The 144,179-nt window shown below is 22.4% G+C and overlaps 17 protein-coding genes and 1 further gene across 25 annotated transcripts in view; 8 read left to right on the forward strand and 10 right to left on the reverse strand.

Annotated features, from left to right (window-relative positions):
- Window positions 1-814, reverse strand: part of Bma-mrps-22 (conserved hypothetical protein,hypothetical protein) — a gene marked incomplete at both ends in the record, with an annotated part of 2,757 nt that extends 1,943 nt beyond the window's left edge. Inside the window, 2 exons of the mRNA XM_001894141.1 lie at window positions 77-272; window positions 711-814. Coding sequence (XP_001894176.1) covers window positions 77-272; window positions 711-814 — 300 coding nt within the window. The remainder of the gene's footprint in view (window positions 1-76; window positions 273-710) is intronic.
- A 1,916-nt stretch (window positions 815-2,730) lies between these two features.
- Bm2317 lies at window positions 2,731-10,542 on the forward strand (the record flags this gene model as incomplete). Of its 4 annotated transcripts, none has more annotated exons than XM_001894142.2 (22): window positions 2,731-2,786; window positions 2,999-3,083; window positions 3,594-3,773; window positions 3,901-4,066; window positions 4,346-4,480; window positions 4,567-4,912; window positions 4,991-5,134; window positions 5,374-5,497; window positions 6,226-6,309; window positions 6,647-6,781; window positions 6,892-7,073; window positions 7,293-7,362; window positions 7,522-7,665; window positions 7,890-8,036; window positions 8,168-8,383; window positions 8,674-8,815; window positions 8,906-9,117; window positions 9,310-9,440; window positions 9,525-9,573; window positions 9,762-9,908; window positions 10,057-10,173; window positions 10,300-10,542. In XM_001894142.2, 22 exons carry the CDS (start codon window positions 2,731-2,733, stop codon window positions 10,540-10,542), a joined length of 3,255 nt encoding a protein of 1,084 aa, XP_001894177.1. The 4 variants fall into 4 exon arrangements, with proteins under 4 accessions (XP_001894177.1, XP_042935409.1, XP_042935410.1 ...); XM_043079475.1 differs by having other exon boundaries at window positions 7,296-7,362; XM_043079476.1 differs by lacking the exon at window positions 2,731-2,786 and having other exon boundaries at window positions 3,000-3,083.
- A 10,235-nt stretch (window positions 10,543-20,777) lies between these two features.
- On the forward strand, window positions 20,778-25,571 carry Bma-ncs-4 (Uncharacterized protein; the record flags this gene model as incomplete). Its single annotated transcript, XM_043079478.1, has 6 exons — window positions 20,778-20,844; window positions 23,941-24,002; window positions 24,516-24,710; window positions 24,838-24,985; window positions 25,169-25,233; window positions 25,452-25,571. 6 exons carry the CDS (start codon window positions 20,778-20,780, stop codon window positions 25,569-25,571), a joined length of 657 nt encoding a protein of 218 aa, XP_042935412.1.
- A 280-nt stretch (window positions 25,572-25,851) lies between these two features.
- Bm13015 (Uncharacterized protein) lies at window positions 25,852-28,896 on the reverse strand (the record flags this gene model as incomplete). Its single annotated transcript, XM_043079479.1, has 11 exons — window positions 25,852-25,938; window positions 26,185-26,248; window positions 26,366-26,478; window positions 26,656-26,736; window positions 26,830-26,877; window positions 27,059-27,143; window positions 27,209-27,278; window positions 27,771-27,928; window positions 28,003-28,163; window positions 28,368-28,458; window positions 28,796-28,896. 11 exons carry the CDS (start codon window positions 28,894-28,896, stop codon window positions 25,852-25,854), a joined length of 1,059 nt encoding a protein of 352 aa, XP_042935413.1.
- A 2,139-nt stretch (window positions 28,897-31,035) lies between these two features.
- Bma-ttr-37 (Uncharacterized protein) lies at window positions 31,036-37,661 on the forward strand (the record flags this gene model as incomplete). Its single annotated transcript, XM_043079480.1, has 10 exons — window positions 31,036-31,168; window positions 31,384-31,520; window positions 31,679-31,789; window positions 32,725-32,926; window positions 33,287-33,453; window positions 33,922-34,006; window positions 36,202-36,402; window positions 36,596-36,753; window positions 36,973-37,086; window positions 37,542-37,661. The coding sequence occupies 10 exons, from the start codon at window positions 31,036-31,038 to the stop codon at window positions 37,659-37,661; spliced, it is 1,428 nt and encodes a 475-aa protein (XP_042935414.1).
- A 271-nt stretch (window positions 37,662-37,932) lies between these two features.
- Window positions 37,933-39,058, reverse strand: Bm231 (Uncharacterized protein; the record flags this gene model as incomplete). Of its 3 annotated transcripts, XM_043079481.1 has the most annotated exons (5): window positions 37,933-37,950; window positions 38,094-38,129; window positions 38,213-38,248; window positions 38,573-38,689; window positions 38,969-39,058. In XM_043079481.1, 5 exons carry the CDS (start codon window positions 39,056-39,058, stop codon window positions 37,933-37,935), a joined length of 297 nt encoding a protein of 98 aa, XP_042935415.1. The 3 variants fall into 3 exon arrangements, with proteins under 3 accessions (XP_042935415.1, XP_042935416.1, XP_001894383.2); XM_043079482.1 differs by lacking the exon at window positions 38,213-38,248; XM_001894348.2 differs by lacking the exon at window positions 38,094-38,129.
- Window positions 39,059-41,230: 2,172 nt separating this feature from the next.
- On the reverse strand, window positions 41,231-41,809 carry Bm13348 (Uncharacterized protein; the record flags this gene model as incomplete). The annotated part of the gene is made up of 2 exons (XM_043079483.1): window positions 41,231-41,306; window positions 41,703-41,809. Coding segments are annotated over 2 exons (183 nt in total), but the record flags the coding sequence as incomplete, so codon positions are not given.
- A 4,487-nt stretch (window positions 41,810-46,296) lies between these two features.
- Window positions 46,297-47,566, forward strand: Bma-lsm-4 (the record flags this gene model as incomplete). 2 transcript variants are annotated; one of them, XM_043079484.1, is made up of 4 exons in its annotated part: window positions 46,297-46,302; window positions 46,618-46,758; window positions 47,138-47,239; window positions 47,417-47,566. In XM_043079484.1, 4 exons carry the CDS (start codon window positions 46,297-46,299, stop codon window positions 47,564-47,566), a joined length of 399 nt encoding a protein of 132 aa, XP_042935418.1. The 2 variants fall into 2 exon arrangements, with proteins under 2 accessions (XP_042935418.1, XP_042935419.1); XM_043079485.1 differs by lacking the exon at window positions 46,297-46,302 and having other exon boundaries at window positions 46,657-46,758.
- Window positions 47,567-48,335: 769 nt separating this feature from the next.
- Bm3784 (Protein phosphatase 2C containing protein) lies at window positions 48,336-50,860 on the forward strand (the record flags this gene model as incomplete). Its single annotated transcript, XM_001894350.1, has 9 exons — window positions 48,336-48,543; window positions 48,848-48,953; window positions 49,033-49,139; window positions 49,510-49,606; window positions 49,695-49,782; window positions 49,998-50,125; window positions 50,220-50,339; window positions 50,541-50,634; window positions 50,705-50,860. 9 exons carry the CDS (start codon window positions 48,336-48,338, stop codon window positions 50,858-50,860), a joined length of 1,104 nt encoding a protein of 367 aa, XP_001894385.1.
- Window positions 50,861-55,444: 4,584 nt separating this feature from the next.
- On the forward strand, window positions 55,445-58,920 carry Bm137 (Uncharacterized protein; the record flags this gene model as incomplete). Its single annotated transcript, XM_043079486.1, has 3 exons — window positions 55,445-55,523; window positions 57,589-57,761; window positions 58,834-58,920. 3 exons carry the CDS (start codon window positions 55,445-55,447, stop codon window positions 58,918-58,920), a joined length of 339 nt encoding a protein of 112 aa, XP_042935420.1.
- Window positions 58,921-61,945: 3,025 nt separating this feature from the next.
- On the forward strand, window positions 61,946-64,246 carry Bm5147 (Uncharacterized protein; the record flags this gene model as incomplete). The annotated part of the gene is made up of 4 exons (XM_043079487.1): window positions 61,946-62,049; window positions 62,580-62,769; window positions 63,461-63,682; window positions 63,998-64,246. 4 exons carry the CDS (start codon window positions 61,946-61,948, stop codon window positions 64,244-64,246), a joined length of 765 nt encoding a protein of 254 aa, XP_042935421.1.
- A 1,164-nt stretch (window positions 64,247-65,410) lies between these two features.
- On the reverse strand, window positions 65,411-84,062 carry Bma-jip-1 (Uncharacterized protein; the record flags this gene model as incomplete). 2 transcript variants are annotated; one of them, XM_043079488.1, is made up of 22 exons in its annotated part: window positions 65,411-65,483; window positions 65,797-65,895; window positions 66,392-66,471; window positions 67,177-67,281; window positions 67,874-67,977; window positions 68,445-68,552; window positions 69,332-69,496; window positions 69,968-70,077; window positions 72,455-72,743; window positions 76,730-76,806; window positions 77,108-77,279; window positions 77,539-78,133; window positions 78,325-78,511; window positions 79,058-79,195; window positions 79,556-79,753; window positions 80,132-80,323; window positions 80,516-80,610; window positions 81,119-81,277; window positions 82,408-82,568; window positions 83,271-83,319; window positions 83,508-83,676; window positions 83,899-84,062. In XM_043079488.1, the coding sequence occupies 22 exons, from the start codon at window positions 84,060-84,062 to the stop codon at window positions 65,411-65,413; spliced, it is 3,489 nt and encodes a 1,162-aa protein (XP_042935422.1). The 2 variants fall into 2 exon arrangements, with proteins under 2 accessions (XP_042935422.1, XP_042935423.1); XM_043079489.1 differs by lacking the exons at window positions 76,730-76,806; window positions 77,108-77,279; window positions 77,539-78,133; ... (8 more) ...; window positions 83,508-83,676; window positions 83,899-84,062 and having other exon boundaries at window positions 72,455-72,531.
- On the forward strand, window positions 74,757-74,873 carry Bm16149. Its single transcript, XR_006228044.1, has one exon. The product of XR_006228044.1 is annotated as a pre-microRNA Bm16149 (primary transcript).
- Window positions 84,063-89,353: 5,291 nt separating the features above from the next.
- On the reverse strand, window positions 89,354-94,799 carry Bma-zyx-1 (Uncharacterized protein; the record flags this gene model as incomplete). The annotated part of the gene is made up of 5 exons (XM_043079490.1): window positions 89,354-89,432; window positions 91,106-91,267; window positions 92,853-93,031; window positions 94,388-94,557; window positions 94,796-94,799. 5 exons carry the CDS (start codon window positions 94,797-94,799, stop codon window positions 89,354-89,356), a joined length of 594 nt encoding a protein of 197 aa, XP_042935424.1.
- Window positions 94,800-110,400: 15,601 nt separating this feature from the next.
- Window positions 110,401-116,920, reverse strand: Bm7893 (Uncharacterized protein; the record flags this gene model as incomplete). The annotated part of the gene is made up of 9 exons (XM_043079491.1): window positions 110,401-110,523; window positions 110,843-110,934; window positions 111,487-111,698; window positions 112,714-113,039; window positions 114,987-115,055; window positions 115,483-115,650; window positions 116,191-116,237; window positions 116,568-116,637; window positions 116,873-116,920. 9 exons carry the CDS (start codon window positions 116,918-116,920, stop codon window positions 110,401-110,403), a joined length of 1,155 nt encoding a protein of 384 aa, XP_042935425.1.
- Window positions 116,921-129,148: 12,228 nt separating this feature from the next.
- Bm3430 (uncharacterized protein) lies at window positions 129,149-129,421 on the reverse strand (the record flags this gene model as incomplete). Its single annotated transcript, XM_001892179.1, has 1 exon — window positions 129,149-129,421. The coding sequence occupies one exon, from the start codon at window positions 129,419-129,421 to the stop codon at window positions 129,149-129,151; it is 273 nt and encodes a 90-aa protein (XP_001892214.1).
- A 678-nt stretch (window positions 129,422-130,099) lies between these two features.
- On the reverse strand, window positions 130,100-133,294 carry Bma-nsun-5 (putative 56.2 kDa protein in UME3-HDA1 intergenic region, putative; the record flags this gene model as incomplete). Its single annotated transcript, XM_043079492.1, has 9 exons — window positions 130,100-130,273; window positions 130,528-130,629; window positions 130,921-131,043; window positions 131,330-131,468; window positions 131,564-131,679; window positions 132,062-132,261; window positions 132,327-132,453; window positions 132,858-133,085; window positions 133,199-133,294. 9 exons carry the CDS (start codon window positions 133,292-133,294, stop codon window positions 130,100-130,102), a joined length of 1,305 nt encoding a protein of 434 aa, XP_042935426.1.
- Window positions 133,295-137,317: 4,023 nt separating this feature from the next.
- Window positions 137,318-139,300, reverse strand: Bm2821 (cuticlin 1 precursor, putative; the record flags this gene model as incomplete). The annotated part of the gene is made up of 5 exons (XM_001892181.1): window positions 137,318-137,527; window positions 137,712-137,992; window positions 138,124-138,343; window positions 138,522-138,841; window positions 139,156-139,300. 5 exons carry the CDS (start codon window positions 139,298-139,300, stop codon window positions 137,318-137,320), a joined length of 1,176 nt encoding a protein of 391 aa, XP_001892216.1.
- Between the last annotated feature and the right edge of the window lie 4,879 nt (window positions 139,301-144,179).

The raw sequence follows: 144,179 nt of genomic DNA on the forward strand, positions 1-144,179 counted from the left end.
ATATCGGAAGATTGAACAATTTAATATAATGCTAGAAGATTTACACATTATAAAACTTCAAAATATGAAATGATACCTTCTCGTAAGCTTCATCCGTCATTAAAGCATAATGTGCACGCTGAGGTTTAGTAATTTGCCGATTTTTGAATAATTTCTCCCTAAGATTTAATCCCGTAAGACTTTTTAATAAACTCTGAATATCACTTCTTGTGAAGAGACGTTCTACATCAATGTTATTACCACCATCAGTTTGCTGCGTTTCAGCCACTGTTCTGCAAAACAAATTCAGCATGTCATCTTGAAGTAAAACAAAAATCACAGCAATGGATTTATATAAAATGAAAAAACGATGTTTGACAATTCAAATGCTTTTGAGCATGAAAATATAAGATATCGTAACAAACATTAGATCTGATTGCCTCTTTTGAGTTTTTCAAACATTTAACATTCACTCACATAATAATTTTCGTCTAAAGAAATTCTTCCATCTTAAAAAACAATTAAAATAAATGTAAAAGCTTCTATTTTCTATTCCCTAACTAGTATCATAAGCTCATTTAAAACAAATTGTGTGCTTCAACTTGCATATTTCTTTTATTTAACCTTAAGTTTCGTAGGTAGGACTACATTAACTCTGTAGTACAGTGAATTTACACCCAATAAACAATCTTATTTTTACATTATTATAATTATCATTAATATAATTTTACCCTGCACATTTGATCCAAGCAGAGTAGAAACTTCTTCGGACTGCCACATGATCACAATTCCTTGATCTCATTAATAATCTCCATAAATTTCTGGCTACAACCATATTTGAAACAGCGAAAAAAAAATAATCAATCAAATCTGAAACAAATTTGAAATAAAAATAAAAAAGAAAAAAGAACGATGAAAACCATCTCTGAAAGAAATTTTAACTAATTCATTAAAAAAATATGAGAAAAAAAATATACAAGAGAAAAACATTTTTAAATATTTTTAAAAAAATTAAAAAACAGAGGAAAAATTGAAAAAAAAAAATATAACAAAAAGAAACAACAAAAGATACTAAAACAGAATTCAACTTTTTCATGAATTCAATATGCTATAAAAGGAATCAGCATAATACTCACATTTTAATTATAATATTGAATCAAATTTAATGTAATAATCTAATATAAATTTAAAAAGTATACATATAGCTAAAAGAACTCAAACATACTACCTCATTATGGGAATAAAATTGGATGAAGCGGAAATTGCTAAATGCAAATGATAAACTTGAAATAATACGGTTTAATGGATGAGATATGCGAGGATCATTTCGCGACACACATCGTAGCACAATTTATAGCCTGGTGATAAAATGAGGTTGTTGTTGACATATGTATGCATAAAAGGATGGATGGGTTGCATGTAAGAGAGGCTGGGTGTAACTTTAGGGTTGTTTATGCATGTGGCACGTGTTTACGTTCTCATTCACGCTTTTGCGTGTCTTACGTTGGCCTTGTGTACAATGCGTGAAAAATTGATACCATAAAAGGAGTTCGTGTCATTATCATATTACTCGATTGATCTCATTAATTTTGGTTAAAGTGTAAAGCTACAATAAAAAAGTATTTTGTGCAGTCATGGTGATAGATGGAGAAGTGGACAATAATTTAATATTATGTATTACTTAGCTTTTAAGTATTTGATTCATGCTAACTGCTCATTATAGATTTCTGGATACTTAGTACTGGTATCTAAAATTTTTAGTTGTTATGATAGCCTTGTAATAAAGCTGTAAGATTATGAAATTCTAATCCTAAAACTATGGTAGTTTTAGATATCTTTTCAATTCTGTTGATATTTTATTATAACAACATATTGATTTTATAGATTGTTAATCATTCATTATTGGATTTCCTGTATGAAAAACCTATTTCTTGTACGAAGAAAGCACTTTTATATCGTTATCAGAGATTTTTTAAAGCAAAACAACTGCAATATTTTCATACCAAAAGCTGATTTGTTGTTGCATGTCTTGGTATCACAATCCTGTTTATAAAAACTAAACTATGGTTGTTAACATAGTACTACTCTTTACATATATCTGGAAGTGTTGGTCGTAGATTGCTAACCATTCACCATATTTCTTTTACTCATGTGCATTATCGCAGTTGAAAATCAGCTGATGTGCCATTTTTTTTTAAGAAAAAAAGATTCTTTTGTGGATACAGTAGCTGTTTGATCAGTCGGAGTAAAGGTTGATTAATTTAATACTTGGAGTCGTTGTTTCTAGACTTCGACGAATGAATGGATGAGAAATTATGCTTTTTTTGCATATTATTACCCTCCGAAGTTTAAGCTATGGCATAATCATGTAGTCATTTTTGCATATTATTCTTCGAAATCTAAACTATGACATAATCATTCAATCATCTTTCTTAAAATATACGTGGGTATGTGTGTCTTTTACACTTGTTAGTCGACGAATGTATCTGATAAAAATGTTTTACGTACTTATGAAAAGGAGTAAACGTAGAAAAGGAAGAAAATGTCGATGCATTGATGTTTATGGAAAATTTCATATGCTGTCATTCATCTCTAGTGTCACCTATATAGTATATGAAACAATGTTAAGTGTGTGGAAAAAACATATCACGTGCTTGTAGTGACATTAAATATCACCTGTGTTATTTACGGTAAAAGATCACTTTGCAGGTTTTCTGCCATTGCTTTTGATACCAAAGCCAACACTTTGAAATGTCTACTACTGTTGTTGCTGCTGATTCAAATCAGTTAAATTTCAATCCATCATGGTCAGTCATTCCACACAGTGAAGTGTACTTTAGCCTTAAAATTTTTTCGATTTGTACATACAAAATACGAAATAATGTATTTGCATCAAATCTTTGATAACATATGGTATTCAAAGGTATAATTGCACTGTGTGGTGTCTAGAAAAAACGACTACGTAGATTATGTTACATATTACAACATATGTTTGTCTTTTTTTATGTGTGTGTTTTAGGATGCGTCCCGTTTCTATGCCGGTATCGGCTGGAGGTGGAAATAGCAGCGGTAATCGTACGGAACCACTATTTGCTGTTGAAAATGTGTGTTTTAAAATTTCAAAATTTGTTAAAGTTAAGATCGCTATTCAGTAAACAATTCTGCCATTTCATTTTATAGCTAAGTCGGTTACAAGTAGTTATCAGCTAATCGTCACTTGGAGGACTCATAGCGCTAACCACTGTTCCTGCTTTTAAAAGTCGTCGATACTCTTAATCCCGGATTCAAGCCAGTAAAAACTGATAACTTAATGTCAGTTTTAATGGGGAATAAGCAAAGGATTTTTTTAGTTGGTCTTTCAAATGGCTAAAAGTTTTATTAACGGTTAGATAGATAATTTGTTAACTGGCATTGCTGGATCTTAAATCATTGTGTTGAGAGCGCATTACTCCAAAATCAAACTATGCATTACACTAATGAACGAAATAGTCTTAAGTGTTATAGTTCCTGTGCTGAGATTAAATTGAATCTCCAGTTTGGCATCAACTATTAGTAATTCAAACAGTTAACGGGAATTTAATTTGGTTGTTATTTTTTTTTTTTACTTCTTTTAGCCCACAGTCGATTGTCCTATAGCGGATCCAGTTTTCGTAAAAAATCGTTATGGCCGTGAAGATCTGCTCGCTCTTCTTTCTAAAGATGTACATCCACCGTACGGTCTTGACAAATGCCAATTTTTTATATCTGCTGCTCAGAAACCAATCGTATTAACACCGCTTTCTGATACTGAGACGGTATCTTCATGCTATTAATTTCGTAAAGAATGCAAATAAAATATTAATTTTCATAAGGAATGATATTGATATTGCTGTTTCATAGCTGATGTCTAAATTTATGGAAAGATTAGTGTATACTTTATAGCGACTGCAACACAACATAAATTCGAGCAAAGCGATGAGTTTATTAAGCCATGCGGATCGAGCAACGATTGCTTCTGGTGGCATGATTGGTGGTCCGAATATTCCATTGCAGTTGAGAGCAGGCCAAGAAAATCGCTCATTTTCGCCATCATGGATACCTGCATCTGGTATGCAGGCTTATGACAACGATTTTTTTTCTTTCAATTTAAACTTCCTTGCAATGATTAATTCCAAAAATTTTATTAAATATTGTCTGACTTGGTTCTTTTTTGACTGAAGTGCTTGTTTTGTTGGAGAGATAGCATTTGTTGGATGAAATTTCTTCTGTTTTTTCTCCGTTACCATCAAATGACTATTTTCTTGTTCTTTAAAATCATTAACTGGTTTAAGCAAAAAATAGTGGTTCTATCTGTTGTAAGTGCTTTTTTGCAGGTATTTATTTGCAGGTGGTGGAAATAATGGTTTTGGAAGGGGTGGCTTGCAGTTTGGTCGTGCAGGCTTTGGAGGTTCATATCGTGGACGTGGTATGACGCAACCAAGCTCTACCAATCCATCCGAATCAGTAGTAATCGGACGATTTAGTTAGTTTATTGACGCTTGGTAATATAAGAATTCCTGTTTACTAGACATACTAGTTTCGTAATGAGTATAACATGTGTTTATGTAGATGCTAATCGAAATAATCGGGCCGGTGCAGCTGGTTTTGGTCGAGGAAGCAATACCACACAACCGTTTAATGCACGAGCTCAAGGTTTGTATGATCCCCGAGATCCACGTGATCGTCCGAGACAACGCCTTCGTAGCTCATCTGATGATGCACCAAATCCGTCATTTGGAACCACTGACGATTCTCCTGCACTTCTTAATAGTGGTTGGACCCAAGTAGGGCGAGCTGCAGCACCATGGAGTAAGAGAACACATATCAATGTGAATGCAATGCAGCAACCAGCAGCGAACGCCGAATTTACTAGTCAGTCACAATTACCCGAATGGATGAGTGATGATCAGGAAAGGTATTTTATCGTTTTAAAGATTTATTACAGTTGTTATAATGATTGCATTGATGTTGAAGGTGATTTAATTTATTTCAGAGGAGATAGTTCAAATCTAGATGAAACTGGTTCATTTGACGACAGCGGCCAATTTCAAACAGCAACAGTCATTCATCGAATGGCGACATCTTTGGATTTGATACAAAATTCTGCATCAAATATACCAGTAGATATTCCGGAAGGGTTTGTTTAATCCTTTATTTGATGAAATTTTTAACTTTATTTTCCTATTTTTGATCTTCGCTTTTTTTGAATTTAATACAAAACTCTCTTCCGAGATAATTTTAGGTTGTTCGATGTATTTTTCTCCCATCTATAATCTTTTCGAGATACAGAAAATTTACGAAAATCAAATAATTACTTTACTTTGTTTATATGAAAATATTGCAACGGAGAGAATTTATAAGTTATGCAATTTCTAGACAAAGGTCGTATCAAGAAGAGGAAAAACCGGCTTTAGCATCATCTGTACCTGTTACTGTTCCGAATACTTGGTCTGTGTTAGAGCAACCACAGTCAAATAGAATTACAAAACAGTTTGTCGAGGTCAAGCATTGCTTGTTTTAGCACAATTTAGATCATGTGAAATTACTCAGTAGTTTGTTCAACGGAACTATTATAAAGAAAATAGTGGCATTCAGTCATATGTTTCAGCTATTATAAGTACTATGAGATGGGTAGCCCTAACGTGTTGTAATTGATGCTCCTTTATTTGTTGTACTTTTTTTAAGCTTGCGAAGAGTCTAAAAAAAGAGGGCAGTCTTTATCCCTTCATCATCTCAAGTTTACTAGAGTAGTTGGAGAGCTTATGAGTAGCAACTGAAGTAAAATAATCAAGAATCACTAGTTCCAAGAGTGTTTAAATGAAAGAGGGAGTCAAAATTTTTTATCGAAATAATAGCCTCACTTGGCGACAGGAAAAAAAAAATTGGAAGAAGGTTGCACCAACTCAAAAGAATTGCTGAAGGAAAATTTCTCTAATTCCGTGAATTCTTGTGGCACCTCCCAAGATCCACTATTGAACCGAATGCTAGTATTACATACACGAATTTCCCAGAAAGTACGCACAGTATTTCAGATTAATCCAAATTCCCCTTTTGATTTGTTCAGAAATCGTTATAGGCTTTTATTTACAAAAATAACGATGTACTAGAAATAAGGGAACCCTTATGAGAGGATGTTATAGAGCGAATAATGATAATATTTGTAAAAAATTGAAATAAGAAACAACATTTCTCATTTTTTTTCACATTTCTGTATTCAAACTGTTTCAGAATCCTGATAATAACATAACTCTAACAGAACAGTCTGCATCCGTGGCTGAAACAACTGCTATAAACACCCCGTTTCAGCAAAATGTATTATTTTATGTAATAGCCTATTTTTGATCCCATTAATTCTTGCTTTTTTATTTTGCTGCAGCAGATATTCAAAATATTGTGGGCTTGTTACTCCTACATTTTAATATGGCTTAAAAAATGACTTATGTTCTGGTTTAATAAATGCTATGATTATGATCTCACGACATTAGATGATAGGTTGAGAATTAATTTTTATGAGGTAAATGTTAATCTTGTTTGCCTATGTGTATATTTATATATTTGTTAAGATTTAGGAGGCTGTACTCTTAGTCTATCAGTTATTGTTCATTATTGGTTTACAATTAAAATGCTTCTTAATAATGTGATTTTTTAGTATACGGATGACGTAACATTACTTGGTCATCCCGCTTCGGTTGGGTTAACTTCAAGGAGTGATTATACCGATGAGTGGTACTATGTGGATCCGAAAAATGCCGTGCAAGGTCCCTTTCCAACAATTCATATGCAGGTAAAGATTATATCAGATTAACAGAATGAGTGGGATGTTATTCTTAAAATCTTTTGTTTAAATATTAACTCATATCTGGAAAATAGAGCTTCTTTAAGCGAAAATTTCAGGCTTGGTATAAATTGGGATATTTTACATCAGAGTTACGTGTGCGACATGGACAGAATCCAGATAGCAGTTTTACGACTTTGGGTGAGCTGATAGCAATGAATGGCGAGGAGACGCCGTTCAAACTGAAACTTTTTCAACCACCAGTAATGCAGTTACCATTACAACAGACTCAGGAAGTTAGGTAAACATTCTCATTTTCTTTAATAAGCAATTAATCCTGAAAATGTAAAATTATTAAAATATAAAAAAACCAGCCAACTGATGGAATATTTTGGTGGAATATAAATTGATAGGCCTGTATTATTCTCCTATCACAAGTGGATTGTAAGTAGAGCGTTAACTAATATTCATATTATATTATTATTAAATCAATTTCCTAATGATCTTTGATATATCGCAGCAGAAATATATGGAGTCGAGATTATAGTGTATCGCTTATCGAAGCTGCAAAAGTCAAGAAAGAACGACAGGTCATTATTTTTGTGTTTTAATTATGAGGATTTAACCTTTTTTATGTTCATGCGTAGTTTTGGTCTAACTTCCAGAAACTCGACTATATCTTGGGTAGAATTGGAAAAAATACTTGTACATCCGTACTAAGAATATGACTAAGACGTTTTCATTTCTAGAAACTGGAAGAAGAGCAGCGTCGGATGGCAGAGCAGGAAAGACAGTTAAAGGAGATGCGTGAAGCTTTATTGAAAGAAGAAGAAGAAAGGCTCGAACGAGAACGAAGAATCATGGAGAAAGAACTACAACTTCAAAAGGCACAAGTAAGACGATAGCAATTTCAATTCTTTGAACGAGATACCCTTCATCTTAATTTGTTGAAGAATTGACGGAAAAATCTCGTTGAGTGAAATTATTATATGTACGGTGGAAAAAAACAGATGAAGTAGTAGTGTATCTTGTTCTCTATTGGTTTTCATAGAATTAGATTACTTTGGAATATTAAAGGCTATTGTTTCTTTTTTTTTTTTGAAAATCCAAATTTCAGGAAGAATTAGCACAGTTAGCAGCGGAAGAAAAAAAGCGAGCAGCGGCAAGAGAGCGTGAAATAGAGGCTGAAAAGAAACGATTAGCCGAAGAGATGGAAAGGACGAAAAAGGAAGAAGTGGAGAGAGCATTAGCTGAAACAAGAAGAGTATGGTGTTTTATAATAAAGCTATTATTCCCAAAATAATTTATAAAAAGATAAAGAAGGAGTATGGAGAAACAAGTTTAACATGGATTGTTGTACTTTTTTCACATGTTTTACTACTATGATTGTTTGAGAGAGAGGAAGAAAGAGAACAGAAACGACTGAAAGATGAAGCAGAAATGCATATGAAAAAGGCAAGAGAGTTAAAAAGAATGCAAGAAGAAGCTGAAGAAGCATCTCGAAAAGCAGTGGCTGAGCAAAAACAGCTGCGACAACAAGCGTCTGCGGCAGTAACCGCACGTGAAAAAGAAAATTTGCATCATAATCAACAAGTCAAGTCGAGAAAAGGGGTAGTGTAGTAAATGAAAATTATTTCTTTTAATATATTATTTAACCAAACATGTTAGAAAAATTCTTTAAACCAATTTACCACTGAATTAAAATTGAATTTAGGAAAGGGAGCATGAAATTGGACGTTACGTTGAGCCTAACTACTACCCTTTAGATAATGTGCGATAAAATTCGTAACTGTATTGTAATGGTATTTGGCGCGTAATTATGCCATTTCCAAAAAGTGTTTAATATATCTGTTGCTGAGTAGGTTTTAGATGACAACGAGTGTTACACACTAACATTTCAGAATGCTTCGAAAGAATTCATTGTTACTGAAGAATTTGCGCCTCCCTTAAGGCAGAAAGGATCAGAAAATACATCTTCGAATTGGCAATGTTCTTGGCAAACAACATATCAAAGTGGTGAAGAAAAAGTAGTCGCACCAAAAAGTTTGTCTTCTTTTTCCTGCGAGTGTTGGTACTAATCTAATGTACTTTTACTAATTTTGTCACTTCAACGATTCAAAAATAAATTTTTAGCCGCTCCATGGGTTGCTGTAACAAATAAGGGAATAGCTGATCGAAGCGAGCCAAGTTTGTTGGATATACAACAAGAGGAAGAGCGACAAATGATTGAGGAAATGAAGCATAAACAGCAGCAACAGATAAATGGTATAGCAGCTGCCGAGGCAACTCCTGCAGGAGTTTGGAGTTCTGCTGCACATAAACTTAAGTGGAGGCAGGATTTTCAGGTTTTTTTTTAATTTTTTTTTTCGTGCTGCTTTGATGATTTATTCCTTTTTCTTCTGTTTTCTTGATCATATATATATATATATAGGTATAGTGATTAAACACTATAAGCTTCAGATACGAATTCTAATTTTTTTCTCATATTGTTAGCCATATGTTTTTGCTTTTCACAATTTTTTTTCGCTTCTTTTTAGCCTGATACTGCGGTTGCACCTTTACGACAAGTTGCATGGGGTGGCGCCAAAGGTATGAATGAAATAACCACTACAAAAGCAATCTGGGATGATCCGTCGCTTTTAGATAGTGGCAAAGCTAGAACTAATAGGTACGTTGTTGGAACATACTTCTTTTTTAGAGTTTTTTTGCTTCATTTTTATAACTTGTTGTGATTATGACCAAAGTTTTTCAGAAATTTACAAAGTGCAAGTAAATCGGAACGAGGAAGTGTAGAACAAGAAGTATGTTCTAATGTCGCTTTCGTTTAGTACTGGAATTTTTGACTTTTTAAAAACTTCCGAAGTTCGGAAAAAAAAATGGAGATTTTTTTTTTTTGGGAGCGGGGAAGGATATTATTCTGAAATGGTTGGAATTGCAGTCTTATAGTGATTTCCTTTCAAAAATTTTTCAGAATAATGCACTTTTTTAGGCAGTTAAGAAAATCTTCAAGCAATCTGTTACAAGTAGCGGTAATGCTCTCACTAGCTGGATGATAAATCGAGTAAAGCAATTAAACCCACAAGTAGATGCTGATGTGTTCGCTGCGTTTATTGAAGGTGTTGATAATCCGAATGAAGTATGGCCAGAATTTCTCTTTTTTATGCGATTTTATATTTTCTAAAGCATTTAACTCTCGTCCCCTCAAGGTCTCTCTCTCTCTCTTTTAGTGAATACGGATTCTTTGAGTAAATACAGTTCTAAAACACGAAAATTTTTGCATTTAGGTAGAGGATTACATAATTGGTTATTTGGGTGAAAGTCGTTTAGTGAAGGAATTGATACGAGAATTTCTAGAGAGGCGTTCACAAGCACGTCATAAGAAAGAACCTGTTGATAAAGACGTAAGTTTGCATTCAATCAACTTGAATTTCAGATCGATTTTTGTGGAGATGTTCCAGTTTTTCATTTTTTTTATCGACTCTTGAAGTATGGCATTTCTTCATTACTTATAATTTTTCTTTTTGCAGGATTTAACTCATCCTGCACAAGCAGCAGATGCATTAAGTATTACAGCGGCGAATAGTAAATTGGATAGTTCTACCTCGCAACAAATACCAACGGGTGGTGGGAAGCGCAAGAAAAAGGGCAATAGAGGAAGTAAACTGGTTGTTGATGGTGCATGTTTGGGTTTCAAAGGAGCAGTCGATCCGAATCGTGTTAATGTTGGTGAAATCGATATTATTGATGGCAGTAATCGTTTACTTGCATAAGTGATTATCGAGAAACAAAGAAATTATTATGTCAGATTTATTTTTTTCTTTAATTTTTTAATTTTTATAATAGGTACTATCGTTCCTCGTTTTCTTTTTTTGTTTAAAAATTTTTTCCTCATTGTTTCCGTATCTATCATACTCAGCAACCGTTTCATCTGGCCAGTTTTGAATAAAAATAGGTTTTTCGTTTTTAATCATAGATATGCAGGTACTAAAACTGATGATCGAATTTTCAGCAAATCAATTGTAGTTCTATTTACAGTCCGAAAAATTTATCTGATGGTTACGATGTGAATTGTATCTGTAAAACAAAATACGAAAGTAATATAACAAATGAATGATTCGTTTGAGAATAAATCATTTCGTGGTAGGTTTGAGAGTAAATTAGTTAATAATGGCCATATTTTCTTTTATTTTTTTTATACGAAATTTGCTGCTATTTCACCAGTTTTTTTTTTTTTTTTTTTTTTTTTTGGATGTTTTTATGGAGATTTTTTGTATAGCCAAAGCAGGAAACATTCACATTTTGATCATTGACCGTCGTCGTTGCCAAGCTACATTAGTCTGATTGTGCATAATATCTATTGGATTTTATTTGCTCAATTCTACGACGACGGGGAAAAAGCAGTTTAATAATTTTCAATTTCTCCTTTGTTTATTTCTGCTTGTTACTAATTGAATGTAAATGACATGCTCCTGCATCTTGTACTGTTTAACATTTGACCTTTATGATCGAGAGACGATAACCGTAATTCATGTAAAGATTCTTTTTTTTTTTCTTTCCAATCGCTTACAGCTTGTCGAACTTATTAAAAAAGTATTGGCTTTTTTTTAAAATGATTTTATCTATTTTTCAAGAATCCCGTTACTTTACTTTGGTATTATTTTAAATTTGATTAGATGGGTTGATGTGTTTGTTTAATGCAACTATTTGTGATTTTATATTTCCAAATTTTGGTAATTTTTAACATTTTCAAATAAGATTTGAATGTTAGGTTTTTTTTTTCCAATTTTAAAAATACCATGTCTCTGTGTTTTCAAAGATTAGCCTAATTCGTTTTGGAGAGGGTTTTTTGTTTCTATGTTTTCTCAGTTTTTTTTTTTTAACTTTTTGGTATGCGATCTCTTTGATATTCTGTTACTGGTCCCGTCTCCTCCCTCTCTCTGTCTTTTTTATCTTGCATTCTTTGGCTATTCTGGCTCGAAGAGCACAGAAGTTTTCCTCAGTTTTTCCTATTATTGGCATTTTGATTTTGGCATGATTAATTATACCTCCCATCCGTTCGGATTGGTTTTCGGAAAGCTGTTGTAAAATAATAAGATGATTCTGGTGATGTAGAATTATAGGATTCCTGTAATCTAGCTAGTCTTTTTCAGCTTTGATATAAAATTAGATTAGGTGTTTTAGTATAGTTAAGTTTTATTGGTCGCTGCCAAACTGTTATTCATGGTATTTAGTAAATTAGAGAAATATACAAACAAAATTTTAAAAAAAAGAAATTCGAAAAGAAAAATAGCTTTATAATGAATACGTCGTATTCATTAGATTTAAACATACCGTCTTTTTCTATATATGTATATAATTTGGTAAGTTTCGAGTTGGTAGTAATTTTTCGGTTTCCTTTTCACTGTTTCCTCATTTTTGTTCATATAATTAGTGCAAATCTTTGCACACCAAATTGTGATACTAAATGAAATTAAATGGGAATTCCGGTTCTTCCACTCATTATAATTGATGCTTAATGACTTTCAGCTGCTTTGTATCATTTATATGACATTTTGTAGTATTAATAATGATATTTTGTTTTTTATTTGTGCATTCAATTTCATCTTTATTCTTTTCTGTATGTTTTTCTATCATTCAAATTCATCCATCCATCTTTACAAATGACTTTATTACTATCTCTCTATTTACATGAATGGATTACATAATACTGTATCACGTAATGTTATTTACACGTCATTGTACAAAAAGTCTGATATCAATGTTTATAAAATAAATGGTCATATATAAATAAGTTTCGATCAAAATTTATAATTGTTTGGCATTTAATGGGATGAAGAAAAATCTATTCTATAAATACTAATTTTATATCGTTATCATCAGTAAATGTATCATAGATTAACTTTTCTATTCTCTTTACTACATAAAGTAATATAGGAAAATTAAACTGTATAAAACAAAATATGAAAATATCAAACTATTTGAGCAAACAGAGGAAAATGTTTAATAGCAAAGTGAATTTTTTCATTCATCGAAAGGGGAATAAAAAAGAAAAATTGTTCCAAATCCAAACTTCCATACAAGCAATAAATTTTACTAGTTAATCGAGAAATCTAAAATAGTTTAGTTTCTCTTTCAGAATTTTAAAAAGCAAAAAGTAACGATGAGTTATTTGTTTGAGAACGATCAATAAAGTATTAGCTTTTAATTGTGAAAAATAAATTTGAATATGCCAGTTTTCTCGTTTTTTTTTTTTTTTTTGATCTTGAATATTAAGTTACTCAACTTTATATAATTATACAATCGGATTTTTCCACCTGCATAAAGTTGATCTTATCATTTGCACCTTTTTTCGTGAAGAAAAAAGGTACTGATCGTCAGATAATTATTAATTAAGTAAAATTAGCTAATTGTATGCATATTTTCCTTATGGTTAACTGAAATAATTAAAAACTAATAGTTAAATAAAGCAAAAACTATAATTAATGGAGTATACATTATATTATTAATTAAACATTTTAATTATTAATCTTTCTTATCCCATAAATTTTAGATTTTGATTGAGCTTTTTCTTTTTTTAAATGAAATAAACACCACAAACTCAATAATAATAATTACCGTTACTTTTTAACACATTCAATTTGTATTGAATTAATCAGAATTTAATAGAAGAAAGTAATACTGTTAAATAATTTTCATTCAAAAAATACAAGATTAAAAGAAAAAAATCAAAGATTAGTAAATTTTTATTTATTAAAAAAAAAATAAAAATATCATAAAGAAAAGTATAAGTGAAAAAAGAAAGAGGAAATGAAATCTTTCTTTTTCCTATTGTCAAAAATATTTATTTATATATATATTTTGCAATAAATTCATATTTTTTTTTTTTTTTGTTTATTTGAAATATAAAATTTATTTTTTTTTAAAAAATCATATTAGCGCTGTAGAAGGTATTTTAACCTGAGGAAATGATTTAATCTTTTTATTCATAAATTTTATCAAGAAAATAAACTTTCATTTAACTAAGAGAATTTAATTTAAAAATATATTTAAAATGATGATAAGCTAATATATCCTATAACATCATGGAATTTACTCGACTTTTTATGTTATTTTTAATATTATTACATCACAACTTTTTTTTTTTTTTTTGAAATTATTTTTAAAATTTTAAAAATTTTTGGAGAAAAATTTATAAAAAAGTAAATATCAAAAAAAAAAAAAAATTTTTTTAACATTCTAAAAATATTTTTCTTTTAACATTTAAAAAAAAATTTTAACATTTTAAAGTAGCAGCTTTTGCTTTTTCATATAATAGGATAGCAAAATCAAATATCTAATAAAATTCAAAAAAAAAAGTGATAATATTTTCAAACAATTAAAAAAAAAAATCATCGAATGAACAACTTTTTTTTTCTCATTTTTAAACTTATCTAATAATAATATATTAATTTGATGTAATATTTTAATATCAATTTAAACTTATTTCAATTTTCATTTTCATTTTCTTTTCTTTTTACACATTTAACATTTCTTCAATCTCTTCAATTTTTTTTTTTCCTTCCTTTGAACCACTTTTTTTTCTAACTTTAGTTTTATTTCAAAAAAACAAAAGAAAAAATGTTAAATAAAAAATTTGTGAATAAACAAAAAAGATAAAAAAGAATTGGTAGTTATTTAAAGTGTAAAGTTTATTTTATTTTTTTTCTTTTTTTGAAAAAAACGTTATAGAAATTGATTTTAACATACGGAAATGAATTTAATACATTAACTTTTATCATTTCCATCCATCTATTTATCAATCATTCATTAAAATTTTTGCTTTTATCATAATTTGATTGATAGATATTTTCTATAATATCATATTTTAACATTATGAAAACAATTTATCATAACATATGTCACATTTAATATTTCAATGTTTTATTACTTTCAGACTAGGAATTCAAAAAAAAAAAAAAAAAATGAATAAACAAACAACATTTGCATTTAGGAAAATAAAAAAAAAAAAAAACATAAACAATTTGGAAAATAGTAATTGTTGTAAACAATTATATAAGTAATTTCAAGTTATAACATATTAATGTAAAAGTATAATTAAAATCGTATAATTAAATTATAACTTCACATCATATTATCATTTCAATATTTTTAATTTTTATTTGGTATATACAGAAATTATTTCTTAATTTTTTTTTATCTAATTTTTTAATTAATCATTTCTTAATTTTTATTTGTTTTTTTACTTTTTTATTATTTAAATAGTGCAATTTTGTATTGAATTTCATAAAATTATTTATTTGCTAACTTTTTCTTTTCTATTTTATCTTTTTTTTTTGATTTAATTAAAAAAGAGAAAGTAAAAATGAATGAAGTTAAAATGTTAATATTAAATGATGGAAAGTTTTTTGAGTGTGAAATTTCATTATCTAATTTCTTTATCCTATTTAATGCAATTTCATATTTGTGTTTATTCATTTTTCCTAATGCTAATATTGTAAAAGAAATGAAATACATAAATTTCAATTTGTAAAAGAATTATTAGTATTTGAATTAATTAATATTCGAATTATTTGATTGCTATCATATAGCCCAATTTAAATGACTCAAATTGTGGTTTTATTTATGTTTTCAAAAAATATGAAAAATAAATAACAAAATAAATTAAAATCATTGAAAATATTTAAAATTTTTAGGATTGGCTTTCTAATTTTTTATTGGTTGTAAATATTAATTAAATTTAATATTCATGAAATTTGATAATGAAATTTTTAAATATTTAAAAATGAATTGAATTCTCTCTAATAGCTTTAAATAGTAGCATCACCTTTTATTGTTCATATTTTAAAAAAATAAAATTAAAAAAAAAACAAAAGTTTATAAGAAAAAACCATCTCTTACGGTTTATTTCAATTTTCAAATATGAAAAAATGCAAATATAAAAATAAACTTCTATACTATAATTTATCATCGGTAGAAAAATAATTTCTGTTAATAAAATTATTAAGCTTTATATAAGTATAATTAGTTTCTGAAAATATTATAATAGAAATTAATAATAACTAAACTTTTTATATATGAAATTATAAATTGACATTTGCGCAAAGAAATTATACAAAAGAGCCCAGGAATTGTTCAAAAGTATATTGGTAATTATAATTTAGCATGAAAATATCCAAAAGATCAAAGATGAATAATTAAGTTTATATTTATGTCGAAAGATTAGCTATTCTTATAGCTTATTATATAAGTATAATGCATTCATAAAATTTATTATATAATGATTTATCGAAAATAAAGTCATAGGTGAAAGGTCAAGTTTCTACTTATTTTGAAAGTTTTATAAAATTCATTACATTATAATAAATCATAATAACATTACATCAATCATAATTTTCATCTGATTTGTCATTCTTAATGCACTCATTTATCATTTAAACTAATCAATGATGTTTCATTTTACTTTTTTCGATAAATAATAAATAAAATTATAAAAGTTAACTGATAATAAATTTAATAAATTAATGCTAGCTAAATATATATTCATAATGAATGATTATTTGTTATAGTTTTTATCAAATCAGTATCTTGATAGATAAGCATTTATCAAGATTTGATATCATCCGTTAGTTATCATTCAAAGTACTTATCAAGATTTGATTTCTTTCATTACTTATCATTTAACTTTTACGTTTTCCTTTTTTTTTTTTTGAAGAATCAATTCAATATCTTGCAGTTATTTTTAGTTCTTCAAATATTATCTTAGTTCATCACTTCGTCTAATTTAGATTTGTAAGATTTATTTGTATCAAATGTTATTTAAAAATAAATGTTTAAGTTAAATTTAAGATAAAATTAATTACTAGCTATCAAATTTTTTTGATGCGTATATGCATGATTTAGATTTAAATCATATTAAAATAGTTTTTTAATTTTTATAGCAAAAATTTATAAATTTTAATCGTTTTGAAATAATGATTATTTCATCTTTTCTACAGGTAATTAAATGCTCAAATTTCTGTTTTATTAATGCAATTACAATTTTATATACAAAAACTTATTTTATGACTTCTATATATACTCCTCTCTCATACTTAAATTTGCTTTTCAAAATTTAAACATTTCATCTGATCGCTTCATTACATTTCAATAAGACTACATTTACACTAACAACATAACACAAAATAAAACTTTATTTTAATTGAAAATGATTTCTAGAAATTTTAATCTTTTATATAATTTCAAAATTAAAATTAAAAAACAGCTATATTTTATAACAAAAATTGCATATGAATTGTTAATGTTATTGTTACATCTGTATAAAAGTAATATTTTTCATTAAATTCCTAAGTTGAATAATATAGAAACTATAAAAGTTTTCAAAATTCACATTCTGCTTACATTTCACAAAATTTAGTTTCTCAAATTGAACAAATATTTATGAAAGAATTTTTTGACAATGATATCTTCCATTTAATTTATTTTTTTCTTCTTATTTTTCTAAAGATTATTCTATTTATTTTCGTAGATTATCAAAGATAAATAATGATAATAACTTTTATCATTTAAAACTTACAGTTAAATTTATTTTATTAGCAAATTTTTGCTTCAGTTTTGTAGAAAATATATTGTAGTTATAGCTATTTTAGCAAAGATTTAAACTGCAATAAAAAAACTTTTTGCAATTTTTTTTTTAATTTGTAATTCTGTAATTTTTTTAATGATAGCTTTAAAAATTAACTTCTATATGTAATTGAATTTTGTAAAATATTATCAAATATTTTTATAATTATTAATTTATCATCTGATTAAAAAAAATTCGCAGATTAATTTTCTTGTTTATAATATTTTATAGCATAACATAAAATGAAATTAGAAAATTTATTATTTTCTATTAAAGTATTTACATCTTGTAAGAATGAAGAACAAAAAAAAAAAAAAAACAATGGGAATTTTTTAAAGTATTAAAATAGATTTAAAATATTAAAATAGGAAAAGAATCTGTGATTATATCTTACCAAATTATTTAATTTATTTCAGCAAATGAAACGTTTTATTGATAATTCATGAAACTCACATTAAAACTGAAAACAAAAAAAAGAAAAGTTATACTTAAAAAATCTTTGCAAGAATCACCATCTAAGTAACTTGTCATTCAGCAGTATCATTGGGGACATCTCATGATATTGAATCTGATTTTCTTTAATTTTAAATTCAATTGATTTTATAATTATTACATAAATGTTAGTGAGTTATCAAAATGATTTACTCAAAATTAATTATGCGATCTTCTATTCTCAATGGATATTTCTGGAACATCATCATCACTATTATTATTATCATTATTAACCATCATCACCATCATCAACAATAATCGTTATTCATCATCAATCATCATCAGTCATCACCAATCATCACTATCAATATTACCACTCATCGTCATTGTTATTTATCATCACTAATCTTCATCGCTATCATTATCAATCATCATCACTACTAATATCATCAATTATCACTATCATCATCATCATCATCATCATCATTGTCATCGATATGGTGTCTTCCACTGATCTCTCTAACTATGAAACAACAATCTATTATAATTCTTACTAGTTCAATAAGTATTATAATATGAAATTGGTTTCATTGTTCACTTTTTTGTTTTATTACCTTATATTCAATAGTGGTTTATTTCAAAGAATTAATAAATTATTGATCAAATAAGCAATAAAACATCAATTTCATTCAGCTGCTCATCATTTTACTGAAATTTTTTCATCTTAAATTTCAATATTACTACACCAATGACTTTTAATTTAACTAAATAACTATCTCAAGTTTTGATTTTAAATATTTCTTTTGTATTTTTATAAATATTTCTTTTGTATTATAAAAATTGTTACATTAAATTATCTTGGACATACAGCAAAAAAAAAAAAAAAAATTTTTTTTCTTTCTTCAATTTTTTCCTTCTCTTTGACAATCACAGATTTTTTTTTTTCATTCCTTTTTTACAATATATTTTCTTGCATTTTAGTTAAGATTTTATTTTTTAAATATGAAAATATGACTGTGAATAATTTTTATGGTATATTATATAAATGTTTGCTTAATAAATAAAATTAATCGCTTTAATGCTTATATAATGTGATGAAATTAATTTTGAAATTTAAAAAAATATGTAAGAAAACTTTATTTTGTTTTATTTTTTTTTTGGTGTGAAGAATTGCAACCGGAAATTGAAGAATGGAATAAACAACAAAATAAAAGGGAGAGAGAGAGAGAGAGAGAGAGAGAGAGAGAGAAAGAAGAGGAAACATTTATTATTGAGAAGTTAACCATATTTTATTTTACAGTTTAATAAATTACATTGAACAATTTTTCCTTTTCTTTTTTTTATGTTTTTTTCCTTTATAATTTATTGATCAGAGATTATAACAAATGTTGCTGATCAAAGATCATATGGAATTTATATATTGATCGATGATTGCCTAACAAAATTATCATAAAATTATGAAAATTATAAATTATAACTTAAAATAGCACATGAATGTGCAGCTTTGTTTTGTTAATGACAATTAATGCTAATATTTAGTTTTAATTTTAAATTTACGATTAAAATTTGTATTGCAAATAAAAAATTGATAACAATTTTTTTTCAACTTTAAAAGGAAATTGATTTTTTTTTTTATATGTGTTTTCTTTTTTGGAAGAGAAGGGGAGATTTAATTTTTTTTTTTTTTTTTTTTTTTTTTTTTATTCATAAATTTATAATTATATTGGGTCATTTTGAATGCTTAAACTTTCAATATTTAATATCTCTTATCGTCATACTAATTTAAGCATGATAGAATCTTAATTTAAATGAAGAAATTATCATAAATAGAAAAGAAGAACTATCATGTATAATGATGATGATAATAATTAATAATAATACTAATAATAATAATAAGAATAATGAAAATAGTAATAATAGTGGTAATAATAATAATAATAATATTAATAGTAATAATAGTAATAATAAAGATAAGAAAAAAAAGAGCTTTTTTGACTGCTTTCCTATCATTTATATGTTAAACCAGGTAATCTCGAAGAAAAACATAAGTAAAAGCACTTTCGAAATATCAAAACAGAAACAAAAACAAAAAACGATACGTTTTTTTAAGGAAAAAAAATACATTTAAAAATGATTTTATCAATGATTTATATTATATATATACATTATTCATTAATGAAATTTATAATTATTTAATTAATTAGTAATCGAATACTGCTATAGCAATTATAACTCAAAAAAAAATCGATTAGTTCACGAAAATATGTGACTGAACTGCTTGATATCAAGTAATTATGATCAATTGTTTAATTTTATCTAATAACTAATTTTAGAATAAGCTTAAAATCTTTTAAAAGGTGAAAATTTGGCTTTATTGCTTAATAATATTTCGTCTTATATGCTTGTTTTATACATTATTATTATTATTATTATTATTATTATTATTATTATTATTATTATTATTATTATTATTATTATTATTATTATTATTATTATTATTATTATTATTATTATTATTATTATTATTATTATTATTATTATTATTATTATTATTATTATAAATACTACTGCTACTAATATTCTTGCTATCAGGTTCTATTACTCATTTTTAAAAAAATATTATTTAAGAAAAATAAATTCTATATTTTATAATGTTGAAAAGTTGAGTGTTAAAATGAGTCAAAATAAAAACAACCTCAATGGCTTTTTCTCCTTTTTCTCTTATTATATGACAATTTGGCTGATTGTTGCTTGGATGCTAATATTATATTTCAACTGAGTGTTACTTACTTTACTAATTATTAAGACAGCAAGGAGAGAGAGAGAGAGAGAGAGAGAGAGAGAGAGAGAGAGAGAGAAATGAAGGAAAGATGAAAGCAAACTAAATTGTAATATCTTCAAAATCTTTTCAAACTTAAAACCAATAGCTGTAAATGCAAGCTGCAAGACAGAATGAGCAACAGACGCCGCTCAGCTGGTTATACCGAGAAGATAAAATGCGCTCTAAACGCATTGACAAGTAAGGTTAATAAAATAATTAAATAATTTACTTAACAATTTACCCAAGCAAAAAAGAGAAATTACTCTTTAAAAGAAGTAAGTTATGATTTAATTATTATAAAATGTTTGTTATAATTATTTAATTTGAAGAAAAAATGAAAGAACCTAATTGTGCTATTAATTTTGAAAATTTTCTCAAATTTACATTTTTAGATAAATTTACCAAAGTTTCTTGCATTCATATATTATTATGAGTTGTGCAAATATAGCTATATTAATAGAGAGAGAAAGAAAGAGAGAAAAGAAAATGTTCTCATTTCAAAATTCAAATTTTAGATAGCAATCTGTGTGCTTGATAAATTTGAAAATTTTTAAACAAAATATTAGCTTTGAAATTGCCTATTCTAATTTTGATTTCTTAATTTTTGATTTAAAAAATTTTATGACCATTCATTTTTCTTAATTAGCATAAAAGAAGAGCAAAAGTAATAATAAAAAATTATAATATTCGATGGGCAATTTTCTTCTTGGAAATTATCATTAAAAAATGATTGGAAAAAAATTTTTTTCATATATTTGTTTTAAAAAATTATTAAAATTTGCATTTCAAAATTATAAATTAAATTTTTGTCCAATTTCAGTGCTATTTTTTTGCAAAAAATACTTGATAGTTCAGAAAAAAAAAAAGGAAAAAATTTTAATTTGAAATGAAAACTTTGATTTAGAAAAAAAAAAGGAGGAGCAATAATATGTAATTGCTTTTATTCCTATTTGCATTTTATTTCCATTTTAAAAACTTTCAAACTTTGCTCATTCATTTTTCACAACAATAAAAGTGACCGAAAAATTTTCAAAAAGTTGTAAAATTAAACTTTTAAAATTCAAACTTTGTTCTTTTCAGCTTTAAATATAATTTATTACAATGTATAGTTATATTCATAAAGGGAGGGTTTTTTTTTTTTTTGTTCAAGTAAACAAGCAGTTGTTTCTAGAAGTTTTTCTGCCTGTTTTCTTCTTTTTTTCGTTTTAAAAATTTCATATACTCACATTTTTTTTTTTGTTATTTACTTATCTTATACTTATTTACAGTTTATTTATCTTATTTTAACTGTTAAATGTTAACTTATTTATATATTTATCAATTTAAAAAAAAAAAAAAAAATTTAGATAATGTTAGTCAAAAGTTTTGCTTAATAGAATAAAATCAAATGTATGATAATTCATATGAAATTTAATTAAGCCTAAATTAATTAATCTAATCTATTGATACACTGCTGATATGAGTGAGATAGAATAAGTTATCCATTTTATTAATATAGCTTTTCAAATGCTTATTTTATGTGATATTTTAAGTGAATTAGCCAAATAATAATAATAATAATAACAGTAATAATAATAATAGTAATATTAATAATAATGATAATAATGATAACAATAGTAATGATAATAATAACAATAGACTATTGGTAACAGTAATAATATAAAGTAATAATCATTATTAAATAACCCTCATCACTCTACTCTTCATCTCTCCATTTAATCTCTCTCTCTCTTTTTTTTTCTTTCTCTTTCTCCTTCTTTTTCCTCAATTTTTATTATCACCCATAAAGATAAGTAATGAAAGATTAATTTTTTAAGGGAATTATTTCTTTTACAAAGTATAAATCCTACTTCAATTTTAATGGACTAATATTTCCTTTAATTTAGTACTAAAATAATTTTGTATTTAAAAATTTTTATTTGCAGTATATAAAAATAAATAGTAAACAATGTAATGTTTGAAAATTAACAATTTCCAAATCAAAATATTAGTTATTTCTTTGGTCACTTAAGTACTGCTATTTAATTTCATTAGCACAGAATTTAACAAATTTATTATCAATTTCTATAATTTTCTCATTCATTATAATTCAGTAATGATAATAAAGAAAATTTTTACATTTTTAAAATATAACTTTTATAAACTGATGCGATAAAAAATAAATATTCATAATTAATTCATGCAAAATTATACACACTTTACCAAAATGAAAAAAAATAAGTTTGAAAATTTTACTTTAGAACAAAATTAAAACAGCGAACTTAATAAAAGTTGTAATTAGTAACAGTTTTCACTTTATTTCTAAACTTTGAAATTAATTCTAATCGCATATTTTGATAAATTAATTAGATTGTTATGAAAATCGAACAGAATAAAATTCGTCAAAATTTAAACATTGCATCTTATTTACAAACATATATACTAATAAATTAATTTCAAATTATTCCGACCATTTCAATTCTAATTGATTGTCTCAATTATTTAGTTACAATCATCTTAATTTACTCTAATTAATCATCATAAAATTTATCCTAATTAATTAAATCATCTATTCATTAACCATACTTTGAAATAATCAGTTAATCGATTAAATCAGTTAAACAATCACATCTATTTGATCATTTAAAAAAATAAACAAATAAACAATTTCTCAAACAGAATTCAATAATTTTGTAACATTTTTGCTTAAAAAGTAAAAAAGAAAAAGTATTTCTATTTCTAATCTCTCTCGGGAAATTATTGGTTAAGCAATTTATTGCTTTAAAATTTACAAGCATGAATAAGAAGAATGAATTGAAAATTGGATGAAAAAAAAAAAATTTCTAACAAAAATGCTTTAAATTTTTTTTTTTCTCCAAAAACTTTTATCTCCAAGTATATTTTCTTCAATCATAAAAATTTTTTCTTCAATAATAATAGAAAAAAAAAAAGGAAGAAAAAAGAAAGAATTTTTAAATAGTCACAAGTTGGTTATTTTCTTTTTAACTGCTACATCAGTATAACATTTTTGAAATTTTTTCAAATTTATCATTTTGACAAATTTTTTGAAATAAAAAAAACTCTTTTTTAAGACTTATATGTCTATGTTATCTAATATTTTGCTATTTTATTTAAGAATTATTATAGCAATTATTGTCTCCTTTTTTTTTTAAAAAATTGTTTTCATTAATTTTGAACAATTACTTTACTTTACTTACAAATTATTGCAGTAATTAATTTTTTTTTTAATATTGTTGTCAATTTTGTAATGTATTTATATTTGATAATAAATTTTTTTCTATTTTATAATTTCAGAAAGCGATATGGAAGTGATTAAACATTATGAACAAATATCAATTCGACCTAATTTGAGCTCTGTATCATTTTGCATAAATCATCTTTCCATACTATTTTTTTTTTTTATTTTTATAGCTAATATCAACCTTTAATACCTGTATAAAGTTTTTTTTTAATCTTTTTAAATTTATACCAAAAAAAAGAAGAAGCATATCATATAATAATTTTATTAATAATTAAATATCCTCTAATATTTTTTTCTCAAGCAGAAGCAGAAATTAAATTATTAAATAAAATACAGGTAAATGATGTAGAAAATATATTAGTAGAATAAAATATATGATTATTAATATTGTTTAATAAAGTAAATAAATAAATATTAATGAAAACATAAATATTTGTATTTAATCAATTTCTATTTTATAATTTTACTCAATTTAAAAATTTACATACGAAATTATTTTTGATATGAAGAAAATACGAAATATTTTAAAATAATACTTTTTCTTCTTAACGTTTAAATTTATCTAAAAATTAGTAATAAAAATTTCATAAAAAGAAAGAAAAAAAGAGAATGAATGGATGAATTTCAGATTTTACCAGGACAACATTTTACAGCTAGTGAATTACGAGCTCTTTATAGAGCATTTAAGGATACGTTACCTATTTGTCGAGATTCATTCCGTGATATATATGCTAATATTTTTCCTCACGGTGATGCTGAACAATTTGCTGATTTGATATTTGATAGTATCGTACGTCAACAAGCCGAATGTGTTACGTTTACGGTAATTTATTTTTGCGTCAACATGCTGGATGATTTTAGACTTACTTATTTATTGTTAACTTGTGTAATATTTCATTTTACTATGCAAATACTTTTTTGATGATTTACATTTTTAATTGTAATTGCAGGACTTCGTTGGTGTATGCTCAACTTTGCTCAGGGGAACAGTAGAAGAAAAATTAAATTGGATCTACAAATTATATGATCCGAGAAATACCGGTAAAATTGGATGGGAACGAATTTTTAGGATTATCACCGCTATTGATGACTTAATTGGTTAGAGTTTGAGAAAAAAGAAAAATTTCTTTTTAATGAGAAAACATAGATTTGCAAAGGATTGATAATATTTTGCTTTCATATGATATAACATAACTGTAGCAGTTTATTTTTAGCAATTAGAAAATATTCAAAATTAAATTATACAATGTCAATAATATCAAAAGGAAAAATACAATTTAGGAACCAAAGCAATTCCAATAGTATCACCGGAACAGCGAGTAGAACAAGCTAGACAAATTATACAGGTAGACATGCACTGCTACATATTTATCGTAATTTATTTTAAATTCCGTAAAATATCTTTAAAAAAAGATTTAACTTTTGCTTCAATAATATTGAACAACAGAAATAGAGTTGACCATCCTGTTACACTGCTGAAAATTAGCTTTCGATTTAGCTTAGATCAAGAAGAGATTCTAAAAAAAAAAAATATTCAAATTCTCTGATTCTTTAATTTTTTCAGAAGTTTGATCACGAAAATAAGGGTTGGATATCACGGGAAGATTTTATGATAGTGTGCAGCCAAGATGAACGTATTCTCCAGTCAATTTCAACACTCTGCTCATCAATTATGATAAAATAGCAGATAGTATGCCAGGAAAATAAAAATGAAATAATAAAATGTTTACAAGAATCATACTGACAATCAACATTTAGAAAAAAAAATGGATAAAAACAAAGAAATTAAGAAACTTTAGCATTCAAGCAAATTATAGGTTTAGCCAAGCTTTTAGACTACATAATAACAGAATAATTGCGTTTCGTCCTGCTTATGAATATCAAATAATTTACAAATAACGTAATTATAGAAAAGTGAGAAACAAAATGTGACTCAAATTTATGGTTCAAAATAATACCATAATCTACGTGTTGCCTTTTCTGCTGTCCTTCAGAACCGTAAACAACTTTTTTGCAGTTGATGCTGTTGTACTTTCAACGTCTTTTGTCAGCTATAAATATCAATATTATCTGCAGTATATTCGTTTCATAAAAGCTGAACAATTTATTCAGGTCAGCATAAAATAAGTTCAAACAAATTGATGGTATGTTGTCATCTATATCAATTTTCCACCGTTTTAGTCTTTTGCTAATAAATGGTCAGCTTAATTCAGTCAAACATGCTATATCATAAGAATAAATATATAATAAGTAATAAAAAAAATGAACATAAAAAATTTAAAAAAATCTATATTTACCATTTCACGAAATCGAGCTCTTGCTTCTGCGATATTCTCTTGAGGTATTAAAGAATATTTGAATCTAAAAAAGAACTTATAAGATATGAGATATAAAAGTAAAAGAGATAAAAAAAAAAAAAAAATAATCAGCCCAAATCTCAGAACATCTTTCTATCAAAAGAAACATAATAGCTCATACTTTTCCTGCTCATTTCTTAATTCTTTTTCCTTATTCTTGATCTCCTGCAAAAGAGCAAATCGTTCCTCCGATATCACCGTGCTCAAATTAAGAACACTGGTAGAACTTACATCCTGAAAGGAAGACGGCAAGATATATTACAAGTTACTGAAACCCTCAAAAGATTAAAAAAAGTAAGGATTCTAGAGAAACTATAAAACTAAACCTGCTAAATTTAATTTCCGTTTATCTGTCTAAATTAATTCTCTTTCACAGATAAACTAACAAGGAAATGTAATATTACAATATACCTGTTTTTTGTTTTCTTCATCCACTACTAGTTCAAACGATTCAGCTTCCGAGATGCTAGCATTGAGTGTACTAATTTCGTCCTGATATAAAAAAATTACAAAACTAGTTTTTTTTTAAGTTTTTGGATCACAAAAAAATAAAATAGAAAGAAAAAATCCCAGTAATGTACTAACCCAATCAGCAGTAGATAATGACTTGTCAGCGTCGTAGTTTCCGAATTTCTGCAAAAACTCATCAAAACATAAAGTGCAATCACAAATGGACAGAGCCATAAAATCAATAAGATAATTTCATACTATTATTGAGATTCGGTCATACTTTTACAAAGATGATTCACATCTAAAATGATTTTCTAAAACTTTGAATTAAATTTTGAAATACAAGAAACTAAATGAAATATACCGCTGTATATTCGCGCTTTAGTGTTGTAAGTTCTGCCATGATCTTCAATTTTTTGTCGGGCAAAATTGCAAAAAGTCGTCCAGCGCTACAAAAAAATTATTGATTACGCTCACTAGTTGTAAAAAACTGTTAATACTACAATATACTCACCTGTTCTCGAAATTTTCATCACACAGCAAGGGTTTAAAGTCAACAAAAGTTTCCCCATCGACCCACTGCCCTGAAAAAATTCAATTTACTAAAAAATTGCCTAACAAAAAAATTTAACATTAAAAAACCAGGTACAAATGATTCATTTTAAAAGTAAGCAAACAACTAGAAACAGTTATTCTAAAAAATCAAAAATTAATATCCCTTTTGAGTAATTTCTGTTCTGTTTTTTGTAAGAGTTAGAAAAAATTATTAATTATGAATTAAATTATTAAATTATTAATCAAAATTATTAATTAAAAAATTATAAAGAAAAAATTATAAATCTGTTCGTTCAGAAGCTGCTAATACTACTGCATACCCACCGTTGGAAGATGACTACTATCTTCTGTTCTAATTGATTTTACTTTATCTTCGTCAGATCACATTTCTACTGTAAGCAGTTAACCATTATCAGTACCTCTGGAAACTATGCGTTAGCAATATTTTTTTAGAAAAACCGAACTTAAACTTACTTACACTTTTACATGAGGATGTGTTTCACTTATTAATCAAAACTTACAAATTTTCTGGACGAAATATCGTGTAGCATCGAAGCATTCAGAATCAGTAAAAAGAATAATATTATCATCATGACGCACAAAGGAGAACAAATTCGTTGGTTCATTAGTATACAATAAGGACTGGTCACTAGTAATGTCTCGTGATGTTCCCTCTTTCCTACAAGCCCGTGTAAATTAATTGAAACGTTATGAAAATTACAGAAGAATATTTTGCACTAGGTTTTAACTCACGTAAATATGAAATTTTGAGCGAAAGCAGCTTCGATAAACAGATTTTCCTTATCAACCACTGATTGCTTTTGTGTTTCTATCGCTGAAGTTTGTATTATATCTGGGAATTCAGAAATAATATTGATAATTGCCGTAGAAATTTCACCTTTAGGATATTTATTCTGAAATTTGATCGTTTCATCATATCAGATCGAATATAAAATAGTGTAGCATTAAATAGTCTTAAATGAAGATAACATATTCCAGACAAGAGTACTGTAAAAGTTCGCATTTAGCGCTACACTAATAACCTCAATATTGACAACGTTAACTTTGTTGGCGATAACTCTGCGTAATAACTAAATTAGTTATTAAAAAAAACAAACCAATTGAATAAAATCATCTTTCAAAACGATCTTACTACAATATTTGAATACGGATTGAATATCACCAGCTCCAAGCCAACCATACACTTCACTAAAAATATGCCCATTATTTAATTTGAGTAATTTAAATAATATATATACATATATATATATATATATATCTGTAGCTCCATTTTATTATTACTAATTTCTTATCGCGTAGAAAACTTCTGCGCATTCATTTCAAAAGGTTTTCCAAAAGGTTAAATAGATCGGCTATTAAACATAAATATGTATAAATTTTTGTAAGAAAGTAATCTACAAAAGTATATCTAAGAAATTTACTAAAAACATATTCAACAATTAATTTAAAGAATTTATGAACTATATTACAAAAAAATTCGGCATCTAGTATTTAGTTCCTAATGTTTCTAATTCATATCACCTACGCTTTTTTCATCATGTTAGCTTTGTTCACTCGTTTAACATTTGCATGAGCTCCAATTATTGATAACAATTCAGAAACATTCTCTGAAAAAGATGTATACATTTATGATTGAACAAAAGGAAGGAAGGAAGAACAGTAGAAATGAATTTTGGATTAAATTTATTTTATGTTTCACAATTTCATAATATCTGATTACTAAAACATCATTTTGATCTTAGCAATAATTTCTAGCTATGATGATCCTAAGTAAAATAATAACAATAATAATAATAATAAAGATTGAAAATTTTGCGTCGTGATGGATTGATCGGTTGAAATCGCGGAATAATCGTTGTGACAGCATCATGTTTAGTCTTTGAAATTCGTTTCGTCCCTCTTCTCTTCTTTGGCATTTTCTTAAAATATCACTTTAAATAAACTTTAAATAAATAATCAAATTAAATAAAATTTATTTAATGAACTAATTTAATCAAATTAATTAATTACTAAATTAATTAAATTAAACCTAACTTAGAAACTTTCTATCCAAATTTATATGTTCGCGCCGAACTTAACAATCTCACGGGCCAAATATGCAAATTTATATCCCAGCTAAACATTTTGGTAATATTTATAAATGAAAAATAAGAATGATGAAAAAATGCGAATAATTATTCAAAAAAAAAAAAAGAAAAATTGGTTGTCAAGTTTATATCCAAGAAGAAAATGTATGATCAAAAAAACAAAAGATTTTCTTTCTTTCTTTTCTTTTTGAATAATTACTTTTATTGAAATATTAAATATATTTGATTATTTTTGGCATAAAATTGAATTAAACAATTATTTAAATTGATAACTTTTAAAATTTCATTTCATTTGAAAATAAAATTAATAATATCAACTTTTTTCCCTTTATTTTCTGGTGAAAAAAATGGATAAATTGATGAATGTATGGTAGAATAGTTGGATAAACTATGACTGTATTTGTAACTTTCCGGTTAGATATGGATTTTACTTTCCGGTTAAACATAAAACTGTATGCATATGATTGCAAATTTTTTAATATTTGAAATTATGATATAATTTTGGATTGGATTGAAAAATAAATGTGTTGTAATTTTACAAACAGATACAAATTATATTATATTTTTCATATTGAATTAATTTATAATTACATGAAAAAATTTGTAAACATTTTATATTATTATTTTAGTCGATTTTTAGAAGTCTAAAAGAATTTATAAATAGTAAATAAATTTACTGAAAATGTGTTAATAATTTTATAGTTTTTGGCAATTTTTTTTTTTTTTTTTGTTTTATTTATTTTTTTATAAATTAATGGTAATTTATTATTGATCATTTAGTAATAGCAATTTTAGTACTATGTTATTGTCTATGTATTTATGAAAGAAATTGTGCATAAACAATGTTATAATGACTAGGTTAGGTCAAAGGTCAACAAGCAAACTTATATTAGCAAGGTTAGGTCGAAGGTCAATAAGTAAACTTTTCCGTTTGTATGTTTTATTATTGGAAATAGCTCAGTCGATATATTCGATGTATCATTAACTGGTAGATAAATTAGTTTGCTAAGTTTATTTAATTTTTTTGTTTAAATTTCATAAAATATTTTTAGTATGAGAATGATTTGAAATTTTTAGATTTGACATTTTTAAATTATTAATTTTTACAATTTTTGCATTTTTTTTCTCAACCAATTGAAATTTTTATTTATCAATTGAAAATTATTAGTGAAATAAATTTTATAAATTGATACAAAAGAAAAAAAAAATTTTTTTTTTTAGTTTAGCAAATATTTTGAATAATTAAATAAAAATTAATAATCAAATTATTTAATTAATTTATTGTTTTTTTTTTTCTTTTTGCTACTTTCTAATTGAAAAATTTTTGAAAATTTTTATTATTTTCTTCCATTTTTTTTTCTCTCAAAAGTTTTATTATTATTTAATTCTTTTGGACTTTGTTGTTTTTGTTTATTTATTTATCTTTTTTTTTTTTGTTTATTATTATATTTTTAATAGCTTTTTTTTTTAGGTTAGCTATTTGCTTTTTTTTTTTAATTATTGCATTTTATTAGCAAATTATTGCATACTATATTCGTTATTAAACAGAAATAATAATTGAAAAATTTCAATAAACTTTTTTTTTTTTTTTTTTTTCAGAATGTTCCGATTTTGGTTTACAATTTTATTTATTCTTTTAACATTTGCTAATTTAATAAGAACATATCGAGTTGAACGTATGATACAGTCAACAGCTATTCGTGGTAAATTTATTTGTGGTCAAAAACCGGCAATTGGCGTACGAATAAAATTATTTGAATTGGATAATAATCTTATAAATCAACCAATTACAACTGATGAATATATGCTAAGTAATTATTTTTTATATTTTAAATTTATATATAAAAAAAAATGAAGTTCTTGAAATGTTATTATTTACATAGAATAAAAGTTAAAAAAAACAAAAAAAAAAAACAAAAAACAAAACAAAAAATAATAATAAAACAAATGAAAAAATTGCTCAAAAAAATTTTGTAAAATTTTTTTTAAATTATAATTTTTTTTTTAATTTTATTGAAATCTTCAGCAATAAATCCAGATGATGTCTTAAATGAAACATATACCGATGAAGATGGACAATTCTTTATACATGGTACAACAGTTGAAGTTAGTCAAATTCAACCAATCTTAAAAGTTTACCACAATTGTCTGCATGATGGATTGGTTAGTGCTATTAAAAAATAACAAAAAAAAAATAAATAAATAAATAAAATGTTTGTCACATAGTCAGAATTTAATAATTAAACATTCTTAATTTAATTACTTGTTAAAATAGATAATTGAATTAATTATGAATTTGTTTTCTAGCATTTTTATTACAGCCTGGATTTCGAAAAATTCATTTCGTGGTACCATATCATTTCACTAATTATGGTATCCATGCTGAAAAAGTTTTAGATTTGGGCATTTTTAATTTGGAAGCAATACTACCTGTGAGTGTGTATTAATTAATTAATTATAATTTCAGATTAATTACATTAAATAATTATAATTTGAATATTTAACAAATGAAATTTGTTAATTTTTGACTAATTCAATATTTATTAGTTTTGATTTGTCGTTGATTTTTGAGGCACTCAAGGTAGTAATTAAAACAAAAAAAAGAAAAGCAATTACTACTATTTGAAAAAAAAATTTAAAGTGATAAAACAAAATTTTGAACAAATTAATGAATTACTACACTTGTATCGAAAATTATTTATCAAAATTATTTACCGTATAAATATTGAAATTATTTAATTTAAGAATTGAAACTTTTCATTGCATTTTCTAATTCAGATACTAATTTCAGGATGAACAACACGAGAGTTACGTATCATAATGTTGATTTATTGCAATCTCATTGTTATTTTGAATTATTTAATAAGACATAATTAAATAAATTTTAAATTTGAATTAAGTTATATTATTTTAACATTTTTGATACTTTTAAAATTCATCAAAAAATGCTGATCAGACTTTTTTGTACTTATTTTTCAGATTATTACTAGGTCAAAGTTCAATTTTTTTCCTTTAAAATCGCAACAACTTTTTGTTTTACACATTTGTTATGTCTATTCTTATCACACTTAAATTTTTTAAAAGAAATAAAATTTTTTACCAATTATTGTCTTTTTCATCTTATTTCATATGTTTTTCTATTCCTATTTATTTTATTATAAAATTTGTTTATCAGTTTTTTTACTTTTTCCTTACTATTTATAAATTTTTTCTTTTTTGAAAAAAAGAAAATTTTATTTTAAATTGCCATTTCTTCGCTTTTTTTGAATAATTTTTGAATGAAAGAAATGGAATAATAATTATTATATTTGATATAAATAATTAATATAAACAAATTTTAGTGGTATTTTTTATGAAAATATTTTAGAGAATTATGCTACAATTATTATTATTACTATTATTTTGGCTATTAGCAAATTTTCAACTATTAGAAAGTCGAATGCAAGCGGTAAAAATTCGAGGAATTTTTCAATGTGGCGCTGAAATTCCACATAATGCAACAATTGAATTATGGGATGAAGATGAACCATTGATAAATTTTGTTCATGAATTTTTCAATCAGAAAAAAGGTAGGAAATTTCCTAAAATTAAAAAAGAAAAAAAAATAATAAAATTTAAAAGATATTTCATTGTATTATTTCAATATAAACTATTGAAGTGAAAAAAAAAATATTTTATTACAATTACATCAATTTAATATCAAATGGAAATGTGACAATTATTTTGGTTAAATGTTATGATAATTTGAAAAAATTTTCAACTTATTTAATGAAAAATTAAATTTGGATGAATGAATTAACAAACAAAATAAAAAAATGCTAATTTGGAAAGATTTTTTTAAAAAATAAGGAAATCCATTTTTAATTTTTAATTTTTTAAATTTATATTTCATTTTTAAATTAATAATTCTTTGATATGATAATTTTAAGGTATTAATCCAGATGATAAACTGTTCACAACACATCCAAATACTGATGGAAGTTTTGAAATTAGTGCTATGCATGAAGAATTAACAAAATTAAGTTTATATATGGTTGTGTATCATCAATGTGAACATTTATTTCATTTCAAATATAATCAATTTAAGGATAGAGAGGTTAGATATTATTTTATTTTTTATAATTTAACAACAAAACTTATTTTATGGTTCTCTCCACTAAACATTTTTATTTATCTTAAATTATCAAATTATTTAAAAAATTCAATATTTAATTCTTTAATTTCAAGTAATTGTTTAGTTATTTATTGATTTTATCTAATTTTTTATTTTTAATTATTTAGTTCTTTATTTTATAACTTGTAATCGCTTTAATTAATTGTTTATTATTTATTGATTTTATCTAATTTCAAAAATGATCAATAAATTGGTAATACAATAATTATGTCATTTAATAATACTTTAAGAAACAGTTAACCAATACAAAATGCATAAATTTTTTTTTCAAATATAAATCGAATTGTTAAAATTGAATTTTAATTATTAATAAAATTTAGTGATAAAGCAATAATAGTTTTTTATTTTTTATTTTATTATTATTTTTTTTTTACTTTTGATTTTTTACAGTTTCAAAGATGGAGACGATTCATATTTCGTATACCAGGACAATACGTAAATGATGGTGAAGAAGCTATAAAAGTCTTCGACCTGGGTACCTGGAATTTACAATTTAAATTTATGGTAATTTGTGGTATTTCAATTTATTTAAATAATTTTACTCAAATTTTGATCATTTTTCCATGGTTCTATGCTAAATTTGTTTATAATTCAAATATAATTTTTTCAAAAATTAATTTAACAGAGTGATACAATCAATTCAAAATCAAATTTGATTTGATTAATAAGTGAGCAGATGAAATAAATGAAATAAAAGTGGTGACAATAAAATAAATGAAGTAAGTGGTGACAATGACATAAATGAAGTAAAAGTGGTGACAGTGAAATAAATGGTGACAATAAGTTAATCAGATAAGATAAAGCTATACAAATGGAAACAATAATCATGACAAAAAAAGTAGTAGATTAAATAGATAATTGATTAGTGATATTAGATAATTGATTACTGATCACGTGTTACGTCACACGTACTCTGTTATGGATCAAGAAAAAAAAATAGAAAAAAAGTATTCTAAAAGTCAATTAAAGATGAAATAATTAGTAATTAATGTGTGTCAAAATAACTTTCAATCTTATAAATTTTACCGTTTTTAAAAGTTTAGGTTAGTTTTTTTGTGAGAGTGTTAATTTAGAAGAAATGTTAAAATTTATTATAATATTATATCAGATAACAAATATCGTTAAATGTATTTTACAGGACGAAGAATTAATTATAAGTTGTGGTGAAACTAATTTTAAACATTGTTTATCCAAGTATCCAGAATATTCACCATATTTAGAACTTTTGTGGAAGAATTTTAATCTTGGAATTTGGTAATGGTAAATTAAAAGTTAAGAATTAAAATGCATAAATTTGAAATGGGATTGGAATTTTCGTTAAACTAATATTTAAGTATTATTGTTTTTATTACTCAATGTCATTATTTCTTTAATAATTGTTTATTTTTAATGAATAATAAATAACTAAAGTACTGAAAATATTGGAAAGTTATGGGAATTTTTTTGCTAATAATATTAGCTATATTTGATTGTTTTTTCTTTTTATTTATATTTAAGAGAAGTCGATTTTACCATATAAAATCGAAAATGAATTATTTGAAAAGTTGGAAAAATAAAGTTATGCATGTTATTATGATGCTTATTTTATGTTAAATTGTTAAAGTTGAAGTAAAACTAAATTAAAGAAAAAAAAAAGAAAAAGAAAAAATTAGTTTTAAAATGTTGCATTGTTACTTATTTAATTCATTCCTTATTTTTTTGTAATAATCAATGAGTAATTTTCAATTGATTTGAATTTTTCACTTTGTTACTAATATTTTAGCATGTGATTTGCATATTAATTAATAATCATAAATGTTTAACTTAATTTTCAAAATGTTTCATATTGTTTGCTGAGGACTTAAGGAATTTGTCAAAGTAATTTTTATGGTTGTAATTTTGGAATGGAATTGGTATAGATAGATGTGTAATAATAATAATAATAATAAATAAATAAATAAATAAATAATGGCAATAATGGCAATAATAAGAATAATATTTAAAATTATAATAAAAATAAATATATTATAATAGTAATGAGTTTGAAACTGCTTAAAAATGAAATATTATATTTAAGTTATATTCCAGAAAAAAATAAATAAAAATTTGTATTGCTAAGCCAAATTTGAAGTAACAGTAATTTTTACTTTAATATACTAACAATTTCAATGTGTTTCGCTTAGTTTTGTTTCAAATAAATAATGCAGTTGAAATTAGAATATATAATCAATTGTTATTGTGAACTTTCTTTTATTATTAATTGTTTCAAATTTCTCGATGTATTATATTGTAAAATTTTAATAACACTTTATATCAGAGTGGTTTTAATTTCAGTAATTTTATTAATTATTAATATAATCAGTTGATTGCCATTTTTACTAACTAATTTTCTTCGCATCGATCATTTTATCAATTTATCAAATTATCACTTTTCTTTATTTGCTATCAGCTAATCATAACTACCATATCAGTATTATCATATCTACATTAAAAGTAATACTAACTTCACGCTGCTATTACATTTTATTTTAATCGCTTATGATTGCATTTAAATATTTAATTTTAAGAATATTCAAATTTGCTAAGTTAAATTTGATAATTGAATTTTGTATAATTCACAATTTATCAAACAAATAATTTTTCTATTAGTTATCAAATCTTTGATTAATTAATTAATCAGATCTATTTTAGCAATGAATATAATTACATTATCCACCTTACTCTTAGCTTTAATTAGCAATACCGATGGTTTCATAAAGCGAAATCACTCATTTGCAATTCAAGGAAAATTTATGTGTGGTGAATACCCATTACATCGGGCAGCAATTGAACTGTGGGAAGATAATCGATCACTGTTAAAATCAATTGTATATATTTTAAGGCAAAAAAGAGGTAACAAAGTTTGTTTACTTTTTACAAATATTATATTTTACTTTTTAATAAAGCAATGAAATTGCTAATTCAAATTATTATTTTAGTGCAAAAAAAAAAAAGAGTAAAGTAAAGTAAAAGATTACTTTATTTGCTATTTGATAAAACAACAAACTTTTATTGTTTTTTTTAATTACTATTATAAATGATAAAGGACCAAATGATGTATATATTGCACGAACAAATACAAATGAATATGGTGAATTTGCAATAAATGGAAGTTATCGAAGTGAATATCAGGTGAATCCATATATTTATGTTTATCATCGATGTGATGCTGATAAATTACCTATCAGTAAGTCTCGACCAACGGTAAGAAAATTTCTCACTTTCTGATACAAATAGTTTCATAGTTTTCATAATTAAAAGTACAAACATTATTTTATAAAATATTATCATTAATTTTTTCAGTTTATATACTAAAATTAAAATTGAAAAAATAAGGAAAGTTGAAAAATTAAATTCAAACTTTTCCTATCTTTATAAGATCTACAAATATTTGTTAAAATAATCAAAATTATTACCTTTCAGTTCAAATTATGGCGTACATTTGTAATAAAAGTACCAGGAAAATACATAAGTAAAGGGAACTATGCATTGCAATTATTTGATTTAGGTGTTTACAATTTACAATTTCAATTTGCAGTAAGTTTTTTTTTTCCTTTTATCAATTTATGATAAAATCGTAGAAAGAAGAAAATTATAATGAAGTTATAAAATCAGCGAAAAAAAAAGAAAACAATTTTTTAAAATCATATAATTTTGAATTAAAATGTATATAATTGTTTGTCTAACAATAATATTTAAAGTTTATTCAGAGACTAAATATTACTTTTTTATTTTATTTAATTGATATAATTTTTTCTTTCGTACATTTCCATTTAATTAAAATCTTTTTAAGCACTCTAACAAATATTTTAGAATCATAGTGCAATAAAGTAATTTCTTGAAATTTCTTCTCATTCTTGCAACAAATTAGATCTAAAAAAAAAATAATTTGATTATATCTGAATGTGAATGATAGTCAATTTTAGCATGAAATATTGATGAATGATAATTAATTTTAGGATGAAATATTGATGAATAATAATTAATTTTAGGATGAAATATTATTGGAAAATTGTAATATGCGTAATGAGTTATACTATAGACGATGTGCTTACAGTATGCCATCACCGTTTCTATCTCGACTTACACATTCTGTTTTCTTCATTCATTAAGTTAATGATTTCAAATAATTTCAATTCCAGTCAAGAGAATTATCACTTTTCTTTTTTACAAATGTGTTTACACAATATATTACAATTTATTCTTTTCATTACAATTTATTCTTTTCTGATAAATATTTAAAAAAGAACATTAATAAATATTTTTTAGAAAAAGCATAGATAAACTGTTAAAGTGTTTTGTTTCCTTTTTAAAGGTCAAATAAAAAATGGTCGAATTGAATTCATTTCGCATTCTATCTTCCCACATTCGTTTCAGTTCGTTTCAATGTATTGTTCCGGACTAAAATACATTACCTTCTTTAGTAGTGATATCTATCAGGATGCCATAAATGAGCCAAAAAGAAATTATTTGGAATGTTAAAATTTCACATTCACTTAAAATCTATCATTACGATGAAAATAATCACTTATATATATATTTACCTTATCAGTAGTAGCCTCAGGGTACCACTCATAAACCTGAAATAAACCATTTAGAGTATAAAAATTTTACAATTAAATCTATCATTACGATGAAAATAATCACTTATATATATATTTACCTTATCAGTAGTAGCCTCAGGGTACCACTCATAAACCTGAAATAAACCATTTAGAGTATAAAAATTTTACAATTACTTAAATCTATTATTGCGGACAAAATGGTCATTAAAATTAATAACCTTGGTTGAATCAGGAAACTACTTGATACTTTTAAAGAAATCATTGAAAAAAAAAAGAAAAGTGTTAACAGTAGTGTTACATAAGAAGTGTTTATGCTATTAGTTGATCAAGAAGCAATCAAAATATGATATGTTTTCTTAAATTACTGTGAAATTGTTAACTTTAACTGAGAATCACTTTCCGGAATGTATGATACTTTCACTTTGATTAAATTTATCAGTACATTTTCAATGTATTACCTGTGTTGAAAAATCGTAACTGTCGTCCTGAGAATCACTTTCCGGAATGAGTGAAGATAAAGTACTATCGTCCTGAGAATCACTTTCCGGAATGAGTGAAGGGAAAGTAGTACCGTCCTGAGAATCACTTTCCGGAATGAGTGAAGGGAAAGTACTTTAAAAGAAATAATTTCGAGCATTGCTAATATGCTAATAACATCAAAACTACTAATTTTATTCAATGATTAAAAGTGGTACGATTCCTTTTCATTAACTAATTATGGATAATAAACTGATCTGAGAATTATATGGCGCAATTGTCGCTTATATTATATTATGATTTAAATGACAAATGAGCAGGATGGTACTTCTCTATGCTGTAACTGTTTTTGGTAGTTAAGCAGAAGTGAAATGTACCGAAATATAGCTTGGAGTTTCCTTATTTTCTGCGAATGACATCGCAAACCAAAATTGAAGCATTAGCAAAATCTTCCCCCAATGTGCCATTTGATGTGTTATTCTCTAGATGAAACTACAATTTTTAATTTCTATTTTATTTGTAAAATAGATTGAGTAAAATTTTATCTGACAATGAGTTTGACAATTAATCGAAAATTAATGAAAGTAAGAATAATAAAAAGGTAAAACCTATAACAATTTTACAACGGTTGAAAAAACGAATGAAAATGAAATGAAATGAAGTGAAATGAAATGCAATATGTAATAAGTAGACATAACCAACAAATTTTTTGGTATATGAAAAAGATAAAATTAATATAATAATTAATTTGCTTTTTATGAAAAATTCTAAATATGACAGAAATTTGATATATAATTTGGTTTTGACATAAAATACAAAAATAAATTAGAATTTATAACATTATACAGTATCTATCATTAACTAATTTAATACAGAAATTTAAATTCATGTGAAAAAAAAAAAAATGAGTTGCAGACAAGAAAAGAATGAAATGATAGTTAGAAGAGGAGCTATTTATAGGAATTTACATAGTACTCATTAATTGATCTTTGATTACTATCAACAAGTGGATCATACTGTTTTGATTACGATTGTTTATCATTACTTTACTGTAGATGATTATCATGGCACGTCATGTCTCTCTAATTTTATTATGCAATGATTGTTATACTTCAACAACACAACCAATGCTTATCACTTTTTTAATCATGTAGTTAATTAATTAATCACAGTTGTTATGATTAGAAATATATTTCTGCTTTTAATTGATTATTGTATAAATTACTGTTGGATAAGATGAAACTGTAGTAAATTACACTATCTTTTAATCTGCTCGAATGTTATATAATTATTTATTTGCATGTGATGATTATTGTATTTCGGTAAAGTTTTTTCATTTTATTTAATTTTATTTTATAAATGATTGTAGAATATATTAGTAATATATAAAATATATTAGTAGTATATGATGATTGCGTTAGTTTTTAATCTGCTCGAATATTAGGTAATTATTTATTTGTATATGATGATTATTGTGTTATTATTTATTTTTATATGATGATTATTGTGTTATTATTATTTCATCCAAATACTTTTTTATTTGTCCGCAATGATAGCTATGTAATTATTAATTTTATATTTACTGAAATATATAACAAATAATAAAATTAAAATTTGTAGTGCTAAATAGTTTCTTTCTTCTTTGTGTAATATTCAAAGTTAGCTTTAAAAATTTGTTGTAAAGTTGATTGAATTCTTTAGTTTTTTAACTAATCTTAATCACTTAACACCAAATATGTTTAGGAATTACGAAGTGCCACAAAAGCCATAAAAATTCCTTATCATGAATGGTAAACGCTAATTCAGATCACGTAAAATTATGATGTATAAAAAATGGGCGTTATTTTAAAAAAAAGCTTTTTGTCACCGATGTTGATTCAAATTTTCAGTGGATGAGCAGAAATTGTATCAAAAATTTTCATAAATTGGAGTTTTATTTTCATATAATCTGCTAATCACTTTATTTATAAAAAAGAGGCCATGTGACATTATAAAAACATTTGTGTCATTGTTGAGAATTGAATAGTCAAAAAAATAATACTATCATTCAAATTTCTCGGGATACAAACAACAATTTAGCAAATGGTTGTAGTAGTTTAAAGTATCAAATGATATGTTTGACAATATTTTTGAGAATCGAGGATTAAAAAATTTGCGACCAGAAAATCAAAAACATGAAGCATGTGTTATCTGAAAACATTTTAATTGTTATTACTAGTCTTTAATTAAGCTAAACCATTTTGAAAAATAAATTTCATACATACATTTGCAGCACCAAATTTTGATATATTAATTAAATAAAAACTAAATTAATAAAAGGCTAAAAAATGTCACTAATATCGTCATCAAATTTATTCATAGGATCAAATGAAGTGATATTTTCGGAACTCAATTTGCTAATTATAAATTCACTTCAACTAGTTCGACTGATACAGAAACAATCAAACAAATGAGAGATGTAAACGGAAAATAAATTGAAAAGAAGCTAGTTAATGAAATGATTGAAAATTCACTATCCTATTATAATGAATCTTCCTAATGCGTTCGTTCAGTAGCGCACTTTTTGATTTTAATTATTAATTCAATTGTTTGTGTTAAATTTGAATCCATTTCTTTATGTGATCCGTTACTTGTGATTTTCACTCAGACCGATGAATTAGTATTCTTCGTACTCTCGAAGTGACAGACATTGACGATCGATTCAGACCAAAAGTGCTAAATTATTGAAATACTAAATTTCTGAAAAAAAAAAAAATAACAACAAATTATACACTTTTTTTTGTAAGTTTATAATTTGTTATCTTTTCAAATATTTTCAAATTTGACTCGAAATTTGATGAATCCTTAATTGTTATTGAAAGAATACTTAAATTAAAGTAAGCTTAACATAAGCTTAATAGCGTGAAATGCCTGAAAAATGAATAAGGTTATACATATATATATTCACTTTCTTATGTAATTGTGAATAAAATTAAGTACTCAATCGTAAATTTTTAATGCACACACAATTTATGTAATTAACAAATATTTCTCAAATAATTAGCTGTTAACCATAAAGACAGCCAATAGCGTTACATTGTCATTTCAATGATACAAAAACTTTGAAATTACCTATAAAATCTGCTAGTACAGCAAATTTTTTTTTTTTTTCTTCCATATATTTCAGCAATGTGATATGAAAGCAAACAATTGCTGATTCTTCTTGATGAGCACAGTCTGAAAGTTTTTAGTTTTATTAATAGCTGATGAATACTTTCTGTCAGTTTTAAGTGTGAAGTATTAATATATCTCAAATAATGGTCAAAATGATTTCTTTCAAGCAATAATTCCTATCTCTTAAATAACTTATAGATAAGTGATCTATCATTTATGGTTCGATATATTACTTTTTCATCTTTGAGCACTTTGAGTTACGATTACGCCACCATTTTGCTGCAGTCAGACGGGTTCTGAAAATCTAATTTTATCAAAGTAGAATTCATACTGAATTTTTTGTTCCTTTTCTTTTCTGAATGCTTTGTTAATATCTGACAATAATTTTCAGCGATCAAATCTATCGATTTTTAGTATTATACCAGAAGATTCCTTGGTGAAATGCAAAATAAAATGGAGTGCGAGATTATGTGACAGTACTATTTTGTTCAAACTTGAGCATATCCTTAATTTAACCTTTAAACTACCAAACTGTGATGCTTTATTCATAAATTTTTGCATTGGTATTGTTGCAATGCATCATTAAATACTCTGAAATATTCTAAAAAAATCTAATGCTAATCGAAGTAACCGATACTTTTCCATTTCCTTGCTACTACAATAAGTTTCAGTTGGATTTAAAACGACTAGCAAAACCTACTTGCTTAATATAGCATACTTTACAACTGAGATTAACTTATCCTTTACTTATCCACTACAATGCTATGTATATTTCGATATTCTGCAATGTATAATCAAAGTGAAAATTTTTACTATTAAACTGTTTCATCTCTTTGTTATATAATTAAATTCGAGGAAAGATTTAGTATTTGTTGGTGTGACAACTTCACAACGTTGACAATAGCTTCATTGTTCTTACACGATGTCACATAATATGGCACTCACACGATAATAGAAAGAAATGAATACCAAATTATACCGAGCAGTTCACTAAATCTTGTCACACTTTCTTGCCATTTATCGTTGTTCTTGCTGCTTCTGTACCACTTTGAGAGAGTGTTGAGAGGGAGGGAGTAGGAGCTTCTTTATTGATTGAACAATGGGTCTTACTCCTTGTATAGTTCATTTTGGCTTATAACAAAATTACAGTACTTTGAGGAAAAGAGTAAGGAGTTATCATTTATCGATAATTACTAACATATGTAATTGCATTTGATTCATAAAATTACGTTAATTACTTATAAAAGAGTAATTGTTAAACTGGAAGACATTTAAATATATGTATTTCAATGTTGCAATTGGGACTGGTTAATAATAATAAAAATTTAACTGAACAAAAACTTTACAACTTCTTAGCTATTGAATGTTAATTGTCAGACTAAAAGATTTGAACAGTAAAATTGAGAGAAAATTACAACATATTAAGCAAAGCACATCTGTTGTTAACAGATTGTAACATTCTAAACAATGCATAATTCAGTTAGAACTAAAAAAGTGGATGTTAGATCACTTGAAATTTGATATGAAACAAGTTTGTATTTGTCTAAGGAATAAGACAGTTTTTTAAATAAAACAATTTTTAGTATACTTTTCTGAGATGAGACTTTTTCTTGAATGAGAATACCTTCTCTTGGATGAGAAAGAAAAACAGTTGCCCCAGGACTAATAAGTTCATCCTGCCCATGCATATTTATTTAACCCTTCAGCTCAAATTTCCCAGCATAATGGGTTAATCGAGAGAATAACATATAACTAAGAATTTTTCAATAACTTTAAATTACTTTTTCTATGCAAATAATTGCTGGGAAACTTATTTGACCCTGTAATTTTACCGTGAATAAAAAAATTTCTAATGCAGGTGAAAAATTTTTTAAGAATGCATAAATAAGTCTATAAATGATTGCATATTAATGAATAAAACTGATTAGAAATTCATAAGTTTCTAAATGGAAATAATCTGAATTGATCGTTATGAAAATGTACAAAATTCCAACATTCTTCGCTAGCAAAATTTCCTGTTACTTTTTATTTTCTGTATTTTCTTTTTGATCTTTTTCATTCTTCTAAGTTTTCCATTTCCATTACCAGCACTTTGCTTTCCTTTCCTTCTCTTGCATGCAGTTATGAATAAAAATAAAATCAACATCAACCTTATAACAGCAAATATTTTGTAAATAATTGATTTCAGAATGTCAAATATTATGAACTTTATTTTATTGTTTTACATGCAAAATGAATAATATATAATCCTGATGAAATGGAAGTGGAATTTTCATACACCAAAAAGATTTTTTATAAAGCACTAAAGAATCATTTATAACTTTTTCGGCTTTTTGATAAATGCCTGATATCTGTAATGTTCACTAACATCATTCCATACTTTTAGTATTTTTCTAGATTTGTCAGAATTTTGCTTGCTTACTTGATGAAGCCTTTTAGTGGTTGGTTTGGCTGATGCAAACAAATAGTCAATTTTTGCTCGATGTTATGAAGAGTATTAATTAAATAGTATCAAATTATATTACAGATAGTTCACAGTAGAAAAATTTCCGTTACCTTTGGTAGTGGTCATAGGTCAAGAATTATTTCAGTGTGGTGGGAATGCTATGATGAATCGATTCGAAGCTTTTGCTATTGCTAAGGAAAAAGCTGAACAGAGTTAAGTAGTCAGCATTGATTTCCAACAAGAGAATTTTAGATGAATAGACAGATTTTTAAACAATGTTTCCCCTTTTTTTTTTTTTGATGTTCCTAATATCATTCTCGACATTTTTATAGCACTTTGTCAATACAAATAAAATTAATTGTAATTTAGAAGTGTTTAATAATTATTTTTATTCATTAAATGAACAGTTGCTGAAATTATGAATATTTAATAAAAAAATTTTTAACCTATAGATTTCTATTTTATAGATTTAAACAAATTGTTTCAGCATACGGTGAATCTTATGTGCATTACTAAATACTATCAACTATTCCGCTAAAAATGAATCAATCGTCTTTACAATGATAATTTTCAATCGTTTCTCATCTATCATTATTCCATAACTTTCAGGAACTATTATTTCAATTGAATTCGATATCCAAATAACATATTATCTAAGCATGTACTACTACTATTAATGGCTTGTTTAACAATCGACCATTTCTAAATATCATCAAAGATTTGACTAAATATGAAAAATGATCAAATGTAAGGCAATTCATCGCTTCAGTTATCTGAGATAAACTAATGAAGTAATTTCTTCTTCTGATTAACAATTTATGATATTACCTATGACTGAAATTTTCATATAACAAACCTTTAATCATTAACGATCAAACATTTATTAATTTTTTAAAGCCGATTTAGTATTTTATGTCTTTAAGGAAGGCCTATCTAATGCGCTTCCACAAAGAATATTACGAACAGTTAGTTATAACATACCAATTATTCGAAGCAAACAAATTTTACGCTAAATATTAATCATTTATTTAACCTTTTTCTTTTCCATTAAATCTTATAACAAAAGTGATAGTCATATGTTTACAACTGATAATTACATGTAAGTATCAGTTAGAAAATTTTAGGAATCATTCAAAATTAGAAAAAATTTTTTTTACTGCTCCATTTTTTCTTTTTCGCTCTTAGCCATGCTTATTACGTGAAGTAAACTACTGTGCAAATGTTGGCCAAATGAGACAACATTAAATATGATATCGAACATAACGACAAATGAAATAAAATAAAAGAATGACGCAATGTAAAACAAACAAAATTTAATATTATACAAAATTAAAAAGCATAAATATAAATAGTATTAAGTAAAATTTAAGATATAAACTAACAAAAAATAATATTAAGTAAGATATAAACTAACAAAAAATAGTATTAAGTAAAATTTAAGAATAAACTAACAAAAAATAGTATTAAGTAAAATTTAAGAATAAACTAACAAAAAATAGTATTAAGTAAAATTTAAGATATAAACTAACAAAAAATAATATTAAGTAAGATATAAACTAACAAAAAATAGTATTAAGTAAAATTTAAGAATAAACTAACAAAAAATAGTATTAAGTAAAATTTAAGAATAAACTAACAAAAAATAGTATTAAGTAAAATTTAAGAATAAACTAACAAAAAATAGTATTAAGTAAAATTTAAGAATAAACTAACAAAAAATAGTATTAAGTAAAATTTAAGATATAAACTAAGTCATCATAACACGCATAAAATACTAACAACTAAACAATAAAATCAAAGTTCATAGCAGCTCATTACTATAATTCTTTGACCATAACCGCAATTTATTTCAGCCTTATAGGCCGATTGATATTCCACGGTTAGGACGTCAATTTATTTGCATTTCTTTGATATGATTGATTAATTGATGAGTTCGTTAAGGTTAGTCTAATTCAATTCATTATTCATTCATTCTGTCATTTGTTTGTTTGTTTATTTATTCGTTTAATGTATTTTTGCTAATGTTTCGCAATTTTTGTTGACAATTTGACTGACATTTCAGGATTATTTCTTCGCTGAGATTATATTGTACTTTTCCGTGCAAATATGGTGGTAAGTATTATGGACTTTTTTTCCTGCAATTTAATCTCTCTCTCTCTTTCTCTCCCCCTCTCCCTCTCGTGCACATTAAGAGGTTATTACTGATTTTTCTGGTTTGTTGCTTTTTTTTTTCATCATTAAAAAGAAGAGGCGAAAAAAAAGTACTATGGGTGTGAAAGAAAAAAAAATCCATTACTATGACTATGATTTCCTTCCACTCCCAAAAGCAAAAACTTTTTTGTGTGAATTTAGCATTTTTAGGCTTAAAAGCACTTCGTAATTTAGAAATGCTTCAGGTGATTAAGATTGATATTTTGTTAATTTTAGTTACCACTGTCACTTTTGCGTACAGCGCAGAATCATCCGATGTTAGTTGAATTGAAAAATGGTGAGACTTATAATGGACACTTGGTTGCATGCGATGCGTGGATGAATATCCATTTAAGGGATGCTATCTGTACATCACGTGTCAGTTATTTTTTTATACGTTATCAACTAATTTTAAGTAGAATTTGGTTAATCATTAAAATTCAGCCCTGTTCATTTAAAGATTTTGTTTTCTCTCACTAAGATCAAGTTAAACAGATTTTTATATAATATGGTTAATGTGGTTTGTGTCTCTTTACCGATCTTATGGAAAAATGAGATGAAGTGCCACTTTCTTTAGGGATGTATTTATCGTAAATTAGCAAAGTCAGAATTGCAAGCTGTTAGAAGTTGAAAGGTAATAAAGAGAGTATGAAATAAATTTTAACTGATGTAATTTCAGTTTAACAGTTTGCTTATTTCCTCTCTTCTGAATCTGTTAGATGGTTGCTGAATTGTTTTTAACTGAAGGTTTTATTAGGATGGTGATCGCTTCCTGAAAATGCAAGAAGTGTATGTAAGAGGTTCAACGATCAAATATTTACGGATTCCAGACGATGTGGTAGAATTGGTGAAGGAAGAGGTAAGTAACGTTCTGAATTCTGTGTTGTTTTGGAAGCTGTTGTTATATTTTTTTTTCAGAATCCGGAGGTTCATAATCATTCGTTTCAGAAGTGTACGTCCGGAAGTTACATTTCGACTTCCACTTTCAACTTTCCTGTTTGATGAGCTAACACTTAGTCGGGAATTCTAATTTCAGGTTAAGGAGGTACGTAGACAGCAGAAAGATCAGCAACGTGCCAAACGTAATTTGCAAGGAGTTCGAGGTGGCGGACAACAAGGTCGAGGAGGAGTTTCTGGTGCTCGTGGACGCGGTGGAGGTCAGCATGGATGGAAAGCGGTTCAGTGAAACTGAGACTATTTATTTATAAATTATTTTCTTTTCGTTTATATGATGAAACTATGAAGCATTGTTGACATTTTGGAAATCGTCGCTGTTTGATATCATTGATAAATTTCACTTTGAAATGAAGTATCATGGACGTTGAATACGCAGTATTTTGGATGAGATTCTTCACGGCTTATTTTTTGTTTTAAAACAGTTGTAGAACGATTTCTGAATAAATGCTTCTCAGGTTTTTTTTGTTTGAGAATTTTATTGCTTTGCACGGATTGCTATCCGGTAGAAAATTGTTAGTGCTTCTATTTTTTTTTTTCACATTACTAATGGAAAAGGAAAGTAATGGGTAAGTTTGCTTGTTGTTTTGTTACAAAACTATTTTTAATATTGCTCAAGCAGAGATTAGAAAAAAGTAGATGCGTACATTTTCCATAAGATATAATTTCAAACCATTCATCATACCATTGGCTTCTTGATTTCTTGCTATTTGCAAAACTAATAGTATACGACGTTATTCTTTTATAACTCTTTTGAAAATCAGTCAGTTTATTTAACATGTAAAGTGGAATCAAGCAGTGTTCCGGATAATACATTTTACTGCATCAGGTTTTCGTAATTCGATTGATATATATATGTGCATCTTCACTGATATCTTGTGTACTTTACCAGTTAGTTACGTTTTCTTAACTTGGCATTTGCAATACAATGATATACTTATCAGCAATTGCATTGTAATACTTAACATGTATTTGAGTAGGTATTTTTATTTGAAGTTGAAATGGCAACAAAAAGGAAAATGATGCCACCGTTAGCAGTTTCACTGTATCATGATTTGGATATTGGTTCGACTGTTACCGGCAAATCAGAAAATTCCACAGATGCAAATAATGTCGATGTGGATTCCAGTTGTAGCACGCAGAAAAGATCCCGAGACGAGAGTGCAACTTCCGAAGGGTCAAGCAAGACTGGTGAAGATGACGGTGCTGGTAGGTGGACGATTGCTTCATTCTCTTAAAAGGCGTGTCTTTGATTGTCCATTCCTGAATGCCTTCAGTTCTTATGTATTACACACCCTTTTCGAAAAGGCATTACTTTCTGCTCTACATTTGGAAGGATTTAGTTTAATTTGTTTTTTTTTTTCTTTTTTTTTTTCTTTTTGGCTTTGAAATTATTCCAGGTGGTTGTGGGGAATTACAGACATACTATGAAATCCTTATTCAAAAAAAAAAAAAAAAAAAAAAAAAAAAAAGAAAACAAAAAAAAAAAAAGTTAAATGAAATTTGGTTGCAGTTGGTAAACTGGTAAGCGTATGTGGTTGGCGGAAAGGTGAACGTCAAGATATGCAAGATGCGCATGTTCGATTGGATCAGTTTGGACTTACGGCCATCTGTAACATGTAATTACAACAAACACAGTGAAAAACAAAATGTCTTTTAACATTATGGATTAGTTTTATTCAGTTCATACTTTTTTAGTCAACGAAGTGCTTTTTATGCGATTTTTGATGGTCATGCTGGACGTCGAGCTGCAGATTTTGCTGCTGAACGTTTACCATCTAAGCTGAAGAGAAAATTGGAAGCATGTAAGTTTTTATCTTTGAATGATTACAGTTATTTCTACTTGTTATAGATGTGAACGAAATTAGATGTAAACCGCCAATTTAAAGCGCTCGAGATCAAAATAAATTATTAATCATAAAAGAGATGAGGTTAAAATTGTCCAGGAATAGAAGAAATCATATTTCATTCATAACTGTCGTGATTTTCGTGCGAGAAAGTCAACAGAGCTTTTATTTTCCCAATACTTTATATTTTACAAACAAAAAAACATGAGAAACGATTGTTTTGTATACTAATAAACATTTATGTGAATCGAGATATCGAATTAAATATAGTCAAGTATATTTGCAAGTTTCGCATGAGTATGAGTCATAATATTAATAGTAATTCCAGGTTCTGATTTCGTTTCTTTGGAAAAAGGAATAAAGAAATGCTTCATTGATACGTATAAACAAATTGATGAACAATTTCTGGTTGAAGCTCGTCGAACGTTAGTTCTTGTTATGCTTTAACTGTAATTTTTATGCATTGTGTTTCTATTTTTCCTTTCTTTGTTCCAAAACTTTATTGCACTAAAGGAGGCCTTCATGGAAAGATGGCACAACAGCGACAACAATTCTGCTCATTAACAATATTATTTATTGTGCGAATATCGGCGACTCAAAGGTCAGTTTAAAAATTATTTAACTTGAGCTTAATATTTCAAAGTAATTGTTGCATTATTATGAAGCAAGAGAAAAAATTTTTTTTTAAATTGGAATAGAGACATAAATCTTTGTGTAACTAACTATCTTCATAATCTAGCATAACTTTAAGGCAATTTCCATGAGTTCAATTTTGGACTAAATCATATGGGTTGATCGTCATATTATACTTTACAGGCAGTAGTTTGTCGTAGTAAGCCAGGAACTGAAGAAGCAAAAGATGTTGCGATGCAGTTAACAGTAGATCACTCACCGTTGCATTTCGAAGAACGAATGCGAATTCAAAAGGCTGGTGGTAATGTTAAGTAAGTTTACTGACATATCTATTTGAGTATTTTGAAATTTTGTTAACAGATTTCATTTTTATGTATTTCGTTATTTTAAAATGAAATATTTGAGGGATGGTCGCATAATGGGCATTTTGGAAGTTTCTCGATCGATTGGGGATGGTCAATTCAAGGCATATGGACTCATTTGTACACCTGATGTTAAGAAATTTTCTATCACAAAGGATGACATGTTGGTCCTTTCTTTTTGTTTTATTCAACCTAATCGATATTTGAATCATGACAGATCGAAGCGTTAATTATTTAAGCATTAACATGAACTTATGTACTATATTCGATAGCTCTATCGTTTTTATTGAATTTTGATGAGTTCTTAGCATTTTCTATAATAGCCCACAGAATTGCAAATTTCTTTAAGGATAAACTGTTTTAGATTTGTCCTTATTGCGTGTGATGGTTTGTGGAAAACGTTCAGCAATCAACAGGCAGTGGATTTTGTTATGGCAAAAATTAGGCAACTAACAAAGGTTTGGATATTTAGGAAAATTTGACATCTGTTTTGGAAAATTTGAAATTTTTTTTTTTTCTTCTTTGTAGCCTAATGTTGAGCAAGAACCAGAAACACGTGAAATGATTTGGCAAAATGTTGCGGATGATTTGGCTGCAGAATCAGTAAAACGAGGTTGTGGTGATAATGTTTCCGTTATTATTGTGGTACTTAATGATTCGCAAGATTATTTAAGTGTAAAGTAAATTGTTTCTTGAGGTTTTTGTGTATCGTAAGTGAAGAGTATAAGTTGAAGTAACTGTAATAACTCCAAAGAATTGTGTGAAAAACATTTCAAGGATTTGTTTTATGATGTGTTTTGATCTAAAATTATTCATATTACTGCAGCAGAAAATGTTCTTGCTTCAAACATAGTTTCTCTTTATTTTGGTTTATTTTGATCACGTACGCTGAGTATTTTGATCACGTACGCTGAATTTATCTCGACATAGTAATGTGCAATGTATTTCTTATAAAATTGCTAATTAACCACTAATAACACATAGAGGATGTAAAAGAAAGTTGTCGATAAGTTGTGCGTTTATTTTGAAAAAAAAAAAAAAAGAATGCTTCCATTATGAAGTGATATTATATATATTTAAATATGAATTTACTTGTCTTTATGTTAATTTAAAGGTATGAATAATTTTCTTCCGTAATGAATATTTTTCCTTTCTAAATTAATTGCTTTCAGTCATTTGTATGTTCATGTTTTGGTTTAAATCATTTTCATGCTCGCTTTCGTACTTTTTTTTTTTCGTTTACTATGTAGTTATTCAGATTAAATGACGACTTTTTACAAGTTTGTTGTTTCTTGCATTTCAGAATTAGCAAAATTTAATCAAAATAGATCTTGTTTGTTTCTATCTCTTTTTGTCAGATTGAAGTAAAAATTACTGGTTATCTTGTAAATTTCTATTGATCGATCCTCACCAAAAAAAGAAAAATTGTTTTGTACGATTAATTTCAAATGTGTCGATGTAGTGTCAATTATCAAGGTGGGTTTATTTTAATAAATTAACTTGTAGTATGGTAGCTTCATTGCACTGAACCTTAAATAACAAGGATTATTTATTGTCAATTGTTATTTTTGAAGTCGAGACTTGGGTAGGTATTGAGATGCAACATTAGCACGTTGGTCAGGTTATTGTTTATAATAGCTAGCAAGAGAACTATAAAGTAGCATTTGTTGCATTAATTTTCTTTTTTTTTTTTTTTTTTTTTCATTTTTTTGAGCACATTGAAGAATTATCTGAGGAAAATTTATTAACAATGTAATAATATATGCACTGTTTGAACTTTCACATTAAATCATACAAAAATATCATGATTGATAGCCGATATGATAACAAGTTTGAAAATAACAAACTGATTGATGAAATTATCGTCGAAGTATAAAATAAAGTATAAAATAAACAATTAACCCTATAATCCTTTACATTTCAATGTTAACGTTAATGATCACTGAACTTGGTAGACTAACATAAATTTTGCTTCGATGATATAAAAATGATAATATTTTAGCTGTAATATGGATCTTTGTGTAAGAAATGGTTATTTTGAGGAAATTGGACGAGAGATATTTCAAAATTCTTTTCATATCTAATTTCAAAGTTTACCTTTCCTATTTACGATTTCAAATAGTTTAGTGAAATTAATGAAATGAATGTCACAGAGTCGTTTTTTATTCTGTTTCATATACTTCTGTTGTAGTTGTCTGATAACAAGCTATCAGTGCTTCTTATTGACTCTGAAATTAGAATAATTTCCAGGTGAAACTTCTACTATTTTGTTCAAAAATATTTGTGCAAGATTTTTTTTATGATAATCAGACAATAGACCTATCACTGATAATTTTTTTCGTTTCTTCGTTATCATGATTAAACTAAATTACAGATTCATGTTGTTTTCAAAAGCTCACAAAAAAAATTTTGTGAAATTTGAAATGATTATTTAAACTTTTGTATTTTCAGAATGGAAATTTTATTAATTCTAGCTACTTTTACTTTTAATCGCTTTATGATAAAATGAATTTTGAGCTATGCTTTGAATATGCTAAATTCTTAAGTGTTAGACTTTTAGACTATACAATTAGCATTTGAAAAAAATTTTGGAAATATTCAGACTAATCATTCAAAAGAAAAGTTTTTATCTATTAAAAAAAGAAAAAGAAAGTGTTGCTAAAGAGCTTCAGAAAAGGAAACTCCGAGATAATTTTTGAAGTTGAATTTGAAAGTTCACCTGAAAATTGCTTCTTACTATAAAGGTTCCTGAAATTTTGTTGATATGTTGCTTTCAACTTTTAGAATGATAAGAGACATCTCATAAGTTTAAACTTAAAATAGAAAACAAATTTGGCTAATGTTTTGATTCAATGATACATTCATAATCTCTTTGTATCGTTGATAAGACTTTATCAACGATATAAAGATGTTGATAAGCGAATTATCAAAGTATTTCTAGATCATTTTTAGATTTTATTGATTTATTCTTATTCTATGATCAACGATTGTTATTAAAGTGATCAACGATTATAATTCTATCATTTGCAGGAATCTTCTAAATAAGATAGTAATGCAAGAGTAGCTTTAAAAAAAGAAAAAAAAATTATATATATTGAAGTGTTGCTTTAAAAGATATTAAATGGCAATACGATTGAAATGATTTATTAGTAAAAATTTAAATGTAATTAAATTTAATAATGAAATCAATAGCTGAAAAATGTTTGTATTATAATTGAAATTATATTCGTTAGGATTACTTTCTTTATGAAAAATGAAGAAATTTCACTGATATAGTAGTAATGTCAGTTAATATAATATTAACTCATAATAATTCGTTTATCAGTATAATCAAGTATGATTCTGATATATTAACCTATGGAAATTAATCTTATCATAACTTTGAGTGGATTTTTTATTTTATTTTTTTTTTTAAATTAAATTTTATTTTTGTTCAATGATATCAGAAACATATTATTATTTGTGGTTAACTAATTTGAATTAAGAGTAGAAATTAGCTTTGATTAGCTTTTTTTGTTAGACTTTTCGTCATGTAGATGAAAAGCAATCGTTCGATTATTTTAGATTCTCAAATTAACAAAATGTACTAAAACGCTTGCATGCTTTTTTGTTTTTTATTGTGATCTTTGATTTTTAACAATTATTTGTTTTTCTGGCTTAGCTAATCGTTATTTGGCTTTATAAATGTGACAGTGTATCTTTCATGTTTATCGGTTTGATTAGCTTTTTTCTCGAATTAAGCATAAGCATAGTATATGTGTAGAATTAGCTGTCTTCTAACATTCAATCTGCTAGATTCTAGCTAGCTAATGATAGTAAAATCTTTAGATACTATAAACAAAATTATGTCCATGAGATATACTTTGTCTAACTGAGTGACACTTACCTAAATCGTAATCTCATAAAAGAATATAAACTTCTTTCCTTTCAGTAGAAGAATTTTCCAAGGAAATTAATTTAAAAAAAAAAAAAAAAAAAAAGAAAGAAAGAAAATGAAAAATAAAAAATAATTATGCCAAATTTTAACCAAAAAAAATGATGGAATTAAAAAAAAAGGAGAGAAAAACGAGTGGATCTTAAGTTTGTAACATTATTTTATTATTATTTTGCATAATTTAAAATTTTTTTATTAATAATATTCATTTTTTCAATTATAAATTATACATCGATTCATTTTTTTGATCACTGCACAATTATTTCTGATTGTTTTTTCGGTTTATCAGTTAATCGGTTGATCAGAACAATTATAGGTTCCATTTTTAAATCATTTTATTTTGTTAGAAATATTGTGAGATAAAAAAAAAGATAATTATTTATTGCTAATACAATATAATAACTCAAAATGTTGCTTATCCTGGATACATGATAAGAAAGTTATAATTTAAATAATATTATAAATTCATCAAACAAAAAAAAAAAATTTGTGATCGATAGCTCAAAAAATGAACGATAAAATGCAACTAAATTTTATCAAATAAACAATAAACAAAAAATAAATAAATAAATAAAACAAAATAAGCTAAACAAATAATCATATCTAATCAGTGATAACATCAATATCAATTAATTTTTTTGTCATTAGCTATTGATAAAATTTTAATCTTACAAAATATTTCTATAAATATTTTTTTTTTTCTTCTACAAATAACATTCACAAAAAATTGAAATAAGAAAGAAAAGCTTCTACCATCTTCCATCAGCTTAATGCATCATTTTCTATTAATTTGCATTTCTTTTTTGCCAATATTTTTTCATTTTTTTTTTTTAACTTTTGTTTTACATTTTTCAATAAAGAAAAATATGAAAATTTGCTTTTTGTTACAAAAATATTTGAAAGAAAAAACTAAAAAAAATAGAAAAATTAGAAAATGTTTTTTCAATTTGTTAACACTTTTCAAATATTTTAGAAATTGATTCGTTCTTAGTTTCTAATCAAAAATTTCCATACAATAAAAAGTTTTTATCTGTTTTTTTTTTTTTGTCTTAAAAACAGAAAAATAAATTGTAATTCAATAAAGAAATTACAAAAGAAAAAAAAATTATAATTCAAACTATATTTTAAATTTATTAAAATAAATGATTGATCAAAATATTTTAAACCTTTTTTTATTATTAGTTAGAAGAAAAAAAAAGACAAACAATTTTACTGAATGTTTTTTAATTTTATGCAAATTGTAATATTATTTTATTTTTATTATTTTATGTTAATTTTTTTATTTGATAATATTATATGTTTGTTTGTTTTTTTTTATGCTATTGACTTGAAAAATGAATTATTTATTTGGTCCGATGGTTTTGATTTTGTTGCTTTTAAATTCTCAAACATCTGCTGATTATATGATTGATTGTAAGTTTAATTGATTTTTCTCTCTTTTTATTTTTTTTTTTAATTTCTTAATCTTAATTGCATTAATCGAATACTATCTGAAATATTATATTTTAATATTTAAAAACTGAATTAATTACTCATAACTTTTAATCTTTTTTATAATTAATATTATTTGTTTACTATCGTAAATATATCTTTTAATTAAAATATACATCGAAGGAAGAGCAAAGGGAGATGGAAAATGAGAAAAAAAAAAACATCAAAAAATATTCGAAATAAAATTCTAAATTTTAATTTGCAAAATTTCATTATCATTTATAAAAAAAAGAAAAAAAAAAGAAGAAAGAAAGACAAAAAAAAAGTAGTTTAAAAATAAGCAAAAGAATTTAATGAATGAAATAATGAATAATAAATTGATACCATTAAAAATTACAAATTTCATTTCAAAATTTTGAAAAGAAAAAAAAAACGAAACATTTTTAATTGAATCTAAAAATTTATATAAAAATAAGAATTGACAAATAAATATATTTGCATAAATTTGTCACATAAAATATATTTCCTAAATGTCAAAATTTTGCATCATTTTATGAAAGTAAAGTATTTTGCGAGTTATATAATACGTAAAATATAGTTTAGTAATAAAATTTGTATAAAAATAAATTTTACAAAGTAAAATTATTTTTGAAACAATTTGTTGAATTATTCTGAAATTAAATTATGAATGTAAACTTAGTGGGAAGTGAACAAATTTAATTAATCATTATTTAATTAATGTTTTGTTCTTTCTTTTTAAAGCAAAAATTGTTATAGTATAATTAAATTATTATTCAAATGAAATCTTATTTTTAATTTAAATTCATTGATTGTAAATGAAATTTTTTAGCAAAATTTTTTTATCGTTCAAAGTTATTTTTTAAAGCGATTGCATAGTATAATTAAATTTTTTTTATTACAATTTTAAATTTATCAATTTTAAATTTGCCAGAAGAAACATTGAAAATAATAATAAATCATTCTTTAACTAATTAATTTACTATTGTTTTTTCATAGTTTTAAATTATCTTTATCATTGCAATAAGTTTGATATATCATATAAAATATGTAAAACAGCCAATATGCACCACAAAAAAATTAAATAATTAAATATTTGAAATTCTCATAAAATGAAAAACAAATTGATTAGAAATATTTAAAAGATAGAAACTATTATGTTTAAAAATTAATTTGTCATTTATTTCTTTTAACAGATTATATATACATAGCAATTAATTTACATTTAATAAATTATTATTATTCGATTTTTCAATTAATTATTTCTATTAATTAACAAATTTCAATTATTATTAAGCAATTAATTATTACTCAAACTAATTTTCAAAATTAAATTTTATAAAAAAATTGAACATTTTATTTAAAAGATAAAAATTGATTTTTTTTTTTAATTTTTTTTTAAATATATAACTAAATATGTTATATATTATATATGTACAATTATTATAAGTTAAATGTATTATAATGTTTTATCAGTACAATTCTAATTCCAATTTTTAATTAATGGATTAATTTCAATTATTATTAAGCAATTAATTATTATTCGAATTAATTTAAAAATAAATTTCACAAGAAAATTTGATATTATATTTGAAAAAAGGCAAAAAAAAAAGTAATATATTAATTGTACCATTAATTTAATAAAAGCAAATATATTATTACATGTATAATTAATATAACTTAAGCATATGATAACTCAAGTATATGACAACTTGAATATATGACAACTTAAATATATGATAACTTAAAAATATGATAACTTAAATATATGACAACTTAAACATATGATAACTTAAATATATGACAACTTGAATATATGACAACTTGAATATATGACAACTTAAAGATACGATAACTTAATTATATGATAACCTAAATATATGATAACTCAAATATATGACAACTTAGAGATATGATAACTTAAATTTATAATAAATTAAATATATGATAACTTAAATATGTGATAACTCAAATATAAAACAACTTAAAGATATGATAACAAGTCTTATCAGTAATACTGATATTTCAGCATGTAATATTGCATGCTTAGAACGTAATAAATACGTTGTGGTACGAGCACACCTCAGAAGTAATTCGATATCAGTTGGACTTTGTAGAAATGAGACAGTCCGTTCTTATCAGTCGTACGTGACACCGTACATTTGCAATCGTACATTTGGTGAATGGGAACCTGATATAGATGTAGGTGTTATCAGTCAAAGTGATTTATTTTAATTTATATTTAACATAAATTTTTTTTCGCATTTTGAAATTATTTTTTTTATTAAGTAATTAAGAAATGATAATCATTTTTTGTTAGCAAATTATGAATGACAAATTAATTAATCTATCATAAATAATCAATATTAATTAGTTGTAAGATGAAAAAATTTGATAAAACAATTTTTTTTTCTTTTAATTAATAATATTAATTAAATCGTTAATTATTATTTTTTCTTCTTTTTTGTTTTTTTTTTTTGTAATTGAAATTTTTAGTTTTTTTTTTTTTTCTGCAACTAATGTTGATTTCACTGAATTTTTATTTCAATTTTTTAGAAAAAAAAATTTATTAATTTATTAATTAATTCTACCTGCGGGAAGAAAATACTTAATAATTGAGGCAAATAATTAAACTGCAAGGGTTACATCAAGATTATCAAATAATAATTGCAATAATAATAGTGATGATAATAATATTATAATAAATTATGGTGATATGATAATAATTATAATAGCTAATAATGATAGTGGTGAGTGATAATAACAATAAGTAATGATGATAATAGTGAGCGATATTAATAATACCAATAAATAATAGTGATGTGATATAATAATAACAAATAATAACGATACTGGTGAGTGATAATAATAATAAGTAGTGGTGATATGATAATAATGATAGTAATAAATGATAGTGATGTGATAATAGTAATGATAATAATATTAACAAATAATAGTGGTCTGACAATAGTAATAGTAATAAATAATGGTGATGCGATAATAATAATAACAAATAATAACGATACTGATGAGTGATAATAATAATGAATAATGGCGAGTGTTAATAATAATAAGTACTGGTGATATGATAATAATGATATTAATAAATGATGATAATAATAGTGAGTGATATTAATAATACCAATAAATAATAGTGATGTGCTAATAATAATAATAGTAGTGATAATAGTGATAATAGTGATGGTGGTAATAATAATGATAATCGTGTAATAATTATCATATTTATCAATTGTTAGCTTACAATTACTTTTAGGATGAGGACGGAATTATGGATTTCAAGGCACCATGCCCAAAACCTCCACATTATCCGCACGAAGCATTTGAAAAATGTCGCAGATGAATGGCATTTGAAATTTTTGAAATTTAGTAAGCAATCGGATTGTTGTATTATTGCATTATTAATAATTGTTGAAATTAATTTTATTTTAAATTATTTCAAAATTTTTTTTAAAATTCATACAAAAAAAGAAACATAGTAAATCTTAGCTAAAAATTAATTTTCAAATACAAATTTTTCATGCAAATGAATGCATTTAGTGGTACCATAAAAGTTGCATAAAATTTTTCTTCTAATAATTTTAAATATAAATAAAAAGTTTAAATAAAAAATTTAAAAATTTTTCATCAGCAATAATAATATTTGTTATTTAATTTTTGTTTTTTGTTTTTTTTTTCACTGTTTATCAATAATAAGTCACAATGATTGTTTATAAAAAAAAATGAAACAGAATTTAAAATTTGTTTTAAATTAATTAATAATTAATTGTTCATAAAATATAGATAAATGTAGTAAATAAATAGACATTATTATTTTTGCATTAGCTTTAAAAAATTTTTAAAACAAAAAATATTTCTGTTAAAATTATTACACGACGAAAATTTCATTTTAATATTAACAATTCATATTCGATAGATTTTATCATTTTTTATATCACTTTCATATCACTGATTTATTTTCTTTTTTCCTATTTTTTTTATTATAAATTTATGAATTTAAAAATTTAATTAATTTTTTATAATTATATTTAGCAAAAAAAATTTTGAAAAAAAAAATAAAATAAAATGATTCGATTGATTTTTAATGTTAATTTTATATTTTCAGAAATGGAATATCCATGAAAAATGATGAAGAAGGTGAACATAAAAAAATGTTTTCTATTTGAAAGTTTTTAAAATTGTAAACAAATATCACATTTTTTTTTTTTATCATTGTGATAAATTGTGATATCATTTAAACTGCAACCATTTTTCTATCTAAAATAACAAAAAATTAAAGGAATTATTGTAATTTGAAAATGAAAATTAAGCATTGTCATGTAGAGTCAAAAAAAATTGAAAAAAGAATTTAAAAAGATACGAAAAATATTTAAAAAATAAACGATCTGATAGAAAAAAACAAAATTAATAAATAAATTACAGTAAAAAAGGAAAACGAATGAAAAACCAAATTTAATTTGTCCTATTTAATTATTTAATTAATTATTAAATAATGGCATTATATTAAAAAATCATTTTTTTTTTTAAATTCATATTGTGACAACTTTTTAAGTGATAATAAAATGATTAATAATGATTCTCTTATCATCAATGATAATTGTATATTAAAAAAAAATTTTTTTTTTAAATTACACTTCAATGCAGATAACAATTCATTTCGGTCTTTTTTTTTCGAATTTAAATTTTATTTGAATCAAATTTTTTTTTTCCAAAAAATTTTATTCCATCTTATTTTCAATAATATTTGATAACCTAATATCATAAAAAAAAATATTTATAATCCATTTTTATTTTCTACTATTAATAAAGTACATTTTTTACTATTTAACAATTATTTAATTATGTTTACTAAAAAAAAACTTAAATTAACAAAAATGAATTTACCTCAAATTATTTTCTGATTTCATTTCTTTTCTTTTCTGTCATTATATATTATTGAATCAATTTATTATTAAAAATTTATTATTATTATATTTTTGAATCGATTTATTATTAAAAATTTATTGTTATTATTATATTATTGAATCAATTTATTATTATTGTTATCATTATTGTTATTATTATTATTATTATTATTATTATTATTATTATTATTATTATTATTATTATTATTATTATTATTATTATTATTATTATTATTATTACTATTATTATTATTATTGTTATATTGTTGAATCAGTTTATTATTAGAAAAGAAAAACAAAAAATGGCACAAAGAGGAAAAAAAAAAGAAATTTGATGATTTTAAATATTCAAAATGAAGAGAGATAAAAAAAAAAAAAAAAAAAAAAGAGAGAATCAATAAACCATTTTGTTTAAATGTAAAGCATTTTGATTGATGTTATAGAAGTTAATAATGACAAGTTGTAGTGTAACACAAAGCAAACAACAACAACAACAACACTAATAATAACAATCATCATCATCATCATCATCATTTGACATTATCATCGACATTATCATCATCACCACCACCATCATCATCGTCATCATTATTATCATCATCCTCAACAAATAACAACAACATTAACTTCTTCAACTGGATATGTAATGTGAGAATTGCATCATTCGAAATATTTTTCAACTTTCATAGCTCGTTTTCTTATATAACTACTAGAAAATTATGCTTTGATGTAAAATAAAATTAATAATAAAAAAATTTTTTTTTTAAATTTTCATTTTATAAGAATAATTTTTCAATTATAAAATTTAATTAAATCAAAATTTCTAGGTTATGCATAGATTTATTCATCTTTTATTGATTTATTGATTTATTTATTTATCTGTTTATTTATTTACATGATGTTATTTTAGCTAAGATTAATGGAAATATTTTATAGCTTAAGAGTTTCTTTTTTTTAAGTTTTCGATTTATTTAATCTATCATTAATTTATACGTCGTTTTTTTTTTTTTCTTGAAGTAATATTAAATCATTTTCAATGAAATAATATATCAATGATTATTGCTAATTTTATGCTTACATTTTGTTTGTTTATTTACATTTTCATTTTATTCATTTATTTATTTTAATATATTTATATTTTATTGATTCAACAATTCAGCAATTGATTGAATCATATATCTTTTTTTATTTCAGTTTTTTCTTTCTTTTTATTTGATTTGAATTCAATTTAGTTTTATCAGAATTATTTCTTTCATCTCTCATTTTTCGTTTGGTTTAATATTATAATTAATAAAAATAATAAAAAATATTTTGAAAAATAAAAAAAAAAGTGACTTTGACCTATTTTACGTAGTAATTTTTTCATTTAATAAAGTAAAAAAAAATTCTTCATTTTTTTTTTTTAAAAATTTTTCAAAATTTTCAACTTTCTTTTTTTTTTTGAAAAACGATTAACAAATACAAATGAACGCTTCGCTTCTTGCACTTCCATATTTCGCGTTGGTTTTTATCTTTTATCATCAATCAAATGGTTTTATCCGAAGTTGTGATAACTTATATGAATATTGGTAAGTTAATCATTCTTATCAATCATAGTTTATCAGGAAAAAGCAAAACTTATCAAAAGAAATTTATTAATTTATCAAAATAGAATGTATGTAGGGACGGAAATATTGGCAACAGTTAAATTATGGAAACTTTATTAAAATTACAAATTAAATCTTATCACTTTCTTATATCAAATTTGTAATAAGTAACATTATGTGATAAAGATAAGATATCACTATGTGATATGTTTGTGATAACTTTTTATCATAACACAAAAACTACATTGCTTTTTTCTTTTCTTATTTTTTTGTAATCAAAAATTTATTTACAGATGTTGGAAAAAGAGAGAGAGAGAGATTTCATGAATTAAATTTATATTTTATAAATTTCTGAAATTTAGAAAGGACAGAGAAATTAACAAAAATTAATTACTAAAAATTAACATAAAAAATTGATAGCAACTAATTTAATATATTTAAATGAAAAAAAAAAAATAGAAAAAGAAATAAAATTGAGTAAAAATTAATTTTTTTTTTAAAATAAATTTCAGGAAAACATTACCAGTTTTAATTTTAAGTATACTTTACTATGCAGTTGGTTCAAGCTTTAGCAATCGTCAACATATCTATGCATCACTTGGCTTATTAGCTGGTGCTATTGGTGATTATATGATAACAAGGCCAAATGATGGCCTAATCCTTGGGGCTGCTTGTTTTGCTATTGGCCATATTTTTTATTTGGTAAATATCACTGTAATTAATTAGCACAAATTAATTATTAATTATTATATACAACAAATTGGATGAATTTTTCAGTTTTATTTTTATTTTTACACTTTTTTGCAATTTTCTTTTTTTTTTGTTTTTATTCTATAAGAAAAAAATTTATAATTAATTGCAAATTTTTCTTTTAACACTGTTAGCAATGAAATAAATAATTGAAATTATTGATGAAATGAAATAGTAAAATGTAATTTTATCACTAATTTTATTATCAATGAATAGTATAATATTAAAATGAGAAAAAGAAAATTACTGATAAAAAAACAAAAATAGATAAAAGAGCTATCATACGTACATTCAAATTTAATTTAAATTCAATTTAATTCAACATTCAAAAAAAAGAATTATTGAAAATAAATTTAATAAAAAATATTTTATTTCATTTTTTTTTCGGTTCTAACCGCTATTAATAATATAACACAACGAAATATTCCCTAATTATTAAGCATACATATTAATTTTTATATTTTAAATTTAAATAATTTTATAAAAATTTTCATTTTTAACTTTTAACTTTTTTTTTCTAAATCAATTTTTTTATTTATCTATTAACTTAAAAAAAAGAAAATTTTCAAGTTTAAATTTACTTGTGAATTCATATTTATTCAATCATTTCTTTAAAAAATTATTCATAAATATCATATTTCAGCTTACATTTACCTATCGTATTGGTAATCTATGCATCCCATTACTATTTATGATAATACTGATAAGCTTTATCATACTTTATGTAACATTTGCATTACTTCTAATTGTACATCCAATTGCATCAACAATTATGATTATTTATTCATTTCTTTTATCAATGTGTGTTCTCTTCAGTGGTTCATTGTATATTTGTGGCGGTCCATATGATCAGCAACGACAATTTGTTAGTGATTAATTCTAAATTTAAAAAAAGAAAAAAACATTTTTTTTTGTCATATTTTAATTTTTATAAAATATTTTAACATTACTATAATAAATAATAATTTCATTTCAATTTCTCATTTTTTTTTTTTTCTATCTTAATTTTATTGTATTTTCTCAAAAATAACTATTAAATAATAAATTATCATTTGTTTTGTTTTGTTTTTTCCTAGTTGATTTAATTATTGTTAATTAATATTTTTGATTAATTTATTTTTTAATTTATGATTTCTTTTATTTATTATAATATATTAAATGAGTAAATTACTAATTTCAGAATAATTTATTACGATTTCTTGGATTTTTACTCTTTTATTTATCTGATAGCGCATTAATTATTCATCACGTTGGAATTGCTGTGCCAGTTGCTGAAAAATTGATCTTATCAACTTATTTTATCGCACAATATCTCATTTTATGTGGTTCATCACTATCATCATCATCATCGTTATCATTATCATCATCATCGTTATCACCATCACACTGTTACCGCTCATATCATTTACATCAGAAAGCAGATAAATGATTTATTGCTTTTTTTTTTGTTGAAATTGTACTACTTCAACAGATATGTATGATAAATGGAAATAAACTCATTACAAACAATAAACATTTTCATGATTGATTGATTGATTGGTTGATCGATCGATTGATCGATTAATTAATTAATTTATCAAGAATTATTTGCATGTATTAAAGGAAAGCGAAAAGAAATTAATAACAAAAAAAAAAAAAAATTAATTTTAGTATAGGTTTAAAAAGAAAAATCGTTTTTTTTTCAACAACAAAATATTTTATAATATAGTACATAAGTAAATAATGAAAAAAAAGCAAATTTATTGTTGCAAATAAATTTAATTTAATAATGATAAAAATATAAATATCAAATAGATTAGATTGATAAGAAAAATTATAAAATAAATAAAAATATAGCATACAAACAAGTCATTCAAATCAAAAATCTTTAAATTCTAAGTCTAAAAAAAAAAGGATTTGAATTAAAAAAGTTTTGAAAAAATAATAAATAATTTTGAATATTAAACCATTTTTTTTACTCAAATATTTGTTTTTAATTAATCAAAAAAAAAAAAATATATTTTGAAGTACATTTCCTATTTTTGAAGTATACAAATTTTCTTTCTTTTTTTTTTTTTTTTTTGAAGTAATAACAAATGAATTATAAGATTATAAGTAGAGAAAAAGCATGAAGCAAGGAAAAAAAAAGAAGTCTAAGCTTAAATTTGTGAAAAAGTGTAGAAATTAGAGAAAAGAAAAAAAAAAAAAACGAAAACAAAAATTTTTAAATTTTTAAAATTTTGTACTTTGACGTAAATATCATTTAAAATAATGGTTAGAAAAAAATAAAGGAAATTGAAAAAAAAAGAAAAGTAATAAAAAAAAAACATTCGTTAAAATCTTTTTCATTTCCTTTTCGTCAAAAGAAAAAAAATAGGAAAAGTAAACAAAAAAAGCAAAAACTTTTTTTCCACACAAAAATTTAATAACTTTTTAATTTATTTAATTCATACAGTATTAAAACCAACCAAAAATTAATTTAATATTTCAAATATGTACAAATGATTATTTCAATAAAAATAAAATGAATGTAATTATAAAAGTTTTATTTCAATTTTTTTTTTCCTAAAAATGTTTGATTATCAAAATAAAAATAAAGTGTTTTATTTATAAATTATTCAAGATAAATATCTTCTGTTGGATGCGCAAATGCCATATATTCATCGTATGAACGCTTAAAAGCACGTCTGAAATTTAATTTTAATTTATTTTTTTCTTTCATTTTTTTACTAATTTGTAAAATTCAAAGTTACAAAATATAAAATAAAATAATTTTTGTAAATAACAAAATTGGCTTTGAAGACAAAGCTTAACAATTATCATAAAATTAATTGACGTAAAATTGATTTATCTAACATAATTTGAATTTATTTGAAATAGTAATTTTAGCTCTTTCTTTTCCCTTTTTTTTTACCAAATATTTATCAACCGTATTCTGAGGGTAAAAAAATTCCCGGGAAATAATGTTGTTAAATTAATAAGAGTAAAATTTATTTTTACCCGATCGATTCAACAATTGGTTGTGTTGAGACATTTGACAAGAAAACATGACAAGCAAAACGTGGTAATAATGGATGTTTAGTTATAAAACCAAAATACCTTTAAAAAAAAGAAAAATCACTATAAAAAATTGTGATTAAGCTGAAAAAAAATTATCGCTATATTATCATCGTTATTATTGAAAAATCATTATTATTATCACTAAAAAATCGCTATTATTAAAAAATAATCATTATTATTGAAAAAATCATTGCCATTATTATCGCCATTATTGCTAAAATTCCATCAATTGCAAAACCATTATTATTATTATTATTGTTAATAAAGAATTGCTATTCTTTAAAACTATTTAAACTTTTATTAAAATTACTTAAAAAATATTATTATTATTAAAAAATCATTGTTATTATTAATATTATTATTATTATTATCATAACAAAATGAAATATCTGAAAGGAGAAAGGAATTATATTATCCGAATACACTAATCATATATATAAATATTATTTTAGCACAGAGTAAAAATTATCACAAACTGAAATTCACTGAAATTCAAAAAAAAAAAAAAATAAAATAAAATAAACAATAAACAAACCTAAGTTGTTTTGGATGTGCACCACAAAATGAAATATTTTGTAAGCTATAGAAGAAATCAAATGTAGGACATTGAAAAAACTGAAAAGTTTATACAAAAATTAATAAATATTTAATCAATTTTAAAATATCAAAAGTAATATTTTATTTATTTCGGAATTTATTTGCTTTAATTTATTTGTTTCTAAATGAATTTTGGAAGAAAAAAATGCATAAAAAAGGTAAATGTAATAAACAAATAATATTTAATTTAAATATAAGAAAAACAAAAAATTTATGACAAAAATGTAAAAATATTGAAATTAAAAATGTAAAATATGAATAATAAATTTTAATCGATCAATTCAGTTTTTTGTTTTCAACCATAAAAGAATGCAAACAAAAATTCTTATTAAATAAGAAATTGTATGAGAAAAAAGAAAATATAATAAAATTAAAACATGAAATGAAATTAAAATGCGTACTGTGTAAGCTTTTTTTTTTAAATTAATTATATTATCGGATTTGAATTTTTTAAAGAACAAAAAGAGAAAAAAATCTTTTTCAATAAAGAAAATTTGTTAAATTTAATCTTATACGAAAAAAAAAACAAAAAAAATTTTTTAAAATTCTTGCATTTATATCCGCTTTTTCACTTTTATGCTTAATTTAATTTAATTTATTAATTAAAGATTAATTTTAATTTCTTTTTTTTTCTTTTCTCTTATTCTACCATAAACATAAATAATTATTTCACTATTACTATTTTTTTTTTTGAATTAATTTAATTTCATATTAATAACTTACATTCTTTCGTCGTTTATCAATAATATGTATACCACGAAATGATACTTCCATTAGTACTGTTTGTGGTACTATTATTTCTTCCTTATTTTGATAAACACCAAGTACCTAAATTTATATTTTAATTTCTATTTTTCAAATTCCTATTATTATTATTTAAATTAATTGTATTTTTTTTAAATCTTTTCTTCGGTTTACATTTTCATTTTTTTTTTCTTCCTTTTAATTAATTATATTATTATATATGAAATAAAGTATTATTTAAATAAACTATAATTTTCATAAAATTAGATATTATTATAATTACTATAGTCAAAAAATTAATAATGAAATAATAGTAATAATAATAGGAAAAGGATAATAAATGGAAAAATTAGAATAATTTATTTTTCCAATTTGGTTAAAATTGCTCAAAATGAAATAAATTATTCATTAATTAAAATTAAAAGAAAGTTAAATTTGTGACAATAGTAAAATTTATTTTCTTATGCAAAATTGAAAATACATAAAAAATGGCACAAAAAAAAAGAAAAAAGAGAAAACAATAATTTTGTAATAAATTATATTAAAGAAAAAAAAAATTTAAAGTATAATAAAAAGATTCAAAAATTTTTTCCATTAATTTCAATAAATAATTTATATATATTAAAAAAAAGAAAAATTAAAATGATTTAAAAAATTTGATAAATTTGATGACAACCTTATTCATAGCTTGTATAAGTATATCATTGCCTTTATGATGTGCAACTTCAATTGATGCTAACATTGTCAAATAAAATGTGTCACGTTCATTTGTCATCGTTTCTGGGAAAAAAAAAAAAGTATTACTTAAGTTCTGAAAGTTATTTCAATTTTTAAATTAATTTAATTATTGATGCATAAAATTAGAATAATTGTGCATAAATTTTGAAGTAAAATTAATTCAAAATGTAATTGCTCAAACATTTTGTTATAAATCAATTTTAGCATTCAATCAAATTCATTAATTTATGATTAAATTCAATATTCAATTTCAATTAATTATTAGCATTTATGATTAAATCAATATTCATTGCTTATTTCTAAGATATTATGAAGCAAATGTTGAAATTTTAAATTGAAATAAATTTTAATCCAGAAAATGTATACAAAACAAATAAGAACAAAAATTATTGAAATTGCAAAAAAAAAAAAAAAAAAAAAAAAAGATAAGAATTTTTTATTTTTAATAAAATATATACTTAATTTGAATTTAAAAATAATTTGAAATGTAAATAAAAATGATAGCTTACGATTAACATTACTTGGTAATGCTCCCATGCAAATTTCTTCAACTAAATCAATTTCACAAACATGTGCTGATGGAAAGATGCCATGTTGGTTGGTTCGTAGATTTGTACCTTTAAATTATATTCCTAATTTATTATTTTATCATTTCAATAATTTCATTATCATTTATTTTATTTATTTACATTTTATTACTATTATTATTATTATTATTGTTTCGATTAATTTAATTTATGTTTTTTTTTCATTTAATTCAAATAAACTAAACAATCATAACCACAAGGAAAAAGTAGTAAGATAATTAATTTTCTACCAATAATCTTGTTGAAAAAATATATATTTACTAAATATTAAAAAAATTAAAAAATTATTTTCATTTATTTAAAATAATAATTTGAAAATTTTATTATTCTTTATATATGCGCAAAAAAGATTAAAAAAAAAATCAATCACTCAAAATTTAAAATTAGAAATAATTTAAAAGAGAGAGAAAAAGAAATGATAATTTCGAGAAATAAAATGGTACCATAGCACCAAAGAGTCCTTATTAAAATAATAAAAAACAAAAAAATTGTATAAAACTTAAAATTAGAAATAATTTAAAAGAGAGAGAAAAAGAAATGGTAATTTCGAGAAATAAAATGGTACCATAGCACCAAAGAGTCCTTATTAAAATAATAAAAAACAAAAAAATTGTATAAAACTTAAAATTAGAAATAATTTAAAAGAGAGAGAAAAAGAAATGATAATTTCGAGAAATAAAATGGTACCATAGCACCAAAGAGTCCTTATTAAAATAATAAAAAACAAAAAAATTGTATAAAACTTAAAATTAGAAATAATTTAAAAGAGAGAGAAAAAGAAATGGTAATTTCGAGAAATAAAATGGTACCATAGCACCAGTGATCTTCACATTCCCTTTCAACATGAATTGCATCACCAATTTCCAGCAGTACCTCATCATCGTGTCGTGGAATAAATGAAGAATGTACTCGATGAGTTGGATTGAACTGGTCAACAATACCTGTACAACAGGATGACACACCGGATGAGTCATCTGAAAGTACTACTAAAGGAATATTCTAGTTTTATTTCAATTTTCATTTTGTTTCATCTTTTGGAAAGATTTATTTCATATATGGTATTTTTTTAAATTTAAAATTTAAATTAAAAAAGAACCAAATATTTTTAATTAGTATGATAAAATAAATGTATTGATAGTAGACATATTCCTTGTAAAATTAAACATATTCATTATATATTTAATGTATTATTGTAATGAATTTCTTTTTATTATTCTATTAATATTACTATTTATTTTTTTGCTTTTCATTAAGATGATATATATATTTTAACATTGATATATTTATTACATGTATGATTGTTTTGATAAATTTAAATTTGAAAATAAAAATCAAAAATTTTGAATTAAATTTCCTATGATAAGCATAATAAAGATGATTTGGCATTAATGTACTTATTTTATAGTATATACAAGGTAGTATTTTTTTTGTAAAAAGTAATATACCTTTTCTGGAAGAAATTTGATTATCATTAAGATTATTATCATCATAGTAGCTATTATCATCAAACAGTAGCACTGAACGACTCATCACTGAGTCAGTACCAAAGCAAATCCTAAACAAAAAATTTTTTTTCAAAAATTTTGTTCCACAATTTTAATACAATCAAAATTTCATTTCATTATTTTAATACAAATTTAATGAATGGTAAATTTTTCTTTCACTATATTTTACTGTAAGTCTAATATAAGTTATTTGTGAAAGGTTTAAATAATTAAATTTGATTCGGAAAATTGTGATTATTACAGGAAAAGTAATGTAACAGTTTATGATAAGAATAATTTAATTTATATAATTTTAAAAATGGATTTTTTAGAAATGAATGATAATAAATTAATTTATACTTGAAATAAATTAAACTGCTGATAGCATTAGTATCAGCATGATAAAATGTAAAATGCTTAAAGTAATGCTACTAAGATTCTCAAAAATTAATGTAAAACATAGTTTTTCAAATTTCAAAAAATGTATGAAAAGGAAATGCTAGAAATTATTTATTTTTGCTTATAAAATTACATTATCAAAGTTTTTTTTTTTTTTTCTAGTCCATTTTAATAATATATTTTCCTTATAAATTAGCAAATTATTTATAGATGAATATAGCTATTTTATATATTTTGGAAAAAATTAAATGAGTTTAATGTTTGGTAATTTGTTCAAAATTTCATAAATTATTGGCTAAAAAAACCCAAAATTAATAGCATATTTACGCTGCATGCAAGCCATGCGTATGTGTTAAATAATCCACAAATTATGAGCCAAAAATTCCCACAACATTAATAACATATCAATGCGATGCTTACGCTGCATGTAAGCATGCTACGTATTAAATGAGTCAATTATTTCAGAAATTTGAGCTAAAAAAACCCACAATATTAATAGCATATTTACGCTGCATGTAAGCACGCTGCATGTATCAAATAAGTCAATCCATAAATTATGAGCTAAAAAATTCAACAGCATTAATAGCATATCAATACGATGTTTACGCTGCATGCAAGCATGCTACGTATCAAATAAGTCAATTTATTGCTTATTTAACTTATCATTATTTGTAGATTATTTATTAAAAATTAAACAGATTTGAAACAAAGAAAAAAAAAAAGAAAAGAAAAGATTAGATTTAAAATTGATGATAAGATTATATCTTTTGTTATTTATCATTTTCAATCATTACTATAACATTTTTTATTTTCATTTAAAATTTATTCATTAATTTTTCATTGCTTTTTTAATGAATAAAACAAAAAAAGAAAAGTAAAAAATAATTTTTAGGAAACTTTTTTTTGCCATATCTTTCTGTGCTTTTAATAGATTCTACCAAAAAAAAAAAAAAAAAAAACAATTAATTATTTAATTATTATTAAACATTTTCGATGCATTGTTCAACATTTAAAAGTTAAATTTTGAAAAAAAAAAAAAAAAAAAAACAGAGGAAGAAAAATGTATTAAAATTTTAAGTGAAAAAAGAAAAGAAAAAGGAATGGTTTTTGCTCAAATAAATCTTTTTTTTTTCTCATTAAAATATTTTATTTTATTTCATTTCTAATTTCTTAAAAAATGGCACTTTTCAAACTAAATTATCCTTATTATTATTTATGTTATCATATATCATTTGCTCTGGAAAATAAGTTTAAATCATAAAATTTGTTAATATATTAATAATTTTTTTTTCATATTAATCTATATTATAAAATAAAAATCTTATTAAATAATTAATTTTTTAAAATAAAATTACAGTTATAAAAAAAAATGTCTTTTCGATTTAAATTTTAATTATTATCTTTATGCTTATATCAATGCAAAAACGCATTGTAATAAATTATAAAAGTATAATAATAATAAATTAGTATAAGTAATACTTATATTACTTTAATAAAATGAATGCAATTTTCTATATATCATTTCATTCTAACCTATAATTTACCTATAAAAATTGATGCATATTAATAAACATTTAATTTTAAACTTAAAAAAAAATTCCAAAATTATTTCGGTAACGCAAAAATGTTATAATTAAAATATGAAAAATAAAATAAGAAAAGAAAAAATTATTCATATAAATCCATATATAGTACTTTAAAAAAAATGACGTAAATATCCGTGCATTTACTTACGCAAATATCCGTGTACTTACTTAAGTATCTCAAAAGAAAAGTAATAATCTAGATATTCGTATGCTTATTTAATCATTTCAAAAAAGAAAGGAAGAATGACATGGATATGAATGTACTTATTAATTTACTTAAACTTAAATTTCATTTATTCCTTAACAATAGAACAAGCATTTCTATTTTTTAGATATAATTTTTTAAATTGCTCTTTTCAATAAATTAAATTCAAAAATACAAAAAATTTCACCAAATAATTTTTGTTTTCTATTTCATTAATTAATTAATTAATTTACTTATTTATTCATAATTATTTCATACCTATGATCTTCTTTAGTAACTTGTTGTTGAATGGGAGAAGAAACAATTGTTGATGGTGAGAATAAATTTGTTGACATCGGAGATGATGTCGTTGAATTGAAATGATGTTCAGATAATGAAGCAGTAGTAGCTGTTGTTGTAGTAGCAGTAGTAGTAGTAGTGATAAGAGTAGTGATAGGAGTAGTGATAATATTTGCTGATAATGAATTAATTGGTAGTGGTGGTAAACGTCGATGAACAACTGATACTGTTGATAATGGTGAATGAGTGAGAAATTTTCCAGGTAATACTAAAATTATTTATTGCCATAAATTTTAATAAAATTTTAAAATAAATTTGATAAAAAGAAAAGTAAAAAAAAAAAAAAAAAAAAAAAAAAAAAAAAAAAACGAAAATTTTTGGAATAAATCTCTTATCAATTAGTGATGAATAAAATTTAATCACTATCAGTTATGATAATTGCTGACAAATTTTAATTGAATTAAACTAATAAATATGTGAAATGAAAAGATTTTCATAACAGCAATAATAATAATAGTTTTTAATCTTTAATTCAATTAATTTTTTTTAATTTTAAAATTTTGTATATATTAAAAAAAAAAAAAAGAACATATAATAATAATAATTAAAAGAGAAATAATTATGAGACATTTAAATAATCGATATTCTAATTAATTATCATTTTATCATTAATCTATGTGTTAATATTGAAATTTCATTTATAATTAAAATGAATTTGAATTTCGAATAATTTCAATTTATTATTTACATCATTAACTTTTTGCCAAAAAAAAAATAATAATAAAAAGGTTAAATTAAAAATGAAATATTGAAATTAATGATAAAATATTGAAATTGGAAATGATGTATTAACTTATAAATGAAACTTTCATTACTTTAATCAAACTTTTAATTAATGAAAGAAACATACACATACACACACACACACACACACACACACACACACACACATACACACATACACATACATACATATTGAATTGAAGAAATTAGTGAATTATGATGAATTATTTTAAATGATAATATGAATGAATTTGATTTATAACTATCGTTTTGGTTTATTTTCACATAAAAGCGCAAATTGATTATTTTTATTTAGTTATTCTAGAATTTTCTTCTATTTTGTATTATTAAATTATAGATGGCAAATTTATTTCAAATTATAAAAAATAAAAAATAGTTAAATTTAAAATTAAAAAAACGAAAAAGGAAAGAAAAAGAAAAAAGAAAAGTTGAAGAAATAGAACAATCAATGAAAAAATAAAAAAAAAAAAACAAAAATGAATAGTAAAATTCCAAAAAGAATTTTAGTAACACTGAAAAAAAAAGGACAATAATAAATGAATTACATAATTAAAAGTGAATGAATCAAACATTAATTGTAAAAATAAATGTAACTAAAATTTTAAATTAAAATTTTGTATAATAAAAAAAAATTTGGTGATAACAGTTATAATAATAATAATATCTTTTTTATAGATGAAACGAATTTCAAATGATAAATTATTCCGTTAAAAAAAATTTGAGTATTAATTTAAAAAAAAAAAATTGTAAAAAAGAGAATAAAACTAATAACATTATTTTAATAAAAAATTATATTATATTAGTTAACAATTAAAAAAATAAAAATGATGATAAAAATAAGGATAAGAATGCTAACTGATAATGCTTGATAATTCTAATAATGGTGAAATATCGAGTATTGATGATATTAAAATGATAACAATTATAATTATCAAATAATTATTAGTAATAAATAACATTAATGATAATAATAATATTAATATTAATGAATACTCATAAACTGCATTTTAAAAAAGGAAGAAATAATTGTGACACATTACGATGAAATGTCACACATAGCGCTAAACAAGAAGAAATATTTGACTGTAATTGCTAATATAACAAATAATTATCACTTTTTGAAATGATAATGATAACATACCAAAAGGAAACGATGAAAAATTTACACTTAAAAAAGCATTGTTTATTAAAATTCAAAGAAAAAAGAAGTTATAAGCAAAAAAAAAAACGGAAAAAAAACGGAAAAAAAAACGGAATGAAATTGATAAAATGAAAAATTCGAGAATGAATGAACGAGAAATGAGATAGACACTGATGAGACATTCATTTTATTTGCTAAATAAAATGAATCAATAAAAAAAAAAAATTTTAGTGCTATGATAGTTTAGTTTGAAGCATAAGATTTAGTCTAAAGCATCGATTGCTTTTAAGCCTAGCGAACATTTCATTTAAACATTCCTCAAAATGTATTAAAAGAAAAAAAAACGAAGAAGAAGGAGAAGGAAGAGAATAAATTGTCTTTCAAATTTATTTATTCCTTCATTTTCCCTTTTTTTATCTTCCCTCTCCCTCTCTCTCTCTCCCTCTTACTTTCTCTTTCCCTCTATTATAATATTTTATTAATTTATTGTTAGCAATTTGAGTTATACTGCAAAAAAAAGTGAGAATCTCAGAAAATTATTATATTTTTTAATATAAATCCATTAAATTTTAAATAAAATTAAATATTTTAATGATTGAATACTGATTTTAAAAAAAGAAAAAAAAAATTTTTAATAATAATAATTGAAATTAATGACAAAATAATTAAACAATTACACTAATTTAAAAAATTATACATTTATTAAATTATATATTATTAATTTACATAAAATATACTAACTTATAAAATTTTCAAATAATTTAATCATCAAAATCATATACATATTTTATAAATTTATAAAACGTTGTAAATAGTGATAATAACAATAAAAATAATATTAATAGTAATAATAATAATAATAATTTCTAAACATACAATTCTAACTATAAAAGTTATTGCTATTATGTTTACACAAATTTTTAAAAATTTGAATATATGCTAATGCTTCTAACATTTAACATTTGTCTGGTTGTCATACTTTTGGAATTGATAAATTATTCCATCAAAGAATTTTGTGACAAACAATAAATCATTGAAATAGCAATTATTAAAATAATAGTTATTTCAATGATAGCAGTAATAGTAATAATAATATGATTACCAGGGGATTTAGGCAAATATTTTAACATATGGTAAAATATTAGTTAAATATAAAATATTGGTTATGTGTATAGTAAAAGTACTGTTAGCTAACTAATATTGGAATATCAGTTAGCTAACAAAAATTACCCATGAAAATAGCATTACCTAAAGTTAAATATTTATAATATAAAATTTAAAAGCAAGAAAAAAAAAACAAAAAAAAAAAGACGAAGGAAGAGAATTTACTTGTGAGCTATGTTTAATTAAATTACAAAATTTTAAATTAGCCAAAAAAAAATTATAACTTGTCAGACTAATTAACTTAGATAAAAAATTAGTTATCAAAAATAACTAATTTGATTAATTAAGTTTGGAAGGTTTTAAAGTATATTTCATTCAATTCTTGGCATAAAAAGAAGGCTTATTATTGATAAATTAAGAATAAAATTAGATAAAATGAAATTATTAATAATTTTTGAAAGTTTTTTAATTAGCTCAAATAATTTTGAAAAGATAAAATATTTTATTATCAAAAAAAAAAAAAAAAAAAAAAAATGGAAAAAAGCTATAATTTTTGCGTTAATTTATCTTTCTCAAAATGATAAATCTGAAAAATTAGTTGGTTTCTAATTTCTCAAAACAAACTTAGTTAATTTCTAATTTCTCGAAATAACAATCTTACTTAATTTACTACGAGAAAAAAGCTTTTCTCAAAGTTTAATTCTCAAATTCACCTGATCTTATCAGTTTTATGCTAATTAGCACATTTAGTTTAAATTAATTAATCAGTTTTAATCGCTACTAATTAGTAAAATTAACAATTATCATTTCGAGTAACTGATAATGATAGTGAATAAATTGTAAACTTTTGATAATGATTGAATAAAAAAATAAACAAAGAGTAAACTATCACGGAAAGATGGAACGAAATAAATTGACTTTTGAATTTTTGACCATTTCAGTGAGAATAATAATAAGTTTTTAAGTAGGTAAAAGGACAAAGAGAGAGAGAGAGAGGGACAGATGTATAGAGGGAGAGAGGGAAAAAAATCCTTGTAAATTAAGATTATTTAATAATCTTTAATGATCTTAGAAAGTTATATCTATTTAATTATCTATCTTTTCTATTTAATGAAGGATAAATTATTCCACTTTTATTAAATTCAGGTTTCAAAAAAAAAAAATTAGCACAATTATTTATTTTTTAATTAATTAAGTAAGCATACCATCAACAGGTAATGAAGCTGGTAAGCATTGATTATTCAATGCGATCGCTTCCATTGTGGAATTTGTTAAATTATCACTAAAATATAAAATTAAATTAATAAAATATTTTTTTTTCATCAAAAAATTTTTTGTATTTTTTCAGAGAAAAAAAAATCATTTTGGAATTATTAAATTAATATAAAATAAAATGTTGAATTTGCGAAAAAAATTAATTAAAAAAAAAAATTAGTTTTTGTATTTTTCATCCAATAATTTATTTTTCATGCAATTTTTTCTTTTTTTGCTTATTTATTTATTTTAAAAAATTTTATTATCTAATTTAAAAATCTTTTTTAAAAAAAATTTAAACAAAAATAAAAATAAATAAACAAACTTACGATTTTGGAGAAATTGTTGTCGAAGTTTGTTGTGTGTTAATCATTTCACTAATATTTGATGTTTCCGATGTTTTTTGAATCCAAACTCGAGCAATTTCATTTATTTGTTGAGCATATTCACAGCAATTATCCCATAAAGTTACCGTTGAATTCATTATTTGTTCATCAATTTCTATTAAATAAACAATAACAATAAGAAAAAAAAAATAATTTAAATCAATTAGTTATAACTTTTTTTAATCTTTCTTTTCCTCTTTATTTTTGTAAAAATTTAATTCCATTTGATTTAATAATTACTTGCACTTATTAATATCATATGATTATGTATTTAAATTTCAATTAATTTATTTTCAGAAAATTATTTCAGTACTATCATTACTCATATTTACTTTTAAATACTAATACTTTAAGAAAAAAAAAAAAAACTCAACCTGGTTTATACGTTTCAATAACTGGATAAACATTTTTATCAATATTTGATAGTAATTTTGTAGTATCATTATGAATTGTCTTTTTAATATCAAATGTAAATTCATAAAAATTCGGTAATTTGCTTCTTTGAACCGGAAGAATATGACCCGTAAATGTGTCATCATCATCATCAAGATTATCATGATCATTATCATTATCATCATTAAAATCATCAATAACATCAATCTCATTGTCATTATTATCACTATCACTTTTAATACTTTCATCTGATTCATATTCGAGATCATTTTTATCACTCATATTTGTATAGTAGATTGCATGTTGATTGAAATTTGATAAATCTCGAATATCAGCATAATAGTGCTCCTTATCAGCAGTAGTAATCATTTTTGTTATGAATAAATATCTTTCTTTTTCCAAATCGATCAGTGCTTCTGGTAGTTTATCCAAAATATTTAATGAATATGATCTACGTTGCATTGGATCATTCAAAGTAGTATGCTGATATTTTGACTGATATGATAAGAATTCATCATCATTTAAATAATCCATCTGATTCGTCACTTTTATCATTTCCTCATCAGCGGTTAATTTCTTGAAAACAAAAAAAAAGGTAAAATTTCAAAAATTCAACGAATATTATAAAACATTTATAATAATTAATTATCATTTCATTGATAACATTTCACTGATAATTGCTTATTTTAATTTATATATTTTTTGATCTAATTACAAATATGAATTATAGTAATTATTATTTAGTTAAAAAATATGAAAAATGATACCCTAACTTGAGAATAAATTTCGTTACGTGAATGATTATCAGTGTTAAGTGTTTCATCTAATGGTACGTCATCCACGCATCGAATCCATTCGTCATCTGACGTATCACTTTCACTATTCATTGTCATCATTTGCTTTTTCAATGTATCTGGCTTAGAAGCATATTTACGACAATCTGGTGAAGAACATCTACAAGAATAATTTTAATCATTTTTTTTATTAAAATTATAATTTAAATAGCAAAAAAAAAAAAATGTATTAAATTTCAAAAAAGAAAATGAAAATGTTAATAATCAATGCTAATTACTCTTTTTTTATTTCTAATAAATATAAAACATATATAAAATTAATGATATTATCATTAATGAAGAAGTTTATAATCATTTCAAAATAAATTATAATCATTTTGTATAACACAATCCACAATATTAACTATCATTTTTCAATTATTTTTATTTTAAAAAAAAATTCTACTAAAGTTTCTAAATTTTATTTTCTTAAATTTATTCAGTAATGCAAAAGTTTAAATAACTTTAAATAAAATAAAATCATAGGAGTAGTAAATTAAATAAAATCACATAAGAAAATGTAAGAGTAACATAAGTAAATTAAAATGCAACTTTAAAAAAAAGAAAGAATAAAGTAACGTGAAAAGAATAAAAGTAACGTGTATAGCGTGTTTTCTCCTTTCCTTTTTGTTTTTTTTTTGAAATTTGATAGTAAATATTAACAAACCTATTATAATGATTTTGTATAACACAATCCACGTATGACGTAATCATCTGATCATGACAGCTAATACTTTGACGCATAACTATTCCGGAATGATCCATTACTGACGGTTTTCTTGTAATCCAACCCATTTCCGTTTCCCTATTAAAAAAAGAAGTAAAAAAAAAAAAGAATTTAACTAATTAATATCAAAATTTCTATTTTAAACAATGCTAAGATATTAATTATAAAAATGAATAAAATTAAAAATATGAATAATACTTGAATAAATTGTATATAATTTTTGCTTAATTATTTTTTTTTAAAAAAAAAAGAAAGAAAATAATAATCGTATAAATAGAAGAGAATAGGATTAATTATTTGAAAAAAGAAAGATTAAAATGATCATTTTAAATCAAATAATTAAAATTAAGTGATCATTTATTAAACAAATTAAAAAGCAAAACATTTAAATAAATTTTTGCTTAATTATTTCAAAAAAAAAAAAAAATGGAAATTAACCACAAATGTAAATTTCCAAGTGATTTTGATATTTTTGTAATTGTTGATGTTATATTATATTTTCCATTTAATTGTCTTTCAGTTTCAGAATTTTCCCCGAAAGTTTCTTTAGCAAAATTTAGAAGAGCTTCGGGTGTCCATTTGTTGACAGTTTCATTCATTTCTGTTAATTCATCAACAAAACTTATTTCCTCTTCTCTGTAAAAAAAAGAAATGATATTAATTTATTTAAAAAATTATATATTAATTTATTTAACACTTACATTTTGCATAATTATAAATTTTAATTTAAAAAAAAAATGGAAAAAAAGACAAAAAAGTAAAAAGCTGATGGATTTAAAATTTAAGATTAAATTAGATAAAATTCAATTTGAAAAAAAAGAAAAAGAAAAAAAAAACAAAAAAATTTGAAAAAAAAAAATTTTATTGAAAGAATTTAAAATTTAAATGAAAAATTACTAATTTATGCTTTTAACAGGTAAATTTGATAAAATTCAATTTTTCTTTTTTTTTTTTTTTTTAATTTTTTTAATTGAAAAATAAAACAAAAAGAATATTAGAAAGAAAAAACTTTACTGATGTGGTGGTGATGGACTAGCATCATACATACAAAGTGAGTCATTTTCAGAGATTACTCGTCGACATGTCACCATCACATTTAATGGTAAATTTAAATGTGTTAAATTATTATTAACTCCAGTTGATCCAGTATTAAAATCCAAAATACTTGTACGCATTGCTTCATCATACTCATCATATAAATTAGCACTAAAAACAATAATTAATTAATTAATCATTGCCATTAACTATGCTAACATATTTCAGTTTCAATTCTTTTTGCTTCTTTGTTTTCTTATAATTAATTAATTACTTTAGAAAAAGAAAAGGAAAAGTTTGTATTTGTTCAAATTTCTCAAAAAAAAAAAAAATGAATGAAATAAAATAAATTTAAGAAGTAACCAATGCAAAGTTTGTTGTTCACATTTTTCATTTGCAAAATTTTCATCAAATTTAAAACAAGCATCTTCTTGTGAACTTGATAATTCCACAGATGACTAAAGATTAATTTTATTAAATGCAAAAAAATTTGTCAAATTTTTTTATGAAATAAACAATTTTAAGATAAACACACAAACACAAAAGATTCTTTTCAATAAAATATAAATGTTTTAACCTTTAACCTTCAATAACTTATATCTAATCTTTTTCAATTGCCTGATCTATTTCAAATTTCAATATATTTAATTTTTTTTTTTTTTGAAAAAAAGAGGAAGGAAAAAAATTATTCACAAATATTATTTTAACATCATAAACATTTATTAAATTAATCATTACTATTCATACTTATTGCTTTAAATAATTTCAAAAAAAAAAAATGACCAATTAAAATAACAAATATATTTTCTTCAAAAAAAAGATTTTATAAATTACAAATTAAAAAAATGCAAATTTTTTTGAACAAAAAAAAAAAGAAAAGACTACTATATTAATGTTATAAAATAAATGATAATTGAGAGAAAAAAAAAACCGAAATAAATTTAAAAAAATTTATAACTGCAATACCTGTCGCTCATTGTCAACAATAAATTCTGGTGCTGACCAGCAACAGGTAAATGGTGATGATCTTGCTTCCAAATCATCATCACTTTCAAAATTTATTCCATATTTGAAATTATTTGCTGTTGTTGACCAATTATCGCTTACATTTGTATTTGATTTTGTCTAAAATTTTTCATCATTAATATAAATTTTAAAATTATATTAAAAATAATTTCAAACATTGATATAATATTAAAAATTAATCAAATACAATTTTAATCATTGATATGATTTTAAAAAAAAAGAAAAAAATTAATTGCTTTTTTTCAATAGCAACAAAAAAAAAAAAGAAAAATCATTACAAGCAAATAAATTGATTTATTAATTTTTCATTTAAATTTTTTCCAAAGGAAAAAAAAATGACAGAAAGAAAAATTTTAATATTTAGGAAAAAAAAATTAACAAAGAAAAGAAAAAAAAATGTTAAATGTCTAAAAAAGAAATTAGAAAATTATTGAACTATTTCAAAAGTAAAATAAAAATTAAATATTAGCTATAAAATGAGTCAATTAAATATTATTAATAAAAGAAAGAAATATGAATAAAACTGCAAAAGTTTAAATTATCACTTTGCTATTTTTTCTTTTTATTCACCTTAGCTAATAAATAATAATTTAAATAATCATACACAAATAAAAATTTTATTTGCTAATAAAAATTTTATTATTAGTCACTTTCAAAGATAATTCAATATGTGAAATAAATTAGTGAAACTGTTTATGAGTATTACATTAAATATATTATAATTACACTAATTATATTAATATTTTTACCAATTATATTAAATTTAAATATTTGTGTTTACTAATTATTTAATAACTATATTAAATTTAAATAATATTTACTATTTGTATTATTTTTTACTAATTATATTTATTAATTATATTAAATTTAAATAATATTTACTAATTATATTAAATTTAAACATTTGTGTTCACTAATTATTTAATAACTATAATAAATTTAAATAATATTTACTAATTATGTTATATTCACTTTATAGATTTTTTTACTAATTATATTTATTAATTATATAAAATTTAAATAATATTTGCTAATTATATTATCTTTTTTCACTAATTATATTTACTAGTTACATTAAATTTAAATATTTGTGCTTACTAATTATTTAATAACTACATTAAATTTGAATAATATTTACTAATTATATTATATTTAAACATTTGTGTATGATATAATTATGATATGCCTAATTTATGAATATTATTTACTAATTATATTAAAAAATTAACCTTAAATATTGCTGTCCGATAATTATTTCGTGAAAAATATGGTGCAGAAGATGCGGTAGTTTCATCGTCACTTACTGATTGCATTTTAATAAAATCATCATTCAAACATTTACCATTATGCATATTTGTAATAAATGTATTATTTGCATAAATTTTTTCATCTGCAAAAAAAAGGAAAAAAAAATTTTAAATTATTTTATTCAAATATAAATATGAAAATAATAGAAGGAATTTTTTTTTCTTTTTTAATTTTTCTAAAATTTAATTTTCTTAATTTGTTTTGCTAATTTTTGCTTTTTTCTCGATTAATTTTTGTTGAATTCATAATTTCCTTTTCTCACTTTTTAATATTACTAATATATAGTATGAATAGTAGTATGTAATTTGATTTTCTTTAATAACTAAAAAATTATTTAAAAAAAAAAAATTAACATTTTTTCATTGTGTAATCCGTTTACAACGAATTAAATTAACTTATTATTATTTAAGCTAATTATTAATTTATTCATATATTTTAATTGATTCTTAAGTGAACATATTTTAATTTGCATTCTTATTAAATTAAATGTAGATTAATCTATATGGTTAAATTAATTATTTATTGAAATTAAAATGTTAAATTTTTGTATTATTGGCTTCTTTTCATCCTCTACCTTAGTCTTGCTCAAATTAATTCCTATTTTTACATTTAATTTAAATTAAAATTAGAATGATAAATAAAATGTTTAGTTAATAATTAATTAAAATCAAAATTAAAAACAAAAAAGTAAAAATAAAAAACATATCTGCATGTAATAAAGATGTTTCATGGTTATGTTTTTGAATTGAAGATATTGATTTTGATTTAATAAGTCCTCGTAAACATGCATGTACAGCAAATTCCTCATCGCTATCACTATTTAAATTATCATCCTAGATTAAATGAGTAAATAAATAAATAAAGCAGAGAAATTGTAAAAGGAAAAATAAAATTAAAATTATTAAATTGTAATATCAATTCATTATATTTTTAAATTTAAAGGATAGCAAAAGTGATATTATGATAATTTGAATGAAAATAAAAATTAAAACAAAAAAGAAAAAAAAATTTAATTAATTACCTTTGACGTATTACTATGACAAAGTGATAATGCTATTTCGTTATCAACATTTCCAGCATTAGCAATTGATAATGTATCATTTTTATCATAATATTGTTGATTTAGTAGCAATAATTGTGATGCACATTTATTTTTTTGATAATTCATTTCTATTTCTGATGACCAACTTCTGATAAAATAAAAATTTTGAAAAAAAAAAAGGTTATAAAGCTAATCTGTTAATTATCATAAAAAAAACAATTTTAAAAAATTTTTTTTTATTTTTCTAAAAAATAATTTTCTTTTTTTCTTTACATTTTGAAAATTTCCTATAAAATAACCCAATAATTTCGTTAAATTTTAAATAGTAAAATCATATATGCAACATTAAATCAAAATTATAAAATCGTACATATCAGAATCATTATTACAAATACTTGAACCATCATCACTATTATCCTTATCACCATTATCAGTATCATTGTTATCACTAACATTACTCAATTCATCGCTGGAATGTTGACTGGAATTTTTATCCAAATCATTTGCATTTATAACCAAATCCTGAGAATCCATCTTAAAAAATGAAAAAAAAAAGTTCAAAATTTTACTTTTTATTATTTACCATCATTTTAGCGAATTAAATCACATACGAAATTTTAATAAAAATTATTTTTATTGTTATTTCAAAAATTGTGTAATGAAAATGGAAAAAGAGAGAAAAATGATAGACATTAAAAGTTAAAATTATAAAAATTTCCATAATTTAATACTAACTAATTAATCAAAGAATATTAAAATATTGAAAATAAGAAAAAGGATTTTTATAAATTATTGAAATATATTTTAGAAAATAATAATTAAATAAAATAATATTAAGAATTAAGAAATTATACTGAATGCAAAATTTCAAAGAAAAATGAAAGAAAGAGAGTTTAAAAAAAAATGGTAGAAAAGAAGAAAAGCAAAATAAACGATAAAACATTTAATTTTGAAATTCACAAAAAAAAAAAAAAAAAAAGAAAGAAGAAGCAATCTTTGTTAGTTAAAATGAAATATCTCAAAAAATTGAGACAGAAAGAAAGAAAGAGAGTGGGAGAGAGGGGGAAAAGAAAGAGGAAAATACAGAAAAGAAATTTATTTACATAAATAGGAAGAAAAAAATGAGAAAAAAGAGAGAAAAATAGAAAATTGGAAAGAGAGAGAGAAAGAGAAAAAAGAGTATAAAAAAGCAAAAATTTTCATTGAAGAAAAAAAAAGGGAGAAATGGCAAAAGTAATGTAGAAAATATGACGCAATTTGCAAAATGAATTGAAATGGAAATTTATTGATGGAAAAAAGGAAAAGGAAAGAAAAGAAAAAGAGAGGGGAGAGAGAGAGGGAGGAAGGAAAGGAATAGAGGGAACTTTATTGATAGGATTGAGAGGAGGGAAGGAATTATTGGCTGGTTGCTTGGTTGCTTGGCTGGTTGGTTGGTTGGTTTGTTGGTTGCTTGGTTGGCTGGTTTAGTTGGTTGGTTAGTTGGTTAGCTAAATGGACGGATGGATAAGCTAGGCTAGGCTTTAGCGGAGCACATATGTGCTAGGCTATAGCGGAGGACAAATCTGCTAGGCTTTAGAGGAGAACAAATGTGCTAGGCTTTAGCAAGGCCGAAGTGTGTGTTAAGAGAATTTCTTGGAGAGGGAAAAAAGAGCCTAGTTAGGCTGAAAATATATTTATTGCAAGCACTACAATATATCACATTTTCACATATCTGTCAAAGAGAGAGAGGGAAATGTTTTTTTTTGGCCTGATTTAGTCATTAAAATTTAAACGAACCTTTAAAAAGAAAAGGAAATGTCAAATAGAAAAATGCCTTTGACTATAAGATATAGTTTAGGCTTTTATACTTGGCTCTTTATTGAAATCAATTTATGGCATAGTATTGTATGGCTTTTATTGAGATTGTTATTGAAATAAATCTATGATTTAACATTTTTATGCTTGGCTTTTGATTGAAAGAAGAAAATCCTTTTTCCATTTTCAAATGAAAAACTGTTCTTTCTTCAATTTTTCATCAATGTTTTAAAACTCACAAAGCCATATGGAATTTTTATCAGAATGAAAAAAAAAAAAAAAAAAAAGATAAGAAAAGATAAAAGGAAGAGGCGAAATATGATAATTGGAAGCAAATATCAACGATCACTTAATTATCACTATCAGTTATCACAACGATTAAAAACTATTGTTATCAGATACAAATATATACTCAGTTAATTAAAACTGAGATTAGATATAGTAGGGACAACAACAACAACAAAAAAAAAAAAAAGATAAATAAGAATTAATTTAAAATTGTTTAATTTTAAAAATAAATGGAACATGTAAAAAGAAGCTAAATAAATTTAAAATTTTGAAAGGAAGCCGAATAAATATATTGCTATATATCAGTTAATTACGATTGTTATAAATTACAATTTGCATATAAATCATAATCTTTGTATTTTGTTACACTTTATTTTATTGCTTTGTCAAATATGAAACTTATTTACCAAGTAAAATCATTGGTAAATAAATTCTAAATGCTTTAATTAGTTCATAATAATTTTATTTCTGTTATATCAGTTATTTATAACGATTATTATGAATTATGTTCATATATAAATTATTACTTCACTTATTTTATTCTTACAAATTATTTTTAGCCAAGAAAAAAAAGCTTATCTGCTAGGAAAATGCTTGGCAAATAAATTATGAACATTTCGAATAAAACTAAATAAATATGTTGTCGTTATGTTGGTTACATCAATTATAACGATTATTGTAAATTATGTTTATTTATAAACTATGGTTTCGCTTACTTTGCTCTTTTTACAATCTACCTTATCAAATAAGAATTTAAAATTCACTAAGCAAATGATTGGTAAATAAATTTAAAATATTTTAATTAAAGTAAAATAACTGTTCTATTGTTATTGCAGTTATAATGAATTGTGATTTATTTGCCTAAATTTTGCAGTTGTAAATGTTTACAATTATCGTTGTTGAAATTGAATGCAATATCTAAGGTAAAAATTACTGATAACGATAATGCCCAATGATAATAATGATAATTTCTTATATATCAACCTCAGGCAAAACTTTCTCTCCTTTTTTTTTTTTTGCTTTTCGTTTCTTTAGGAGCATAAAACATCTATGATCTATAATTTTAACAAATATATTCATTAATATTTCTTTTTTCTACTGTCACAAATTTTATATCGCAAAACTTTAAATTACTATATGTTTATAGAGTTGAAAATATGTTATATGAAATTTTGCAAATAATGTCTATACTTTGAATTTTATGTTTCAAATCTTATGTTTACGCCGATTACTCTTTCGGTAGATTTAACCTATCCTCTTTTTTTTTGTTTACTTCATATTTTGTTTACTCATTGCTTGCTACATAAGGAAATCACCAAAAAGGCGCTATTGTTTTGTGCCTCCAATAAGACGCCATTGTTTTGCTTCACCAATAAGACACCATTGTTTTCTTTTGACCAAGAAAAGAGGAGCATTGTTTGTATGAACTGAGAATGAAGATAGTAGGATTTTGATTTGTTTTTATCAAGTTATTGTATTATTGTCTCTGCTAATAAAGGAGTTATTGTATTCCTCTGTTATCTCATACATTTACACCTCATCCAATAAATCTCCCCGAAATCAACAACCTCTCCCAAAAATAATAATTTAAATCTTTAAAACTTTCACGACAACTACTCATTATCATTCTATTTTTTTCAATACTAACAGAGCGGTATTGAATTTTTCTTTTTCCTGTCAAATTTCATTTCCAAACTTTTGTCACATTATGCTTGACTGTAATTTGACATTGCTTGATATTTTTTTTATCTTATACGATGGTTATAAATGAATAAAATTGATAAAAGACAATGTGATCATAAATTTGATAAATAATTTGATTTAATAATGAATGCATTAATTTCTGATGTGATCATTTAATTTAATAAATAAACTAATTCCTGATGTGATCATGAATAAATTGACCTGGTTATAAAGTATTTGATTTGATTTTAAATCCATGAGCTATCTAATTTATGCACCAATATTCCCATGTGATTGTTTGATCTGCTTGCATTATGAACAATTTAATTTGCATCATACAATAATGATCTGATTTTAATAATTTGATTTGCTTTCTCGGATAAGATGATCCGATATAAATTCATGGAAGGCATAAAAAATTGAAAATCTAAAAAAAGTTAATGCATTAAAAGAAAGTACAATTTTTAATAATAACATTTGTTAACTGATAATTACTTTATTCTTTTACTTTTTAATTTATATACATCTAATCAGTCATTTCTTGAAAATCAGTGTTTAGCCATATTGCATTGTTATTTCGATATGTTTAACTTGATTCAATTATTTTTCGAAATTCCTTCTACAACCTTTCACTATTCAGCAGTTCTTTTATTTTTTGTTTAGTAAATTTAATTTAAGCAATTCATATGAATGTGCTACAGTAAGAAGTAAATGAACAACTGTAATTACAGTAAACCAATCTACAGTATGATACGCATCCATTAAATTTATTTTTTCTTTGCTCAGTGAAATTAATTTAAGGGATTATGAGTGAGTCTATTACGGTAAGAATTAAGTGATTAACTGTAATTACAGTATGATAATTTTAAATGCATAATATATGATAATGTTACTTATCCAAATTTAAAATTTTTTTTCGTAAATCGTCATTAAGTACTATTTTTATGATAAGTAATCAGTAGAAGATAGAATAAAATTCAATTAAATGATCAAATAAATGTTTAACTGCTTTGATATACACGACAAATAGTTTTTATTCCCAGAAATCAATAAATAAATGCTTTCAAACTTCGTAAATTTTTATTTTATCTTAAAAAAAAAAGAAGTATAGAACAAAAATTATTCAATAATTATTTCGAATAATGAAATTGGAAAAGAAATACAAAAATTAATTTGTAATAATTGCTGAAAACACACAATACTGAACGGTCAGTTCATTTCAATATTATAGCAGAAAAAAAGAAAAAGGAAAGCATTAGTAATTAATACATTAATAAATAAAATTAATTTCTTTTTTTTTTTGATATTTTTTTTTTAAAAAATTTTTACCCTTTTCTTTTTTCTTATCATTTTCGATTGTTAATTAATTCAATTAATTAATTCAATAATTGAATAAAATAAGTAATTTCAAATTTTGATCATATTAATTATTTTTTTTCCACTTTTAAACATATCAGCAATTGCCATCAATATTTTTTGCTCTTTTTTTTTATTTTTTTTGTTTTTGCATCAGGAAAGAAAAATATATTTTTTTTTAAATTTCCTTTTTCTTTGAATTTAAATCTTTTATTCGAATTTTTACTCAAAAATAAAATTATACTTTATAGCAATGATTGAACAAAAATATCGCAAAAAAATAATTAGTAATATTTTAAAAAAGTGAAAAAAAAAAAGTTCAATGAATAAATTGACAATTAATTAATTAGCAGTAGATAAATTAAGCAGTAGCAGCAGAGCAATTTCTTTTTTTTTTTTTTTTTTTTAATGAAACATCAAAAATGAAAAAAGGCATTTATTAATTAATAATAAATGATAATATATTTGTGGATTAATTAATAATATGATAACATATAAATTATATTAATTAGCAAATGATAAGTATTTGCTTTCTTTTGTTAAGAAATAAATTCATTAATTAATTAATTAATTAATAAGCCTTTTTTATGAATGAAACATGAAAAATACAATTTTTGTTTGCTTTTTTTTTCTTTTGCTTCATCGTATATTTGAATAAATTTTGTGATCCAAATTATTTCATCTTTCGATTATTTCTTTCTTTTTTAAGTTGCTTTTGATAATGCAACCAATCGTTTACCATTGCAATTTTTGCAGTACAAATGTTGATCCAATGGATAGCATCTATAATTAGTAATTATTATTTATTTTATTTTATTATTCTAATTTTTTTTCTTTGAAAAAAAATGTTTTATTCATTTTTTGGAAAATGTTTATTCTCACTTTTCCTCTTCTGTCAAAATTAATTTAAATAATAAAAAAAAAAAAAAAAATTATTCTTTATATAGCATTTTTTTTTAGTGCGATTTATTTAAAAAAAAAAACATTCAAAATAAAAAAAATAGAAATCATTTATTGTTTGTATAATTTCACTTTTCTTTTCCAAATATTAACGATCATTTTTTATTGAGTACAAAAAGCAAAATTATTTAAGTTAATATATTTTCCATATTTTGCATTCTTTTTTTTTTTCTTTATTAATGCAAGTTAATTAAGTAAAAATGCAAGTCTGCAGGTTGCATGCAAATTTGATTTTAGGAAGTATAAGTGAACAATTAATTGTATAAAATAATTATAGTATAATTAATAATTACAAGTATAATCATACTTTTTATTTTCAATTGCATGCTTTTTTCATATTTTTCTTTTTTCTACTAAAAAAATTATATAATCTAACATTTTTGCTGAAAAAGGCATTTATTAATTAATAATAAATGATATATATTGTGGATTAATTAATAATATGATAACATATAAATTATATTAATTAGCAAATGATAAGTATTTGTTTTCTTTTGTTAAGAAATAAAATCATTAATTAATTAATTAATTAATAAGCCTTTTTTATGAATGAAATATGAAAAATACAATTTTTGCTTGTTTTTTTTTTTTCTTTTGCTTCATCGTATATTTATTTCTTTCCTTTTTAAGTTGCTTTTGATAATGCAACCAATCGTTTACCATTGCAATTTTTGCAGTACAAATGTTGATCCAATGGATAACACCTATAATTATAATTATTATTTATTATTATATATTCTAATTTTTTTTTTGAAAAAAAATGTTTATTTCTTAATTTTTCCTCTTCTGTCAAATTAATTTAAATAAAAAAAAAAAAAAAAATTATTTTATATAGCATTTTTTTTAGTGCGTATTTAAAAAAAAAAACATTCAAAATAAAAAAATAGAAATCATTTATTGTTTGTATAATTTCACTTTTCTTTTCCAAATATTAACGATCATTTTTTATTGAGTACAAAAAGCAAAATTATTTAAGTTAATATATTTCCATATTTTGCATTCTTTTTTTTTTTTCTTTATTAATGCAAGTTAATTAAGTAAAAATGCAAGTCTGCAGGTTGCATGCAAATTTGATTTTAGGAAGTATAAGTGAACAATTAATTGTATAAAATAATTATAGTATAATTAATAATTACAAGTATAATCATACTTTTTATTTCAATTGCATGTTTTTTCATATTTTTCTTTTTTCTACTAAAAAAATTATATAATCTAACATTTTTGCACTTCTTTTTTGCTTATAAATTAGTAGTAGAAATGTAAGTGCAAACAATTATTTGAAAATATTAATATTTAAATTAAATATTTTAATTACAAATTTTTATCATCCAAATACTTTTTTTTAAGATTATTATATATAATTAAAAAAAAAAAAATTTGAAAAGCTTTTAAAATTTTTAAGATTATCATTTCTACAATTTCCTTGCTTATATATTTAATATTCAAATTTTTTAATTCAATTTTTTTTTTTTAAAAAAAATTTAAAAATAATTTACCCTTGTCCTTCAATTTTTGAACTTAATTGCATGTTACAATCTTCGCATCGATAACAATTAACATGAAAACTTTTATCCATCGCAACAACTCGTACCGATTCTTCTTGACCTTCCTCAGGTATAATTGGTTTCGAGCATACCGCACATCGAGGAGCAAATTTTCTGAAAAAACAAAATTCAAATTAGTAAAATATTTTTTACGTAAAAAACAAACTGAATTTAAAACTATGCTAAATAACATTTAAATTTAAAAGAAAATTCAAATTAATAAAATATTTTTTACGTAAAAAACAAACCGAATTTAAAACTATGCTAAATAACATTTAAATTTAAAAGAAAATTCAAATTAATAAAATATTTTTTACGTAAAAAACAAACTGAATTTAAAACTATGCTAAATAACATTTAAATTTAAAAAAAAAAAAAATTTTTTTTTTTTAAAAAAAAAAAAAAAAAAAAAAAAAAAAAAAAAAAAAAAAAAAAATGTTACTAAATAGAAAATGAAAAATGTATTTTTTTGAGAAATTTATTTTAACCAAAAACTTTTCTTTATAATATATTTAGATTTTAAAAAAAAAAAAAAAAAAAAAAAAGAATGAAAAATTAAAAATTCTCAAAATGATAATTTTCTATCCAATTCAATGTTTTGTTTCTATTTTACAGAAAAAAAAAAAGAAATATGTTAAAATAAGAAATAAAAATTTTCTTTTTCATCCATTTTCTTCAATAATATTATATTCCCTTCAGAATTCATTTCATTTTTATAAAATAAATCAAAAATTTTTAGAGAAAAGAAAAATGGAAAAAAAAAAGAAAAAATATTTTATAAACAGGTATTTTACCTTATTACTTTTATGTAATATACTTTTAATAATTATTGTTAACTTTTTGCTAACAATCGATAAATTATTTAAATATGCAAAATTAAGTGAAATAATATTTTACAATATCAGTTACTTACTATTTAAGTATATAATTTGTGTATATTCAGTTAGATTTTTTCATATAAAATAAAGTAAAAAATATAAAAACAAAGTAAAGTAAGTATTTTACATAAAATATTCATAAAGTGTGTGCAACTAATTACTTGTTTATTCATACAAAGTATTTAAAATGTATAAAGTAAGAGTAAAGTAAATAAGTAAAGTAAATATCCTATATAAAGTAGTACGTTCGAGTATATATAACTATTGCTTACTTACAATTTTGTTTATTCAAATTTACCAATGCGAATTAAATTATCCAATATTTGTTTATTTAAGTTGTTGTTTCATTTAAATGTTTATTTATTTGTTTAATAAATTATCCAAACAAACAATTAAAAATTAACAAAAGTTTATTTAAACAATAATATTTCCATTATAAAAAAAAAAAGAATTCCAAAGTAAAAACTTATACTTTTATTCGATTTACTCTTAAATAAAACTCTGAATAAAAATTTTATAACAAATTAACCATTTTTATTTGTTTTTTTTTTTTAATAAATCAATAAATATAATAAAGTTTTTTTCAAATATAAAAATTTTTTCATTTTTTTTTAATTTAATCCAAGAAAAAAAAATAATTGGAAAACTCACAAAAAATGTAACAATTATTTGGGTTAACAGAAATAATAATAAGAATAATAATAATAATTAAATTATAATAAACATTTTTTGTTTTCATTTTTAATTTTAAAAATAAAATTTAATTTTTAATTTTTAAATTTAAAACAATTTTATTAATAATAGCAATAACTTAAACTTACTCATGGAAACATACGACACAATGTACTTTATTAGTTGAATCAACGGTAAATGGAACTCCATCTAAGCATTTTTTGCAAACGGTGCAAACAAAGCAATCCGGATGATATGCACCTCCGGTTGCACGTAACAACTTTTCCGTAATTGGTTTACCGCAACTGTTACATTTCTCTAATGATTTCTGCAAAAAAATTTTATTAATTAAAAGAATATTTTCACTGGTAATTATGCTTTCATTTCATTTACTATTTTCAATTTTTTTTTTTGCATAAATTTTAAAAATTATAAATTTTGATTTAAAAAAAAAAATGATAAACAAACATAAATAAAAATTTATTTTCAAAAGAATTTGAATTTTTTTACTTTGTTATTAGCTTTTTTTCTTTTTCCTTACAAAATTATAAATTCTCCGAATTATTTATGTAATTTATATAAACAATTTATCGAGAATTAAATGAATTGAATTTATGTCGAAATTGATTATAATTATTTTACTAAATTATATAATTAAATCGAAATTAATTTGTTCCAAAAAAACAAAAACACAAATACTTTCGCAAAAAAAAAGGAAATAAATTAAAAAATAATTTAAGAAATGTAATAATAATTAATGCAAAATTCCTTTTTCTTTTTCTTCCAATTAAAAATTTTAGGTTAATTTAATAAGTAACAAATAATTATTTTAGAATTTTATTATTAATAATTTTAACATATAAAATATAATTTTTATCAAATTGAATTTAATAAATTTAATAGGAATATTTAATGAATTCATGTTACATTGCACGAAATAATATAATTAAATAATAAATTTCATACAATTTAATGCATAATATATAATAAATTTATTATATGAATTTGATTAATTAAAAAAAAAACAATAAATTTGGAAATAAAACAATTTAATAATAAAATAATCAAATTGGAGAATTCTCTTTTTTTTAAATGATTAAAACACAGAATTTAACAAATATTAAAATGTTAATTAATTAGTAAAATTTTTTGAGAATTAAATGAAAATAGAAAAAAATGTAAGAGAAAGAATTCGTTATTATTTATAAATGAATTAAAGACATTAAATTTTTAATAAATATTAAATTCGAAGTAATTTTAAAAGTTAGAATTTAAAATAATCGTTTTTTCGTCTTTTATTTTTACTTTCACTCACATATCACATAATCTTACTTACTTACTTCCACCTAGTTATCATATAATTTTACTTACTTACACTCACTTATCATATAATCTTACTTACTTATTTACATTACTTACTTTCACCTATTATATAGCCTTGCTTTATTTATTCTTACTTCCATATAGTCTTACTTTACTTACTCTCACTACCATTTAATCTTATTTACTTGCTTTTACTTATCGTATATTACTTTTATTTATTACATAGTCTTACTTACTTACTTTCACTCACCATATAATCACAGTTATTTACTTCCGCTACCATAAAATCTTACTTAACCTTCACTTATCACACAATTTTATTTACTTACTTCCTCACTACCATGTGATCTTACTTACTTACCATATAATCATCCTCACAAAGTGGACAACCGTCGACATTATAAAATGAGCCACCAGCAAGTTGTTTATCACATTCCTTGCATGTGAAACATTTTGTATGAAACATTTCACCAATTGCTGTACAACCTGGTTGTTCATTTGTGATACTTCCACCACATTTACAGCACTTATCTGAAATTAAATTCATTTCAATTTTAAATCAAATAAAACTGAATATGAAAAAAATTTAATTAATTTATTTTTCTTAAAAGCAAAAGAAAAAAGTTGGAATTATAAAGAAAAGAAGAAATCAACTTGAAATGTTGATAAAGAAAGTAAATAAATTTTTTGTCATTTTCAATTTTAGTTTTTTTTTTTTTAGTTTTTCAATTTTCTTTTTTTTTACTTTATATTAATTAATAATTCTTACCCATACAAATATATGTTTATGTGTATATATGTATACAAAATATATGTTAGATCTATTTTCTTGTGTCGATCGATTATTTACACCAAATTGTTTTAATTTAGAAAAAACATTTGAATTTTTTTTTTTTTTTTTGACCTAAAATAATAGAATGCAAATTTTTATAACAAAAATTGTGCATTTGATTAAATTCAATCGAATTAATAAAGTAACGCGCGTTTTTGTTTTTTTTGTTTTTCATCAATAAAATAAAAAAAAAAAAGAAAAACAGAAAATGAAAAATTCAGCAAATTCATCAAATTATCGCTACTTATTCCTATTATCAACTCAAGGAAAAACATTTTTATTTAAAAAAAAAAAACGCAAATAAAAAGATAAAATATTAAATTTAAAAAAAAAAAAGAATTAAAATTATAGCACTACATTCATTTAATAAATTTTATTAAAATAATAATTAAACATTATTAATCATAAAATTTGATTAAAAAAAAAAAAAAAAATAAATGAAAGGTAAGAGAGAGAGGGAGAGGGAGAGAGAAATGAAGAAAGAAGAAGTATGAATAATTTCATATTATTTTAACAATTGATGAAAAGGATGAATCAACAAGTAAAATGAATTTTTCATTAGCTCTTTCTTTTCAACAAATTTTCTTCCTTCTTTTTCTTGATTGCTTTACTCTTTCCTTTTTTTTTTTTTTTTTTTTTCATTATTTCGATTAAATTTATCTAAAATTTATCTAACTAACGAAGTACTTTTCATTTATTGCATTTTCTATATAAATAATTGTAAAAAGATGAATGAAAGTAGCAAAATAAAAATGATAATTAATAAATTTATGATAATTTTCAAAATAAAAAAGATAATTGAAAATGAATGATAACATTTATCAATTTCAAAAAATGAATTTTTTTCTATAAATTACAAAAAAAAAAAATATGTTAATAAATTCCAATTTGATTTTATTTTATTTGAAGTTGAAAAAAAATAAAGAAATGTAATAATATTTAAGCAAAAAAAAAAGGTAAAAATAAACAAAAAAATAGAAATAATAAATAATACTAATTATATTTTAATTGCAATTTCAATTCTGTAATTTCAGATTAAATTTTTAACAAATAGAAATGCAAAAAAAAAGACAGAGAGAGAGTGAAATAGTAAGAAGTGAATGGATAAAATGGAATATATGGATGAGTTAGCAATATTTGATGTAAAATTTTATGCATTGAAAAAGTTTCCCATAAATTCCTAACTTAATATTTGCTAATGCAACTGTTTCCGTTCCATTTCTATTTTCCATTTTTTTTTCTTTCCTTTTTTTTTGATTTTGTTACAGGAATTGTTTAAAATTCAATAGTAATGATAATAATAGTCGTAATAATAACAATAATAATAGTAAAATAATAGTAATGATAAAAATAAATTATAATAATAGAGGTAATAAAATAACATTAATGATAACATTAAATAATAATAATATTAATACTTAATGATAATATTATAATAAATGTGATTGATTAAGAATAGTTATGATTAAGAAAAATAATTAATGATAATATTATAATTATGATTAAGAATTGTTATTATCGAGAATAATTAATGGTGCTATCATAATAAATAATAATAATAATAACAATGACAATAATGGGTATAGCAATACCAATACTAGTAATAATAATAATGATGACGATGATAATCAACAACGATAATTGATAATAATTATAAAAAAAAAAAATAACAAATCAAGCATTAATAATAACAATTTTATAAATTCTTCTACTGACCTAATGCTTCGTTTTCTAAGTTTTAGAAAGAAATCTATGATTTAAAAATAACGTAACAGTAATCACAATAATAATAATAATAATAATAATAATAAACAAATCGTGATATTAAAATCAAGAAATCATGATAATAAATTGTTGGCTTATTTTAAATCAATCCATGAAGAGCTAAAAAACCAAAATTTAGGATGTTAAAAAATGCAAATTTTAAATTGTATACTCAAAATAAGAGGAGGGGCAAGCAAGGAAGAAAAGAAGAAAAAGATGGAAAAAGATGAGAAATTAAATATTTATGTCAAGTTTTCCTCAAAATTTTCAAATTGAAGTTATCCATTTCAGAATAAGAAAATATCATTCAAAAATAATAACTGTGAATTTGAATGAAAAATTGGAATAAAAAAGAAAATAAGTAAAAATTGATAGTATTTCTATTTTTTCCTTTTAGTTTTCCATTTCTTTTCTCTTTTTCAGAATTTCATTCTTTTGCAAAATTCCTTTTTTTTTTTCTTTTTTTTAATACTTTTATTTCTTTAAAGGAGAAAAAAAATTGTGGAAAAGTGAAAAAGAAAGAAAATTAATTTAAGTAAGTGCAAAATTCCGATGTATTTTTCTCGACTTTTCATTGAATGTAAAAAGAGAATAGAATTGATTTAATTAATAATTAATTGAATATAAAGAAAAAATTAATTTATTCAACAAATTCATTTAATTCCTCTTCTTTCTGTTTCACTTCTCCTAGGACACTTCTAAATTCAGAACTTTAAAACTTAAAAAACTTTTGATCGAAATACATATTTTTGTGTATTTCGATCAAATATATGTGAGTGAATAATATTTTGCAATATTTATTCAATAAATATTTTCAATTGATGTGTTAGATGATAAGAATGAGAAATAATCGAAATATTCAAAGTATTTTCTAATCGCTTCTTCGATCAAAAATTTAATTTCATTTAATTAGAAATTTAGGAATGAAAACGAACAGATAGCATTGTTGAATACAAAGGTTAAAAAACTTTGTGGCCTATTTATTTACTTTTTTTTCTTCCTTTATTTATCTAAAATCGATATTCGCGTAATTACAACTCAATTATTTAAATTTTAATTTAAATTTCAGTTAGAACGAAAATTATTAATGCAAGAACATCATACAAATCTTAATATTATATTAATAATAATAAATAAAATAATATGATAAGCAATAATAATGATACAATAGTAATAATAAATAATAGGAGAAAATAATATATTTTATATCAATGAATTATGTATAGTATAAATACATCATATTATATTTTATTTTATTTTATTATATTATTTCCACTAAGTATTTTTTTAATAATGTATTAATTTATAAATATATTAAAGTTTTTAATTTTATTAAGTATCAAGTGTTTGCTGAATATGTTCAGTACTGAATTGACATCTAAATATTTTCATTTTTATTTTTATTTAAAAGAATTTACTGAAGTATTAATGAACGTTTAAAAGATGTTTAAATTAATAATAATAAAAAGCTCATGCAAAAAAATACGCAAAATGAAATTTTAAATTTATTTTTCTTTTTTTATTCAGTTTTAGAGAAAGAAAAAATTTTTTAAAATATTCTTTAATTACGATAATTGCGCAACAAACAATTTTAAATTTTCCTTTATTTATTTATTTTCTATTTAATTTCTTCCTCTTTCCTTTACTTTCTCTCTCTTCCCCTCTCTCTCTCCCCTTTTTCTCTTCCTCTCTCTTTTCCCATTACTCTTTTTTTCTCCCTCTTTCTACCCTTTAATAAATCAAACAAAAAAGGAAAAAAAATTTTTTTTTTGAAATTTTTTTTTGTTTTTTCCTTTATTTTTAAAATATTTTAATTTGATAAAATGCAAAAAATTTTTTACAAATTTTATAAGGAATTTTTTTTTCATTTCTTTTAAATTTTAAATTTTAATCCAAAAAAAAAAAAAAAGAAAAAACGAACAGAAATTTTTGTTTGTGTCTCTTTTTTCTTTTTCAAACTGTCACATTTATTTTTTGAAATGAAAGAAACATGAAATATTCAAATAAACGCTGAATGAATTATTAAATTTTGTTTAAATTTATATAAACTTGAAGAAATTCACTTTCTTTCCTTTTTTTTTTTTGCATTTCAGTTGCGCTAAAATTTATTTTTATTTTTTTATTTTTTCATTTTTTGACATAAAAAAGTTACAAAAAATTTTACAAATTGCAAATAATTTCTACTTGCATTTCAAATATTTCCCATAATTCTTGCAGCAATTCAATTTTAAATAGTAAAAAAGAAAAAAAAAATGAAAAATGGCAATAAAAAAATTTTGCATTAACTTTTTTTTTTTTTAATTTTATGATCAATATTATGCATAAATATTAAAATATTTGTGCAATATTACTAAAAATTAAAGAAAAAACAAAATATGCAAAAATAAAAAAAAAAAAAATATTTGGAAAAAAAATAAAATATAATTTTTGAATTTTTAAGCCTTTTGCTCTTGCATAAATTTTATTTAATAAAATTCTTTTAAAATGTTTAATTCTAATATTTATCTCAAATATAAATATTTATTAGTATATTTTAAATATAAACAAAATTTCTTGTTTCATTTTTTTCATATTTATCATAAAATTGTGTAAAATTTTATTTCTTAATAATAACTCTGCGTTTTATAGTTTTTCTATTAATAATAGTAATATATTATATGTCATTAATTAAATTAATATATTAATTACATTAATATTTTATATTCATCATATATTGTTATTAATTATATTAATATTTTATATTAATTATACGATTAATTATATTCACTAAAGTTTTATTTTATTTCGTATTATTAATTTTTTTTTTGTTGTTGAATTTTTACACTTTTTTTATATTTTAATTTCAATATTTAATAACAAATTTCTATAATCTCTAATCATTCGCTAATATTTTAGTCAGTGAAATTTTCATTTTCTTTTATACATTTATTAAAATATTAATTAATTTAAAGAAATAACCCGCTGGACAAATATCCCATAAAATAGAATGCAATTTATGATCGATTGATCATAAATGATCGAAAATGATCGATTGATCAAAAATGATCGAAAATGATCGTAAATAGAAATTCGATTGTTCATGCATCAAATTACTATCATAAAGTGTAAATTAATTGATTGTGAGAGAAAAAAAAGAGGGAAATAAATTTAAAATTTATAAATATATCCTTTTGAATTTTTTAAATTTTATTCTTTAATAATAATTCTAGTATTTTATTACTTTTTTTTTGCTTTATTATAAATATATCAAATAATTATTTTGTATTATTGCTCCAAAAAGATATTCACCAAATTTTATTGTATCTTTCATTTCAATTAATAAATTATTTGAAATAAAATAAAATAAAATTTTGTACCACTTTTTTTTAAATTTTTTTATCTCATAATTGCAGTTAAAAATTGTTTTGATTCATTAAATTTCATGAAAATTTGAACTGAAACTGAATGATTTGCTATAATTATTGATAGAGTTTATTTGTTTCCTATTTTTTCTTTCTTTCTTTCTTTCCTTTTCTCTCTCTCCCTCTCCCCCTCTCTCTCTCTCTTTCTCTTTGACATGACATTAAAGTAATGTTAATATCGATTTAGAAGTGAAAAATTTCCTTTTCTTGCTATTAATCAATAATCAATCATTAATAGAGATAATTGCATTTTGTTTTTTTCTTTTTCTCTTTCTCTCTCTCTCTCTCTCTCTCTCTTAATTTACAGGTAAAATTCAATGAGCTAATTTTAAAAATGAAAATTTGTAAGATAAATGATAATTTTGCTAATTTTTCAATTTAAATATAATTACAAATACTTATTTACTCTTTTTTTACCTAAGTGAATTTTATCAATAATCAATGAGAATTATCATCTGTTATCTACTATAATTGATATTATCATTAGACATTAATTAATATATTTTCAAACTAATTTTTTTTTTTTTTTTTTTTTGCCATGCGAATTTTAAAATATGATATAATGATAAGAAAGAGAGAGAGAGAGAGAGGGAGAGAGAGGAAGAGAGAGAGGGAGAGAGAGAAAAGAGTTAAAAATGTTACTTTTTTTGTTATTTTAATATGCAAACTATTGAAAATGTTGACATTTCTTTTTCAATTTTCTAATCCAAATCAGTTAAATTAAAAATTTTTTATCTTAACATATTCAATTCCTCTCTCCTCACTTTTTCTCTTCTCATCCTTCTTTTCATTATATTTCTTTCTCTTTTAATACCTTGAGAAAGGGAGAGAGAGAGGGAGAGAGGAGGGAAAAGAATAAAACATTTTGAGTTAATTAATTTGATCAACTGATAATAAACTGATGATTTTTTTATTCCTATCAATAACAAACTTCTTACTTTGTTTGTATTTAAAACTAATTACCAGTAATCATTTACCATTTCATTTTCTTACTCTAAACATTATCAAATTGGAATATTGGAAATTTTATAAATAAAATAGGAAAAATATATATATATAAATATTAAAAATGAAAATAAAGTGATATGAATAAAAAAATTATGTGATAAATAAGAAATGTGAATTTTATATAATATTTTTTTTTTTTTTTGCTAATATTTTCTTTTTTCATTGTCAACAAACAAAATATTTGATTTTGTATATTAAAAAAAAGGAAAAACGAAGAAAGGAAAATTTTCAGTATGAAAATTTCAGTAAACGTTATCAGTATCATCAGTGAATATATTTTAGCATGCTAATATTTATATTTTATACTGATATTAAAGAAAAACTACGAAATAATAAATTTGATAAAATTTTCATTTAAAATTCCTCAAAATTCTTTAAAATAGTTTTTTTTTTTTTTTTTTTTTTTTTTTGTTTTAAGAAAAAAACTTTCTTACAAACATTTAAAAATTTTAACATTTATAATAACAATTTTGAATTTTTATTTAATAAATATTAATTAACAAATATTATGTTTATATTACTTATACTACTGCTTGCATTACTTACTTATACTCTATACTACTGTTTTAATAAATGAAGCAAAGAAAAGTAATATAACAGATTTAAAAATTGTTTGACGATTTAAAAAAGAAAAAAAAAGAAAAAAAGAAAATTTAAAACCATAAAAAATGGTCGAAACACTTTGTTAATTGTTTTGGCTTTTTTTTTTCTTGCTAACGCTTTTATTTTTAAAATTTTTCAGTGATTTCAAAACAAGAAGACAAAAGAAAAAAAAAAAACGAGAAACAGCTGATAAAACTTTCTCCAACGATTGATAATGGCTGATAATGATGATAACGACTGCTGGCGATGATAATGATTGATTAGTATTTTATGCATTACAACAAAAATATGCATTTCATTTTATCTTACAATTAAATTGTTTTTTTCGTTCAATTTTATAAAATTTTTATTTTAAACGGGAATTATTCTAAATAATTACATTTGCATAATTGTATAATTTGTTATATTTAAGTTAGTAATTAATTTCACATTTTTATTGTACTCAAATGTTTGCTTAGAAATTAATTCTAATAATTACATTTCATTTGTATTTTATTATATAAAACTTTGATTAGTAATTTTTTTCCACATTTATATTATACTCAAATACTTAATTATTAATTAATTAAATAATTATTAATAGATATTTACATTTCTATATTACATTGAAATATTCAATAAGTTTGATGTGATAATATTAATGCATAATTAATTGTTATTCATTGTTTTGATATATTTTTAAATTTAAAACTTATTCACCGATATACTTTCAAAAATAATTTGTTACATTAAAGTTACTAAAGTTAAGGTTATTAAAAAGTTACAATCATTACTAAGATAATCATTGATAATATCAAAAAATTACTGACAATTTCAAAAAAGAAAAAAGAAACTTCCAATGCAAATAAACTAATATTACAAATCTCAATATAATAAATTTTAATTTTACTTTTTTTTTTTTTTTTTCAACAAAAATTTCTTCATTACAACAGATAAAATATTATTTCGAATTTTGAGATATTTTTTAATTATCTTTTTTTCTTCTTATATTTATTTTGTTTTTTTTTTTGACTCAAAATTTTCTATAATTTCATATCTTTTCATATGATCAAATGCTGATAAGTAAAGAAATAAATAAATCATATGAAATTATTTTCAACTTACAAATAAAACATAAAATTTGCAATATTTTTATTTTCAAAACTTTTTTTTCTGAATTTAAAGAATTTTTTTTTTGGCCCAAACTTGCTAACTTTTTTAAATTCACATTCAGTCATTTCAAATTTTTCATTTTGATAATTTAGACAGAATTATCATTATCAGTGAAAAATTTTTCATTATCTTTTCTACACTTATCACTTCCTTTCCTTCTTTCTTTTCATTTGCTTATCTTTTCAAAAATAAATTTAAAAACAAAAAAAAAAAAAAGCTTAAAACGTCCTTGCACTACATTTTATCCATTCTTATTACATTAATTTTTTTTTTTTTTTTTCATATAAACAAAACAAAAAGCAAACAAAGAAACAAATTCCTATGTGACATTTTTTTTGTGACAGAAATTATGCACAGTTTAAAGTATTTTTTCAAAGAAAAAAAAAAGTATTCAGAAAGAAAGGAAAAATTTTTAGTAATTAATTTCATTTTAGTATGTAGATGGAGAATCCAAAACTTGCTCACTTTTTAAATAAAAAATAATTAATTAATTAATAATAATTAATTTTTTAATGATAAATAATTATTTTTTTAACACTATAAGATAAATAATAACAATAGTAAATTTCCTACTACTATATAATATAATTATATTTTATATAATTATATTTTAATTCATTTATATCAAAATAATAATATCACATTAAATAATTAATCTGTAATTTTGCGCTTCAAAACAAAAAAAAAAAGTCCAATAGCGCATATGAATTTGTCAACTAATTTCTTTTTTTTTTTTTTTTGTTGACTATTTATAATTGACAATTTTATTATCATTTCTTTAAATTATAATAGATACAATCATATCTAATAGTTTTTTTTTCCTTATTTTTCCTTTTCTCTTTACGAAAAAAAAAGGAAATTAAAGAATTTATAAAATTTATTTTACAAAAATATCCATTAGCTAAGATTATTATACCAAGAATATTAATATATTAAATTATTAGATTACAAATATTTATTTAAAATTAAAATGAACGGAAAAAAAAGAAAAACATAAGTGAAGCAAATAAATTTTGAAAAAAAAAAAAAAAAAAGCTTTTCCATAACATATAGAAATATATGTTATATCTAAAAAACTATATTATAAACTAAAATATGTAAAATATTTTTTTTTAATTAAAAAAAAAAAAAGAATTGGTATTTTGATTATAGCACAAAAATTCAAAGATGTAAAAGTTAGAAAGTAATGAAAAGACATGAATATATATTAGATCAAAAAAAAAAGATCAATATTAAAGATAATTAGAAGAGATAATTATGTGATAAGGTGATAATATATATATGATCTACACAAATATTAGTAAAGAAATAATTTCTAGAAAAATTTCAAGCAACTTTGATAAGCAATTTGCTATGAAATTAAAAGAAAAATTATTAAATTATTAAGATGCAAAAAAAAAGAAAAAAAAGAAATAATAATAATGATAAAATGAAGATTAAAATTTGCATAAAAATGAAAAAACATTCTTGAAAGCAAAAAAAGAAAATTGAAGAAAAAATAAACAAACAAACAAATAAATAAACAGCTGATTAATCAGATGAGTCATCCGTTTTCTCTTCAAATTCTTTTCTTTTTCAAAATATTTCACATTTTGTAAACTTTTTCCAAATTACTTGCAACAAAAGAATGTTTTTTGTTTTCTTTTTGCTTTTTGTTAAATTTTATTGTTTTTTTGCATAAAAATGAAATATTTTGTAATATTTAAAATTAGGAATTTCTATCATTAAAGTATTTTTAGACTATTATAATTTGCAGGAAAGAAAAAACAATTTCAAAAAATTCAAATTAATAATGAAATAATATTAAAATGAAAATAATTTTTTATTAGCTTATAAAAATTTTTCAAACAAATAAAAATTTGAAAATTATATCGTTGTGCACTTATGTAACTTTAAAATTTAAAAAAATAATAATTTTTTTTTCTGTTCTTTCATTTTTTTTTTTCATTTTTTTTCCTGAAAAGAAAAAAGTTATTTAAATTGGAACAATCATTTGAAAAAGTTTTTTCTTCTTCTCCTTTTCGTCCCTCAAGAAAAAAAGTGATAAACATATTTTTCAAATAAATAAATCGAATTTAACAGAGCTGTCACAAAATTCCCAACAGAATTAGAAAAAAAAAAAAAAAAAGAAAAGAAAAAGAACGAAATCAGATAATATTCAAAAATTGTGTTTTTTTCTGAAAATCTTTCACTTATTTCCAAAAAAAAAAGCTTAATTTATAGATAAACAAACATTTGAAATTTTTTAAACAATCAATTATGATACATTAATATGGCCAAAATCAAATTGATTTCAATTTTAGGAAATTTCAAATTTGAGCTAGTTAAAAATTCTGATTTGCATTTGCTATCATTATCATCATGTCAAAAAACAGACCTAGAATTAAAAAATTGGTACCATAAATCATCCTATAATCATAATAAAACTATGTTGTCAAAATTTTTTTAATTTTAACTTTTTATTTTATTTTTGTAAAAATATTGAAGAATTTCAAAAATTTTTCGAAATAAAAGAGAAATAGATAAATAAATAATATATGTAAAGGATAAAATGAATTACTGAGCAAAAGTATATTGAAATATTAAAATTTATTTTCTTCCTTCTCTATCTAAGGAATGGATTATAAAAATAGGTTAATCCTTTCAAAGATTTGAAAGTACAATTAGAATGTAAAAGTAAAATAGCAAACGAAAATGAGAAAATGCAATATGTTAGATTTGTAAATTAAATTATTTTATTCTAAGCAATGCCATTTTTAATATATTGTAACGGAAAAAAAAAAAGAGAAAAAACATATTTTCGATTATAAATTTAATAGAATTTACAAGAAAAAAAAAAAGAGAAAAAAACTAGAAAAATGAATTTCCTAAGATTATTACTTTAACGAAAAGAAAAAAAAAGAAGGAAATAGTAATATAATCGAAATTGTAATTATCATTATATACGTATTAATTTTACGATTAATTTATTTTATATTACGATTACGATTACAAATTACGATTAATTTACAAAATTGAATAGGAATATTTCAACTATCATTATATTATAAACTTACTTTTCATTTTGAAGAAATTAAGATAAACATGCATATGTATCGTTTTAAAGAAATCATGATAGTGCATCTATACTCAACATATCGCTATAAAAATCACGATAATATCATGCATCTATACTCAACATATCGCTATAAAAATCACGATAATATCATGCATCTATATTCAACATATCGCTATAAAAATCACGATAATATGCATTTACCACTGTTTCTTTTCGTATTTCATTTACAATAAACACAACTATATTTCTACAAAAAATCATGATAATGCATGTTTATCTGTATTCTATATTCATTTATATCACATATAACTATTTTATATAATCTGAATACCCTCATAGCCACCTATATTTTCATTATAAATCTTTAGAATACCATTATTTTACGTCCTCAATATAATCACTATCATCTGTATCGTTATGTATCTGCATGTTTCTATTATGCATGTTTGCATGCATGCGTGCATGCATGCATGATAAGCAATTATTATTGTAAAATAATTGAAATAATTGTTCTTTTCCTCTTCACAACGATGAAATTAATATGAAAAGACAAACCAGGCAAAGTTTCGGATTGCTGTTGTCCTGTTGACATTATTGTTTACGCAAATAGTAATAATAATAATAGCAGTAGTAATAATAACAATGACAATAATAATAATAATAATAATAAAGTGATGAAAATGAGACTTTGAGAGATGAATCGTTTTACTGATTGATATTCAATCAATTAAGTATAAGCTCCCCCTTCTCTTCTTTTCTTTTTTTTTCTCTTTGCTTTAAATTTTTCTAAAATTTAAATCACAAAATATTTCAACTATTTATATTTTTGAACTTATTTCATCTGATCAAAAAGCAATAGGAAAAAGATGTAATCAGCATTTTAGAGTATACATAGGAAATTCTTGTTATTTTGCTATTTCTTTGCTTACTTCATAAATTTTATGTTTTATTATTATGTCTTCTTATCTTCCCGCTCTCTCCCTCTCTCTCCCTCTCTCTGTCTCTCTTTCTTTGTCTCTCTCTCACTTCCTTTTTTTGTTTTCACATTTTTATGTTAAATTTTGTTTAGCATTGTATTATTATTATTATTGTTATTATTCTTTTTTTAAAAAAAAAAAAAAAAATTTTTTTTCAGATTTTTCCTCTCTCTCTCCCTTTTCTCTCCTTTTCTTCTCTTTTCTCTCTTTTTCTTTCATTGCTTTTTCTCCTCCTTTTCTTCCCTGTTTCTAGAAAAGAGAAAAAAATAAACTTTTTCTAATCGCAAAACTTGCGATAATCATTCAATTTCAGCAATTCTTCCATTCCTTTCTTAAATAATAACAACAACAGCAACACTCTCTCTCTCCCTGTCTCTCTCCCTCTTTAAACACACTCTTTTACTTTCTTTTTTTGATTATTGTCTATTCAAACTAGTTATATCTTCCTTGTCTCTCTCTCTCTCTAAACACACTCTCTTCATTTTCTTTTATTGATGATTGCATACTATTATCTTTCTTGTCTCTCCCCTCCCTCTCTCCCTCTCTTATACCATCACTCCTTTTCTTTTTTCCCTGTATTTAAACTTAACTCTTTTTTATTTTCGAATTCATAAAAAATGAAAAGAAAAGGAAGAGAAAGAAAGAAGAATGATACTTTCTTTGACAAAGATAGAGGAAGGGAGAGAGAGAGAGAAAGAGAGAGAGAGAGAGAGGAAAATGAAGAATACTTAAAAGTTTGATAAATTGTTGAGTAATGGCATTTGAAATAATAATTAACAAATGTAAATATGTGTATGAAATGTTATTTAAGTATGCTTTTTAATTCTTTCAATTTTTTAATTTCTTTCTTTCCCTCTCTCTCTCGTTCTGTTTCTTTCTCTCTCCCTCTCTCTCTCTCTCTTGTGTTATTTGTGTTCAAAGCGAAAAGAAAAAAAAAACATTTTAAAATTAAAATTAAAATTAAAATTTTAATCTTTTCAGATACAATTGCAAATAAAAAAGAAAAAAATTTTTTTTTTATTTTTATGTATATATTTGTCAATGTTAAAACTTTTAATTCGAGAAATTTCTTAAACTAACTTTCACTATTACTTTGATACAATTTTTAAATTAAAAAATACATTATTTTTTTTTTACATTTAATAATCTTTGAGCTTACTTTCTTGTTTATTTTTAAAGTTTTATTATTAAATACTTTAATTAGCAAATTAATTAATTATTCATAATTTACATATTAAATTGCCCTAAAAACTCCTATAATATTAACATAAAATAATACAAATAATTCTAACAGTTACATTTCTAACAAACAATAAACAATAACAAACAACAAACAACAACAATGACAATTTTTTTTTTGCTTCTTTTCTATTTATTAAATTCTTTCGTTGTAGCAAGGAAACAAATATATGAGTGAAAACATTTGCGATTATTTTGATGTAAATAATTTCCATTTCTCATCTGACGTCATTTTCTTTTGCTAATAATGTCAATAGCTAAGTGCTAATCAATAAAATGTAAAATTAACTCAGAAATTAAAATTCTTTATAAACAAACTGACAAGTGTTTCTGTTGTTGTTATTTGACACATTGTAAAACATTAATTAATGAATTTTTCAAAATAAAAATATGAGTATTAGGCTGTCATTAAGTAATGGAAAATTGTAATTAATTAAATTAAATTTCAAATTATATTGTACATATAATTTGAAATGTAGGTATAAGTATAAAGATAAATAAATAAATAAATATAAATAGAAATGAATAAAATATATTTGTATCAACCATGGATTAATTTATGAAAAGAAATTTGCAATTAACAAATTGTAAGTGAAATTTCAAGCGAGAGAGAGAGAGAGAGAGAGACTATGGCTTATTCGATTGGTTCAAAAAAAACTATATTTGCTATCAAATATATTAATAAGAACAGTGATAATGAACTAACAAACTTATCATTGCGAAAATGATAGTATGATAGTAATAACAGTGATTAGTGATAAAAAAAATTCCAATTTCTATGTTTATTTCATCAAAATTGATAACAGTAGCTGTTGTAATAATAATAGTTGTAATAATAACAATAATAATAATAATAATAATAATAATAATAATAATAATAATAATAATAATATTAATAATAATAACAATAATAACAATAATAATAATAATATTAATAATAAATTTGTCTAAATAAATACTCCTTTATTTTTGTTCATTAACATATTAATAATTACCTAATTCGTTGGAATTAAAATAATTTTAACGAAGAGAGCCAAAAAATAAATAACTAAAAAGCATTTCAAAAAAGCGAAACATTAATTTTCTGTTTAACATTATTTAAAATATTGTTTATCAGAAAATACACATCTAAACAATCATATATGTCTGATTGTTTATCTGTTAATTTATGCAATCCATCAAAAAAAAAAGTATTACTATTACTCTTTGTTGAAAGTTTATTTAAAATCATTGTTATTTGTTGGATGCAAAACACTTTAAAATTATGAAAAGATAAATATTTACGATAAGTTAAGCATAGCTAAAAGATTGCTTCTGAATAATCTATGATGCATTATGCTAAGAAAAGCAATAATTAAAGTTATTGTTGAAGTAAGTTTTAATTTATATAAACTTCCAATTCAAAAATTGCTCAATCTGGTTAAATTTATAATTTAAAATAAAATTATATTCTTATAATAATAATTGATAATGACAATAAATAATAATAATAATAATAAAATTACGATTATAATAATAAAAATTCGATTTTTAGGTAAAAGCAATATGAGCGAAATTTTTTAAGCAATTCATAAGTTTTTAAATTAAAGATTGTTAAAAAAAAATTGATTATTAAAATTAAAAGTTTGAGCTTTTTATATACGACAGAAGAAAAGTTTTTCTTTTTTTTTTTTAGTGTAAATAAAAATTAAGCATTAAGAAAAAAGATTTGCAAAGTTTGCTTTTTGAATTTGATAAATATTTCAAAATTATGAATAGGAAAGAAAAGTTGAATCTCTAAATTGAATATAAGTGTAACCTAAGGAAGAGTTAACATAAACACAACTTTTACATATTTTTTTAGCTTATATAATTTAAGCAAAACTTATAGATTTAATTTAATTTGAATACATCATAAATAGATTTAATGTTAATATTACTATGAATAAATTTAATCTAAACATAAATTATTGATAAATTCTGTGATATAATTTCTGATCTGTTAACTTTATAATTTCAATTTTTTTTTTTGAAAACTTTAATAGCTTAGGTAAGAATATATTAAGAAATAACTTAAAATAAGTGAGAATTCTAATTTTAAATGATAAAAATAAATAGTACAAATATTTTTATCATTATTTTACTTTTACACTTCTTTTTTTTTTTGTATTAATGTTTGTTATTTATTATAATTATTTAATTTATTAATTACTAATGCAATTAATTGCTTCATGTAATAAATACTAAATCAAATATTTTATTTGTTTTATTTTTGCTTTTTCAAGTTGATTTTCATATTAATCGAATCAAGTAAATTCATAAACAAATATCATAACATGCATAAATTAAAAATTTTTTAAATCAATTAGTAAAATTTAAAAAAAAAAACGAAATGAAATACTTACCTTGAATTCCAGTTTTTAATTTCCATTCCATGTCACGAATTAATGAATCAATTTGATCACAGCCAAGGCGTTCTCTTTGCTTAAAAAAATTAATATTAAATTAAAAGAACAATGAATTATGCAACAATTTAATTTATTTAATATAATATGAAAAAATTAATTTTTATTTATTTCGTTTTTTTTTTTCAAAGTAATTATAAAAAAAATTACTTAAGAACAAAAAAAAAAAAAAATTATTATATTTTCTTTTACAAAATTTACTTAAATGAAAAATTAAGAAAAAAAGTGATTTAATAAAATTAAAAATTTATTTCACAAACATTTTCTATGTTTTATGATATTAGAATGAAAAAAAAAAAAAAAGATTTAATAAAATTGAAAACTTTTTTTTTCTTTACTTCATAAATATTTCCCATATTTTGTGGTGCTGGTAAATCACGAAGTTGTGATTGTTGAAATTGATTTGCGATACGTTGCGTTTTTGTTAAACCTATAATTTATCTTTGCAGAAATATTCGAAATAGCTATTTTAAAAAAAAAAATAAAAAACAAAAATTAGAATTTTCATCTTTCTAATATAATTATTATTTTCTTTTTTTTTTAATTCTTTGCTATCTAACATATATTTATCGAATATCAAACGTTTAATTTTCATTTTATTTTTAATCGATTATTGTTTCCTTTTTTTTTAACTATTTGAAATGTTTTTGAATTTTTTTTTTTTTTTTGCAAAATTAAAATGTTAAAATTACATTTTATAAAAAGCAAATAAAATTTTTGGAAAATGGAAAAATACGAATAATTATATATATATATATATATATATATATATATATATATATATATATATATATGCATTATATTATAAATATAACATAAAGACAAATAAATTTATTTTATTAACAAATTTTTAATATTTTTTTTTTAAAAATTTTTTATTATCTTTTATTTTCAAACTAATTATTTAAACGAATTTAAATTTGTATACTATAGTTAACCAAAAAATTTAATTAATGAAAAAGAAAAAAAGAAAGAAGAATACTTTGATCTCGAAGTTCCTTAATAAACTGATAAGATTTGTTGATATTACTATTAGGCTGATATCGTTGATAATCACTGTTAACAGTCTGATAAAATGTATCTCGTGGCGGTGAATCCATTACTGTATAAGCAGGTGTTTGTGTTGCATATGCTCGGATATATGATTTTGGATCAGTAATATAAGGTATTTCGTTAGGTATCGTCCCATTGTTGCTTAAATTGAAATAAATTTTAGCATATTTTATAAATAAATAGCAAATTAAATTTAATTTTTTCTTTTATTAAATTGAATTTTTTACAAATTTCGTTTTACTTATTATTATTAATATTAGTATTTTTTTTGAATAAAAAAGTTATTACATTAATTAAAAACGTTTCAAATATTAAAAATAATAAAATAACATTGATATAACATATAAAAAAAGAAGAAAAGTTATAAAAATATTAAATTTACATGTAAATTAGTTATGTTTAAATAACAAATTTCAAAGTATTATTAAATGTTCACGTAAAAATAATATTTTTCACGCAAAAATGTTATCATTCATAAATGTTTACGTGAAAAAAAATCATATCTTCAATGCATTTCAAGGATAAAACTCTGATTAATAAAATTTATAATTATTTCATTGATATCAAAATTATTTGTAATATTAATTAAAATAATTATTTTATAAAAGTAAGTAATCAGAAATCATATTTGCTTGCATTATAATATACAAATTAACTTTTTGTAATTTATGCGAAAGTAATTGAAAAAAAAATTTTTTTTATTCCTTTTTTTCATCTCATTTCTCATTTAAATTTGCTAAATTTAAATTAAGCATTGCATTTTTAGCTTAAAAAAATGTTATCAAATGTAAATGTATTTGTTAAAAATTTTCTAAATTCCATAACGATACAATATTTTAACATAAAATATTTATTTTCAACGTACGTGAAACTAACGTATAGCGTTAACGTGTCATTTAATTTATGACGAATAAGTAAAATAAATAATGATTAATGATGCATAAATTATATGAAAATAGTTTGAATAAATTTTTAAAATAAATAAATTACTGAAAATTAACGTTTGCTCAAATAAGTTATCAGTTTTATCGATTTATTGATTGATTAATCGATTGATCAATAAAAATTATGCATGTTCTGATAACTTTCATAAGTTTACAAATGTGAAAATGCTTGATGATAATAAACACAGCTTAATTTAAAGAGAAATTTTTACCTTTGATATTGAGTGGAAGAATATTGTTGTTGTTGATCGCTGTGATAAGATGAGAATGGCGCAGTTTGTGATTGCTGATGATAAGTTTGATAAGACGAAAATGGTGCAGTTGGTGATCGTTGCTGATTATTGTGATAAGATGAGAATGGTGCAGTTTGTGACTGTTGATGATAACTTTGATAAGATGAAAATGGCGCATTTTGTGGCTGCTGCTGATTTTTGTGATAAGTTTGTGATTGTTGCTGATAACTGTGATAAGATGAAAATGGCATTGTTTGTGATTGTTGTTGAAATGATGACCGTTCAGTATATGGTGTGTTATTTAGCTGAAAGAATAAAATATTTAAATAATTACAAAACTAATTGGAAATGCTTTTTTTTTTTTTTTTTAATAGAAAACTAAAAGATTAGATATCATAAATGTTTAAAAAATAATTTGCAAAAATTTAAACTGCGAAAAAAAAATAATTATTGTCATTTAAAAATTCTCATAAAGTTATTTGATTTAAGTTCAAATTAATTTTAAAAAAAGTGCGAAAAAAAAAAGAATAAATGTTTAGTAATGTCTAATTATTTTTTTTTTTTTCAAATTCCTTTTTTTTTATTGAAATAATTTAATTTTGTTAAGCAATGAAATCGTTAAAATGCTTTAAATCTAAAAATTATGCTTATAAATCTAAGAATTGTGATAGTAAATATTCAATGAGTAAATTATATTAATTTTTTTTAATCAATAAATTATATGAAAAAGTTTTGTTCAAAATATCATTGTTAGATTTTTTTTTCTTTTTTTTATTTAAATTATTATTCCTTACAGAAATTTTAATACAAAACAAAAAATTAAAAAGAAAACAATGTTTGTTCTAAAAATGAATGTAATTTTGATAATTTAAGAATTAAATTTAATTATTATTGTATTTTTATTATTTAAAGAACAAAAAAAGAGAACTTTTACAGTATTATAATTTACTTAAAATTAATATATATATGATTTAATATTATAATGAATTTTTTTTGCATTTTCATTTATTTATTTTTTTGTTTTTAATTGAAATAAAATATTATTTTTTTTTTTTCTTAAATAACAAAATGTTGAAGTGATAATAATAGTTAGTGATAACAAAGAATGTTATATGCTAACATGCAAACACTAACAAATGACTACTTGCTTAACTGATAACGTAAGTGTAATAATTTAAAAAATTTACAGAGCATTTTGCTCAGTTTGCTGAAAATAATCACAAGAGAGATTTTTAAGAGATTTAAATTTTAATTATGAAATTATCAAGCAAAAATTTATTTCATTTTGTAAACACTTTCATTAGTATATCAAAATTTTACATAATTAAAAAAAGATAAATCAAAAAGAAATTTTTTTTATAAATTTATATTTAACCAGATTAAAAAAAAAAATAAATTTACAATTATTAGAAAAAAAATATTAATATAGGAAAATAGTAATAAGTAATAGTAAGAATACTTAAATAGTTTAATGTTTAAATATTTAGAAAAGTTTTAGTTTTAAAAAATTAATAAAAGCATATAATTTTTGAAAAATTGAAGCAGACTTTAGTATCAGGAAGTAAAAGCTGAAATTGAAGCTTAAATTTGTAAAAAAAAAAAGAAAAAAGTTGAAATGTTTGAAGTTAGAGAAGCTAATCTGATGATAAAGCATAGAAGATGGATGATTGCTCATAAAAAAAAAAAATGAAATGAAATGAAATGTTTATTTTTCAATATATATGTATATTTTGTTGTGCACTTTTGAAGTTATAAAAAATATTTTTATTCAAAAATTAGTTATTTCAGAAAAAAAGAAAAGAAAAAAAAGGATTTAAAGTACTAATTAAGTTATTTTCATTTTACTAAACAAACAAATTCTTTTATTAGTAAAAATAATATAAATAAATAAATAAATTTGCTAATGCAAAAATTATGCATTAATAATTTAATTTATTTGTTTTCTTATAATTAGCAAATCAATTAATGAAATAATTTATTGCTTAGATCAACAATACTTATTTAATCAATAAGTTAAAAATTATGTTGAAAATTCGATGAAATAATTAATTAAAAACTGAAAAACTGTGTTGATATTTTAATTAATCAATTACCACTCAATTAATTAATGAATTAAGAATTTTGTTCAGAACTCAATGAAATTCTGAATAATGAATAGTGCAATATTTAATTTTAAATGTTTTTTAATTTGAAAAATTTTTTAAATTTAACAAAATTGAATCTGTTCATGAAAATAAGTAATATTAACAAACCGAATCGGAGTGTCGATGAACGTTCCCGACCGGCATAGGGTCACGGGTATCATTGGACGAAGCATAAAACTGGAAATAAAAATAATTTATTTAAAATAAAATTTTGAAACTAAAAAAAAAAAGAAAATCCAATCAAAAAGTCTGACAAATAAATTAATAAAATTAATTCTTCGATGAAAATAATTCCTATTATGCATTAGTGCTTACTTTAAAAAAAAAGAAAAAATAAAAATACTCAAAAAAATTTTGTGCAAATTTAAAAATTTTTTATTTTATATTTTATAAAAATTTTGTTAACAAATCATTCATTAAATAGTATAAATTAAATTTTGTTCCATAAATTAAATACTACTCTAATAATTAAATTATGAATTAAATTTTTCCTTTTGTATAAAGTTAACATTTATAATTATGCAAATTAATTATGAAAATACTATTTTATTAAGCATAAGGTTTAAATTTGATCGATTGAAATTAAAAATTAAAATTAATTTACCGCTGTTCCGGCTTTATTTCTTTCCAACGGGACATCGAACGAGCCGTTCGACCGATATCGTCCAGACAATTGTTGATCCGTTCCGTCCAGTCGTCCATTGGATAAATTCTCGATGTCACCCTGTAGCGATCGACCGTACTCGGTCTTGCGTAAGCCAGCGACTGCGTGCTAAAAATTTTTTTTAATTTTTTTAAGTTTCATTTTTTTTTTCTAAAAAAAATTAATGTAAAGAAGGACAAATTAATAAAGGAAAAAGAATTTTGATATACTTTTTATTAATGAAATTAGATAAAATTTTTTAAAATCGAATGAATGTGATAAGATAATATTTAGTTAATCGTTTAGAGAAAAAAATAGTAAATTATGACTTTTTAATATAATATTTTTGTTTTTCTAAAAAGAAAAAAACATTTAGGATAAATCGTTTTTAGTTAAATAAAATTTTCATTGAAATAATTTCAAACTTAGCAGTTCATTCTTTTTTGAAAAAAACTGAAGATGATTAATACAATTAATTATTGAAATTTGTAGAATAGATAAAAATAAATTAAGAAATAGAAAAAATACAGATAAAGTTTTTTAAATTATTAAGGAAACTTAAAGTTAGAAATATTTACTTAATAAATAATACAGAAATAATAACTAATTTAAATATTTCAAAAAAAAAAATGAACATTTGAAAAATTAAAATAAATTAAAATGCATTACCTGTAATGTCTTAGCGTCCAACCGGGGAGTGGTGGGCTTGGGCGACGCTAAAATTAATTTAAATATAATACAATAAAAAAATTATTCATTAAAAAAAAAAGAAAACGGTTAAAACGAAAGTAAAACAAATTAAAAATACAAATGCATACTTTAGAATAATTTTCATTTTTTTAAATTAAATTATAACAATAATTAATTCTATTATATAACATAGCTAACAAATAAATTTACAATAATAATTTCAGATAATTTTTTACAAAAAAAAACTTCAATACAACTATATTTTCTTTTTACAGTAGTTATACTTTTTATAATTTTAATTTTTAGTGTAATAGCAAAAAAACAAAAAAAAAAAAGTTAAATATTTACAAACTGACCAGATACGGTAGAATGTGCTTGTCGGTTACTATCGGTTGATGACCTCCAGCTAGATGATAAAAGCGACGACTAAAATAAATAATTAAAAATTAAATGGAGAAAAAAAAAAAGAAAAAAACTAAGAATTTTTAATCATTTTATTAAAAATTTTTTGCATTAAAAAGTTATTTTGGATGGTAATATTTTAGTTCCTTTCTTTAATTTAACAAAAATTTTTAAATTAAAATTTTTTTTCCTATGTGTATTTGATTTTACAAGTAAATTTAATTTATTATTAATGATAATTAATGAATAATTAGTATACGGTAGACTGTAAAGGGGGTGGAGGAGGAGGGGCTGGGGGCGCGTCCATTCCTCAGCGTACGTGTCGCGAACGTTGGCGTAGGAGTGACTTCGACGTCTTCGAATTGATCTAAAAATGAAAAAATTAAAAATGAAGAAAAAAATGAAAGAAAAAAAAAGAAACGGAAAGAAAAGAAAAACAAAGTATTCCAGAAATTTAACGAATTAAAATTAACTTTTTCAAATTGTAAAGGTAATAAATGAAAAATTAAATATAAAAAATTGTATGAATGCATTTTTAATAATTGAAAATAACTCTGATAAAAATTTAAGAAATTTTTTATCAGAGTAATATCAGAAATATTCAGTAATGGTAGTATCATCATTTTATCAAATTATTTAATAACAAAGCTTAACTTTATTGATATTTATAATGGATAATTGGCTAATTAATACTTAAATATTGGAATTGGAATAATTTATGATTTTTTAGCAAATCAAAAATAACTTAAAACTGTGATTGAAATGCAAAAAAAAAAAAAAAAAAAACAAATTTCTTTTTCAAATAGTTAAATGATAAAAATTAAAATTTAAAATAATGCTAATTAAAATTCTATTTTAATTAAATTGATGGAATTTTTTTTAAAGAATTAAATTAATCAGCAACCGAATGAAAAAGAATGAATTTATTGCACAACGAATGAGCAAATTTGAGCTGCTTGATTTTTCTGTAAAATGAATGAGACATTATTTTAAAACCGGTTTCTAACAATTTCTTTCGTTAAAAATTTCAAACATTTCATTCGTTTTAAATTAAAACTAAACTACGTTTATTTTATTTTTTTTTTTGCCGTTTTGCACAATTCAAAAATGTGAGTAAAACAAGAAATTTAAAAGAAAAAAATTCAAAAAAAAAACAAACAAACAAAAAAAATAGAAAAACAAATTGTTTTAAATATGCATAAAAAAAAAAATCAATTTTAAAAGATCTAAAATTTTTAATTTGGTTAATCTTTGCTAATTAAATGATACAAAATAATATTAATTATTTGTTAACATGAAACAATAATTAAATTTGCTATTCGATTATGCTTGCAAATGTATAATCGAATTATTAGAATTTATAGAAATTTAAATACTTGAAAAACACTTATTAAATTTGCAACTTGCTATTAAAAAAATGAAAAAAATTGATTTTAATTGTCAAAAATTTATATAATTTTCATTTCGAATAATTGATAAACTATGGCACTACTATCTGTAAAATGTTGCTAAAATGAATTTAATAAAAAATTTTCAAAAAAAATAAACCTAAGCCTAGGCCTAAGCCTAAGTCCAACAATTTTTTTTCTAAGTTTGCTAATTTTACTTAACTTTAAATATTACTTAAAAAATATAATGCAAGGAAAGAAAAAAAAATTAACTTTTCCTTTTAAAAAGCAAATTTTGAATAAAAAATCACTGCAATGTAAAATTTTTTTGCTAAAATTTTTAATTTTTCTTTTTTTTTTCACAACTTTCAGAATTGTTATAAATTTATTTACTTTATTTCTTTATTTTATAATAAATTTGATATATTTATGCTTTATTATGATAATTTAGTGAAATTTAAATTGTTGAAAAATTTTCTTACACAGAAATTAAAATGTAAACAGTGAAAGGCAGTGAAAAATGAATGAGAAAGAAGTGCAAGTGATAAAGTGTGATAAGCTTTCAAAATATTAGTAACTAAATTACAAATAAGTGAAATTTTTTAACTGATAACAAAAAAAAAAAAAGAATGAATGAAAAAAAAAAATGGAAAAGAAAAATAAATAATTTATAATTTTATGTGATAAACATTGCACTAAATTAATATATTTTCAATATAATTTTTATTTTCCTCTTTTTTTGTCATTAATTAAAAATTTATAATTATATTCTAAATTTTTAAAAAATATAGAAAACAAGGAATACAAAAATGTATTTGTAGTAAAATTAATTAATAATAATAAGTAGCTATAAATAGCTACTCATTATTATTTACAAAAATTGTAATAAATTCAAATTAATAATTTTTGTTTTGTCAAAATAAAATTAGAAATTAGATAAATAATAATAATTTTTATTCAAATTAGGACAAAACAAAAAGAAAAAATGAAAAAAAAAACAATTTACAAAAAAAAAAAAAATAAAAATAAAATAAACTAACGCTTGAAAATGACAATAGATGGTAACCATTACTCATTGTTATTTTGCATAAATAGTAACTATATAAATAATAATTATTGTTGTTTACATAAACAAAATTTAATTTAAATTGCAAATTTTGCCATTAATGGACAATAATTTAGCAATAAATTGAAAAGAAAAAATTAAATTAAATGATTTTAATTTTACAATAATTGAATAATAATTTAGTAGTAGTAATAAATTGAAAAGAAAAAAATTAAAATTAAATAATTTAAATTGCAAGTTTTTCTACAACTTAATACTAATTTAATGATAAATTTGAAATGAAAAAAAAAAAAGAAAAAAATAGAATTAGAATAATTTGAAATTTTTTCCATAAAAATAACTAACCCTGGAAAAGGATACAATGGTAACGGTGATAAATAACTTGTCATTATCAGTCGTCGTTACTCGAACAATAATGAGTCACCACCACAAAGTAAACATAAACGACACACACAGACACAGACAGACACAGGTGATAGCTTTTTGTTAAATGCTTAGCTTAGCTTAGCAAAATTTATTTTAAATTTCATACAACGCTGAAAGAGAAGTGAGAGAAGCAGAAAAGTGTAATAAATTTGTAAAAGTTTAATTTAAAACTTTTTTACGTTTTTCATTCTAACTATTTCGTTGCTAAAATTTTCTTTTTTTTTTTTTTCACTCATTCTAATTAATAATTATTTCTAATTTCTATCACAAAAAGAGAAAAAAAGAAAGGAAGAAAAATTCTTTTTTTCAGAAATTTCATTTCTTGGCATTTACGTTTCATTTTTTTTTTTTTTTTTTGCAAAGAAGTTTTTTATTCAATGATTGTTTTTATTTACTTCCGTTTTCTTTCTTTTTTTTTTCTCATATATTTCCTCGTTTTTTTTCCTTTTACTAAAGAATGTAATCTTAGCAAATAGGTTTCAGAAAAAAATAAAATAAAATTAGAAATAATAAAATTAGTATGACTAATTATAAATTTTAAAATAGATTTAAAAAGAAATAAAACTAGAAGTAATGAAAAAATTAGTATAATACTTATTTATTTATCTGTTTATTCATTTATTTTTTACCAAAAGGGAATATCTGCAAGCAGATTAAAAAAGTTAAATTAGGAATGAATTAGAAATGATAATTAGAAATTAGAAAATTGAAAAAAAAAATAGAAATGATAAAAAAATTAGCATGTATTTATTATTATTTATGACATATGTATTTGTTTATTTATTTGTTTTGTTTATTTGTTCATTTATTTATTATTATAAAAAAAAAATTACAAATCGGTGATAAATGAAATTAGAAATGAATAAAATATATAAATTTATTTATTTATTTATTAGCCTGTTTACTTATTTATCTATCTATTTGCTTGTTTGTAACCATAACATAAATTTTTTATTATATAACGGTGAATAGTACTTACTACAATAAGGAATAATGAAAATAAGTGTGATGTGCATGTGTATTTGTTTAAATATATTATCAGTGATAGGTTATTATCATTAAATGATAATATTTGATAATAAATAATTAATAATGAAATTAAGAAAAAATAGAAAAATATGTGAAAAAAAGTTGAGTAATTGCAGTGGTTGACCTAATAAAAGTGTTTTCTTGTTTTGTTGGGAAAAAACAAACAAATGAATAGAAATGAAATTTAATTTAAAATAAATAATGTTGATAATGATCAAAATAAATATAAATTAAAAGGAAATTTTAATTTAAAATGATCTAACTTTTAATTCTTTTTGACATTTCATTTTCTTCATATTTTTTTCCATTCTTTTAGTTAAAAAAAAAATTTATTCAACAACTTTTTTTTTGATTTCAATTGAACTACTTTCAAGGACGAAAAGTAATTATTATTTCATATTTTAATACAATGCGATCCACAAACTTTGATTTAATTTTAAAATAAAAAAAAAACAAAGTTTGATTGTATTTTTAAATAAAAAAAAAAGACAATAAAATATTGCAGATCAAAAAATCAAAGCAAAAAAGAATAAATTTTGGTAATCAAAAAGACAGAAAAAAAAGAAAAGTGCTAAAGAATTGAATGATTAAATTATTTAAACAATTTATTGTTGACTGTTTGATTATAGAAGTTGAAAAATTCTCTTTTTTAATTTTTATATTTAAATAAGTTTAAATAAGTTATCAATTTTTCTTTATTTATCATTAACAAATTTGATTAGTTCTTTTCCTTTCTTTTGACTCCTTTTGTTTTTTTTTTTCTCAAAAAATATTGTTATTTAATAGAAATTTATTGATTTGAAAATGATCAGAAATTATTTGTTTACTTTTGAATATATGTAAACATTAAAATTGAAAAAACGGAAAAACAAATTATTGCATATTTTAATTTTTATTTTCTAAAATTTAATCAGCTTTCTTGCTAAAAATAATAAATTTAACACTTTAAAGTTTTTGCATTTTTAAAATTTAGTAAATAAATGTAATGAATGAATTATAATAAAATGACAGCAAATGACAATACTTAATGCCAAATTTTATAAAATTTTATTAAAAAAAAAAAGAAATGGATTGTAAAATTGAAAAAAATAGGGAATGAATCAATATTTTATCAAAATTTAATCTAATATATCAAAAAAAAAAAAAAAATAAATAAATAAATAAATGAAAAATAAATAGAACTGAAAGGAAAAAATTATTTTCAAACTTCAAATTATTACTTAAATTTGCTTAAATAATTTGAGCACAAAATTACTTAAAATGTTTTATGCCCTCAAAAATATTTATAAAAATTAAATTTCGAAAACTGAATCAAAGTGAAATTAAATCATTTTAATTATTTGTGATATAATTTAAACATTTTTCTACCATTCTATTTGTGTTGTTTTAAAATTAACAGAAAAAAAAAGATTAGCGATTTATTTTTATTATTATTAATTAAAGTTATTTTATAACAATTTCATTTTATTTGTTATTTATAAAATGACAACAGAAAAATAAAAAGAACACAAAAAAAAAACGAAATAAAATAAAAAAGAAAACAACGGAATATTAATTAAAAAAATGGAATTTATTAATTTGTTAAAAAAAAAATTAGAACTGAAAATACTGTAAGAATAAATAAGCAAAAAAATTTTTTAAATATAAATGAAGTACTAAGGTCATTAAATTTAATGAAATAAATAAAATAATTGGTTTAAAAAAATCTAAGTTAATAAATGGCATAAAAAAAAATTCCTAATGAAAAGAAATTCTTTAAAAAAAAAATTGAAGAAAAAATCAAAATCAAAATAAAATTATTCGAAATGTCAATTATTACCATACAATATCATGAAGAGAAAAGTAAACAAACAAAAAAATTTATCTTATATAAATTATTTTCAACAAAATTTAATAAATTTATCAAAGCAATGAAAAGGACATTTTAAAAGCTCATTTTGTCCATTTTAAATGACACAATTAAAACAGAAAAAAATAAATAAATATGCAAAATTATGGAAAGAAAAAATTTTTGCAAATAAAAGTGTAAATGTTTTCCATTAATTTTTGCAAATGAAATTGAAAAAATTATATAATAATTCGATATAAACAAAAAAGTTTGTTAACAAGAAAAAAAGAAAAAATATGAAAATTTATTTCAAATTCTATTCAAATGGTAATAATAGAAAAAAAAACTTATCATATTTTAGTTTAATTTAGTAAATTATCATATTCACTATCAAATTATAAATTATTGATAAGGTTTCTAAAGAAAATAGCAAAATAAAGAATATGAATTAATAATGAAATTCCAATCATCAATTATCTATCAGTTAAATTTTGATAGTTATCAATCATTTATCAGTTAAACGTAACAGAATTATTCTGCTTCAAAAATTGTGATGTTTATAAATTTCATTGAAACATTTAAATTCATTAAAAACGATTAACTTATCATAAGTAAAATTAATTTGTAAGTAAGAAAAGTGATGATTAATTTAGGTAAACAAATTACAATAATTTAAAAAAAAAATTGTAAACAAAATTTTCAACAGCAAAATATACATATATTTAAAGAAAAAATTAAAAAAAAAAACACTTAAAAACATTTTTAAAAAAAACTGATAAATTTGAAATTAAACATTTTTTCAAAATATTTTGAAAAAGATTGCAAAAAAAAAAAAAGTAAACAATGAAAAGTTTTAATCAGTGCTTTTACCATTCATTGCCAACCAATTATGCTAATTAAAATGAATTTTATCTCAAATTTCCTTCCTTAATTTCTTAATACACTGCTAGACAGGAAATTTAGTGTCAATTAATTGAATGCATTAACAGTTGTTGTTGCTTATCATTATTATTTATCAATGAATAAAATATCATAATTCAAACTTCTTCTCCCTTCTTAAGTTTATTTTTTATTTATGTTAAAAGATATTTTAAATCACTCTCATTTATTATTTATTATTTTTGTTGTTTTAAGCTACTGAAACTTTTAATTTATTTCCTTATGTTATTTTTAAATTATTTAAAATTTTTACAAAAGACAAAAAAGAAAAACGAAAAAACGAAAAAATTTGCAAATAAAGCAATAAAATATTTAATTGGTTTTATGACAAGTAAACAATCACTATTGCAAATATTAGCTTATTTTAATTAATATATGATTTCCTATAAAATCATTTTAAGTATTTAATATATAATATATTAAGTATTTAATATATATATTAAACTTTATTTATTGAATTTTACATGTATTAATATATATATATATGTTTTTATATTAAAAAATTTTTCCAAAAAAATACATATATTTATTAATTAATTTAGTTGTACACAAACAATTTTTTAGTTTTTTTTAATTTAGTTATGCATAAATATTTTTTTAGTATTTTTTAAAAATAATTATAATTTAATATACATATTTTTTTGATACAAAAATTTTTTACCCTTTTTTTTTTTCTTTCTGATAAGTCATTTTAATGTGTTTTTTTTCTGTTTGAATTTTGCATAGAATAAAAAAATTTAAATTCCAATTTAATTTCATATATATGTAAAGTTGAACCGGAATCTCGAATAATGTGAGAAATTTTCGTTAAAATCTTTATTAGTTACAATTAAAATACCATATGTTTCATTACACAGAGTAAATTTTAAGATTAATATGTAAACTAAAGGGGAGGAGGAGAAAAAAGTGGGATGAAATGATTGAAAACATCTGCTTTGTTTATTATCTAACAAAGAAATTCATCAAATGTTTATATTTTCTTTTTTTTTGCTTTCATTTCCTCAGTTTTCGCTTTTTTTTCACTTCGAAAAGTACAAAATATTTGATAAAATTTTAGAAAAAAAAATGCAAAAAAATTTTTTTTGTTATTCTAACATTTTTAGTTGATTGCATGGCAAAAATTTAAAAATAGTAGCAAATATTTTCACTATTTTAATGTTATTTGATATAAAAGTTTAAAAAAAAAAAAAATTTTTTTTTTACACAATTGAAACGAATTGTTGAAAGAAAAATAATACAAACAAATTTGTTATTTTGAAGCATTTTTGAAAAGAATGAAATAATAGTATTAATAATGGTAAACAATAATAATAATGATAATAAACAGAAGTAAATAATAATGATGATAGCAGTAGTAAGTAATAATATTATTGATAATAGTAGATAATAATAATTTTATTGGATACAATGAGTTTATACGACAAAATCATAATAAATAATAATAGTAATAGTAAATAATAATAATAAATATTAATAATAATAATAGCAGTAGTAAGTAATAATATTAATAATAATAGTGAATAATAATAATTTTATTTGATAGGGTGAATTTGTTATCTCTAAATTAAATTTGAAAAAATTTTTTGGACCAAAATTTGTTTCGTATTTATATTATTACAATGTATATTTTTTATCATTAATATCATAAAAATAATATCATTAATGTTATTTAAGATTAGTTTAATTAAATAATTTTTTCCAACTAATTTATAAATAATTGAAATTTTTGTGTTTTTTTTTTTTTCTTACTGAATCATTTCACTGATTTTTCTTTTCTTTTACTTATCAAATTTAAAATGCTTAAAATAAATTTAAAATTGAATTTTTTTCTCACTTTTTTTTTGATCAAATTTACTTCATTTTTCCATGAAATATATTAGTATGCAATCAAAATAATGATTGAGTGAGAAATTTAGAAATAATTTATCACATTTTATAACTTAAAAATTATAAATTGCGAAAATACTTTGAGAAATAATTTGAAATGAAATGACTGAGTAACAATAAAATGAATATGAAATGTATAAATGGCACAATTTAATTTGATATGCTAGGAAAAAATGAAATTTCAATGATTGTTATAATAGTAATAAAATTTTAATGTCAGAAATGAAATATGAAATTCATTATGAAAATTTCAGCATGTAAAATTTTTTTCCTTTTTAAAATATTTTGTATAAAATAGAAAAAAAAAAGAGAAAAAGGGAAAAAATAAATATGAAATTAAACGATAAATTAATAATTATAACAAAAAAAGAAGAAATAATTAATTTTTACAATATCAAATTGCAATATCAAATTGATAAAATTATAAGTTCGTAGTTTTTTTTTTTTGGAATTATTTATGTGAAAAAAAATAAATAAATATTATAAAATAATTTAATCTAATGATTATCATTTATAAAAAGAATTAATTCTGTTGAAATGATAGGATGAAATTATGAGAGAATTTATAATATTAATACGAATGATTCATCTATAAAATTATCAGTCATATTTTGATTTTATTGAAATTTAGGTCAGTTCATTTCAATTATATCTTTATGATCTTCATTTTATCTTATTAAACTTAATATATCTCATATCAATATCCTCGTTTTCATTTTTCTTTTCATTGCATCTTATCAGGGAGGGAGAGAGAGAGAAAAAATGAAGAGAAGAAGAGATGAAAAGAAGAGATATGAATGATTAAGATGTTATAAAGATAATTTTTACAATTAATTGGTAAGAAATTTTACAAATTGATTTAGTTTCAATTTGTCCTAACATTTCTTTTCTTTTTTTTTGCATTGATAAAATTAAATTTTTAAATTTTATTATTTTTTAGATTTTTTTTTTTTTTTTGAAAAATACAATTAGCAATATATTCTTATTAATTTGCAAAAAAAAGAAAAAAAAATGATAAATTCTCATTTCATTTGACTATGAAATGCAATTGCAAAGAGAAATTGAAACTGAAAGTAAATTATTAATTATGTGTAGGAAAGAAATATTTCTTAAAAAATCTTTTTACAAATTTTTATAGAATTAAGATTTAAAAATTTAAATCCTTTAGCGTTAAATTTCATTAGTGTTAAATTTCATAAAATGAAAAAAGAAATATATGTATTTGCACTGATAGTTTTAACTGCGAAATCAAATATAATTTAATTCATTGTAATATTATCATTATTATTATTATTATTATTAGATAAACTAATTATATTTCAATTCAAATAAATATATTCAATTTTTATCTTTTTAAAAAAAGAAAAATGTATTTCTTTTTCTATGGAAAAAATTAAACATATTTATTTTTATTTTTTTTTTTTTTTTTTTGAACTATGAGTGTAAACATCTGCATTGCAAAATAAACATATAATTTGTATATAAACAAACTTTTAAAATAATAAATAAATAATATGAAATGCAACAATAATTGTATAAGAAAATAATACAATAATTAGATATTTAATTTAATTATGATAAATTCCATTTGTCAAAAAAATTTTACTTTTTCCATGCTATATTCCATAAATTTGTTTATTTAATATTATATTAACACTGATAGAAAACATTTATATTAAATATCAGAAAACATTCATTTATTTCACTTATCACTAAATTATCACAATGCTAAGCATAAAATGATAAGCGATAGGTAATTCTCATCTTTAATTTAATAAAATTTTTTTTTTTTTTTAAAACAAAAAAAGAGAACCATAAGCTTCTTTTTTCATAAGTAAATTAAATCTTTTTAAATATGAATTTTACGGTTCCTTTTTTTTTAATTTTTTTACTTTTTTTTTTTGCATTTTTTCAAGAGAATTTTATTTTCTCTTTTTCAATCTAATTAAAAAAGAAAAAACTTTAGGAAAAAAAAATGCGTTAGAAAGAAAAAAAAAAGAAGAAAACGACGAAATGCTAAAGTATAAATCTGTGTGATAAGAAAAATCGAATTTTTTTTTTTTCTTTTGAATAAATTAAGGAATGGGAAAAGATGAAATGGAATGAGAAGAAAAAATTTATTGAAACGAAGAATGAATAATCAGCGATAAAAAAAAAAAGTTAAAATGAAGTTTTTTTTTTTTCTTTTTTTGGTAGAAAAAAAGTAAGAATATAGAAAAAAGAATATTACTATTTAATTTCAAAAAGTTTTCTTTTCCTTTTTTGTTTTCTTTTTTTTAAGACAAATTATCAGAATGAAAAGAAAAAAAAAATTCTTAAAATCACAATATCGAAAACAAAAAAAAAAAAAAAGGCAAAAGAAAAGAAAAACAGAAGGAGATTATTTTTGTTAATCTTTAAAATTTTAATAATTTTCATTGAAAATGAAAATTAGTAAGCTAAAAATTTCGGCATTTTCTCAGAAAAAAAAAAAATTGAAATATTAATTGATAAAAATTTAATATTTAATTTCAAAAAAAAAAAATTTAATATTTAATTTCAAAAGTTGAATATTTGAAATTTATAAATATATAGTATACAAAACTATTTAATATACAAAAAAATTAATATATAAAAATTTGATCGATTCAATTTTTTTCTTACAAATTATATTTTAACTCCATTTCAATCATTTACATACAAAATGACTAAATGAAGAAGAAAATCATTCATATTTCTCTCAGTTATCATCAATCATTGATTATTTGTTTGTTCATTTATTTTTTTCATTTGAATATAATAGAAAATGAAAAAAAAAAAATTTTTTTTTCAAAAATTGAATATTTGAAATTTATAAATAAATAATAGTAGGTTGGAAGGTGATAAAAAGCATTCTTAAAATATGAAAATTTTTTAGATAAACGATTATTTGCATATATGCCCAATCAATTTCAATTTCAGCGTTGAAAAAGAAATTTATATAATTAGATGGAAAAGAAAAACTTTTGAAAAACTTTCACAGTTATGAAATTCCCTAATTTTATATTTTAAGAAAATGTTGAGAAACTGAAATTTAAACGTCATCAACTCAATGATATCAGTATTATCCATATCTCTCTTGCTAATTTTTGAATGATTAAATTGGAAATTGATAAATGGTAGAACTTCTTATTTCGCCGGTAATAAAAAAAGAACCTGCTTTCCCAAATTTAATTCCATTTCCATCAAAAATTCAAATGATAAACATTAATCATTCGTAGCCAAGCAGTACAAATTGATAGAAGAAAATATGTTATTTGTTTGATATTTCTAATATTTATAACATATTGGTCACTTAACATTTCAGTTTTTTTTGATGAAAAAATTTCCTTCAATTGCTACCAATTTGAAATCATTTTCGAAACATTTAATAAACAATTCAAATTATAAATGTAATAATTGATTATAAAACAAAACAATTAATGCATAATTTTTCATCGAAATGATTGCTAAACTTAAATCAAAATCAGAGTAATCACATTACACCATAAAATAATATTTTAGAAAAAAGAAACCGGAGCAGTCCCTATATTATTCAAAATATATTACTACTTTCCTTTCATCCAACATACCATTTACTAATATTCATGTACATTTTTTCTAGAGATTTAATTAAAAATAATAAATTTAAAAATTTCAAAATTTCAAGGTGGAATATCCAGAAGAAGCATAAAAACTATATCAAAAAGTCAAAATGTATGTAAACAATATGTCTTCTATCATATTTACACAGTAAAAGAAATCATTCTATTTACTGATTCCCTAGACAACAATTCATTTTGAACACTTGAAAAAGAGCAATCTAGAGATGAACAAATATGTCTTTTTAAAATTACGCAAATATTATATTACCACGAGAAGCAATAATACAATAAAATGAAGAGAAATAAATGATATAATTAAAAAAGAAAAAAAAGTCATTTAAAAAAAATACTAATAAATCATCGATAAAAGTTATTTATTTTTCTTGCTACTATCAGTGCAATTATCATAATTATCTAACTCCTTTTGAACATTTTCACCATCAACTTTGACACTTTTGCCTGCAGCAACAGTAGTAGCATCTTCAGCAGAAGCTGTAGGAATCTGAATTGGACATGTGGGATACAGCAGTGCATCAAATGTTGTCCTCCATGATTCTGGCAAGAATCGAAATACAATCGGTTGAATAAATTTGATGTATAATGCCAAAAGTACAGGTAACAATATACACGGTACACAAACCATTCCTTCCAAATAATAAATTAGTAGTCCTTTTTCTTTTTTTTGATATCTGTAAAACAAAAATTTTTGATAAGTTCACAAATCAAATTTAAGAAAAAAAAATATAGAATTACTTGTATAAAGAAATTGACTGCTGCTTTCAAAATTTTAATAAATTAAAACAAACAGCAATTATTAAATACTGTAATTTTGTAATTTGAAAAAAAAAAAATCTGCTAAAGTATTCCGACTACTAAGTTCCCAGAAAATATAAATGTGAAAAAAGTAATATGTGTAGCACACAAGCTTTCTTTCAAAAGAGTGAAAATAAATTAAAATCAATTTTATTACATAAACAGTATGAAATAAAACAAGAAATGTCAACAATATAAGCTGCATATTTCCATGAAAAAATTACCAGTTTAAAAAACCTGCAATTACCATGAGTTAAGATAATTTCATGACTCGACATTTTATAATTTAACCAAAATGCGTAAAATTTCTTAAATCTTTTCTTAATGCTAACTCGTGTACTTAATGTCTGACCATTCCAACTAACAACAAAAAAGAAAAAATTACCTAAAACTCTAAATTATACGTACCGCACCGGTTAAGAAGGAAAGAACTATGTCAATAATTCCGGAATTCTTTAAACTCTCCTAACAATAGCGAATCAAAGAGCAAAACATTCGCCATGAACTGTTACATTTTCCGCCTTTTAAAAACAGCAACAAAAAATCCATTAGTTAGATCAATTTCTGGTAATGCTCGCAAACATTTATCACCGAATGAATAATTTGCTCTTCCTCGATGCGGCCATTCTGGCATTGCTTTTATCAGTTCGAAATGTGTCCGTAAAGACTCGTCGTTAAGGATCTAAAAAAAAGTGCATTATAAGTACACTTCGCTATTCCTATTTTTAATTTTAATTTAAATGATTCTCTTTTATGACTTAATTTTTTTTTTTGTGATCTGAGGAAAATTTTTCTCCTACTACAATCCATCACATTTAAAACTTTTTAAGCAGACTAGAATCAGTCGTCTCTTCCCAAAAAAAAAAAAAAAAAACCTGTCTGTAATTTCCTTTCAAAAAATCTTGCTTACGAAACTAAATTGAAATGATTAGCAACCTCCTCAATAACTTGCTCGTTTTCTTCTTCATGAATTGAACATGTTGAATAAACGATTCTCTTCAAATTCGGTAATCCCATTGCATGTTTCAAAAGCATAGCCTAAAATTGGAAAATAATGTCCCTTTCAATATGCTCAAATATTTCATAAAGATAACATAATCGAGGACTACTCAAATGAATTTTACCCCTAACTGAGATTATATTGCATGAAACTATAAAATCTTCAACCATGAGATCTACTAAAGTGTATGATCAAAGCCTATATTAATATGGCTAAAAGAATATCGCATGAATCTCACGGACAATCAAAACAACAAAAGTTCCTAAATTTCAGTCATAAACATTTCCGATAAATTTTATAACATCAAATACAATCATTAGTTATTTTACCTGAAGATTTGATAAAGATCGCAAACGGTTAGTGTTTACTCTTTCTTCCTCATCAATTAATTGATCCATACGTTTTACAATTCCTGATCCACTACATGGCGGATCTAATAATGCATACCGTACCTTTTAACGGATCTATATTAGCAAGTGAAATAATCAAAAAAGAATAATGTAATGAATAAAAATTTATTGGTCAGAAATGCAAATTTTTAGTAGAAAAAACAGTAAGTAATCACATTTGATAACTCTTTGCTATTAAAGTGCTTTTTAATAACCAAATAATAAGATAAACATGCAATAAAAAATAAGAAGCACAACAAATTGTATCATAATTTGATTATCACTTCCTATTTCTCCACAACAAAATTTTAACAGTTTAAATAAATTAAGTAGAAGAAATCAAACATACCTTATTAAATCTGTCATTTGTTACATCAGTACGAAGAAAATCTCCGCAACATGTGCTAACGTTAATTGCTCCAGCTTTCTCGACCATTACTTGTAACGTTTTAATTCGATCACTTGCTTTATCGATTGCCCAAATTTTGCTAAAAGTAGAAAACGGACGTTTCTCTAATTTTTGAGGAATGAAATATGAACCTATTGAATTAAACTTATAAATAAAGCATATGAAAATGTTCACCCTTTATTTTGAACCAGTGCTGCTAGATGTGTAGTCTTCATACCAGGTGCTGCACAAATATCAAATATGCAAGTTCCTGCTTTTGGATTTAAAACTAAACCTGGTAGACAGCTCGCCTAAACATGCACAATTTACTGGTTTCGAATTATTTATAATTATACAAAACTAAACTTGGATAATTAATCACTAATATGGTGACAGCTTTATAATAAGAAAAGAAAAACACATTTTATTTCCAGAAGTTGCTGCAAACTTATTAAAACATTCGCAGTTATGTTAAACAACCTGGTTCAGAATGTTTTAAAGAAATATACAAGCAAATTTCAGATCAGCTTCCCAACGAAATTTAGAAGCAGTAATATCATGCCAACAATTTTTTCTTTTTAGTTTTAATATCATAGGTTCAAAAACTTGTAGATTAACTTCAAGTAAAACTAATGTGATAAACCAAAAATATTAATCATATTTTCGATAAATTTCAAAATAAAAAAAGTATACCTTATCTTGCAATAATAAATATCCACTCGTAACCATCCAATGTTGATGCAAATCGGTATTTGCAGGAAACAGAAGCAATTCTTTAACATGACAGTCAATGTAAACTTGATCTTTTAACATCGAACTGACAGAGGTCTTATACCAATCGTTATGTTCCTGAGGCTCCAAAGTCGAAATATTCCATCCTTCATCTTGCAAAGCTGAAACATTTTGCTAAATTGAAACTAGTATTAAAATTTCAAATACCATGAAAAAAACGAATTACCTTGCAATGCTTCATCAAAGGACCACTTTAGTGTGTTCACTCTTGCGTACCTCGGATTTTGAATGACTGTTGACGGTTGTGCAACACATCCTTTTGCCTCTTCAATCATATCTTTCATGGTTTCTAACTTAAAAAATCACCAGTAAACATTATCAAGTAAAATTTCAAACTTACATAACAAAGAAGAAAGCTCCAGAAAGAGAAATAAAAAATAATGTGCAGTAAGGATGAAATAAAACGAATAATCTTCCCTAGTTGACATGAACTGACATAAACATGAGAAGCAAATTAAAAATATAATCACTACATGATAAGGAAATTAAGATCATCAAATGCTAAGGAAAAAAAAAAGCCATTCATACTACTTTCATATGTTTTATTCAACACTCATATAATCATTACAGATTAAAGGGAAACTAAACATAAAAGTTGTAAAGATGAAATGTTGCTAGTTGCATCCGTAACTGAAAATGTATAATATTTAAAAAAGGAAGAGAAAAAGAAGAAAAATGAACTTCATAGTCGACTTACTTGTTGATCAATATATGTTGCACGTTTCAAAATAGCGCTAGAATATACTTTCTTAGCTTTGCTTAATCCTTGACCGAAAATATGATCATATAGTAACACATACAACAAGTAACGATCAAAATGCAATTCTGTTATCAAATCATGCAATTCTTTCGCTTCCAATATTCTATCCAAACAATTTCGAAAACGCAATGTTTCACAGCATAAACGCAATAATTGTTTCTTGTTCTAAGATAATTCAATTTAAATTCGGAAAACCTAAGAGAAAGAGAAAAAAAAAAGGAAAAAAGAAAAGGAACAAATTTATATAATTATAAAAGAAACTAATAAATTAAACATACCTTAAAATTACTTGCATAAATCGCAGTTCGAATATTTTTTTCTTTGTTTAGAGCCTTTTGTATAACTTTCCCTGCTTCACTATATAAATCAAACATTGCAAAATAAAGCAAAATGCAATGGCTATTTTCGTATCGATGCTACAATTGCATATCAACATTAACAATATTTAACTCTATCAATTATTCAAATTTTTAACAACACGCATTAATTACATATATTTCTTCGTTTCATTTTTACTACACATTTCATTCATAAGCTCCGTTGTAGTGCTATAAGTAAATTGTCATTTATTTATTACTTCGATGCTAAAATTAGCTTTACGCTATCTTAATTCATACACTACCAAAAAAAAATTTTAATAAACCATTAAATATTTAAATTAATATCACATACGTTTATGAAAAATAATATTACGGAAAAAGCTTTATTGATACCACCACTTATTAACTAATTTTATATATTATACACTGTCACATGATAATATTACAAAGCTACAAAGCTAATTACTATTAAATAAATTTGCTACACAAATAAGATTTACTATGCTAATAAAATATACCACACCAATAAATTTTACTGAAACTTAATTTCATGAGAAGATGATTTCAATCGTTTTGCATCATTACTAGATGCAACGACTGATGAAATCTCCTAATTTGTGAAGGATGAGAATGAATTAGTGAGTGATAAATATAAATAATCCGTCGAAACTAGTAAATCACGTACGTGATTAGACGTGAACTCAATATTGATCTATAGTTTTTAATACTGAATAAATTTATTTAAAATAACACAATCAAGTTAAAATCAAAATTTGATTTTTTTTCAATGAAAATTTAATTTCAGGATTTTTAAAAAAAAATTTTTTTTTGTTTTGAATGGTTGTTTTTAATCAATGGAATGTTGTCATCATTACTTTTCTTTTCTTTTTATTTTTTCAAATTTGGAAAAAAACGAAATATTTTAAATTAAACAAAAATGTCGCATTTAATTAAACTAAATTAAATTAAATTAAATCAGATTTTTGCTTCATTCTTCATTTTTTGTTTTCAGTAATATTTTGTTAAATTTCTGTAATGGAATAAATGGGGAAATGTTTTTTAAAAAAAATTTTTTTTTAATATTACAATCAATTAAATAATCATATTAGTGTGTTTTTGGCATTATTGTTGCTGTGAATGGTCAAAAAAAATTTTTTGTTTTTTTTTTTTTTTAAGTCATATTTAAATCATTTTTTTCAGTGTGACTTTTATTCATATAATTGTTATACAGTTCTATCGAATTATTTCATTACTAATAGATATTTAAGTGATTTTTAAATTAAATATTAAGAATCAAAAAAATTTTTTTCTCAATACAATCCTTTTTGTCATACAAATTTTTAGTTTTTTTTTGTCCTCTGGAATTGTTCTTTTCAATGTTTTCAACTTTTTTCTTGACTAAAATTTGACTTGTATTTCGGAATACTTGTTTAATTTAAAATTAAACAAATGAATTATCAAATATTGCTAATTAATCTACAGAAATTTAATTAATTAAATTGAAGTTATCTCCGTCATAAAATAATGATTGTAATATATTTTGCTCAATTTTTTACTCCCTTACTCTCCCTTTCACTTTTAAAACTTCAAATGAATGAATTTTTTTTTCCTTGATCAAATTTTAAAATTAAAACGAAGTGATGTGATAATTTGTAATGTTTGTTATCATTATTTTTATTACTAATGCTTTTATTATTATTATCAATTATTGCTCCCTTCTGATTCAGTACATTGCACATGGTAGATAAATTAAAGTTAGGTTAATTTTTTGATATTGTAATTTTGTGATGAAAAAAATGTCAATGTCAACGTACTATACAAATAGTTTATTTTGTTATCCATAAACTTATACAATCCTATCATAGAATATCTATTATTTCATAAATAGAAAAAGTAAGAAACAAGAAAAAAAAATGTAAATTTCTTTTTTCACAAATACAAGAAGAAAAAGAAAGGAAAAAGAAAAAAGTTTGTAACAGTCAAAATAGCTTTTCAAATGAGAAGTAATTATAACAATTCATAACAAATTACATATTTCATTTGTTTACTTGCACATAAAATCTATACCCTAAAGTATTAGTGATTAATGATAAGTAAATTATCAGAGATGATAATGGAAAGTTGGGATATGTGAAAAAAAAAAAAAAAAAGACGACAAAATGAAGAATAGAAATAACAACTGTATATATAATTGAAACAAAACTTGAGGCAGATAAAATATTAAAAGTTTGATGAATGAATGATATGAAATAACAATAGCAGTGATAATAATAATTATAATTATAATAATATCACAATAATAATAATAATAATAATACAGTATCTATAAAAAAAAAATATATTTGTTCATGAAATATTTCATAAAATAACAAAATAAGAGAAAATGAGACATTAAGGATTTGCAGTAGAACGAGATGATAAAAGATTTGAGAAATATTGGGAGGGAAATTACTGACTGATATGATAAAAAGATATCATAAATGATTATAATATAACCAATGAAAGACTTTTTTTAGTTTATCTCCTCTTTTTTTTAAAACAGATACGAAAAGTTTGATGTTATTGTGGAATGAATGAACAGATGAGAAAATGAGTTGTGTTACAGTATGATAGTGAAGTTGGGCTACAGTATGATGATATGAGCTGCAGTAGATGATGAAGTTCGGCTACAGTATGATGATAAATTTTTGCAGTGGTATGGTATGGTAATGAAGCTATGCTACTGTATGATAATAATTCATTTACAGTTATCGTAGTTAATTGTAGTTATAGTAGTAAATGATTTAAGTATGTTCAGATATATTCAGCAATTTTAATTGTTTAATTAAAATAGAACAAAAAAGAAAAAGTAGACAAATGAGAAATAATTTCCAAAAATTACAGTTTACAGCTATTTTGAAGAGAACCATTAAGAGGAAGGAATGACAAGGAGAGAGAGAGAGAGAGAGAGAGAGAGAGAGGGAAAGGGAAAAGAGAAAAAAGTTGAAGGAGAATTTGTTATTTTAAAAATTAAAATGTTAAAAATTAATTTTATTCCGAGATTTGTTTTATTCTTGGGTAATTTATTCATGAAAATTTTCCGCTTTTCAAATAACGAAGAAAAAAGAAAGCAGAAGATGGCTGTTTCGGATAATAAATAGCCTGAAACTGAGAGGAGAAAGAAATTTTTTTTAGCTTAAAAAAATCAACTTTCAATTAGAAAATTAGGATGCATCCTATTGTTAACTCTCTCCGTTCATAATTTTGATAATTTTAATGAAATTAATGATACTAATGATAGTAAAACTAGCTATAATAATCATACCAATATTTTTGTTTACTAAAATTGCTATCAACACTAATATTATAAAATTTGAAGTCGTGTTATCTTGATATGATAGAAGATAAATGATTGATAAAGTTTGGAGCTTATACAATTTAAAGTTAAGGATGAAGAAAGAGTGAAAAACTGAAGAAAATTTAACTTTTTTTTTGTTTTTTAAATTTATTTTGCTTTTCATTGTTGCTTTAATTCCTAGTTTCTACACAAAAATGATAAAAAAAACGGATAAAATTCTTTTTTCTTCTACTTTTGTTCTTCTTTTTAAAATAATTACAAATAAAAAAAAAAAAAAAGGAACAGAAAATGAAAGAAAAGAAAAAAGAAAATAATAGTTAAGTTTCATTTCTTTCTTTTCTTGGAATCAATTACATGATTGTGGAATTTTAATTTATCATAGCAAACAAAATTTACATTTCATAATTTTAATGCAATTATTTAATTTTCTTTTTTTCCTCAGAAAAAATTGCAATTATTTAATTTTCTTTTTTTCCTCAGAAAAAATTGGGAGAGATGAGAAGAAAGAGAGAGGGAGAGAGAGAGAGATTGAAAAAAGAAAAGCTCATAGAGCTTACTCATAACTGATAAATGATATTGATAAAACAGAAAAATGAACAAATTGTTAATTACAATGATCCATTGGATTAACTATCCTGGATATACATTGTAGTTTATTTTTTTTTTTTAATTTAAATTCAAATTAAAAAAGACTAGCAAATAATGATAATACATTGGTGCGTAATATCATTAATAACATTTTAAACTTTGGTAGAATGTGATCGTAATAATGTAATGGAAACAATGGTAGCAACAGAAACAATAATAAATATTAGCATACCGGCAAGTGTAAAACCGGTCACTGACATGCATATACCTTGTGTCATTGTTGCGACAATTACCGGATGACCATTTTCATGTGCTAAGAGTGATGATGATCGATGACGTAGTGCATTTGGCAGTGAAGTAAACTAAAAGGAAAATAAATAAAAACAAGATAAAAAAAAAGAGAGGGAGAATTCGAATAAGGAAAATTGTTATATTATTTAACTTTCACTTTTTTTTGTATTTAAAAATATCTTAAAGCAAAGGGAAATATTTATTTATTTTTAAAATTGAAAATTTTAAATTAATTTGAACAAATTATTAACAAACCTCTTCATTTATATCCAATGTATTCAGATCGGTACGTACATCAACAACATTCTCATCTCTTACATCTCTCTTTTTCAGCACTCTAAATGCAGCAGCTTGTCGTGATGCAGCTGCAACACCATTGCGCGTTTTAACTGCGCCAAAACCTTGTGGCTCAGCGCATTGTGGTCGTTGACATTCACTGTTTGGTTCCTTAATTGTTATGCTAATTTGGCATTGATAGAAAAGTTGTGATCGATCAGCATATTTGTATACGTGTGCTTCTTGTCCAGCCATTAAATCTGAAAAATGTTTAAATTAAATAAAATCTACCATATCTTTTATTAATTTTCATAACAAAAATTATTAAATATCTCTTAAATATTATTGTTAATAACAAAAAATAGCAATAACAATAATAAAAAAGACATACCTGTTGGATATTCTAAATTATTAAGTAGGAATTTGTCCAAAGCACAACCATCAGCATTTAATAGCTCTACTTTATCACCATTACCATCATCAACAAAGCATGAATGTACTACTGCACAGAATGTATCAACTGTTTCAGAATCACATGTCCATTTATGATAAACCGGTTGTCCGATAGTAGCAAATTGAACCGGTTGTCCTGATGGTCCACCATCAAGAATCTATAAGGAAAAAAAAAAAAAAGGATGAAGTAATATTCATTAATAGGAAAACAATAAAGTATGTGCTTTCTTTCTTTTCTTTTTTAGTAAAAACAAAAAATTTTTGAGTCCAATTAATAAAAAGAAAATTTCATACAAATTAAATTTAAATAAAAAAGAAAAAAAAAAAAGAAAATACCTCATATCGACACACAGGCATTGGTACAATTTGTGTTGCAAATGCTGTTGTTATCTCGGAAACTTCAATTTGTGTGCTAACAGTCTTATCAGCTTCCATGTAAAAGCATTGTACACGATACGCACGATCAACTTTTGTGACAAACAATGGATGGAATGAAATGACCACTGTTGTCGTGACAAATATTCCACGTGGATTTAACGAACGTGTACGTGCGACATTACATGAATCAAACGGTAGCTCAATTCCGGCTACCTGTCGTCCACCTTCATCATTGCGACATCCTTGTTGATCATACAGTCCTTTCACATAAACATGTCCTAAAATAATTTACAATTTATGAGAATTTTTCTTTAATAATTAATCCTACTTTTATATTTGCATTAAGCTAAATTTTATAATTATTGAAATAATAAATTAAAAAAAATTTTCCAAAAAGATTTAAATTTCATAATTATTCAAATGATAATTTATAAATTTTAGTAATCTTGTAAAAGATTATCTTCTTTTTACTTATTTTCATTTTGTTCTCTTTTTTTTTTTTGGCAAAAAATTTATTAACTAAATTTTTATTTTAAATAATTAAATTAAATTCATTATTGTAAAATAAAATATTAGAAATAAAATTTGTTACCTTCAAATGGATTTCGAGTGTTAAAATTAACAGTGATTGATGTTGGACCACATTCAATCTCTGGTTCACCTTCGACACCATTATCAACCGGAATAGCATTTACAACAGTAATAAATGCTACTAATATGCTAATTAATCGAAGCATAATTAATTAATGATTGTACGAATGAGGATGATTAGGAAATAGGAAAATAAACAGTAGTGATAATAGTAGTACTGATATCCCACTGCTGCTGTTGTTGTTGTTGTTGTTGTTGTTCCTGTATTGGTCTTATCAAAGTTGATATGATTTGTGATATTTCTGGAAGTCTTTTTATAGGTTTAATATCGGGCGGATATTGTCCCGCCTTCCTGGATAACCAGCTTTCCTGTTTTTGATATACATTAATTCTATCGACCTAATTTCTCTTTCTCTCTCTTTTTTTTTTTTGTTTTTATTTTCATCAATTATTTTTTTAATTTTTTATTTGTCATTTTAATTATCCCATTCTCTTCTTATCATCATTCATATATCAAATTGAAAAAGGTTGAATGAATGAAGAAGGAAAAACGAAGACGAAGAAAGAAAACAAAAACAAAAAAAAAAAAAAAAAAAAAAGGAAAACTATTGTTTCACTGTGGTGGTTCTAAATTTGTTAAATTTTCATATCAGTTCCACCTATTTTGTTTATTTGCCTTTAAAAAAAAAAAAGAAATTCACCTCATCAAATATCCATCACTATCCCTTTTTACGACACTTTCTTTTTCTTTTTTTTTTCATTTCATCTTCATTTTTTGATATGTATTTCTTGGCAGTCTGAAAATATAAGTTGAAAGAATAAATAAATAAACAAATAAATAACCGATTTTCTTTTCCGTATTTTTTATCTTTATGTGTAATAATATTTACGCATATACGTATATCCAATATGCATGTTAAATGATAGTGACATTTATCAAAAAAAGAAAATTTCACTTTTTTTTTTTCTTTTCTTATCAGTTCTACATCTTTATCTTTTCTTTTATCACTTTCAACTTCGTTTTCTTTTTTTGTTTTGTTTTGTTAAATTCGTATCAAATGATTATTGCCTTTTCATTTATCTCTTTTCATCCTTTTAACCTGTCATATTCTATCATTATTATTATTATTATTATTATTATTATTATTATTATTATTATTATTATTATTATTATTATTATTATTATTACTATTTTAATCAGTACTACTATCAGCATTCAAATTTGATTTTTATTTCATTTTCCATTTTTTTCATCAACCATTTGCATGATTTTTGCCATTTCTTATCTCTTAGAAACTAACCTGGAAATGGTATATAATCTCAATGCAAAGATAAAATACTTTAAGAAATTGGTACCATTGTTATTTCCGATTAATTAATTTAATTCCATTGTTATTGTTATTATTACTGTTACTACTATTGCTATCATTATTGTTGTCGTTACTATTTATTACTATTATTGCTGTTATTATTGTTGTTGTTGTTGTTGTTTTTTGTTGTTTTTTTTGTTATTATAGTTATTGTAGTTCAAAGAAAAAAAAAGAAAAAGAAAATAAAAGGAAAGGAAAAACAATGAAAAGAAGGCGAAAGCGACATTTCATTTCATTTCATAGGCCGTTCAAAAAAATTTTAAAAAAAAAAAGAAAAATTAGAAAAAGGTAGATAAGATTAGGTTACAACGGATAATCGGTAGAGCGGGAAGAGGAAGATAATAGGAAAATAAATGATGGAAATTTAAAACGACATCTTTCTTCATTCTTTCCTTTACTTTCTTTTTCTTCTTCATTTTTATTTTTCTATTGTTTACTTTGAAATTTTCACTACTATAAATTAATTTTACTTTCAAATTAAAAATTAGGAGAAAAATGACTGATAATTGATAATTATCATTCGCCATGATAATAATAATAATAATAATAATAATAATAATAATTTACATTGTAACAATCATTAATCAGATGAAATCATTTTAGATTTTTAAAAAAATATTAGCAATTAATGTAATCATGATAATGATTAATGATATCGTTAAAATAAATATTTCGATTCAATTCTTCATTCATTCATTTTTTATATATTTTAGTCAATAATTATTATTAAAAAGAAATTATAAACTAATATAATTGAATTACTACTAATATTGTTAAGTTCTACATAAAAAAATTAAATTTTACTACAATTTTTCAAAAAAAAAAAAAAAAAATTCATATATCCAAAAAATATTCAAATAAATAATTTTTTCTAAACAAATAATATTTATTGAGATAAAATTATTAATTGTTTACTACAAATTATTTACACACAAATAAATATTCTGCAATTTTTTTTTTACCCGAAGCAAAATAAATAAGTTTAATAAGAATTTATTTATCTAAAGTTCAAATTTTATGAAAAAATCCGATCGATCATGCATTATTTGAGGAAAAAATTAATCGCTCATTTTCTTTTTTTTTTTTTTATTCTAGAAATTGCTTTTCTTATTTATGCAAATATTTTTTAAATTTATCGTTTTATTTTTAATTTATTACCATTACACTTACAATTATAATATTTCATTTTCTGGTTTGATAATTGAAGTTTAATTTAATTTAAATTTTGTCAACGAATTTTAAATTGCAATCACTTCTTTTTAAATTGCACAAATTATTCTTATAGTACAATTTTTATTTCACAAATCTATATTTTCTAGGCCTAATACTTATAAATCTGAATTGAATTCATTAATGTTAAATGTAAATGTAAGGTATCTCATTATCACAAACATATCTCATTAATAAAGGTAATTTCGTTTTCACAGGTAATTTATTTTTCTTTTTGTTTATTAAATCATTAAATCATTGTAATTAATTGATAAGTTAGTATTTGTTCATAAATTACGCAATGTTTATTGTTGATAATTCAAAAAAAAAAAGGAAAGTTAAATGTAATTTGCGTGTTTTTACAGCAATAAAATGTAAATAAAAAGTTTTTTTTTTTTAAAAAAATTTTACAACGAAATAAAAAAAAGAAAAAACATTTTTATCAAAATTGTTATATTTCATTTTACATTGTTTTCATTTTTCTACCATTTTTTTCCTTTCTTTTCTTTCACTTTTCAAAATTTATTTCAAGTATTTAAACAAAGTATTCAAGCATAAAATCGCAAACGATACGACATAAAATGATTAAAATAATAATATTAGTACATTAATTTATTACTAAAATTACTATTCATTTTAGTTCAATAGTACTTGAATTTCAAATAGAATTATTACCAATTAAAATGTGTCTTGAAATTTTTCTCAAATGAAATTTAAATTTATTTACAATAACTTTTTTTTTTTCTTTTTACAACATAAAAACAAAATACGAACGATTTTTTCGTGAATAAATTAAAAGTATGATGGTAATTTGCAATGAATTGTTAAATATTTTGATTTAATAAAAGAATTTGCTACAAAATATCTTAGACAAAGGAAAAAAAAAAGAAAAATAAATTTTAAACAAAAATTTTTAAATGAATAATTTTAGTTGGAATTTTTATAAGAGTGTACACATTTTGAGGATGGAATATTAAATTTTAATTAAAATGCTAAAAGATGATGAGATAATAATTAACAAATAAAATTAATGAAAAAAATAAGATAAAAACAAAATGACATACTAAAAAAAAAAAAAAAAAAAAAAACAAAATCAACAAATCAGTTATTAATAAGGAATGAAAAAAAAACAGAAAGATTGATAAAAATAAACAAATAAAATACATTTGAAGTATATTTCAAGAGAAAAGTAAAAGAAAAAATGAAAATGAATCATCGAATTTACGTTTTCAAAGAATAAAATTAATAAGTAATAAAGTATTATATATGAAAGAAAAAAAAATTTCAAGAAAATTCCATTGAAATAAGAGATCATATCATATCATATCATATCATATACAATCTCATTATTAAAAACAAAAAAATGAAATCTTATTTTACTAAATGGATTATATAATTATTAATATATTATTATATTAATATCAAATATCACTGCTACGTAAGAATTACGTAGTAGTGATATTATCCACGTAATTCTTATGTAGCAGTGATATTAGTCATGCAATCTTACGTAATTTTCACGTGCGCAATAATATTTATTATGTATGATCACATAATTAATTAATATTTGGTTTCATTTATTTATATTTTCAGGTAATTTTTCACTGAGATATGTTATTGGCATATTAATATATTATTATTATAAATATACTATTAACATATTTTTATATTAATACTGATAAAAATACAATATTATTTACATTCAAAATGTTTTAAAAAATATTTTGCTAGTTCCCTTTCTTTTTGAATATTTCAAATTTTAGAAATTACTAAATGCATTTCTTGAATATCATAAAATTCTCATTTTGAAATTAGCTACCATTACTGCTTAAATAATATAGTTATTACTAAATTTTAAAAACAGTATGTAATTTGTGGTATTAAATTTTTTTCATCTGTTCTTTGCTGATAAATTTATGATAATTTGAGAATATTTCAAACTGATATGCATATAATTTTTTTTTAAATATATTTTAAATTGATATATTACAAAATATTTACATAATTTAATTCAAAATGATAATAAACTTGCAAAAATGCTTACACGAAAGATTCATCATTGATTACTAATTGATTATTTCGTCTCTATTTTTTCTTTCTTTGTTTATTTTTATTCGTATTTTAAGCACTGATCTTTAATCACATAAAAATTTATTTTTATGGGTAAAAAGACGGAAGGAAAGAAAAAACGAAAACCAATAAAAAAACAAATTTTTTATTGAAAAATATCAATCAAAGAAATTAAAACAAACAAAAAAAAAAAAAAAAACAAATTATCTATTCAATATAAATAAATTGAAAAAAAAATGGCTCAAAATTAAAAGCAAATAAACAATTATACCTGAAATATTAATGTTGAATTAATTAAGTAATTGATTAATTGGGAGTAATGTATCAATTCGAATTAATCAGCTGATTAGAAATAATTACAATAATAATTGTTATC

This window comes from Brugia malayi (assembly GCF_000002995.4).
Source record: "Brugia malayi strain FR3 genome assembly, contig: Bm_v4_Chr2_contig_001, whole genome shotgun sequence".
Lineage (NCBI taxonomy): Eukaryota > Metazoa > Nematoda > Chromadorea > Rhabditida > Onchocercidae > Brugia > Brugia malayi.